The sequence below is a fragment of the Girardinichthys multiradiatus genome, chromosome X, assembly GCF_021462225.1.
Source record: "Girardinichthys multiradiatus isolate DD_20200921_A chromosome X, DD_fGirMul_XY1, whole genome shotgun sequence".
Lineage (NCBI taxonomy): Eukaryota > Metazoa > Chordata > Actinopteri > Cyprinodontiformes > Goodeidae > Girardinichthys > Girardinichthys multiradiatus.
The window spans coordinates 23,560,562-23,697,895 of NC_061817.1; the positions used below are offsets into that span (position 1 = coordinate 23,560,562).

At 38.7% G+C, this 137,334-nt stretch overlaps 3 protein-coding genes across 4 annotated transcripts; 1 reads left to right on the top strand and 2 right to left on the bottom strand.

Annotated features, from left to right (window-relative positions):
- The first annotated feature begins 4,789 nt into the window (after positions 1-4,789).
- On the top strand, positions 4,790-47,680 carry LOC124863230 (ubiquitin carboxyl-terminal hydrolase 22-like). Of its 2 annotated transcripts, XM_047357528.1 has the most exons (14): positions 4,790-5,249; positions 6,009-6,041; positions 22,395-22,527; positions 27,039-27,152; positions 27,258-27,359; positions 30,370-30,536; positions 32,489-32,648; positions 33,937-34,042; positions 34,961-35,119; positions 35,942-36,068; positions 36,556-36,647; positions 37,456-37,518; positions 45,689-45,838; positions 45,926-47,680. In XM_047357528.1, exons 1-14 carry the CDS (start codon positions 5,130-5,132, stop codon positions 45,966-45,968), a joined length of 1,569 nt encoding a protein of 522 aa, XP_047213484.1. In that variant the 5' UTR covers positions 4,790-5,129; the 3' UTR covers positions 45,969-47,680. The 2 variants fall into 2 exon arrangements, with proteins under 2 accessions (XP_047213484.1, XP_047213485.1); XM_047357529.1 differs by lacking the exon at positions 6,009-6,041 and having other exon boundaries at positions 4,791-5,249.
- A 3,503-nt stretch (positions 47,681-51,183) lies between these two features.
- On the bottom strand, positions 51,184-56,564 carry LOC124862537 (somatostatin receptor type 2-like). Its single transcript, XM_047356511.1, has 2 exons — positions 56,169-56,564; positions 51,184-54,715 (listed from the first exon to the last, which is right to left on the bottom strand). Exon 2 carries the CDS (start codon positions 54,676-54,678, stop codon positions 53,566-53,568), a length of 1,113 nt encoding a protein of 370 aa, XP_047212467.1. The 5' UTR covers positions 54,679-54,715; positions 56,169-56,564; the 3' UTR covers positions 51,184-53,565.
- Positions 56,565-132,084: 75,520 nt separating this feature from the next.
- LOC124863132 lies at positions 132,085-135,071 on the bottom strand. The gene is made up of 3 exons (XM_047357379.1): positions 135,062-135,071; positions 133,355-133,680; positions 132,085-133,268 (listed from the first exon to the last, which is right to left on the bottom strand). The coding sequence occupies exons 1-3, from the start codon at positions 135,069-135,071 to the stop codon at positions 132,954-132,956; spliced, it is 651 nt and encodes a 216-aa protein (XP_047213335.1). The 3' UTR covers positions 132,085-132,953.
- Positions 135,072-137,334: the final 2,263 nt, after the last annotated feature.

Here is a 137,334-nt window from a genome sequence, read left to right on the forward strand (position 1 = left end):
TAGAATAGATCAGTCAGAGTTCAGACCTAAATCCAAATGTAAATCGATTGGAAGAATTGAAAGTTGTTGCTCACAGAGATTTTCTATCCATTCCTAATGAGCATGAATTGTTTTACATAACAGAATGGACTAAAGGTTTGGTCTTTAGATATTCAGAGCTGGTAAAAAACTACCCTAAAGAATTACCCCAAAAGACAGTTGTAACTTAGTCAAAGAAAACCATCATTGTCCTTCCACATCACAATTACACACCACTTTGTGTTGATCTATACATAAAATCTTAATGAAATATATTGAAGTTACTGATGTAATGTGACTATATGTGAAAAGTTTCAACTGGTAAGGACACATTGCAAACATTGTATTTCCAATATAAGAATTTCCAGTATTTTTAGAATGTAGATGTGTTTAAATGGACACATTCCACTCTAAATGAAACTCTTTTGTTCATATACAGTCAAACATTTATTAAGTTTTTTGGTTCAAAACTTTGTTTATCTCTTGTGTTTCACTTAACTCTTCTTTGTAAGACATATCCACCAGTCTATGAAGAAAATCTTTCCCAGAAATATCTTAGACAGGAACAGATTTGTCTCCATCCAATCAGTACTGAGGTGTCTAATTCCAGACAAGCAAAAATGATTGACTAGAGGGTTTTAGTCTGTAATCCTTCCTGGAAAAACACAATGAAAAACATTACATATAAGATTCATCAGGTTTTCCAGTTCATTCAACGTTCTCCTAACCCCTAACACAAACCCCAACCTCAAGCTTTGGTTTCTTCTTACACAGTAAAAAAGCATGTTTCCCTCAGAGCAAAATTTTGTTAACAGACATGAAGCAAGACAATGTCAACTTCAATCCAAACAATGTACAACTGTGTGTGTAAAGATGTGGAGGTTGATGAAAACATCTTTATTTAGGTTAGAGTTGCAGAACACAGAGGTTTGAAAGTATAACGTGTTTAATGAAGTTTCGTGGAATTAATATGGACAATGAATAGCCTATATAAATGTGAGCATGAGCATCCAGTAATTGAAGGGATGCATAAAAAAGTCACGTGTCCAAGCAAAACAAAGTAGCTTTTCAGCTTGTTGCTCCAAACGGTCAGATATTTACGAACTATAAAGAATTGTCGTTAAATAACATTTAAATGCTATTTGTTTTTATTTACGATGCTTTTTCTCATAAGGGTTTAGAATTTAAACTATGCTTACACTGCCCCCAAGTAAAAAACCCTAGAAATATTATAAAATGTATGGCAATTTTTCCTTTTCTATTCTTTTCTTTTCTTTTCTACTCTTTTCTTTTCTTTTCTTTAAACCAAATTGTCACTCTTTGACATGAGCATTAGAGGCATAATTGTGAAAGAGTATGGGATAGTTGAGAATTAAATGCAGGCCATCTGTTTCCAGTAGGATGTCATCGTCAGTATTCCTAGTTAAGCCTATTTAAATCAATACAAACTGTCATATTCCCCAGGAGACTGTTATAAACCCAAACTCAGCTAAGTTGTGAACAGTAATCTATTCACTATTGCAGCTAAATATCATATAATCTACAGTAAATTCAGGTTCACTCAAACTTAGCACTTCTTCACCACAAGACTTCAGAATTAAGGTTTAAGTGCTGGTTTCATGCAAGTTATTGTTGAGACAGATATTACTGCTATTTGGGATTAACTTGTCCATACTTACAGTACAGACCAAACTTTTGGACACACCTTCTCATTCAAAGAGTTGTCTTTATTTTCATGATAATGAATATTGTAGCTTCACACTGAAAGCATCAAAACTATGAATTAACACATGTGGAATTATATACTGAACAAAAAAGAGTGAAACAACTGAAAATATGTCTTATATTCTAGGTTCTTCAAAGTAGCCACCTTTTGCTTTGATTTCTGCTCTGCACACTCTTGGCATTCTGTTGATGAGCTTCAAGAAGTAGTCACCTGAAATGGTTTTCACTTCACAGGTGTGCCTTGTCAGGTTTAATAAGTGGGATTTCAAGCCTTATAAATGGGGTTGGGACCATCAGTTGTGTTGTGCAGGAGGTGGATACAGTACACAGCTGATAGTCCTACTGAATTGACTGTTAGAATTTGTATTATGGCAAGAAAAAAGCAGCTAAGTGAAGAAAAACAAGTGGCCATCATTACTTTAAGAAATGAAAGTCAGTCAGTTCGAACAATTGGGAAAACTTTGAAAGTGTCCCGAAGTGCAGTCGCAAAAACCATCAAGCGCTACAAAGAAACTGGCTCACATGAGGACCGCCCCAGGAAAGGAAGACCAAGAGTCACCTCTGCTGTGGATGATAAGTTAATCCGAGTCACCAGCATCAGAAATCGCAGGTTAACAGCAGCTCATATTAGAGAACAGGTCAATGCTACACAGAGTTCTAGCAGCAGACACATCTCTAGAACAACTGTTAAGAGGAGACTGTGTGAATCAGCCCTTCATGTTAAAATAGCTGCTAGGAAACCACTGCTGAGGACAGGCAACAAGCAGAAGAGACTTGTTTGGGCTAAAGAACACAAGGAATGGACATTAGACCAGTGGAAATCTGTGCTTTGGTCTGATGAGTCCAAGTTTGAGATCTTTGGTTCCAACCACCGTGTCTTTGCCTGGTTCCCACCGTGAAGCATGGAGGACGAGGTGTGATGGTGTGGGGGTGCTTTGCTGGTGACACTGTTGGGGATTTATTCAAAATTGAAGGCATACTGAACCAGCATGGCTACCACAGCATCTTGCAGCGGCATGCTATTCCATCTAGTTTGCGTTTAGTTGGACCATCGTTTATTTTTCAACAGGACAATGACCCCAAACACACCTCCAGGCTGTGTAAGGGCTATTTGACCAAGAAGGAGAGTGATGGGGTGCTGCGCCAGATGACCTGGCCTCCACAGTCACCGGACCTGAACCCAATCGAGATGGTTTGGGGTGAGCTGGACCGCAGAGTGAAGGCAAAAGGGCCAACAAGTGCTAAGCATCTCTGGGAACTCCTTCAAGACTGTTGGAAAACCATTTCAGGTGACGACCTCTTGAAGCTCATCAACAGAATGCCAAGAGTGTGCGGAGCAGTAATCAAAGCAAAAGGTGGCTACTTTGAAGAACCTAGAATATAAGACATATTTTCAGTTGTTTCACACTTTTTTGTTCAGTATATAATTCCACATGTGTTAATTCAAAGTTTTGATGCCTTCAGTGTGAAGCTGCAATATTAATTGTCATGAAAATAAAGAAAACTCTTTGAATGAGAAGGTGTCCAAACTAATGGTCTGTACTGTATTTCAAAATAAGACGATCCTGACCTAAGTTATGTCATTTATGCCTCATTATAGCGACCATACAGCAAACCTCCACTAGGTGGCAGGCCTGAATTAGCTAATCTAAACGTTTTACCTCCAGGAAGGTAAGCGGGTTCTGTGTTTGTTTTCTTTAAATTTGTGCCTCTCAAAGGTTTGATATCCAGTTTTTACATATCAAAAAAGCAGAATGCATTCATAAGCTGGTATTTCTGCCCAAAGGACCTGTTAATGTTGAACTTGTTCATTAATGAAAAATAACATCTCTATCCAGGGTTTATTCAATGAAACATAGGTTTTGACAGGGTAACTATAATTATATAGGGTTACATCTTAAAAATGACAATTGGTTAGACTAAATAGTCTATGTGTAAAATAGAGGAAGAGTCTTTTGGAGCTACAAAACATAATTATTCAGAGTAAAAGATGTACACAGTGGAGTACCTAGCATTCCTGTGAGTAGTGGTATGTCTGTGAGTGATTTTGCATAACACCTCTTACACATTTTACAAGCTCTGGTGTCTTTTTCCATGTACAATATTGGGATCTTATCTTAATTTGACGGTTTATTATCAAGAAAGAAATAAACAAACAAGTAAGGACATTTAAGGTTTCAAGGATGTGGGGTGTTTTTTTCTATTAGATTTGGCCTGCAAATATTGCCCCAATAACAATTGTAATTAAATGACTAAAGCTAAAACATTTAATAAACGAAAGCAAATAATGAATTAAAATAATGTATAAATTAAAAAAAAAAAATATATATATATATATATATATATGTAAGTTACCACTTACATTTTATTTGTCACTAAAAGTCAGCAGTAAAAAAAACTTATCAAAAGAATGAATCAATAAGCAGTTTATTTAATCAATTGTTTATGTGTATTTATTAATCACAAATAAATGTTTCACAGAAGGGAGAGCCATTGTATTCAGATCTGTTTAAAATTGCCACAGCAAATATATCCCGTAACTTAACAACACAAGCAATAAAAAAGCAATTTAAATAAAAATTAAATAAAACAGGGGGCAAAAATATAATTTGAGTTACACTTATCCTATATATCATGTAACGTGTCTTACACGTCTGGCTACATTTGAATGCCTGGTTTGTGAGTTGTGCAAAATGTACAAAACAAATACAACTAATATGAAGAAACCACACTCTATTGTTAGATTTAATGAGATAATGATTAATCTGCGGTACGACTCTTACATTAGATGGAGCACACACTTTTACTCGTGGAAGCACTTTATACCATTCAAGAATAACAGTTACAAATTCCTGATTGTCCATATACACCCGGTTGTCCTGAATGGGAGGTGTGTTATTTCTCCCGACGACAACATCATTGATACAATTCCAAACTCTAAAAGACGGGACACACTGGGCCAGAAACCCAGCGCACCCAACGTGCATCAAACTTGGACGTTGTGACGTCACCTCTTTGTGTTGACAAATCATGATCCACATGGGCGGGCATTGTAAAGCTATAGTTGAGAGTTAGCAGGCTAACTAATCGTGAGTGTGGAAGTCGAGCTAAAAAGGAAAACACAACTGTCAAATGAGCAAGGATAATAGGGGTCTCAGAGGACTCGGGATTCTGTTAGGTGGCTACATGAACCGATTTAGAGTTAGCTGAAAACGACCGAGTTTATCAGATGCCTGAGGAGCATTTTGGATACTACGGCGATTGTCCCGTTTCCAAACGGAAACCGTTTCTGGACACAGACTAGGTGCTAGGTAGCCTAGCTGAGTGAAGAACCCAGGAGACTCTTCATTGTCACCTCAAACTCCATCCTGAATGTTTTGTCTGTCATGAGTCCGGCCGGGTGCTCCCATGTGAACGGTTATAAGGTGGATAATTGGAAACAAAACCTCCGAGTCATTTACCAATGCTTTGTTTGGAGTGGAACTGCTGAGACCAGGAGACGCAAGGTAAAAAAAATAAAATAAAAGTAAAACACACAGGAACTGCAACGTTTGCCACTGAAACGGAAAGGGGGTATATTTTATTTGGCACAGACACGCGTAGAACCGTGGTGTCCCGCATGAAGCACAGGTCACAGCTGAACAGAATTACGGTCTAACTGGGACTGTTCAAGTACCTAGCTCTACTGTTAGCCACCGGTAAGTTAGCTGCTATGGGTCTGAACTGCGGGTGCCGGTTGATAGTTTGCAGCATTAGAACTTAAAAGTCTTCAGTTTTCCTTTGTGTGCTACAACTGAATCGTTTTTAATTTCATTGAGTGGTGATGTTTGTTCTATAAGTAAACTTGGGGTTTAAACAATTGTGGCCACGGGCTAACATTACCTCACCAAATATGAACCCATTGTGTCCCCCTCTTCGTCTTCCCCACACACAAGTAGAGTGGAGTTCTCCCTCTGGTCGGCGTGGGTCAGAGCTCTTTCTACCCTGTCCCTCCTTCATTTTCCTCTATTAGAATGAAGGAGGAACCTTCAGTTGATTACCTTAGTCTCAGTTTGTTTCTGAACCCGTTGGCCTTCACCACTCCCTGTAGCTCTCGACATTATGATGTCACTTCATCAGCATTTCTCTTCTTGTCATTTGAAATATAACTTGTTTTCATTTGGAATCCCGTCGTTGTATTTATTGTAGTGATTTGTTGATTGTTACACCACAACCGTGCTTCTCTTATGAGTGTTGTACATTTTTATGTCGTTGTGATAAATCAGGTGCTTCAGAGCGATGCAGGATGGACATATCTGGTGAGTTGAGGCTGCTATCCCCCTCATCTTCACTGACATGATGCAGGTAGAGCAGATGCATATGAGCAGGCTTGCTCTCTCTCTTCCGAAGCTTACCCACCTTATTCAGTGCCTCTTCACTGAAAGGGAAAAAAATAGGTGTAACCCAATGTAAGCAGGAGGCAGGTAATGTAGGTATCTTGACAATAATCTCAAGAGTTGTATGCCAAAAAGATTGTGTGAAAGAGCATTTAAAAAAACGTTTAAATGATATCAAGATTGTGTACGTAGGTTAAAACATAAGCTGAGGTATCTTCAAAAATTTTTTTTATTGTGATGGAATATGTATATAAAAAAGGGAAATAAAAATAATTTTTTTGTAAATATGTATATATACATTGTTTTTACAAAAGAAAAACACATGGTTGAATAAGTGCAAATATGCACGGTATTGATTTGCATATTTGCACTGATATGCATATGAGTGCATATTTATCAGAGAGACAGCCTGAGGGAAGAAACACTCTGTGGTGGCTGGTTTTTGCAAATAGCACTCTGTGGTGCTGACCTGAAGGTAGAAGTCTTAACAGTTTGTGTCCAGGGTGTGTGCGGTCTGCAGAGATGTTAGCAGCTCTCTGCTTGACCCTGGACCTGTACAAGTCCTGGATGGAATGAAGGTCAGCCCTAAAGATCCTCTCTACAGACTTAATTGTTCATTGCAGTTTGGACCTGTCCTGTTCTGTCGGTGAGTTAAACCAGACAATAATGGACGAACACAGGAAAGACTGAAAATAATGGTCATGTAGAAGATAGCCAGCAGCTACTCTGGATGGTTATACTTCTTGAGTTGCCTCAGGAAGTACAGTGTCTTTTTGTGAAGACCATCTCAGGTTCCAAGAAAGAGTGGTTACTAGGAAGTGGAAGTGAGACACAGTGCTGTTGAGGATATTGAGGGGAGGCAGTGTGCGGGGTGTTCACTTGACGTCCACCGTCATCTCTACTGTATTGAGCAGGTTAAGCTCCAGGTGGTTCTGACTGCACCAATGGACCAGCTGATCCACATCCTGTCAACAGTGATGTCTTGTGAACTTCAGCAGTTTCACAGACGGGTGTCTGGGTTGATGATGTTTAAGGCCGATCTGAGGTCCACAAACATGATCCTGTTTGAGGTGATGCGGGATGAGGTATAGTCCAAAATTGGGGTGTCCTCCTGTAGTTGGTAATGATTTTCAGACCTTTCCAAGCTGCTGTTCGGTCATCAGCTGAGAAGCTGTTTTTTAATCTTTTCACTGTGGTTTCGCTTAGAGAAAGGCTTCATTTGATGATGTTTTGGATATTGCTGTGAGACACACAAAAAACACATGTTGATGAATGTTCTGCATTTTAAGTGTTTAGAATAAATGTCAGTTAATTTACTTACAACTGTCCCTCTTTTCAGGATTATTTGCATTTGTTACCGTTGAATATTATATTTTTACTATTAAAATCGCTGGCAAAGAAATGTAGAAATTCATCCTGCATTTCTTGTAAAATGAAAACAAACAATTAAATTCAGAAATTAAATTTTTACTACTTTAATTGAATCCAAACCTTCCATGGTAGCGTTGCACAGTAATGGAAGCTCATGGGATTCTGATATTTGTAAATATTACGATAAATCAATCTTTTTCTCATCCCTGTGTATTTCATCTTTGCTTCCAGTGCTCCCTGTGAAGTGTAATCATTTAGTGCAGTGAGAGTCCAGCAGGCTGAATTTTACAGTGGCATGCAAAGTGTGGATTTAGGCCACCTCTAGAATGATAACCAACAATTATTGCATTGAGGGTCTGTCTTTGCAATATCAGTTATGTGTACATTTATAATGCGTTACAATGTATTTGCAATCTCTTGTGCCGCCATAATGGAAAATGGACTGAACTTATATAGTGCCTTTCCAGTCATACAGACCACTCAAAGTGCTTTACACTAGAGCCACATTCACCCAATCGCACTCACTAATGCTCACACATTCATACACCGTTACGCAGATCGGTAGGCAACTTGAGGTTAAGTGCCTTGCCCAGGGGCACAATGACATATGACAGGAGGAAGGTGGAATCGAACACACAACCTGATTGCAAGACGACTACTCTTCATATTGGGCCACAGTCGCCTCAACCAGCAAGCTAATTTAAGACATGGTAATGTATTAAACCCAATGAATTTTGATATATTGATTGAAAACATTAACAGACCATTGGATTGATTTTAGTTTGTCAAACATTTCAGTAATAGACTGAGAATTGAAAAAAAAAAAGAAGAAAAGCTAAAATATATTCAGGGTATTTTCTCTTGTCATAGAAAGTTTACAATACGGCAACCCATAACGGTGACTGTGTGACAGTGTAGAAATAGAGTGCAAACCAAGAGGGAACTCTTGGTCTGCACTCAAAGTGCACTCAGAGTGCAGTAGAGGGGCTAGGGACGTACAGGTTACACGATACGGTTGGAGATGCTCTCTTAAGAGCAGAGTCTTTAAGAGTTCCTTGAAGATAGACTGGTGTGAACCTTTTTTGGTACCCCTTGATAGGTCATTCCACCGTTGTGGAACGACACATCTAGGGAGTCTGGATTCTCTTGAGTGCAATATAGGCACCTCTGACCGACGACCAAACAGGACAGGCTGGAAGACCAGTTAGGAGGGCATTACAGTAGTCAAGGCAGGAGACATAGACTGCACCAGAAGCTGGGTGTGTTAGCTTAGGTATAGCCTGAATTTTCTTGTTTAACAATGCGAAGTGCCATGATTGAGCGACAGAGGCAAACACAGCTTTTAAATGTCTGCTGGTCATCGATCAAGACATCCAAGTTTCTAGCTACCTTTGATGGAGCAACAGATGGTGATTCAGTTTTCATGCAGGTATTGTGGTGTGCAAGTACAGTTGGTTTAGCAGGGAAATTAAGCAGGTTAGTTAGTTTTAGTTATCACGTGCATTTTGTGCAGATTGTTATCCCTTTTTATTTTTTGCGCTTTATGGAGTAACACATCTATAACAACTTGATATTGGCATGTTAATTACTTAGGCTCTCTGCTTAGGGAGCTAGACTACAGTCAGCTGCTTAAGCTTTTAAACAGTGCTACCTTACTAAGAGCGATGGGTGGATTTCCTTTGTTTTCACACGACGACTGTCCAAGTGAAACACAACATTGCACAACAACCGTTGCGGGAGAAGCAGTACTGCAGCAAACTTTAGTCATACTTCCACTTTCTCTTGCATCTCATTATGAGGACTTCTATCTGTAGGAACAGTAAAACTGAAAATGGCAGCGGTTGTGAAACTAACTTTTCAAAACCTTGGTGTACCCTGATACAGGTAACGGGCTACTACCTAATCTTGTGGTTTTTAGGGCAAATTATCATCATGTTCTGCTTCCTGTGCACGTCACTCAGCCCACACTTCACTCTTTTTTATTTTTTGATTACATGCTAGGCATGCGTGTCTAGCCTTTTTAGTCTGGGTAATATGTGGATGTAAATATTTAGGGATTCTTGGGATTTAATTTTTTTTGGAAACATGAATCCTTACATTAACTGATTTCCAGACAGCTGTTAAGATTCTCAAGGTCATCTTAACTTAAAATTCCATAACAGAGGATCAAAGCTCAAATGGATGAACAGACCGTATTTGCTGTACTCTCTTTGGCCTTCCTGTTATCTCCTGAAAATAAAGTGTGTTTATTAGAAGACTTGGATCCAATTCTTCAGCTTCGGACTCTACTGTTACCAGGTGGCGTCAATCAACCTGAAATGTAGCAGGTTTTTCCATTAAATTTCTATCGCAAACTTTGGTGAGACATGTTTTGCTCAACAAAAAAACACCTCTGCACATTCTCCAATGTCTATACATGCTTGTCCTTGCAGGCTCGCTGGTGCCTGTGGTCCATGAGCGAGAGGCATGGTGTACTCCGGACAGTTTGCTAGTCCATCACAGGATGCGTTAGGGTTAATATTTTGCTCCATCAAAGGTAGCCAGTTCATAAAATTTGTGAGTGCATTTTTCCGACTATTTCAAATAAGCACTAGTTTTTAACTTAACTAGATGCTAAATAAAAAAAAGAAAGCCACACTGTAAGCTTTGCATGTGCTTTATTAGAAACATATGTTTGCTGAGATAAAATGAGACTACTATCATATAGGAAGACATTGAAGTTGGGTCTGTTTGAATCCCATGTGACAGAATCAGGAGTCTTCTGCTTCACACCCTCTCGCTGAGCCTCTTAGCTGATGTGATATTCAGAGCAGCAGTCGTGCTGCATGCAGGCAGTTGTTCTCGAGAATCGAGCCATTGATTTATTTCAGCCTTGAGCTTCAGTTTTCTGGTATCTTCTTAATGCATACACCAAACCTGCATCTGTGCTTTCTGCCAAATGTGAGAGGAATGGATTACAGTGGCATGAAGTGTTATGATCACCGTCTGTTATTGAAAAAACGAGCTTATCGCCAAGTTGCTCACTCCTTATTCACCATTCAACAATGGCACAAATGAAAAGCGGCTAAAATTTAGAGCTGCATTCTCCACGGTGGGATTTTAAAATACTCTTTCAGTGATTTGTCATTTTATTACCTTGTACCTTAAATTGCAGTTTTTCCATGTATTTGTTTTTTTTTTTCTCATTTAATTAGTTTTTTCTCTGAAAGTTTGTTCTCAGCTGCTGCTGTCTCTCCCCAGGCTAAAATCAATTTCCAAGCAATGTGCAAGAGCTAATCTGTCACCTGCTCTGTGTTCATAGTCAAAAGCCTGCTTGGGTGACATGGATTCACTGGAAACCTAAAGTAACTGAAGGGTTTTATTTCTTGGCCTCTGAGTGCATTAAACCTGAAGTTTTCATTGTAAACTACAAACTCTGTGCTTGGGTTTATCATTATTGAAAGGAAATCACTGCATGGTGTCAAAATGTTGAATACTACAGGCTTGAATGATAGAAATGTGAGCATGCTGCATTAGATCTGAATTGATTCAAAGCTGATTGTAATGCTTACATAATTTTGGGTTGTGCTTCATTATGTTTTATTCTGCTCCCTGAAGTTAAATGGCATGGCCTATCAGACAGTCAAAGGTCTCAACTTAGTCATACCTGATTGATAGAGAGCCTACACACCCATGGTTTACCACAGATGGGTAAGGAGAAGAAAAAAAATCCAATAACCATTTTGTCCTTCAGTCCTACCTTTTTTTTTTTTTCTTTGATGCCATTCATTTGTAAAACTAGTGTATCTCAGAGTACAGGCATCTAATATTGTGTTGAGATTGCTGGGCTTTTGGACAGAAATGTTTTTCTACCAAAGCAAAAGAGTTATTTCTACTTTAACATTTGAACAATTCAGAACATTATGACTGCAAACCTCCATGTATTTTTATAAATTGTAAAGTGGAAGAAACATTCAGTTTTCAATGTGTAGAATCACTTTTCTTCTTCTTTTGTTGCAATTATAGATGTGAGTCTTTTGGAGTATATCTCCACCAGCTTTGCACCTTTAGTGACAAAATAGCGTAGCATAAAAGCATGGATAAACAAGAAAATTTTAAGTCTTGCTAGAGTTTTGGACTTTGATTGGGCCATTTTCTGATTATTCCACTGTAGCTCTCTATATGTTCATGGATTGTTTCATTCAAGACTGCCCAGTATTTAACTCCAACCATCTTCCCTTCAACTCTGACGAGCCCTATTGTCCGTGCTGTGAAAAAGCATACCCACACCATAATGCTATTACCACTGTTGTTTATGGTGATGTGAAGGATAGATTTGTGGGCTACATGGCTAATGGTTGTCCTGCCAACAGAATGTCTCACCTGAGCTCTGAATCTCTGCAGCTCCTTCAGAGGTACCATGGACCTCTGGGCTGTTTCTCTGATTTAGACTCTCCTTGCTAGGCCAGTATGTTTAGGTGGACACCATGCCAAGCACACGAGGCCTTCACAGAACAGCTGCATTTATACAGATATTGAACTACACACAGATTAACCTTAGGAACGGAGTTCTGAAGGCTGCTGGTTGCATTGAATTTTATTCAGGGATTGAAGGGAACTGAAGATGTATGCACCCCACACAAATAATCTACAGTTTTCCTTCTACTTCACAATCATATGCTAATAAGTACTGTCAAATAACATAAAATCATAATTAAATAATAGAAGTTTCTGGTAGTGACATGACAAAATATGGAAAAAGTGAGAGGGGTACGAATATTTTAGGAAGCGTATGTAGACCTTACTGCTTTCGGAAGGATCAGCTGTATTAACTGTTTTGGCCAATGATGCTGTCAAATTAAAGATGCACTTAAATCATAGGTATTGCGTTGGCCTGTATATGTATGAAACAAAATGAAAGTGGGTTAGCTGGTATTGGCAGTATTTAATGTCATATCTAGCTTTGAAGAATTTGCTGTCACTTTGATTAAAGCAGTGAGGTTTATGATTATAGACCTCTCTGAACTAGAAAGGAAAACATCTCCACCCCCAACCCTCAAGTGCTCACCAAGATGCAAGGCACAGCAGGAATTGTTAGGTGTAGAAAATGAATATTTTCTTAAGGATAAAACATTTATGTTGCTCCTTCCCCTTTTACTTTCACTTGGCGCACAATTCTTAAATATAAATGCGACGAGGCATGATTTAATCCACAGAGTGGTTGGTTTTGCTGCTGTGAGCAGATCTTTGTCAGATCCGTCTCCATCACATTGCAGGCCTCCTGCTCTGTGACTCATCCGCATACATTTGGAGCTGCGAGATGTATTCCTATAGACTGTTCATGCTGTTTGCTTGTTCCTCTTTTGCCTTCGCTCCCACATCGCTGCTTCCTCCTTTATTTTTTTCCCCCCTGCTTTCATTTTTTCTTTTCATTGTCAACCTAGTTAAAGCCATGATTCATTTTGCTTCCTCAATATCTTATTGCAGATTTGAATGCGGAGAAAAATAAATGTTCATACGGCTCACGTTTTAGTAAATATATTGTAGCCACAAAATGAAAAAAGGCTATTCCTAAATGTAAAAGATAGGTTTGTGTATGCTATTCTTTTGTTTCTCTCATGTCTGTGCCTCGTAGACAACACTCTGTAGTTGTAGTGACACTCCTGTCTTGTCTGATGTGGCTTTTGGTTCGTCAGTCCTAACTGTGGTGAAATGACTCAGTCTAAACTAATGTAAAGCCCTCCAGGGGGTAAACGGTGCTCTGATAAGTCACCTTGTGCTGTCCCGATTGCCTCCCAGTTCTTCAGCTCCAGATATTCCAGCATAATATGGATCTATATTCAGCAGAGTCTTGCAGTTTTAAGTCACTTTGGTTTCTGTGACTGTTGGTTCTGTTTGTTTCAGTTTTATTATGTTAAAGTCATTTTAGAAAGGATAATAATGGACATGTCACTAAATAATTGTTTTTATTGGTTGGTATTTTGCAATGAGCATCTTTTCTTCAGTCCCAGAATAAGATACGTGTCTAACTGAAAAGGCGAGCATAAGCATCTTTATCAAAGGCAGTCAAACCTGCCCAACATCTGTTTTTGTTTTTGTTTTTTTTTGTTCTCTTCGCTTCCCCCAACTTCAAATAATCCTCCTGATTCGATTGTTCATCCGTCTTTGGAAAGGCATCGTTGCTACAAAACATGGCGGTCATGGTTTGAGCCGGTCCAAGGCAGCCATCCAGCCCCCCTCAGTACTACCATCTGGCTAATGAGCTGTCCATCACTTCTCGGTGGCTGTCCAAGCCCAGAACCTAATGGCAATCAATCTTTTAGTGTGGACACTCCATTATTCCATACTGGTAAAGCATCGAATGCAAGTGACAGTCTTTATATAAGCCTTAATGTTATGAAACGGTTCTGTCTCTGTGGAAAAATGAGAATAGATGGCAGCAGACTATTGAAAGATAATTAATTAAATATGTCTGCTTTTTCACTTTTACCCACATTGTAGGTGGCCAATAGCCCAATTGTGCCTTTACACTGTAGTGCTCATAGATGTTGTAGAAGGTAATGGCTAACGCTTGGTTGATCCTAATTGGTACCATGGGGATAAACATAGGATCTTATTCGGGCCGATTGCACCTTTGTTGTAGGTCACCTCAGCAGTCCATCTTTTATTTGTGTGGCTGAATTGGTGTATTTGGTGGTAGCTCACCAAGGTGTAGACATATGGGAGTTGTTGTTTGCTGTAGATTTTGTCATTATTTTGTTTTTGACAGTCATTTTATTTACAACCTTCTCAAGCGTGCCAATTAATGAACCAAGCGCAGCTGGGCATGATGCTGCTGTGTGATAGGGCTTTGAGAAGTGACCTTTTTAAGGCAACGTGGCTGATTTTAAAGCACATATTTGCCATGTATTTCATAAGATCTCCTTAGAATACAAAATACTAACTAAATGCCAGCTTGCAGCATAAACAATTTTTATTGCTTTACTTTTGAAAGATTCGGTTTGCAGCTGCTCCTTTATCTTTTTTGAAAGTTTAATTCAATATAGCCAATTCATTTGTAATTCGGTGACTATTTATTTAATTTAATTTTGGCTATATAGTTACACATCTATCATGTAAATCAGCTGCATACACCTCCTGGCCTGCTATATTTTATACTCTTCACAATGCCTTGCAAAATTACTCACGTCTTCTCGTGTTACAACCACAAACTAATTACAATTTTTTTGTGGGGATTTTATGTGATACACCTACTCAAACTAGCACACGTTTTCCGCAGGTAAAATTGTAAAAAAATATTAATGCAATCTAGAAACTTTTTTTGTTTTTGCCTGTTCTTTCCATAACAGATTGTATGGAGTGCTTCCTTGAACATTAGTTTAGGTTTTGACAAAGTTCCTTAATTAAATTTAGGTCTGGGATTGACTGGTTTTCACGAAAACCATTCCATTTTAGCTCTGTCTGCATGTATAGCATCATAGTCCTGTTGGAAGGTGAACCTCAGCTCCCGTCTTATGTTTTTCTGCAGCCTCTAGGCTTTTTTCTGGGATTGCCTAGCTTCACCTTCCCAGCTGAAGAAAAGCATCTCCACAAGATGATGCTGCCACCATCGAGCTTCACTCTTAGGATGGTGGGTTCAGAATTATGTACATTATTAGCTTTCTTCATCATAAAAAGTTTTGCATGTAGGCAAAAAATTTAAATTTTAAGAGTTCCTTGCACTGGGTCCTATTCAGTGGTATCAGATTAGAAGGGGCTGAATACATATAAATAAAAACTCTTTTTTTTTTTTTTTTTTGAAAGAAAATTCCTGTAAAATATATCAGAATTTGTGGTTTGAATTTGAGAAAATGTAAAAACGTCATTGAGAATGAATAGTTGTGCAAGGCAGTGTATACGACATCAAACCCTTTTGCGTCGAGAACCATCATTAATTAATTAATTCATCTTTTCCAAGAGCTACCGAGAAGCTTTACTTTATAGGTGGATGTTTAGGGTTTAGCTATAATGTCCTTATAGTACTGTGTGATGATATGAGGATAACACACTCCAAAAAATCCCTCACGTCTCCCAACTCTCAGATTCGTTTGGATGATGTGGAAATGCGTTCTCACATAAAGCCCCACACATTGTCAACAGAGATCACAACGAGCAGATGGAAGGCAGACAAAAAAAAAAAAAAGGAATCGTATTGAATATTTGTGTCAAGGGCATTTTGCTGGCAGTGTATATTGAAGACATTTTGTGAGGGGAGGAAAGAGGGGTACAATCCTGGTAAGGAACTGGCACAAACTGTCCCCATGGGGTCAGCTGGCTGCATGGAGCATCACCACCAGATTCCCCGTTCTCTTGTTCATAATAAACATAGATTCATAGAGTGCTGTGTGTGCTGGATGTCATATTTATGCTTGGACACTCCCAACAAACATCTTACCGTGTGGGCTTTTTTGTGGAAAGATTTTGTAAGTGTTTGTAAGCCTGTTAACCCATGCATGCAACATTTCAACTGGATGTATTGTTAATTTAGTTAAAGGTTGAGTTTGCGTGTTTTTGCGTACATTCAGAGGGTTTTAAATGCTGGGCCAAGTGGTGAGTCACTGTTCTCATATAGCAATGCGCTCCAGCCTGTATTGACTCTTTCCTCCTCTCCACCCCTCCCGTCTGTGTTTTTTGCAGCAGCCGGAACGTGCGCAGTAGATCCAGACCTTCGTTCACAATATAACTGTCATTTTCTCTCCTCCTTAGTTTCAGCGCATCACATTACTGCCTACATGAATGCTTTAAGTTGAATACAAAGAGGAGGGTGTGCCTGTATTTAAAATGCAGGCAAGAGCAAAAAAATCCAATAGTCAGGCATTAAGGGTGCTTTTAAATAAATGGATACGATGCTGAATTTAGAACATTGGATGATTTATAGATTTGCACCCACATCGTCTTAGCCAAGATCACTCATAACCTCATTAGACCTTTATTCTCTTTTAATGTAACTGAATGATATAATCATTCAAATAATGCATCTCTTATTGTGATGCTCCAGCAATTAACACCTCTGAGTCTCTATACAGTGCCATGCAAAAGCATTCACACCCTTTGAGCTTTTTGTTGTTTTGCTTTGGTACAACAACAAACTTCAATGTATTTTATTGGAAATAAACATGGTAGACCAACACAAAGTAATGCATAATTGTGAAGTGAAAGGAATATTTAGAATACTTGTGAAAAGTGTACCATGCTGTTAAATCCTCTTCCCCATTTTCTCTTATACCCTTAAATAAAATCCAGTATACCGAGTACTTCATGGACAAGTGGTAATGGCAAGTCACTGTTAAGTTACGGCCATAAGACGTCCCAGTTGCAGCTTGCCCCAAAGGCTTATAAGGGGCATAACAAATGTGTGGAAGAGGCTCTGGTCAGATTGGCCTACAGGCGCGACACTGTGCACATCACCTTAAACATGCTATCACCCTGGTGATATATGGTGGTGGCAGAATCGTCCTTTGAGGATGCTGTTCTTTGACAGGGACAGAAATTCTCTTTAAGAAAAGCACAAGAATAAAAATCACAGTGACGTAAAACCCAATAAAATATAACATTTGTGGTAACATGGCACAAAATGCTGAAGTGTTATGGTCTGCAAGAGCATTCTGTAAGTTTATTTTTCTGATCTTGAAGCAAGCTATATGGCCACAAAGAGAGCATTTCGAGTGGGATGCAGAATAACAGAGTATGTACAGTAGTTTGCTACGTTTGTGACGTTGTCAGTAATCTGAGCCAGCGGCTGATCAATGGACAGTCTAATAGAACATTTAAAGGCCCCCGACACAGGAGAGGCAAGACTGCTGAAACTCAGGAAGAGAGAGCCTCTGAACCATTGTCTGGGGGAGAAGGCAGAGAGATTTTCTGCTCTCTGAAGAGGTGAAAAGGCAGAGGATGGTGAGAAAGAGGGCTAGGCGTGATACTCACTGGCTTTGTTGTTTTTGTGTTGGACTTGTGGTGCATCAAAGGGAAAAGGGATGAGCAGCACTGCTGGTTTGGTAGGATGTGCTTAGAGAGGCAGTTGAAAGCACCCATTTATGATTTTGCGGTTTTTAATTTTTTCAGATGAATGCATGATTAATAAATATTTTGATATCATTCATGCAATTCAGTTTTTTTTTTTTTACTGTGTATTTGTTTTTAAAGACCAAGTGACATTTTTATTAATTCTCTCTGGTTCTTTTAAAAAAAGAAATTCAAAGCTGTCTGGCACTCCAACCAATTTCAATAAAACAGAGCTTAGTGTTCATGAATCTAAATATCCCCTTGACTGCAGTGCCATCACAATCCAAGCCTCCTACTGCTCAGCCAACATACAGACTTGATTGGGAGTTTTTCCTGCCAGTCTCAGTGAATCCAATAGTGTCCTAACACGTAGTTTGGTGAGCCGTTATCTTCGATGCCATCAACTGAGTTGCAGCATTCGTTTTAGACTGCTCTCATGCAGGCAATTATTTAAAATAATTGTGCAGCAATTGACTGTGTCATATTCTGCTGAACACACTTCTGTTTGTACATTAAATTTTACAACAGCGTTTCTCCGGAGGTTTGACGTAGTGAAGAGCAGCCATGAATTTTGACACATCCAAGTGAAGTAGAGCAACCGTGTGAATGGGTAGCCAAGCACATTAATTTGTTGAGAGAAATATGATAAACCGTAATTAAACAAACAGTCCAAACTTTCTTCTGCCGTAGGTTCAGCAATGTTACCTGCATTTATCATTTTGTCCACAGCGTCGCAGCCAAAAAAAAAATAAACCTGGTTTAACACTTTCAGATAGAACTCTTCACTCATGTTGGTTACTCTGATGAACTGATAACGTTGGTAATGTTGTTTCTCATGTGTTCTCAAGGTTTTAGGAAGATCTAGATACAGAGGGGAAATCTCTTTTTAATCTTTTCAACGTAAAATAAGGGAAAACAAACAAACTTTTGTTTGGTAAAGCATGAAAATGTTGCTTAAAGGGCAAAGTAGTTCAGCCAGTCTTACCTAGGTGAGTTAGTAGTAGCCTGTTTACACTACACACTGCCCACATCAGATCTCTATTAGTTTGACAACACTCTGGAAATCCCCAGAGAGATTCCCACACTTTATCTTTCAGATATTCAGAGAGCTAATATCACACTAACAAAAGTGTACTTGTTTTGATTAATTTACGTTGTAAAATGTCTGCATAACCTAACATTAGCTTTCCTCATTGGAGTGATGTAGAGTAAATGGATTCATCTTCTGTTCACATAAAACGTTTTTGCATTTGCACTTTGGCTATATGATACAGGAAAACTATGTGACTTTGATAAGGATGTGATAACAAAATCTGTTACAATACATCCACATCTTTGCTTCTAACATCTTCAGCCAATAGGCTGAATATTACTCAGGCATAAAAAGCTTGAATCCATGACTGATTTTGGTGGCGCTCTTTACTTCATCCGTCCAGAATATTGACTGCTTTAGTGGAGTCACCTCAGGTCACTGGGTAGTCCTTGTACATGGAAGGGCTGCTGTCTTTCTCCTTGTTTTTGCACTCTGAGTGGCTCTGAAGTTGGCTCAAAGAAGGCTAAAACACATTTCACATGTGCACAAGAAAAACCCATTTGGTTGTCTGGAAATACTTCTTAGCACAATAAACCAGGTTGTCGTTTTTCAGAAAGCAGTGCCGGCCATCACTTTTTAAACTATAGTGGGCAAGCTATGACTGGCCTGTTTACTGGCTGATTGCAGGCTCTATTTGAACAGATAGCATGACTAATTACCCAGCTATTATAGGCTCTTTATATTCGTGATATTTTTTTTATAAAGAGTAGAACAACAAACATGTAGAATATTCCACATATTTACCATTAAAACAAGTTGATTCATTTTGTGTATGTTTACTTGGTGTTCTTGCTTAGGTCTATGAAGATCTGTCAAGATAATGATAAATAATAAAGGTAATATTATTAGTTATTAAAAAATAACTATCAATCATTTATTTTGTTTTAAATACAATTTTGTATTAGTATTACTAAGTCAATACTCCCACACCACAGAACACATACACAAACAACACGAACATAGAAATAAACATTGGTAGTTAAGATCATCCCAGTTGTACTTATAGGACCAATAGGATATGGTAAAATGACTAACATCGACTGACACTAATCTTAGTATTGTGCTTATTGATCGCGCTATTATCAATGTTTGCTATATTCTACATCTTTAATTTGCTTTTCATTGAAAAACTGGTTTTGGTGTGCTCTTGTAACATTAGCAAATAAAGATTTGGAGAAATAATGACGTAGAGCCTGGGCTAACAGAAAATAGTCAATTTAACATATACAAGATATTTTTTTTACCCAGATTTTAGTATCAAATCTAAACTCAAGAGTACAAAAACTGCCATATTATTTAATAAAGATACATGAAACCAAAATGGAAAAGTTTGTGAAAAACCAAGTTACCCTTAAAAACCCTAGAAAATAAAATTAAAGAAATTGTGGAGATGATATTTCTAATGTTCAGAATACAATGTTCCTACATTCCGGATTAATACAAAAATGTATCGTCTTAATAATAAAGGATTTATATTAAAATGAGACAAGAATTTTTCTCCAGAACAACCCAAAGTCAAAGAACTGTCTCTGTGTACCACTGATCTACTAATACAGTAAAATCCTCTAGTTATGAGATGGAAGCATTGGTACGAATAAAACTCAACAGAAATACATCGTATCTTCTTTAAAAGACAGATTATACCTTGCTTACATTTTTGCACAACTCAAATCATACAACTCTGAAGTCTGTTTAAGTGTCAGTTTGAAATAACAGTTGACACATTGCTGTAGAAAATACAATTTCCTTTCTATAATCTCCAGACATCTCTTCTGCATTTGTATGTTATTGTGAAAGATGATTATTTGGCTGTGTTGGTAAACTTTCTGAAGTCACTAAGATGGAAAAAAAATCATTTCAAATGGGGTGAAAAATATCCCAAAACATTGGAGTTGGGTCTTTAGTTCTTTATCCCGGGAACAGGAAATTCTTGGTAAAATTTGTTTTCCAAAACATATACAGCTGATATTTTAGATATATTGAGGTTTTTGCTAATGCGGATCATTATGTGTTTTATGAATGCCAATTACTAATAGTCTATCTTAGAGGCATGTCCTGTGTACAATTACATGCCCACAGAGCAGGATGAAGAGGATGACTGTTTTTCTTTTATACCAAGGTTTGATGCTTAGTTGGTGTTTAGTTACACTATTGTATCGCTAGACAAAAGTGAACAATATGTAGACAAGACTGTACAGGTTCACTGAGTTCATGTTAAAAAGCTTCAGATATTTTGGAGTGTGCAAAATCATGTTAAGCTGAAGTTTCACTTGGTTTATTAGAAATGGGTAATTGATGAATTGCTGCTTTCTGAAGATTTTTTCTTTCCTTTTTATCCATCTTTACCTGCTTTACACCTACTTTCCTTCAGTTCTAATCGTCTTTATGCTACCCCTATAAAGCTACGGCTGGCTCTCTCTACCTCTATGATCCTTAATTTAAAGTGACCTTTTTTTATCTTCAGGAGTCTCTTTATTTGGCTTGCTCAATGCAGAGCAAAAATTTTACCTTTCCAAACAGTTTAATACATTTTATATTATCACACGCCGTGTTAAAATGGTTGGTTAAGATATTAAAAGCTGTTTACTGCATCAATAAGACTTTAGCAATGTATTTCTATCTACTGATCGTTTGAGTAGTTTTCCCAATGGGATCCTTTATCTGTTAGATGGATGGGTGGGTGCTTAGGCAGGCTAGCCAAACAACTGAAATGTTTTTTAAAAATATTCTACAGTTGATGTACAGATTGTAAGATGGATAAAAACTAGCATCACACTTGATGTAGCTAGCATCGTGAGACAGCCTCTTACCTGAGCAATGAAAGGGTCCATCTGTGGCTTACATTTGGATCTAACTTATCGGCCATCCACCATATCAGTACAGTTTCAAATGATATGTACAAGTTATACATTAATAGCATACATCAAATATGTCATGAGAACCTACATGTACTCCAGGGGCTCAATATGTGGCTTTATTAGTCGAAGGTTCCGCATGCACAGTGCATGTAGGGGGCATAGCCTCAACAGCCCTGCCAGTAAACTGTGTGTTATGTGTATGATATTGAGAAATACATTCATCATGTACTCAAGGGTACTTTCATGAAATCAGCGTTTACATCTAGGTTATGATCAATACAATGAATATATCCCAAATCCATATAAAACAAATTTTAAGAGAAACTTTAGGTAAGGTTGCTCAGTCTTCTACAACATTTGTACATGCTGTATTTACAGTTTTACCGCTGAATGTAATGGGAACTGGTGGAGCTTGGACCGGCTGTTTGCCTACTTGCCAGTAGTGTTAAGCGTTCGGATGCACAGTTTTGCAGATTGCTTCACAGATATAAGCCAAACCAATTACACACACACACTGCCACTGCCGATGCCTGTGTGCCTCAGACAGATCTTGCGCGTCTCTTCCAGTGCTCCTGCCAAGCAGTAAATCCAATCACTGACTGTGTGTGTGTGTGTGTGTGTGTGTGTGTTAGGGAGTGAAAGATTCTTTGTGGAAATATGTTGTTTTTCGACTGTATTTGATTTGTCGACAGGCAGAGCAGTCATCAGTCTGCTTTCATGTCAGGTTTATTCAAGCAATGTGTTCTCTGAAGTGTTTACGGGAGCAACTGGAAGATAGAAATCTGTTTCAGCTGGCAAAGAGTTCCTCTCTGTATACTTCCCACTCACCATGAGTGTTCTGTTATCTCCTTCGCTCTGTCTCACTAGCTTTTCTCCCTTGTCCTCACCAAAACCCCCATCCTCCCTGTCTTTTATTTTTATTTTCTATTACAGGCCAAGTCGTGCATCTGTCACATGTGTGGCGCCCACTTGAACCGACTCCACTCTTGTCTCTACTGCGTCTTTTTCGGCTGTTTTACAAAGAAACACATTCACGAACACGCAAAAAACAAAAGACACAATCTAGGTAAGTAGCCCATTGTTTCAGACATAGTATTGCAACACATATTTTTGAAGCATTTGTCCTGATCCAGTCCATCTGCTAAATAGAGATTTAATTGATCCAGTTCAATGTTATGAATGCTTAATAATTTAGCTGGTTCCACTAAACTCTGAGTGAAGCTGTGTTTGTTCCTTAGCAACCTTATAATGTCTCCAGGTGGTCTGCATATAGAAGTACAGGTGCAAAAGTGTATTTCAGTAATTCGATTCAAAAAGTGAAATGTTTTATGGAGATGCATTGATATATTTCATGGCTTCAGTTCCTATTAATTTTGATGTTTACCAGCCCAAATTCAGTTTCTCAGAAAATCAGAACATCACGTGACCAGTAGATTTTTATTTATTTTTTAATACAGAAATGTTATGTTATGGCCATGGGTAAGAATGCTAACTTGACATATTTCCGGTAGGCAGTGAATACCACCTTCCACAATGATGGTAAGATACGACAGTTCATTAGCCATGTTTACATGGACCTAAGTATTTGGGGTATAAAGGGCCGAAAAGGGATAAAAAAAAAAGCGTCATGTAAATGTGCCAGTTGGAATATTCTGATTGGATTCGCCTCGATTGAAATATAATTGTATTCCGAATTAGAGGGGTGGTTTATGCCAATTATCAATTCGAACAGCGGGCACGTAAACACTTGTTTGGATTATGTCCTTCTGATTGTTGCACACTGACCTGACTGAGCATGTGTGCCCTATGTCAACGCAACACATTTCTGCCCTTAGTAGCAGGACGAATAATCACATGGAAGCAACTGGTCTGTTGCCACATTAAGCCCATAGCTTAAGTATGGAAAACAATAAAGCATCAACTGCTCTCAGAACCTGGTCTGACTCCATTCTGGATGCTCAGAACACTCAAAACTAACACACTATCGCGTTTTTTGTGTGTTTTTTTTTACAGCACAGGCGGAAGTATAACTTATTGTCCTGCAGTTGGTTTAGGGAAATCCGACAACTCTGCGCATGCCAAAGTGCTTCTATTCAGAGTAAAGAGTGATGCTTGTAAACACACATCATGATCGGATTTTTTAATTTTGTGCCCATATAAATAGCATCATCTGATTTAATTATTTGAATCTGATCATGAAACTTTGTGAATGTAAACATAGCTACTCTTAAAGAAGTTGGATGTTGTAGATGAGTGCTGTATCCAAGCGTGTTAATGAAAAGTTGGGAGGAAGGGAAAAAAGTTTGTATTAAAAAGGATTACGAGCAGCAAGGGTAACCATAACCTTGAGAGGATTATGAAGCAAAGGCCTTTTGAGAGTTTGTGGAAAATTTCCAAGACATCAACTTCGGCTGTAGTCACCACACAGACGTATCCAGTACGTAGACTATAACTGTTGAACTCCTTGTGTTGTCCCACTTATGAACCAAAAACATAGGAAGCATCTATCTTTGGCTTAGTTTTAAGAGAAAAAGGACTGAACTTTTGCTCACCAAGTCCTCTCTTCTAACAAAAGTAACTCTTGCGTTTTGTTTGGAAATCAAGGTCCTCAAGAGGACAGAATCCAAGTTGCTTGAGGTCGAGAGTTAAGTTTTCATAGTCAGTGATGATTTAGGGAGCCATGTCATGTGCTGGTGTTGGTCCATCAAGTTTTGTTAAGTCCAAAGTCTGTCTTTGTTTTGGCAGGAGCCTTGCCTGACGTTAAACCCGATAAAGAATCTAAGGGATATTGTCAGAGGAAGATGAGAGACACCAGACCCACCAATGCATACAAACTGAAGGCTGCTATTAATGGCACCCGGGCACCTCAGCAGAGCCGCAGGCTGATTGCTAGTGTAGTACACGGACATACCTTTTAGTAAAGTGACATTACTTTATTAAACTTCCTTTTCATGGTCCTAAGTAGTATTCTGATTTTATGAGAAAAACAAAATTTCAACAAAATGGGTCAGAAATTTCACTTTTAATGAAGAAGATAAAATGATAACTATTCTGTTTCAAAACTGATAAAAAAATAACATAAATGTGCAATCATATATTTTACAACAGTAATAATAGTTTTTGTGCAAATTTGTGCTAACTAATTTAATAGTATCACTGTGATATTCACTACAGTGAGCCTTTTTTCCACTGCACACCTTTTCAAGACAAAAACAATAAGGTGTAACCTGCGTAAAGTTCTCTTCTCGCGTCCCCCCCACCCCATCACGCGACGCCGCATCCCACAGTTTGAGAATGAATGCCTTAGACACTCGTGGTTAAAGTTAAGTGGTACTCATGAAGAGGTGGCCAGTACAAAAGTCCTGATTTGCATCTATTAATCTAATGTGTTTAATTTGGAAACATATTAAAACTGCATTAGCACCACAAGTTAAAAAGATTTTTATTCCCACTTGAGATTTGTTGTAGCCTCTTTTGAGAAGGACTTAATGCACATTTGATATTGCAAAGTTGTGTTGACCTTTACTCACTTTGCTTGCATGTTAGTTTAAAGTAGGTATTTTTTTCCCTATTTGGAATACAAAACACTCAAATTAATTGACATATCTTCAGTGTGTAATTATTCCAGTTATGGTTTCTTGAATTAAACACAGTCAAAACTGAGGTCTTACTATGTATTTACTTTGGTATATGTTTGGTATATGTAAACCTTTGTGTTGTAATCCTTTGTTTTTTTGGTTGGTTTTTGAGATATTGCTTTTATCATGTCTTGTTACCATATTATATGGTGTAATCATAAAATCTTATTGTCTTAACCCTCATTTGTTTTCAAAATTAGATTTAATGACAATTTAAATAGAACAGAATTTTACTTAAATAACCCTTACAAGATGCTAAAAAATATAATTCCCAGTTTAATTTGAGGAAACTCTGCTTCTAAACATTTAGGGCGTCAACCAACTTTCACTGGATGACATTGCAGTTTTATTGCGACTGCTAAAGTCATTGAAGTGCTCAAGTTACTAGACCTCATGTTAATACAGCAGGAGGCGGCGATTAGTGAAACCAAACAAATTCTTTCAAGGGCCTTGCTTCATTCGAACATGCTAATTACTTAAAAAAGATGCTAATGTGCAAGATTTAGATGATACCCTGATGTAGACAAATTAACACATAGGGGCGATACTCTTACTTTGTTGTCTTAATGGCTTGAAATGAATGAATGGAGTTCAACAGTTTGGTTTAGCATATATACCCAAGTGAACGACTACAGTGTTAATTAGCTTGGAGCTACACGGAGCTGCTCTGACATCGGCCCTCTGCTCAGTTCTGCTTCAAATCAAATTAATCCAAACTCCCCTGTGTGCTAAACGGCCCGATGGCAAGCTTCACTCTGTGCTCCTCTTATGCTTTCTCAACCCATTTGTGCTAAACAGTCTCGCTTTTAGATCTTATTAGATCTTCGTCTCCTTCCCTGTCATTTTCATTTGCTGTTGTAGTGCTTCACTCAGGTGAGGAAAAGTGATCGATTTCTGTCTATATCAGTGAAGTTCTGGTGTTCACCGCCACTTCACTGTGTTGAATTTTTTTCCTTTCCTAAATGTAAACGTTATACTACTGAAAGGTTTCTGAATAATGCTGAAGCTTACTTTCTTAGTGTGGGTAGCATCAAGCACAGAAACGCGTCCAGTTCAACTAAAAATAGGTTGTCACGGCAACAGAGCTGCGGTATTGTTGCTGTGGACTTGGAGGGTGGAAGATGGTGGTGTATGTGTTAGTACATGGGTGGGTGAGGTGAAACAAGTATGCCTATACAATCACTGCTTTGATTGTATCTCTCCTACTTACTCAGTTCATTTAACAGTATGATCACAAATAGAGATTCTGATGGTAAAACATTTCAGAATTGTTTTGGTCACTATTAAATATTTCAAACTGTCATTTATTAAGTTTCAAAAGTTGATGTATTTAATGCATTTGAAGAGTGGTGAACTGCCTTGAACATAAGATTTTCCCTGATTCGTTCTCGTTGAATCCTCTTTTAAAATAACTGATACAGTGTACATTCAAATATAGGATGAAATCAAGTAAAATCAGCAATATAGCACGCTGCAACTATCTCTGGGAAGCAGATTACTGAACTGAAAATAAATTACAAAATATATTCAACCCCCCCACCCCACTCCAAGAAGATTTGACAAAATGAATAATACATAAAATAAGAATATTGTCACGAATAATAAGATCACATGATCTAAGTGCAGCTAATAAAATATGCTATGACTTTAAAAGTGTGATAAAATTGTATTCAATAAATTTGAGTCACTTTCTGTATTGGCTAATTGCTAATAGAAACGGGTGGGGAAGGGGGGTCCTACTCTTTGATTTAAAAAAAAAAAAACAACAAAAAAACTGGTATTTCATTCAAAGAAGCTTCATTGAATTGGGACTGATTGTTAGCAGTTTTGAAACTTTGATCTTTGAAAAACGGTGGTATTCTTTAGAGAGACAGTTTCTCCTGCAAAAATATATTAGTAATACTCTGTAATTAAACTTACATTTTTTCCCTCCTTCCAGCAATAGACTTATTATATGGTGGAATATACTGTTTTGTGTGTCAAGACTATATATACGACAAAGACATGGAACAGATTGCCAAAGAGGAACAGAGGAAAGCCTGGAAATTGCAAGGTATAGCATTCTGCTTCCTGTCAGGAAAAAATTACGGCAGCATTTTAAGCTGCTTCGTCTGACATCTCGCCGCTGTCACATTTTCATTTATTTTTTATCCAACAGGCATTGGGGAGAAATACACGACGTGGGAGCCGACCAAGAGAGAGTTAGAGTTATTAAGACAGAATCCAAAGCGAAGGAAAATCACTACAAACTGTACCATAGGTAGGCAATAGAGTGCACTTTTCAGCCTGTATGTCTTAATCAGAACAGTTTTTCATCTTCTGACAGTTGTGGGTGTTTGTACATTTGTGCAAGCGTGCTTGGGGTTAGTCGTGCATTTAAGTACAATACTCAAGGTCAGCTGCACAGAGCAGCCCCACAGGCAGAGCACAGCAAGATGTAGAGCGCACTGTTCAGAGCAAGATAGATGCACAACATAAGCTTGGTTGTGTCTCTCTCTCTGCTCTTTTTTTTGTCTGTTTGTACCTTTTGTCTCGGTTATTCATCAGATCTTCAGACAGATTAACTGGTCAGCCTGACTGACTGATAGATTGTGTGGTTGCCTGCCAGGACCAGTGTAAAGTGTTTAATCTCTTACTGAGCACCCTCTCCCAGTACCAAACCTTCCTCAGTTTGGATTGTACCCAGGAGCTGGCTGTGTTCCACCTGTTCAACTGGCCATCAGACTCTAAATGAATTTGTTCACAGCTTTGTGGTCTTCTCCAGGATTCACACAGTGTGCTGGCTTGCACGTCTAAACCAAAACATTGGCCTTAAATCTCAAGTGATTTATTAATAAATTCAAGAAATATTCAAACACACTTAGAATGCAAATGTCCATCTAGGTGACATCCACGTAACGGATAAAAGGTTGGTATATAATAGACTTGGCAATGGAAAACAGTGCCTTGCAAAAGTATTCATATCAAATTCCACTTTTTGTCACATTACAACTGCAAAGGTTTTTATTAGGATGTCATGAGATGGACCAACACAAAGTTGTGCAGAAATGTGCAATTGAAATGTAAACATTTTTTTGCAAATATAAAAAGTGTTGTGGATTTGTCTTCAGCCTCTCTGAGTCGGTACTTTGTAAAGCCACTGTTAGATTATCTTGACTAATACGTGCCAAATGGTCACACCAGAGTTTTTTGTCCATCAGAGTAAAGAGGGCTCAATAAGAGTTGCATTATATCAGGAAAACATGCGATGTTTGTAAATGTCAGGAAATCGAAATGACTTGCAATAAATAAACTTGTAATTCAGCTTCATTGCAAACATACCCCCCAGATAGTGAGGTGTTTCTCCAGCTCCTGGAAAAAAGGAAGTTCATTGTTTGCATCTCTGTGACAAGATCTGCTGTTTTGGTAATGAAACGACTTGTAGTTTCTTAATAACTTTAACAGAACATCTAAAGGCCCTCTTAAAACATGTTTCTGCTGCAATAAAAAAAAAAATCAAGGACTAGCATAGATTACTTATATAACTAGCTATTTTTAGTGCAGTCCAAGCAGTTTTTTGCTTATAGTGATATAAACACTTTTGTTTGTAGGAAAATATGAAAACTGATCATCTCTTTCCCTCTACCCCACAAGTATGCTCTACATGGGAACTAAAGTTGGTTCTAATAAAATCCTATTTATATACATTGAAGTTTAAAAAAAAAGAATTAAAATAAAATAAAAAAAAAGCTGTGTGAATATTTTTGTGCAAGACACAGTATGATTAGTTACAAACTATATAGTACCGTACTAAATTGGCTGCTTGAGTGATCTTTTACAGAGATGAACATCTCTACAGCAATGGCGTAAGTAAGGCCTTTACACCAAAGAGGCATTATATTAAACTCAGTCAGTCATTTTCTACCGCTTATTCCATAGTGGGTCACGGGGTAGCTGGTGCCTATCTCCAGCAGTCTATGGGCGAGAGGCAGGGTACACCCTGGACAGGTCGCCAGTCCATCGCAGGGCAACACACAAACAACCATGCACACACTCATTCATACACCTAAGGGCAATTTAGAGCTACCAATTAACCTAACAGGCATGTCTTTGGACTGTGGGAGGAAGCCGGAGTACCCGGTGAGAACCCACACATGCACGGGGAGAACATGCAAACTCCATGCAGAAAGACCCCCGGTCGGGAATCGAACCCAGGACCTTCTTGCTGCAAGGCAACAGTGCTACCAACTGCGCCACCGTGCAGCCATTATATTAAACTAAATTCCTAATATTGAGTCAATCTTTTGTAATCAGATGAGATCTGACCAGAACATCTGGGCTTGTCCTCTATTGTCTTCCAGCAAAATCCTAACCATAATCTCCTCGTCCTATGAGTTGGCATTTCTGCATATTAAACCAGCTTCTAACAAAAGCTTGTAGGTGGCATTAAATTGGTATTTTTGGAGTTTGGAGGCTCTCTGCACTTTTTAGACTCCTGAGATTGATCTTTGAGACTTTGGTAACCACAGCTCACCACTGCTCTGCTCAGATGAGTGCTAAAGCTGTTGGGGACTTCTATTCCACTGTGGGTTTGTAAGTGAGACCTCAAACATGTATATGTTGGTGATAAATTAAAATCTATTTAAATCTAAACCTGGAGCAGTGTTACTCAAGTTGCCCATCAGGGGTCCTAATGAACGGCAAATGTGGGTTCCTACACATACTTGAAAGGTCTAGAAAAGTATCAATTTATATTTTTTATTTTTCCAAGTCTGGATAAGTATAGAAAAAGTTTGGAATTCCTGTGTTCCTTCTTTTAATATCAAGAAGCTTGTACAAAATGTTTTCAAAAGCATTATTTCACCACATTTTTGGCCTCTAGATCCTCATGTGTCAGGGTTTTAAACTGGCTTTTCAGTTTTAAATGCCATATCATCTTCTAATATTGAGAGTTTTTACAAATAAGGGGTCACAGATCACAAATTGCTTTATAGATTATGTATTCAGTAAAACTAATCCAGTCAACATTTAATAAATCTAATAGTTGTAGATTTGTCATAGAGCTGATCTCCATGGACCCAGATGCCAAAATAGCTGTGAAATGGTCGCTTACCACACTGTCAACTTGATCGCCAGCCTCCCCATCATGTTTTTCCTAATACTGCCCAATTAAAAAAAAAAAAAAAATCTTAGATTAAAATCTCTTCTTCGCCAGCAGTATGAAATAGAATGTGTGCAACTTCCCCACCATGTTGTTCTCACTCTTCTCTCACTGTCTTCTTGTCCTGCAGGTTTACGAGGGCTAATAAACCTGGGCAACACATGTTTCATGAACTGTATCGTCCAGGCTCTGACACACACACCGCTGCTGCGAGACTTTTTTCTCTCCGACAGACACAAGTGCGAGATGCAATCAAACTCTTGCCTGGTGTGTGAAATGTCGCAGCTTTTTCAGGAGGTATGATGCACAGCTTGTTTTTAGGATGTTTTATTATAAATTTTTTTTTTACTTGAATTTCAGTAAGGAAAGAACATGTTTTTTTATTGACATGCAGCCATAATCTGGGATTTATAATAACTGCAGTGCAGATTTTTTTTCCCTTTAAATATAATCCACTGCAAAAGACTGAGTCACAAAACCCAGAGAGGGGGAGGAGGAGAAAGGAATGCACACAGTCACTGAAATGAATGGAAATTAACCTCTGTTAATAACAGATTTGTAATTAAATGTCAAGTAATTTTTTCCAATAATTTTACCAAACTTTTTCTATTTGATATCTACCTTTCGATGTTATAATCTAAAAGCGTTACAGAACGGGTTGCTGGACTGCTCCCACACTGCCTAACTGCCTTCCTACATCCTCTCTCTTTGCAGCTGACATAGAGGCCCACAGATGGCAATGGCGCTCTAATGTATTATGAGTCTATTTACCACCCCCAACCCAACACCTTTAGCAACACAGACTAGCAGATCTCTGTCGTGTCTCAGTTGGCTGATATGTTAGGATACATATGAGAAAGGTGGGGATGGAAAGCAGTCTTAAGTTCAAATTGTATTGTTTATATCACAAATCAAAGCTAAATGTTGTTGTGTGACTAGATAGTCATAAATGTAAACCGATTGGACACATTGAGATTTGGCTTGCTTTATCTCTTTTAGGTTTTTAAACGTCTTTGGTGTCATTTACTACTGTCAAACTGCAGAAAAAGGAGAAGACTCTGAAAGATCCATAAAGTTGTCATATTTTCCTCTTTATAACTCAGTCCTAATTCAAAGATTACAGAGAACGTAGCTGCATCACAACATCTAAAAATGAAAATCTTTCCTGGGATTACTCCTAGCGTTTTTCTTATTAGTTCTGTATCCTTCTTTCCCACATATCATCCTAATGTGGCTCACCAGTCACTCCACTTCCAAAACCCTTATGCCGTTTAGATAATATTTAATGATTCTTTCTCCTGTCTGATCATGGTGGATATGTGGCCCTAACAGAGGGTGCCCTTACTTTGCATTTGCATAAGTGAAATGAAATCTTCTGTGCAAATCACTTACATCTAATAGCGCAGGAGCATGATATTTGTGTTATTTATTGTGTCCATTAATAAATTATTCATTACAATAACAAATCAAGCAATGATACCGATGGTTAGATAAAGCAGATGGTACCATCTCCCTGATTATTATTTTTTTTTAATATACAGTGCCCAATAAACAACATCCTCAGTGTGAAACATGGTGATGGCACCATCATGATGTGGAGATGTTTTTCTTCACCAGGGATGGGCAAACTGGTCACAGTTGATGGGAAGAGGATGCAAAAGACCTGATACTGGGCCAGAGTTTCCCCTTCCAGCATCAACCAACACTAAATACACAGCTGGAGCTAAAACTGATCGCTTTAAATCAAAGCATATTCATGTATAATAATAGACCAGAGGGAATTCATTTACTCATAGTACCAAATAGCAGCAACTTGCAGCTGGACAGGACCAGGCGCTCCCTCCTCCATGCCTCCATGTTATGGTTTTAACAATTAAGGCGCTCACACGCTCCGGACATCAATACCGCTGGAATTACTTCATTTTGTTATTGACGGTTCAATGATACGGGGCCTGGTTCTTAGAGACCTCTACCCTAAAGCATGTTTTTACAAGCGACTTCTCAAGGCAATTGGTCAAACCGGATTTTATTTTGCGTTATCTAAGTAAAGGAGGTGACTAATGCTTGCCACACGTTTTAAAACCATGCCTCCTTCTCCTTACACTTCAGTTGTACGCTAGTTGATGTAGCTCTACTGCATTAAAATCCATTAACGTACACAGAAGTTTGAAGTTGTAACATGACAACATGTGATAAAGCTCAAGAGGTACTTTTGCAAAGCACTGTACATCTTTTCTTCATGTCCTCAGTTCTACTCGGGCCACCGTTCGCCCCACATTCCCTTCCGGCTGCTGCACCTGGTGTGGACTCATGCACGTCACCTCGCGGGATACGAGCAGCAGGATGCCCACGAGTTCCTTATTGCAGCATTGGATGTTTTACATCGGCACTGCAAAGGAGACATGATAAGTAAGCTTTGTCCGAATCCCTGGGATCCTTCTTACAATAGAATATTATTCTCAGTTGTTAGGTGAACATCCTGAAACACTTCTTTCAGAGAACGGTTTGCATAGAAAATTGTATAGAAGCAGTCTTAAAGTGAAAATAAACCCCATGTAAAAGCATAACCCCGGTCCCCTAGACAGATTTTGAAAAATGCCACCCAAGTGGGCAGCGCCAAGAGACACTGAGGGGCACGGCCAAGTGTAGGAGGGTTTAGCAAGGGTGTGGTCAGGAGGATGAGGGAAAGTGGCAGCTTTCATATTGAAATATGGAGAGTGAGCAGAGCGACACTGGTAGTTTTGCCACCGATACGTATTTTGAGGTGGATGATTTTTCACTCCTTCATAACCGGAGGTTAAGGGAGGCTTTGTGGAGCCCTGCGGTCCTGAACCTTATCAGTTCGAGCCGCTGGCTCAAGTCGCTGACTCAGTGATGCCCAAGCTTCCGCTGCCAAGACAGTGGAGGACAGAGTGGGTCCAGTTTCTGAGTGGAAAAGTGATGTTAGCAGCATTATTGCTAACATTCAAAGCAGTAACAAACTTTCAGAAAGTTTACTTGTAGATGTAAATTCACATGTAAATGTATATTACATATTTATATTTTCTCAAGTAAAGGATATGATCAGCGGTATAAAGCATAAAACACTATGATCAATGCTCACAGTTCCAATTCCTGACTCGCTATGGGGGCATGTCTGAGTGTGATGGGTTTTATACCCAAACTGAGGGTAGACATGTACCAAGCTTTACCGTTTCAACCAATAGAAAAATTCAACAGCAGTAGCCACCGTTCAACCCAAAGAGGGCAGCACTGAGACAGTTTCAGGACAAATATTGCAGAATTAAACTAATTAATCTGTAATGTAAAAGATTGTACAGTAACATAAAGATAGCACCATTAAGGTCCAATTTATACAGTTTATCTGCAAAAAAAGTTGATTTGGGGTTTAGTTCCTCTTTAAGTGTAAGAGAGGTTGTACCTGATACTGTTGGAAACATACATAAGGAGACTAAATATGGTAAATCCCAAGGGAAACGGGTAGTAAGCAGTATGAGGAATGTAAATACTCCCTGCTGCAGTGTGGTGATGGTCTCACGCACCTACAGACCCAGCAGTAAGGCTTTTCCAGGTTGGTTAGAGAGAACCTTAGCAAAGCGATACTACTACAGGTGAATGGTAAAGTGAGAAAGAAAGCCACCTGGTTTTTCAGATTTGCCCTGTGAGTGTGTTTACATCATTTGTCTGTTTTCTGCAGGAGATGACAACGGAAAGAAGGCCAACAATCCAAATCACTGTAACTGTATCATTGACCAAATCTTCACTGGGGGCCTGCAATCTGATGTTACCTGTCAGGTTTGCCAGTAAGTTTGTTTGTGGCTTGTAACAAAGGCTTGTCATTCCCTTGTATTATCTCATCCATCCACCTTTCCCTACCTTTCGCCCACGGGTTGGTCAAAATGGAGGCAGCCCGTTTTCACATGGTGTTTAACCATGTATCTCTCCTTTTCCTATTCAAAGAGCCCGGTCCCTGCAGAGCTACTTTAATGGGGGTTGTCTAGACAGCAGCACGACTGAAGCACTGCCCGCCTGCCCCCTAGAGCTGTCCTGTCGCATTAATGCATACACGCTGCAATGAACTGCAAAGCACCTTGCCCAAACTAGCAGGCAAACCGCGCCCATTGTGATGTTTTCTGCATTGTCTGTTTGAACCGTTTCTAAGGAGGGTTGCTGCTTAAAGACTACAAGCGGTGAACGATTAAGGAAAAGAATGCATCTGTCCTTTGAACAAAGGAGGGAGCCGTATGGTGCCAGGTTACTGCAGGGTGGGATTCCCATCACCATAAATGCTTTCCCATTTGATATATTGGCCTCCCACTGGTACCTTTTTGGTTAATCTAATTAGCTCTTCTCTTCTCTCACACTATATATTTATGCATACTCACATTGGAATCATCCATTGTGGGCTACAGTCCATCACTGTCATTGGGTTGAAAGACTAAAAACTTTAAAAGGACAGCTTTCTTTGTAACCCTACCTTGTGAGATCAGCATGGATATTATGCACATGCATGGTTTCCATCCCCCAGCAGAATAAAACAAAAGCATGATCCAAATCTAGAGAGGATGGCTGAGTTTAAATTTGTAAGTTGCAGCGTATGTCATCATCCTTTCATCACCTGCAATAAGTGACAAACTGAAAACCACGCTCCATTTGTTATACATTGTCTTGGACTAACCTCTCTTTCTGTTATTTTTTTCTTTTTTTTCTTTTCTTCATAGTGGAGTTTCAACAACGATAGATCCATTTTGGGACATCAGTCTGGATTTGCCAGGCTCATCCACGCCTTTCTGGGCTCTTAGCCCCGGAGGGGACGGCAGCACAGTCAACGGCGAGAGCCACCTGTCAGGATCCACCACACTCACAGACTGCCTACGCAGGTACAACCTCCTCTTCACCACGCAATTCTAATTCTCCTGTTTTTATTTGTGGTGAAAGGGAGAACATCCTTTAAGAGCAAGGATTCAGAACTACTAACCCTGTCCAAAACTGTGCAGCATATTTTTCTTATTTGTCAAACCGGAAATCGTCAAAAACCCTGAAAGGCCAGATTAGTGTATCTATACCACCGATTTATAGTGCTGCTATTGGTTTTTTCTCTATTCTGTTGAGCTGGAACACTAATCCTGTTTAGGCACTGTTGGATAGAGAAAAACAACATGTTTGTTACCCTGTTTTATTGCCTTTTTAAGTAGTAGCCAAGCAAATTTCATTTGGCCCACGCTTGCACAAAGGGTCACATATGGTGTCTGCTCAGTCACAACAATCCTGTTATGCTTGGATCTCACCTTCTCCCATCACCAGGTTGACAGAGCAGGTGTGACCTCTCAAATCTCCTCCGCAGCTGCTTCGTTCTTGCAATTTCTTTTTCACTTTTCCTCATCTTGTTTCATTTCCCTGCCTCTCTACCTAATTCCTTTTCCCCCTGTGCCCTCAATCTCTACCTCTCCATTTGCCTCACCCCCAACTCTTTTTTTTTTCTCTCTCCTTCAGTTTTTTTTTCACTGCAGCACCTCACACACCCCTACTTGCTGCAGCAAGTCTCTTAAAGGTACAGAGCAGGCTGAAGCTGTTGAGCTTATTAAACTGAAATGCAACCAAACCTACGGGCTGATTAATGATTAAAGCCACAGATTTTTTTTATGAGATCTGTAACTACGCAGATTTACAGTTTGTTGCATGTTCTTTCCTCTGGTCTGCAGGTTCACGCGGCCTGAGCATCTTGGAAGTAGTGCCAAAATCAAGTGTGGTGGTTGCCATAGTTACCAGGAGTCCACCAAACAGCTGACAATGAAAAAGCTCCCCATTGTAGCGTGTTTTCATCTCAAAGTGAGTCAGTAAGGATGTGCTGCCAGTTTATTATTGTAATGCAATTGGTCTTTACTCCAAAACAGAGGCCTTATTATGGACTGTGCATTTTAAGGTTTTATTCTTTCATTTATACATGTAGTTCAGTCTTTGTGTGGATCTGTTCATCATTCCATGTAGCTGTTGTTGCTTTACCTCCTACTGTTTTAGTGCTTTCATGTTCTGTCCTAGGACACCCATGAATCTAATGACTCCTCTTCCACTGCCCATGTTTTATTTATTATATGGCACAGGAGACATATAATGTATTTATGATAATCACTGGAACATGCAGTTAATGGATTGCCTTTAAATAAGTCCAAGGCTGTTATTAGCTTGCCCTTACTGTGTAACTTCAGGGTTGAAAACATACAAGTCCTCTTATAGGCTGTATTGTAAATTATTACTTTAATTTTAATCTTGCTTTCTTTCCCCTTTTCTCTCATCATTTCTGTCTGGCCTTCTCCAGCGGTTTGAGCACTCTGCTAAATTGCGGAGGAAGATTACTACATATGTTTCCTTCCCTTTAGAGTTGGACATGACGCCCTTTATGGCATCCAGGTGAGGCTCCAGTGGAAACTTGAACTGCTTTGTTTTTACTAGAGCTGTACCAGTGAACTGCTTTGACTAATGAAGGATCTGATGTTTTGTTTTTATTTACTTTTCTTTTTATGCATTAAAACCAACTCCCGCTATTTTCGCAGAAAGTCTATACTTATTTAAGTCTGGATATGTATTGAAAAAAACATAACTAAGTAAAAATCTAATATCAATTGACATAAGTAGCTTAAAGAATCAATATAATTCAATGCTAAATATACATAAAAGATGTACTTATTGTGAAGCAGTTTTGATGTTAATATTTCTTATATATAAGCTGACTATTTCTGTATTTTCAGAAAAGAGATATCTCCAGCAAATTGGATAAATAGTTAACACAACAAAACAACTTTTAGATTTGAAGTTTGACATAAATAACAGGGTGTTCTTGGAGGGACACATGGTTGTAAAACAACTAAACGTCAAAGCTATATGAAATGTGTACATGTGTTAGAGAGAATAACATTTCAGTCTATAATTTCTGCTTGCTTACATTTGGTAATACTGATGGAAATAAATATATCATTAAGCATACTGGAGCCCTAACACTGGAAAAATACAAATAACTAAAACACGCTAAATCACTTTTAAGTATTTGTACCTGTAATGCTTAAAAAATTGAGTTATTAAAAAATTGAGTCTGGAAGTTTGAACTTGAAAGTGTGTTGAGCTTATTCTTGCTATCATAAATTGCACTGTTGTGCCACCTAGTGGGAAAGTAAAATGTTTACTTGTAAATGTAACATTGTTTTCCTTCTATCATCCACAGTAAAGAGAGCAGAATGAATGGGCAGTATCAACAGTCAGTTGACGTATTAAACAACGACAATAAGTGAGTAGCCGTGATTTAGCATATGAGAGAAAACTGATTAATAAACACTTTATTTTCAGCAGTTCCAAAGCACCACTGTGATCTCAAAAAAACTTTAACTTGAGCACAGCAGCACATGCTAAAGACCTGAAGCAGCCAACTGTGACTTCCTCTAATTAAATCAGGCTGTGGTCTATTAAAAGCTGCTTAGTTTTCCTCATCCATGGCAGCTACAATAGCGTCTATATGCAGGACTTTTACTGGGAGGTGTACTTGTTAATAAAAATGCCAGTGTGCTGCATGGTGGGCACAAACTGAGATATGCAAATGGTTTTATTTGTCTTTTAAAATCACCTCAATTGAACAGCATAGACTATTGAGGAGATTTTGTTGACAATGGCAAAATAAAGAAAATTAAAAGAAGAAATTAGAATAATTTGATTCATGACAGACGGAGTGATATCTATTGATTTTGATGATTGTTGCTTACAGCTAATAAAAACCTGAAATTTAGTTTAATAAGACCAATAAGAGTAGATTTTTAATCATGAAATTCAATTCAATTAAAAAATACTTTATTAATCCCAAAGGGAAATTAAATGTTGTAGCTCATATTATGTAGGTTTCTTCAAAGAGCCGTTGTAGATGCTGATGGCTGTGAGCAGGAAGGATCTCCTGTAGCGCTCTGTCTTACAGCAGATCTGAAGAAGCCTCTGACTGAAGACACACTGTTGTTGTAGAACAGTCTCATGAAGAGGAAGCTCAGGGTTCTCCATAATGTTCTTCATTTTATGAAGAATCCGTCTTTCCACAATGATCTCCAGAGGTTCCAGAGGAGTCCCCAGAACAGAGCCAGCCTTCTTTATCAGCTTGTTGAGCTTTTTTAAGTCCCTGGCTCTGATGCTGCTTCCCCAGCAGATGATGGTAGAAGAGATCACACTTTCCACAACACTTATAGAAGATATGCAGCATCTTGCTGCAAACACCAAAGGACCTAAGCTTCCTCAAGAAGTACAGTCTGCTCTGTCCCTTCTTGTAGATGGCTTCACAGTTGCATCTCCACTCTGGTCTGTTGTCCAGGTGAACACCGAGGTATTTATACTCCTCCACCACCTCCACTTCTTCTCCCATGATAGAAATAGTTTTTGACTTATTCCTGTTTCTCTTAAAATCTACAATCATCTCCTTTGTTTTAGTCACGTTCAAAATGAGATGATTGTTTCCACACCATGCCACAAAGCGGTCCACCACCTTCCTGTACTCTGCTTCTTGTCCATCTCTGATCCACCCCACAACTGCAGAATCATCCGAATATTTCTGCAGATGACAGCAGTCTGTCTTGTACTGGAAGTCTGAGGTGTACAGAGTGAAGAGGAATGGTGAGAGTACAGTCCCCTGTGGTGCTCCTGTGCTGCTGACTACCTGGTTAGACTCACAACCCTTCAGTCTCACAAACTGTGGTCTGTTTGTCAGGTAGTCTTTGATCCAGGAGATTGTTGAGGCCTCCACCTGAGTCTTCTGGAGTTTCTGACAAAGCAAATCAGGTTGGATTGTATTAAATGCACTGGAGAAATCAAAGAACATGATCCTCACAGTGCTGCTGGCTTTGTCCAGATGACAGTGGGTTTGTTGAAGCAGGTGTATGATGGCATCTTCAACTCCAACTCCAAAGCGATAAGCAAACTGAAGGGGTTGTAAGCCTACTAAAAAGTATGTCCACATACTCTACAGTATTTTCACTTGGTACTTGGTTGGGCTCCTTTTGGATAAATTACTGCATCAATGCTGTGTTGCATGGGGGACGATCAGCCTGTGGCTCTGCTGAGGTGTTAAGGCAGCCCAGGTTGCTTTAAGAACTGCCTTCAGCTCAGAATCAGCTTTATTGCCAAGTTTGTACATAAAAACAAGGAATTTGACTCCGGTACACTTTGCTCTCTGGGTTTTTAAATATATTTATGCATATATCTTTATCTCCTTAAATATACATATATACAAAGGTGCATTTGCAACATCTGTATGCTGTTGTTTTATACTCTATTAAATGTTCATCAGAGAAACAGCCTGGTGGAAGAAACTGTCTTTGTGGCGGCTGGTTTTAGTAAACAGTGCTCTGTAGCGACGGCCTGAAGGTAAAACTCTAAACAGTTTATGTGCAGGGTGTGTGGGGTCTGCAGAGATTTTAGCAGCTCTTTTCTTGACCCTAGACCTGTATAAGTCCTGGATGGAGGGAAGGTCAGCTCTGATTATTCATTGCAGTCTGGACCTGTCCTGTTTTGTGGATGAGCCAAACCACACTGAGATGGATGAAGACAGGACAGACTGAAAGATGGCAGTGTAGAAGATGACCAACAGCTCCTGTGGAAGGTTGAACTTCTTGAGTTGCCTCAGGAAGTACAGTCTCTGCTGGGCCTTCTTTCGAACAGTGTCTATGTGTGAAGACCATCTCAGGTCCTCAGAGATGGTGGTTCCTAAGAACCTGAAGTGGTCAACGGCCGATACAGTGTTGTTGAGGATGGTGAGGGGGGTGTATGGGGGTGGTGTTCTCTGAAAGTCCACCACCATTTCCACAGTCTTGAGTGAGTTGATTTCCAGGTAGTTCTGACAACACCAGTGTATCAGCTGATCCACCTGCTGTCTGTATGCAGACTCATCACTGTCCTGGATCAGTCCAATAACAGTGGTGTCATCAGCAAACTTCAGGAGTTTCACGGACGAGTCCGATGAGGTGCAGTCATTTGTGTACAGGGAGAAGAGGAGTGGGGACAGAACACATCCCTGGGGGGCACCAGTACTTATTGATCTGGATCGGGAGAAGATGCTCCCCAGTCTCACCTGCTGCTGTCGGTCCGTCAGGAAGCTGTTGATCCTCTGACAGGTGGAGGCTGGGACATTGAGCTGGGTGAGCTTCTGGTGGAGGATGTCTGGTATGATGGTGTTGAAGGCCAAGCTGAAGTCTACAAACAGGATTCTGGCGTACCTCCCTGGGTGGTCGAGGTGTTGCAGGATGAAGTGTATACCTAAGTTAACAGCATCATCTGCCGACCTGTTTGCTCGGTAAGCAAATTGCAGGGCGTCCAGCAGGGGGCCTGTGATGTCTTTCAGGTGCTTCAACACCAGCTGCTCAAAGGATTTCATGACCACAGACGTCAGGGCTACAGGCCTGTAGTCATTTAATCCTAGGATGGTGGGTTTCTTGGGAACTGGGATGATGGTGGATCGTTTGTGGCAGGAGGAGACCTCACACGTCTCCAGTGACTTGTTGAAGATCCGTGTGAAGATCGGAGCGAGTTGATTTGCACAGGCTTTCAGACATGATGGGGAGATGTTATCAGGTCCTCCAGCTTTCTTTGTTTTCATGCGCTGAAAGAGCCTGTTTACCTCTTCCTCTGAGATCTTTAGTGCAGGCAGAGGATCTGAAGGTAGGGGGTTGGTTGTTTTATGGGAAGAACTTGTTCCTGAATGGGATGTGTAGGAGATGATTTGAGGTGCGAATGGCTTCTTGTCATGTCTGCAGTAGAAGCCATTCAGACTGTTTGCCAGGCGAGGACTCTGTTCAGGATGGGTGGAGGGGCTTCTGTAGGCAGTCAGGTTTCTCAGACCGGTCCATACAGCCGAAGCATCACCAGTAGAAAGGCTGTTCTTAAGCTTCTCACTGTAGCTTCTCTTGGCTGCTTTGATCTCCTTTGTTATTTTGTTCCTGGCCTGCCTGTACCACCCCCAATCTCCACTGCTGTGAGTTTCTTCCTTGTCCTTGCGCAGGTTCCTGAGGTGTGGAGTAAAGCTTGTTTGCCTTGTTGGGTTTGGTGTCTCATCTTCCTCTTGACAATACCCCTGTTGTAATTATTATTATGATTATATTATTTTATATTTAAATAAATAATAATTGGGTCTGTTAAGTGTTGTCCCGTGAATACCACCCCAATAAGGTGGTGGTATTAGGACAATAGAGAAAACGGTGAATCAAGCTCTGGTATTACTAAACAGCAAAACTCTGCATACAAATGGAATAAATTCACACAATTTCTTAACATTTATCAACAAAAATAATTCAACTCAAGAGCAAACATATTTCAGTCAGCAAACTTTTTACTTGAACAATTCAACTAAAACTACCAAGCAAAATGAAAGAATAAGAAATACCAATGAACTACATGCTATATGAACACGGGAATCAAAGATGGTTAAAAACTATGACCAATAAAGTGATGCAACATTACCATTCAATGTTATTTATGTTTGAGAATTGAGGATTTTCTTGAGGAATCTGGAAATGAGGTTAAGTTAGTCTTCAAACTACAGGGGTTGGACAATGAAACTGAAACCCCTGGTTTTAGACTACAATAATTTATTAGTATGGTGTAGGGCCTCCTTTTGCAGCCAATACAGCGTCAATTCGTTTTGGGAATGACATATACAAGTCCTGCACAGTGGTCAGAGGGATTTTAAGCCATTCTTCTTGCAGGATGGTGACCAGGTCACTACGTGATACTGGTGGAGGAAAACGTTTCCTGATTCGCTCCTCCAAAACACCCCAAAGTGGCTCAATAATATTTAGATCTGGTGACTGTGCAGGCCATGGGAGATGTTCAACTTCACTTTCATGTTCATCAAACCAATCTTTCACCAGTCTTGCTGTGTGTATTGGTGCATTGTCATCTTGATACACGGCACCACCTTCAGGATACAATGTTTGAACCATTGGATGCACATGGTCCTCAAGAATGGTTCGGTAGTCCTTGGCAGTGATGCGTTTCATTGTCCAACCCCTGTAGTTTAGAACAGTATCTTCCAACCAACAATCACAATGCAAGATCAGATAAAACATTATTTTAATAAAATAATATTTCAAAGAATGATTTGCTGAATAAAACCAAACCTTCTTGATGATAAATTCTCAATCATGTTTAATTTGCTGCCCTTATTTAGTACAATAATATTTAAAGAAATATTAAGGAAAATTTCATATTGAAGGAAATATTATTTTGAATAAGAACCAACAACCTTCCTGGATAAATGATTCTAAATGGTGTTTAATTAACTATCACATTTGGTAAAATAATATTTAGGGAAATATTTCCTAGATTTGATACTAACAACCTTTCTGGATCAATGATCTTTAACTAGCCCTCACCTGAGTCACGTGTAACCCCTAACTTGACAGGCGCTAGCAGTTAGTGGTTTCAGCTAACGAAGGAAAGCCTATAGCTTCCTTAAAGTCAGACATGTACCTTAAAATACCATTAATACAAGGATCAAAATGTATAAGCATTGATAGCATGTTATGGCCTATCTGTGTTTAGAACCATCCTTTAAATAAAGTTGCCTTAACTTTAAAACGCAACACAGAACACATAATTAGCTCCAATGTTGAGGTGTCTGTACACCTTAGCTGGACGGCTAGTCTGCTATCACTTAGATAACTGAGTTTTCTCAACACAACAAAAGCAAACATCATGAAATAAACATTACTGAGATTATTTCTTCCTAAACTAATTTCTCTGCCCAGAACACCACCTCTTACGTGATCCGTTCTGAAGAAAAGATTCCAAAGGGAGCTGGTTTTGGGTTGCGAAGTTTCCGGTCATCCATGTGTGGACTGAATTGTACACAGAGGCACATCGTGGCTACTACAGTGGCCCTGGACGTGCACGCAGTCAGGCATGCGATGCTGCAGTCCTAATGCCTCCTGCTCCAGGCCATGAGAAATCTGCTTCAATTAGATTTGCTAGGGCTTTCTGGTTGCTTCTGTGTGACTTTAAGACAAGTCAAGCATGTCTTAATTACCCCCTTTTTATAAATGAATGCTAGATACTCGAACAGCAGATCATTACTTAACTTTGTTGCCCAGGATTGGCGAGGACTCGGCTGCTGGATCGTAGTCAGTTTGGATCTAGGGACTCTTAGAAGTAGACGTTGTATACTCTCCTACGAGAGGAGGCCTTCACCTGGCACTCAGTTCTCTCCGTTAGCTGTTGCTGCAGCTGGATTGAGAGCGAGCAGAAGGGGGAACGTGTTTTTGAGTCAGAGATTCCAGCTCTGACTCCTCCTCTTCCTGGGCTGAGCTGGAAGTAGGTTAATGTGATTTATTTTGAGTTCCAGAAAATTTTATACTGACCTTTGAACTGTACAAATCAAGAGTTCATGTTGTAACTCATGGCTGGGGTCCCAACACACCCCATAGGTTCTGAGGAATTTCTTTTATTTTTTCCAGTCAAAACCACTGATCCCATGGTCATTAAAGCAGGTGTTGGTAGTTTTGGCAATTTGGAAAAATGCAATCAGAGCTCTAAAGTTCCCATGGCTTTGGACTTGCGGTAGAAAGTTCACACTGGACCTCAGGCAGCTTAGATTCAGTGCCTCTGGGACCTTGATTTCAAAATGAAATGCTAAACTAACTTGCACTTAAAAAGAGGACTGGACCACCAAGCATCAGTCCAGTCTTTGTTCTCTCTAGCCCAGGTAAGACATTTCTAACATCTCTTTTTCAGGAGTGGGTTGACACAGTAAGCATGATCAATGTAGCCCATGTCCTTGATATATCTGTGTAGTGGTTCTTTGACCCCAGCCTCTGCCCTGCCATGTCAAACTCTTGAAAGCTTTTTTTCTTCGCGGTCCTTTCAAGATGGCAGTTATTCCTATTGCTTGGGCACCTTTTTCTTCTACTAAATCTTCTATCAATATTCTCAAATACAGTAATCTGTCAACAGCCAGCTTCTTTAGCAATTACCTTTTAATGGCTTACCATTCTTGTTGACTGTGTCAGTGACGGTCTGCTGGAAAACTGTCAAGTCCCCATGATTGTGTTGGCCATAACATTTCTGTATTAACACAGTTTACTGGTTATAAATAATACTATATTTATTTTGAAGCCAAAATTTGAGTTTTTATTTAACCACATTCATTTAAATTAACTATAATAATTGATTGTTAGGGATATTTGGTTTTGGGGTGAAATTTATGGAAAATGGAAAAAGCTCATGCTGCAGTGATATTTTATAATGAAAATATATAATATTGCATGGATGATTTCCTCATTTCAAAAAATGTATTGAAGAAAATCCAACAACAGAGGTGGGTATACCACAATAAATAATGTCAATTCAATTCAAATTCAAAAATACTTTATTAATCCCAAAGGGAAATTAAATGTGTCTAGATAACATGTCATGTGCCCTTGAGCATCAACTACAGTTTGACAACAACGTCTCCTGCTTTTCACTAGTTAATTTGTTGCCTGCTGAGCCATGGCATCCCTATCTTCTTGAAGGGTGACCCTGAGGTCATTGAGCTTCTTGGGTACAGAGTTATGAGCCTCTAGATGGCGACTCAGCTGTCTAGAGGCTGACTCCCATAGAAAAACTATGGGATTCAGGTCTGGAGAGAGTGCAGGCCACTCTTACAGGTTACCCAGTCTCCCTTGTCCACCGTCCTTGTCCCTGGCCCATGCAAGATGATGATGCTTGTACCTGGTGGTGTGGTCAGATACCCTTGAAAGTCGTCAAGCACACAGACCACAATCATGGAAACCATTTTGAATGGTCTGATGTGACACTTCGGTGCCTCTTACCTCCCTTAAATGTGCCTAGGGTTGATTGGCATTCTTCATCCGGTCCACAGGGCACTGTTTACAATGAAGCAGTCATCGGTTTGGGATGTGGCCAAAGGATGCCTACTTCTATGCCTTTCTGTATCTTCCAGTCTCTCTGTATTTCTGTTACAATCCACTGATGACACTCTGACACTTGCTCAGTGGCCACTTCAGTCTAAGAACATCCTGTTTAAAGTTAGGTGTTGTCTTAATGTCAAAATGTGAACAGGAAGATGGGGAGTACTGTTTAAATACGAATTCTGAATGAACCAGGAAATTCATTCATGGATCAAACACCTAATAAGATGCTGTTAGGTTCCTTCTTAGAGAACAGCAAGTTATGCAAAAAGTACTGACACTGAACAGCTGGACACATGCATTTAAAAGTTAATAGAAGGTCACATTAAGTTCACCTGTAAAGGTTATAGTTAATTTTAGGTTACACTACACTGCTATTTGCCTGAAAGCAGAATAGTAGTGTGTTACTCTGTGTGTAAGGAAAAGAAGTAATGACTTTCTTATTTTTATTGCATTAGTGAAATACTTTTTAATGATAATAAAATGTATTCACATGCATATCATTTATCATCTTTTTATTTTCAGGTATTCCTTGTTTTCAGTGGTCAACCACCAAGGCACATTAGAGAGTGGCCACTACACTAGCTTCATCCGTCAACACAAAGACCAGTGGTTCAAATGCGACGATGCCATAATCACCAAGGCCAGCATTAAGGATGTACTTGATAGCGAGGGGTAAGAACTGAAGCTAGACCTTAGCAGAACACAAAAAAAAACCCACAATGATTAAAATCTAAATCTAATCTTCTTTTTCCATCTCAGGTATCTCCTATTTTATCATAAACAGTTCCTTGAGTATGAATAGCTTCTGTGACCACTGAACATGAAGAACCAATGCTTCAAAGGGGAAAGAGCGAAGAGACAAGGGATTGGGTTGAAACGCAAACACACAAACCTACCTGAAACCTTCTAACTACCAGTCGGCACCTTCACTGAGAGGGTTAAAAAAAGACCATGAAAATAAAAAAATTAAAAAAGCACTGAGCTACTACTTGGCATCTACTTGACAACTGAATGAAAAGGATCGCTGGTGGAAGAGTTGGGCATTGCCTGTTCTGACGCGGGCACAGGGAAGAGGCCCTAGATCCCTCAGTCTCTGTTCCCCTTCCTGCTGCAGGGATAGTGTGATACTGGGCACACCTGGGATTTTCTTACAGTATTCTGACCCCTGCTCCCCCCTCCATTTCTCTCCCATGGTGCTCTCATTTGAACTGACCAAGCATTTAACTTGCTCATAATGAGGACAGTATGTTGTCATATATGCATATGGGACTGAATGCGAAAAAAACAAAAAGTAATTTACAAACCAGTGTATTGCAACCTTTGTAAGGATCCTTTTGAAGGTTTGGTTATGATGCTTATCATTTGTGACTTTAGCTTTGAAATACTGTAAGAATCCTAGTATCCATCTATTTTTTAAGAGCAGAGAAAACATGGGAGATCTTAGAAACGCTGCCTTTGCCAGTCGCTGGAGAAGCGCTGCCATGGAAACTAAACAGATCTAGACCTGAGTGTTCTCATGTTCATTTATATACTGTGTTGATTTTGTTTTCATTATAAAGTCTGGTTGAGGGCAGGGAATAACTATTTTTTTAGCAACTTGTTAAATTTTTAGTTCTTGTTAACCTTTGTTTTCAGTGTAATTTTTTTCTACTTTTTCAGTATAGTCACATGTTCCTTGCTGTTCTGGTACCTGAAATGTTTTTTTGGACGTATTATGCTTTCATTCTCGTGGAATTGTGGGTATAATGATGGCATTGATTTATCGGCTCAACTTTGTGATGTTTAAACATGCTAAATCAGAGCGTTCATGTGGCATTCAGAAAACGATTTTGATATGCGATATCTTTAAATCTGAACCTTCTGTGCAAAACAAAACAAATTAACACCACACTGCATGCAACCAGGCATTTTGTGATCACGTGTGAATAATTGCCGTGGATTGCGGCTCAGAGATTGCTCCTGAACAATAATGAACGGAATGGTCCAAGATAAGATGCGCACATAAATGGGCACAACTTGACCACAGCCTGGCCCTTAAATCATCAGTGTTGAACTTCTTTGTTGCTACCGTGGCTGGTGGAGACCACTGTTTGTCGCGTCGTTTCCCTCCGCAGATCAGTAAAAGACGTGATTCTGTTAGACTCGGGATAATGCACATAATCCATGTCAGGGTAACTGAAAGTGTTTGTATAAAAAGTACAAAATTGAAAATATTGCCTCATGTGGAAAAAATTAAAAATGAGGGCACTTACCTGAGTTGTAAAAAGAAAAAGATTCCTAATTGTTTTTCTGCTCTGTAATTAAAATCAAACCTTCATATCTTTTTTGGCAAGTGGAATATAATGGATTTATGAAAAGTAAAGTTCAACACTTCATGTGTAATGGTCACAGTGGTTTTGATGCATTGTGGTGCAGTTTCAGGCCATCCGAAGGCATTCAGGGAAACAGCTGAAACAAAAAGAGGAGAGAACTTCATTGTGTGTTTCAGTGATTAAACTCAGAACAAAACTGGAATGTTTATTTGGTGTGCTGTCTTTTGTTTCATTTTTCCTCTGAGGGACTAGATGCTGCACTGTAGTACATCTGAGCCAAATCTGTATAGTTTTCCATTGTCAGCTGTGCAGGTTCTGTATCATCTTTGAGCTATTATCCTAGAAGGGGAAAGGATTCAGAAAAAACGTATTTAATTTGCTGGCATACAGTTCTATAATATAAAGATGTGGTTTCTGGTCTTTGAACAACTTTTATGCACATGATTATGGCGCCACCCTGTGTCCTCATTCAGAAGCACAATACAGCATACAAAGGAAATAAAATCACATTCTGGGCTATAAAAAACGTATTCCTTTTATGAGTGAGCTTTACAGAAAAAAATGTTTTTGTACTGTTATTCTTGAAAGCTCCATATTTCTGAAGTAAAGGCAGTTTGACCAGAGTTGATAGCTGATGTTAGGCTTGTACTGCAGTTGTGATTTGTAAAAAAGAAAGTGATGTGGAGAAATCAAACATTTATTTGATGTAACCATACCTCACCATTAATTAAAGGGTGTTTTAACTAATTAAATTGGCTCTTAAATTTGATATATAGTGCTTTTTATTACCTTATTCAAGTAAACTTCTACCACCTCTAAGTCAACACAACTGGCCTTGGCTCATCAACCTTTTTTATTATAAATAAGCAGAAGCTTTAGAAACAAAATATAATCACAGTTATACAAACTTGATACAGAAACAGTTGCCATGATAACCACACTGAGCAGAGAAAATACCAAGAAATTAGGCTACACAATGCATCCTTAAAGAAACTGTCATCTATTTAACACTGCAAGATGAAGGGCATAAGGAGCTAATGCCACTTTAAATTCAAATCTGCTACTGTGATGCAAGCTGTTTGCTTTGCACTGCTTTACATTTTGTACCACCCATTAACACAGAATAGACACCATTTTCTATTATCACCATTTTCACATTTATGGTTCCATTCCACGATGGTTAAAGTACATGCATTTATTTCTTCTCTACAACTTCTATATGCAAAATGCCTGGGCTTGTTATGCTAATATATCAATAAACTTTGTTGCGCAATAAACAGGGGTCACAACTGCTATAGAAAAATGGGACACGAGGTGGAAACCTTGTGATGTCAGTATAAACAACTAGAGAGAATTTTATTTACTGTGTTTAATCCTAACACTGAACACTAATAAAGTGCTGAACTTTTCATAATTGTGGGCTAATTAAAATTATGTCATATAAAAACACCCCTAAAGCTGAGGTGAAGGACAGCCTGTAGTTTTAGGTGGCCAACACATAATGAACATATGACCTTGTGACACTGTCATAAATGTTTATAGCCAACATTTGTTTATTACACTTGTTTTTCTGCATCCTGGACAGAATTTGGTAAAGGTCTTACAGCCGCTGTAGTCCGAGACCCCAAAAGACCTAACACAGTATCCTTTCAGTTTCCAGGCAAACATAACCTTTGATTTTTTATTTTTTTTTGCAGATAAACTGTAAGCCCCAACTCTGACCAAACCCTGGAACCCCAGGCAGGGATGCCTATTGAATCACTGATGTCCTGAACGAGACCCTAATTCTTTGCTTTAGACATATTTTTGTTGTTTTTACAAATAGGATAAAGGATTAATCAATCTAAACTGTCTTCAATTAATCTAATTAATGTAGAATAATTTACTCCTGGATTTAATATTCTAAAGACTGTGGTTTTCCTTTCTTTTCTCTATGGTAGAAATGCTGAAAAAGCAAAGAATAGGCTTTTTCTTATATATTAACAAACAGAATAATCACCCATATGAAAAGCTTTGAATGCTCCAAGCACATCAGATATAACAGTGAACCTTAGGAATGTGCTCTATTCTGCCTTCTTTGTTTTTGGTGGATTTCAGTCACTGTATATCATCACATACAGACCTGGTATACAGGACCTTCTCAAAATATTAGCATATTGTGATAAAGTTCATTATTTTCCATAATGTCATGATGAAAATTTAACATTCATATATTTTAGATTCATTGCACACTAACTGAAATATTTCAGGTCTTTTATTGTCTTAATACGGATGATTTTGGCATACAGCTCATGAAAACCCAAAATTCCTATCTCACAAAATTAGCATATTTCATCCGACCAATAAAAGAAAAGTGTTTTTAATACAAAAAACGTCAACCTTCAAATAATCATGTACAGTTATGCACTCAATACTTGGTCTGGAATCCTTTGGCAGAAATGACTGCTTCAATGCGGCGTGGCATGGAGGCAATCAGCCTGTGGTACCGCTGAGGTCTTATGGAGGCCCAGGATGCTTCGATAGCGGCCTTTAGCTCATCCAGAGTGTTGGGTCTTGAGTCTCTCAACGTTCTCTTCACAATATCCCACAGATTCTCTATGGGGTTCAGGTCAGGAGAGTTGGCAGGCCAATTGAGCACAGTGATACCATGGTCAGTGAACCATTTACCAGTGGTTTTGGCACTGTGAGCAGGTGCCAGGTCGTGCTGAAAAATGAAATCTTCATCTCCATAAAGCTTTTCAGCAGATGGAAGCATGAAGTGCTCCAAAATCTCCTGATAGCTAGCTGCATTGACCCTGCCCTTGATAAAACACAGTGGACCAACACCAGCAGCTGACACGGTACCCCAGACCATCACTGACTGTGGGTACTTGACACTGGACTTCTGGCATTTTGGCATTTCCTTCTCCCCAGTCTTCCTCCAGACTCTGGCACCTTGATTTCCGAATGACATGCAGAATTTGCTTTCATCCGAAAAAAGTACTTTGGACCACTGAGCAACAGTCCAGTGCTGCTTCTCTGTAGCCCAGGTCAGGCGCTTCTGCCGCTGTTTCTGGTTCAAAAGTGGCTTGACCTGGGGAATGCGGCACCTGTAGCCCATTTCCTGCACACGCCTGTGCACGGTGGCTCTGGATGTTTCTACTCCAGACTCAGTCCACTGCTTCCGCAGGTCCCCCAAGGTCTGGAATCTTCCTCAGGGTCCGGTCACCTCTTCTCGTTGTGCAGCGTTTTCTGCCACACTTTTTCCTTCCCACAGACTTCCCACTGAGGTGCCTTGATACAGCACTCTGGGAACAGCCTATTCGTTCAGAAATTTCTTTCTGTGTCTTACCCTCTTGCTTGAGGGTGTCAATAGTGGCCTTCTGGACAGCAGTCAGGTCGGCAGTCTTACCCATGATTGGGGTTTTGAGTGATGAACCAGGCTGGGAGTTTTAAAGGCCTCAGGAATCTTTTGCAGGTGTTTAGAGTTAACTCGTTGATTCAGATGATTAGGTTGATAGCTCGTTTAGAGACCCTTTTAATGATATGCTAATTTTGTGAGATAGGAATTTTGGGTTTTCATGAGCTGTATGCCAAAATCATCCGTATTAAGACAATAAAAGACCTGAAATATTTCAGTTAGTGTGCAATGAATCTAAAATATATGAATGTTAAATTTTCATCATGACATTATGGAAAATAATGAACTTTATCACAATATGCTAATATTTTGAGAAGGGCCTGTAGTAACTAATATTTTGGGCCTTTTTTATGTTTGCATGAATGAAGACAACCAGCTTCCCCACGACTAACACTGGAAGAAGCGGTAGAAAATGACTGACTGACTGAATGAAGACATTTCTAGAAAATGTCATACTTTCAAGAAGCTTCTTCTGTGTAGCCGTTCTCTAATGTTGTAATTTACACGTGTAAAAGAAAGTTGTGTGGTTAGGGAACCAAAAACAGCTTAAACCCAAGGGCCCACTTCCTCCGAAATACTGCCCTGGTGTCTCAACCGCACCAGTATCGTTGTCATTACCTGTATGGTCCACAAGTAGCTTTGACTACACTTAGTGCTAATATTTTTAATTTTTCCATTCCTAATGACTTTTTTTAGAAGTGTTCCATGTTTGCCAACAAAAAGCAATCACTTACTTGAAATATGTCTAATTTTTTACCCTGTAATTTACAACAAATCTTTGACATTTTTTACAGCTTTAATTAACAGTATGAGTTTATTACACATTTTTATTATGATTTACAATTTGTTGCTTAGGCTAAGAAAAATAAAACACTTAAAATGAAATGTTCAAATGAAAACAGCTTATTTTAGTTGTGCCATGCTAGCTTCGGGCCACAATGCATTATGACTTACTTTAATAGATGTAGTGTTTAGCATCTGTATACTACTTTAACTGCATCATGTGATTTCTTCTGCTCTCTACGGTGGTTGAAAACATACAATTAAAGATGCCAGCACCACTCAAGACACCTAGTGTACTCTGCTAATTAGCTTACTAGCTAGCAAGCCAGCAGCTCACTTTTTTGGACAATGGTGACAGTAGGTCATGCTTATGTCGCAATGTGGCTGTGACTGCATTTTCAGTGTTCCAGAAAATAAATTATTCACATATATTCAAATATCATCACAATATTAGCAACACATAATTGCAAAATAGGTGTGGTACTGACATCACAACCCATACGTATGAGGTGACAATCTTTGATGGTTATTTCAACTTTTTCTGTTGCTTTAATGTATAAACAGGAAATCCTACATTGCAAAGACAGTAATCTGGCTGTTGAGTCAGACAGGTTGTAAGGGTGATTTGTGAACTGCTGTGGAGCAGCACTGAGATGGTGATGATAAAGGAACACTACAGCCTCTTGAGGATAAGTGTTCTAGCCCTTCACAAATTCACATTACTCACTCACCCAGTGCCAATGAGGGTGATAGTGGTTGCAGCCTCTCAAATGGCACAAAAAGTAATATGTCTGTTTTTTCTTAAGTGAGTCAAAGTATTTCACAAACATGAGGCTTTTTTTGTTTTAACTTTGTGGAAAAAACATAAAAAAAAACAATGCACAGCAATCTCTGAAGCTCAAGCAGGCTCTGGCAGATGGGTGCACAGCAAAGACAAGTCCAATCATCATTCATTAAACATTATCTGGACAGGTTTCAAGCGCTGACATAACGCAAACAAACTCACAAAACAACCCAGGATTCATGCTGAATAATTTAGAGTCACATAATCTAACGTTTTTTTAAAAGGCGTAATTTACATGATTAAACTGTACTGTAATAGATTTAATTATACACAAGCAGTGATGCAAAACAGTATCCCACAGAAACATTTCCTTGTTTAACACTGTGCTGTGTGTTGTCGGACTGCAGCTTTATTAGGCTATTGCCTCAATAATGCATGGAACAAAATATTACACAGACTTACATTTAGTACATTGAATCACAAGTGAACTGCTCCCACAAATAAAACATTTCAAAAGAAAATAGAGACAAGAGCACTGAAGCTCATTACATTCTGCTACAGATGGATATTTTATATTTGAACACTGCTAAGTTTAGAATTGAGAGCTGCATGACAACTGTTAGTCATAGTTTTTTTTATACAATCTTTGTGTCCATTATATGCATAATTATTTACAGAAATGTTTACTTCCCAGATAACCATAACCTGCAGCTCAAACAACTGCATGTTCCTTTACAGCCCTGTGCTGTTTCAAACATCGCTGGGAAACCTGACACAGGTCCTCTGTTGTAAACAACATATACAATCCCAAGTCTCCAGGGAAAATCCACATCACCCAGGGGACCATTTGCAAGTGGGTGTTGTTGTTTATGTTCCCTCAGGTCCACTACATAATGTATTTAGAGGTGTCAGTCACATTTATCTTACAGCCTATTGAGGAGATTTGTATGAACCTGTGATTTTTTTGTCATGGTTTTCTATCACTCTGAGAAACCTAACAAAAACATGAGAATTTCAAACTAATATGCTGCCTGATCTTTCTCAATTTAAGGAAACCTAATTATAGGGGCCTTTCTGGAGAGACCTTTAGGTGGTTGGTAAAGCCTATTACAGCTTCCTCTTAGATGCTGGTCTGCAGGTCGCCATTGAGCAAAGTACTCTGGGTCTCTGTTGGGTCATTCATCATGCGAGATTTGTCCTGCCGACTGTCACTGTGCTCAACCTCATCCAGCCCTCCTACCTTCTTAAGGCACAGAACGTTCTGGAAACTCTTCTTGAAGTTCTCCGATAAGAAGGCGTAGAGGATAGGGTTGGCACAGCTGTTGGCGTATCCTAGAACCACCACAAAGGCAAAAGTGCTCCTTAGAATGGGGGTGGTGCTGATGCTGCCCGTCACTGAGGTTACGTTGAAAACGTAGAAAGGCAGCCAGCAGAAAACGAATACCGCCACAACAATGGAAACCATACGGGTTACCTTCCGTTCTGATCGCTTCCTTTTGGAGGAGCCTACTCGGATGCCTGAAGACTTCACCTTGATGATGATGAGCAGGTAGCAGAGGCAGATGACCATGAGAGGAAGGAAGAAGCCCAAAATGAAGGTGTAGAACATGAAGACTGTGTAGTAGGTCTCTTGAGGTTCTGGCCAAACAATGGTGCAGAAGCAGCCATTGTGTTTTGTAATCACACCGCTATAGATAACAATAGGCAGATTGACCAGCAGCGACACTCCCCACACGGCTAAATTTATAGTCTTGGCAATACGCGGTTTGCGCCACTTTGTTGACTTTATAGGATGAACTACTGCCAAGTAGCGGTCAATGCTCATTACCATCAGGCAAAAGATGGAAGTGAACTGGTTCAGGGAATCGACAGTCATAACAACCCTGCAGAGCACAGGCCCAAAGGGCCAGTGGACCAGTGCCAACTGGATAGCGATGAATGGCAGACCGAGCATAAAAAGCACATCTGCCACTGCCAGGTTGAGGATGTAGATGTTGGTGACTGTCTTCATCTTGGCGTAGCGCAGAATAACGTAGATGACGAGGGCGTTCCCACAAAGACCCACAGCGCAAACCAGAAAGTACAGACAGGTGATGACCACGGTACTGGTCCTGTTGAAGCTGTGGTCTGTGTAGCTCCCGTTGATAATGGACTCATTCCCCTGCATGAAGCTGTCATACATGAAGTGCTCAGATACGTTAGGAGGGGACGATGGTAACATCCAGGGCTCCATGATCTCTCCCTGTCTAAAGCTGATTATGGCATCCCACCTGCATGCACAAAAGATAATTTTGATATTGATTGCATCCCAGCAGGTTATAATATTCATCCACTATTAAAAACAATCCCTTTTCCTTTCTGCACAAAGATCACTTACTGACAGATGCTGTGTCTTTCTAGTTGAGCTGAACTCAATGACTCACTATCAAATGACATATTGCAACAACATACGCAAGAGTGACATCGTTCAATACTGTCAGTGTAGCATTTTGAGTTATTGTAGTATGTTTATTTTTTCTGGTCACACATAAGGACAGCCCTTCCTGGAGGGAATTTATTGATTTCACATCTTGATCACCTGTCTTGAGAGCAGGCCTGACAGTGGTGAAAAAGAACCTAATCAGAACCAGACCTTTCTGTATTCGATGAAGTCCCTCAGCTCTCGAGGGAAATAATTCCACCCCCAACGCAGTAACAAACTCCCCAGGAGGAAATGATCAGATGTGACAAGTTACTCTAAATTTCCCCTCAGATTTTGTGTTTTCAATTTATTATGGCCTGGACATGGATGTAAATTAATCCCAACCTAAGTAATTGAAAGGAGTGAATCAGAGCACTGCCAAGCTGCTTTGCTACAGTCAGATCAAAGTGCTTCTCACTGCCAGTACATAAGAGGCAAACAGGATCTGACAACTTAGTTCGGTGCCAATAACATAAGTGCTTTTATTTAGCCAATTTTTGTTTTTTGTGTGTGTTTGTAGCATGCAGGGCAGAGTGGTCAATGTTAGCTGAACACACATCCTAATGCTCAAATGGATGTTTGACCTCAGAGACATCTCAATGCCCATTTTGAGAGACAGGTTGACTAAAAATAAATTTGGATAAAATATTGTTTTCTATGCACAGAATAACATAAATAATAATTCAGCAATAAACAGAAGCAGAATACAAATTAAAAATAAATGTCAAAAGCACATTATTTTCTCTGGTACGTCACAAATGAAGTAACAGTAAGAAACAAGGATTTAAAAGTGCAAAAAGGTATGTTTGAAGGAATGTGCAGAATAATCATCATCTGAGTTAGGCGAAAATGTTACTTGCTATCTTAAGAAATTGTGATGATATATCAAGACGCCGTTAACTTGCATTTGACCATACGGGTAAAATCTAATTTCGATAAAATTATGCACATGTGCAATACAATCTAACTGAACTCGAGCTAAAGGAGCCAGGTCATGTCAATCAATAACGATGTTGAGAAACTCTGCACACATCAGCCGGCCATTCAGTTTGGCTTGTACGAAATGAACCCACATGTGTAAATACAAAGAAAGGTTTTTGTTTTAAACGTCATCATGTGTAAAGATTTAACTCTGAAAATTATTGAGTGAAATGTCTCTGCATGTAATGTGTTTTTGGAGATAAAAAAAAACATGACTGTGAACCTTATTGACCTATTACAATGTATGCAAATGACCAAAAAAATAAAAATAAACATCTTACCTGTAGCTGGGTTTAATTGCACCGGTCAGAAAATGTGCGCCACTTTTTCAGAGCTTAATTATCTCCAATATATCTTCACATTTAGGTATTCCTCAGAACTGTTTCACTGATTTCGAGAAGGCATATCTCTCGACAGCAATCCCATAATGAGTTGCGCAAAAAGCTCGAGCCGAAAATGAGACGACGAAGCTCCGATGCGCTCCTGGCGTGGTGCGCTCCGCGACTGTCTCCAGCTGGAGGACGCGGAGATGTTAGAGGACGCACAGGAGCAACGCTGAGGCTGTGCTGTTGAGACTTACCCCTGAACCTCTGAAACAGGAGAGCGGTTTTATTGTAAACGGATAGCCCACTTTTGCATCAGGCAGGAGATTCACAGTGATTGCGGCCATTAATGGTATCTGTAGCGCTTTGACGCACGCATTGGGAAACCTTTCACCACATGACCAGAAGAGAGTTCAAAATTTGACATGTCAATTAAGTCAACAGCATTGATGGAAAAAACCTATTAGATTGTTTCAGGTCATAGAAAGCTAAGGGCATGTCCTTTGGTTACTTGTGGATCAAGACGAAGCGCATTCCCTAAGGTTTTCTGTAATACAAATCCCGCAATCCTTTCTGAGCACAATCCTGCATTTGTTGAACTAACAGGAAAATAAATATGGATTATAATAAAAACGGTGCTATACAAAGGTATACCCCTGTATCTTTTCACATTCTGTCACGTTAAAATGTAATACTTCAATGTAGTTTAGTAGTAGTTTCTATGATAGCCTAACACAGTCTAGTAGTGGAAGTAAAATCTTATGGCTTTCGAGATGTTTTGCAAAGAACATCTGAAAAATTTTGCTTGCCCTTGTTTCAAGTCCCCTTTAATCTGATACCCCTTAGGAAAACACAAAAGGACACAAAAGGGTATTTCTATTATATTCAAAGAACTGGTGCAAAGCATTGCAAGAATTAACTACTTGGTCTGAGTGTGATTTAATCTAAGTAAAAATACAGCTCAGTTTTGAAGGTGTCCAAGGTTTGTTAGAGAAGCATCGACAAACAAGCTGCATCATGAAGACCAAGAAACAAACCAAGCGAGTCAAAAATAAAGTTGTGGAGAAGTTTATAATACAAAACAACTGCAAACCTAACATGATATGACTGTGCAACTAAACTTAATGGCCAGGCAAGTAGAACATTAGTCAGAGAAGCTGCCAAGAGGCTAATGGAAACTCTGGAGGAGCTGTTGAGATCCATAGAACAGTGAAAATCTGTGAACAGGATAACTATAAGTTTTACACTCCACAAATCTGACCTTTATGGACAAGTGCATGAAGAAAGAAACCTCTAATAAGTCATGTTTGCCTCAAACCTTGTAGGAGATACAGCAAGCATGTGGAAGAAGGTCCTCTGATCAGATGAAAACAAAAGTAACTTGTAAAAGCCTAAAAAGGCCTAAACACACAATATCTGTTGTGAAGATTGTAGGGGCTGGAGCATGCTGTGGGGATGCTTTTCTTCAGCAGGGACTGTGAAGCTGGCCAGAGTAATGCTTGAAAAAAAAAACCCTGTTAGTGGCTTCAAAGAAATTGAGACTGAGGTGGAGGTTCACCCTCCAGCTTGACAACAACACATTCAGCCAGTGCTATGGAATGATTCAGATTGAAGCATACTCATGTATTAAAACGATCCAGTCAAAGTCCAGACCTTTATCTAATAATAATTAAAAAAAATCTCTAGCTAGACTTCAAAACTCCTATTCACAGAAGAATTTAAACATCTCAATCCCTAGATATGCAAAGCTGGAGACAAACCCCAAAAGACTACAAGAGTACAATTGCATGAAGCATTTTTCATGTTTTCATTTGTAACTCATTAAACCATGTTTCATTTCCTTCCAACTCATTAAGCACTACTTTTTATTTGGTCCATCACAAAATAAAATCCTTTGAGGTTTGTGGATGTGATGTGAGAAAATGTAAACAACTTTGGCAGATATGAACACTTTTGCAAGGTCAGTGTCTCATTAAATGTTAATAGGACAGTTCTGGTTGGGAAAGGTTTGGCTGGGGGAAAAAGTTGTTTATTAGTGATGTACAAGATTTAAAGAATGTATACAGTTGTACACAGCTTTCTCAGTATTTCTGTGTTTATTATTTGCATCTCTACTAAAAAGGCTTTATTTATTATAAAGCTTTGCTTGACCTTTAGCTGCTTTAGCCTTCAAAAAGTGAACCTGAATGGCCTCAGCTGAACTGATTGACTCAATCAGTTAAAAATAGTTTACCTCTTCACCTTTAAACAGACCTCTGATGCCCTCTGGGTATTCTGTATTACAAAGCACAGCCCAATAATTTTTACTGAATTTGACAGAATCTGAGTTGACAGTCCCCTAAATGACTTCAGAATTCATCTGACTGCTAAATAGTAGTGACCCAGTGCCATTAAAAGCCACGCGTGACTATGCCATGTCATTGCCACCAAGGGTTCTACATTGTAGTTATGTTGTTTGGATCATGAGCCACAGGCTTTCTTCAGACTTCTCTTTCTGTCTTTATTATACAAACCGATGTTAGTTTTCCGCTGATTTTGCGGGGCTGGGTCAGATGTGGCATTTTCGGTTCTGTTTCAATGTTTGGTTGGCACCTCTTGGTAAAAGCCACGTAGGTATTTAAGCTAAGGCGGGTAAGTATATCTACTGCCTGAAAAGTGTTCTTCACTTTTCTAAATGGTGTGTATTATTTACAACAGAATGCATCACAATCCGTCCTATTCTTTCCCCAGTGTATTTAACAATGGACTTGGTCACTGAAAATAATTTTGCTTTTGTCTCTGGTTTTCTTAATTTATTTTATTGTATAAAAAAATCTAACAATTCGCATCATATTATATGATATTTTGAAACATGGATTCTATCATTAATCCACTGCAGTATCCATCCATCCATCCATCCATCCATCCATCCATCCATCCATCCATCCATTAAGCATGGTGTCACCAATCTGGCAAAAATATTTGAGGCTATTTATCCCAGATCTATCGTGTTTGTCGAACTTAGTCTTACAATATTAAGTGTGTTTTTTTCTTTTTTCGCGTGTTTCTAATTTAGCTTGTGTGTAATTTAATGTCAGATAATGCCTGCAGCAGAGGGAAAATGATCTGTGTTGTGTTGACGCACATCTGCTTGTCTTGATTTTTAGAATTCACATGAGCCCACTAAACATGACTCATGCCTACAAAATTATTTAGTCAAATTGGATAAAAGCAAAAAGAAAAAAAGAAAACCTTCACAGCTGCCACAACAGACAGAAACATTGGAATGTAGTGTTAGCTTCACTTTGTACAGTCAAAATAATGGTAGCAGGTGAAAGGTTTAAGCAATTGAATGTAGCTGTGATTTATCAATGTTTTTTTTATTCCCGCATGCAAAATCAACGACCAGTTTACTTGATTTTATGTAAAATACAACATGGGCAAGCTGATGAGTTTTGAAAAGCTTTTTAACAGCTGGTACAAAAATGACCTTCAGGTAAAAAATTTGTAACCATTCTCAGAGCGTACAAAATGCACATAAAATGCATTACATGATGTCTGGGGTAGAATATTGAATCAGGTTGCTCAGCTCTCTGCCCTGTAATTAGTATGGAATGATCAAGCGCCTCTGATTTGGGCCTCGAACTGAAAGGATTGATTAGACATCCAGTTGGGCAAAATTGACAGACAATTAGCAGCCCAACGCAGATACAAAGTATTTTATGAATACTGCCAAAGCTTTCTTTGATGTTTCTGTAATGATTTGGTTTGGAACAAACAAACAAAGCTAGCGGTTCAGAAAAGATGGATGTGGCACTGGCACAATGAAAAACAAAAAGATTAAATTTACTCCAGTGGCTTCAAGGGATGTGTTATTTTGTTCATTCTCAGATTCAATAAGAAAGAAACTCTTGCCTCTCTGGTTGTTTTCAAAATCAGCAAATCGAAATAATAGAAATCTGTACAAATATTACAAAGTAATTATTTTGTGACAAAAATATTTACAAATTTTCCTCAGCATGAGTTCAATTTAATTTCACAGTTGTCAGAGATGAACTCAAACTCTCATTATTTGCCTTCTAGAGAAACATGACAGCAGAAATGACAGACTAATGAATGCTGTTCTGTTCTTTACCTGTTGTTTAATATATTTTGTACATCAGTTCAGAAAAAACAATTGTATGTGACAGCTTTTCTCTGATATTCTGATTAATCCCTTTCAAATCAAGCATTTTATGTGACCACACTGACAAAAATCCAACTTGTTTCTTCATTGTGACTCTCATCAGCCAAGGCAGTCTCAGTCAAAAGCCTCAGCCAAGTCGTGTTGTCTGCTCTATCCGTATTCTTTAGACACTGCTGTTCGTTTACATAAAATGAGTCTGGCTACTGTGATAAAGCTTGCTCTTGCTGACTCCACCTCTCAGGGGCACAGTTTCCTGGAGGATGCTAATCATTTTTTTGTTTTATCAATTAATGCATTCAAGGATTGAGAATTAGAAAATGTGCTATCTGACTGCTAGGTCTGCTTAACTCAGTTTAAGTTTTAAGGATCTTGGATGTTTGGTAAAATAGCAAGATTTTACTTTTATGAGGACCACTGTATTTTAGGCCCCTGATTGCATTTACTATCTAAGGTGGTGGTGGAACTAGACTGTTATTCACGGAGTGGCCAAAGTTTTATCAGGGGGCTCGGTATAGTAATAAAGGAAAGTATTCTGTTTCTCTACCATGCTACCTAAAGAACATGGCTTCTTGACAACCCATTCTCTACTTGGCATTGCCATGTGCATCTACAGTCTTCTCTCAGTTACCAGGTCATGCTTTGCAATTTGATCCAAAATGGCCAAAATATTAAATATTACCCACATTGTCAGCAATGATTCCTGATGAACCCATCTGTGCAATGAGTTGCAGTTAAAAGTAGCACCTCTCCATTTTTTATGTAGCATTGATTTTCCTGAACTGCCTTTTTCTACTTGCATTTAGTAGAAAACAAATCAACGGTAATGATTTGCTTTCTTTAAGGGAAGGTGCTATATTAGTCAAGTTTACTTACTGGCTGAACTGCTGTAGTTCTTATGTTAAACTGTGGACGATGCTGCAGATAAAATCTGTCTGTATTCAACAACTCCTAATACACCTCTGACTAAAACGATTAGCCGAATAAGTGGAACTTTTTATCTGTTTTTACATGTGCATCAAACAAGCTGATTCCCTCAGTTTTATTCATACGTGCATATGCTGGTAAAGACGTATGAGCTTTCAGACTCTATCGCTGCTTTTTCAGTTTGGTGTGCGCCACTCGCAAACTGTTAAAAATGGGGATGGGCACAGCCACACCCCCTCAAAGAGCCCGCAGGGTCCGCATATCGCAGCATCTTGCCCATGGATAGAAACCGCGATCATCAATGAAGACTGTTGTTGTCTTTTACTTCATCTTTCAACCCTAGTTATCATCTTAACAGGCCATTGCTAAGATGGCCTGTTAACGATGGCCTTGCCTCCACACAGTCTTCTCTTATTTTTTTTTGTTTTATACAATTTTTTTTTTAACCTTTGTGTGTATCTGCATGCTTCTATTTGCCTTTTGCTTTGCTGCTGACACACCTGAAGTTCCATACAGTGGGACATTAAAGGATATTTCCATTCTATGTTAACCACTTTTTGATGGATCTTCAAAGTTTTTAGGGGTATTTTAGAGTTCTGGGTAGAAGTTTACATACACTTGTTATTGGTATGGGGGCAGGGATGCATTTAAACCATTCTTTCTTTCTTTAGAGTAGAATGATGTTAAAACAAGAAAATTCAGTGGGATCAAAATTCTACATACCCTATGAAGCTGCTTCTTGCCAAGTGGAGGTGTTTGATAAGTGCCCTATGGGCAGTTGCCCATAGTGGTATTAGAAAGAAGGCATACAGCCATGATGTTAAAAAGTGTACCCTGAACAGGATTTTCTATTGTTTTTCTTGCTTATCAGTCATTTAGGTGTTGGTGGCCCTGAGTGTAAATCTAGTATAATCTAGTATAAATAGGGAAACACAACAGGGCAAACAGACCTGTTACTAAGCAAAGTAAACTGCAAGTTTAGCATAACTTTGGCTACAGCTGGAAGGAGTACTACAGGTATGGCCCTATGTAGCTAGTTTTAAAGGTCAGATTTAAGCTGTTTTGGTATTTTCTGTGGAACAGGGATGGATCTTCGGGTTTCTCGATGAAACGGTGATGACTCAATAAACGCTTTGTGATGAACAAAGCTGAAGGTTTTGTTTGCTGCCTCCTGACTGGAGTTGTTTGTGTTGACTTGCTGTGTTGGATAATGCTTGTTTACATGAGATTTAAGTAAAGTCCATCAGATGAACTTGGGCTAGAGTATTTAATTTAAAGAAAGAATGGCCGGTTTGGTACTGTTGACCATTCCTTTTCAAAAACTTACATTAATATGCCTCATATTGTAAAACCCCAATCGTAAAATGGTAAATTGTATTCCAAAATGTCACCATCAGAACTGCTTTTGGGAAGGATAAATCAGGTTACATCAAGTTTCTGCTATTTTCTTCCCAAAGCTCTGATCACAAACTTGTCGAAAATGTGTTGACTACTCTTAAAAGCCGTGTCACTACCAGAAAACCAACCAGTTTTGGGAACTTTAGCATTTCTAATTGCAAAGTACTCAAATAGGCAGCCAGTCTTATGCCTGGAGCCACAAAACGTTTCTGCAACTTGCTAAGGGGTGTTTAATCAAATATTACATGGGGTGTATGTGTACGCATAGCCTGTATGTATAATTCTGACCCAGTGTGAATTAGAGAAATTCCGCAACACATTTATAGGACTGAACCAAACTATTGCATTTAAAATTCAATTCATCAGTAAAAGTCCGTAATGACACTCATACCTATAAGTGCACATAAACTTATGACTTGAGGTATATATGTGTGCTTTTTCACTGTCATTACCCTGACATTAGTTCCTGGATTGTCCTATAAATTTCATATTGCTGTCGTTTACATTTCTCAGGCAAGTGGTTCTATGTTCACTACAAAAATGTCTGCATCAAAATGAATCACTTTTGTTATTTTGAGCACTTGACAGATAATGAGATTACAAAGTAATTTCAAATGTGTCATAAAAATGCTCCAATCATGTTTGACAGCATGCTAATTTCAAATTAATCTGTATGGTTTCACATTTTCACCCTAAATTCAATTAAATTTGAAACTGTGGATGTAATAAAACTGGCACTAATCTGCAATGAGATTCAGGTTTGGTAACACATCCACATAGCAGATGTTCTATCTCTTTTTACAGAATACCTGACAGCTGGTCAGTTCCTGGTTTGGCTGAAACTGCTCAGGAAGCCTCAAAGGCTTGTCAAAACCTGTCATCCTGCATACAATAGAGCTGTTTTATCTGCTTCCATTACTTTTTACTGATGTTGAGGTGTTTAACAATTGTCTGCTTCAGAGTCATCAATTGTTTACTGCAGATTGTGCCACCAGACTTCCAAAGGCTCTTGACTTTAGTTCAAACGTTTTTCATTCCCTTTTTGAAACAATGACAAGCAGGGTTTTTCTTCTTACAACTTCAAAAACTCCTTGGAGATCAGAAAATCTAAAGACATTATATAAAAATGTTTATGGTGCCTTTTAGATGTTTTTTTTCTCTCTTCTCGTGTTTCTGTTTCTCTCAAAATAAACATTACTGTGTGTTTTTATTTTTATGTCAGGTTTTGCAGTTTTAAACACATTTTGTCTTCCAGAGGAACACAACTCTTTATTACACAGGAAGATTATAGATACTCCATACTATTTTCATACTACAGCCCTCAAAGCTGTTTCTGAGCTTGGCAGACAATTTCCAATGTTGGGACCATACAGCCATGGGTTTCAACACTAAAACTCCGGTACATACTTTCCTGGAACTTTTCAAAATAAAGTGCATTAACCTTCTTCCAGCACAGCCAGGAAAGGGGGTAACTGCGGACTTCCTGTGGCGCCAATACCCAAATAAAAGCCCCCACCTTTTCACAAGTCTTTCTCTTCCATACGGCCTTCCAGAGGGACCTGTCAGGAGGGAAACACAGCGTGCTGAATGTCTTTTGCTGGCAAAAAGACATAAATTCAACTGGATCCAAGGAAGCCATACGATCATATGCAAAGTTAAGTAGAATGAAATACTGTCTGTGTATCCGGTATTTTCATTCATGAACGGGGAAATTAAAGTGTAAGAGTTGCTTACATTTTCTCTTCGAGGCCCCACAGAAGCAAACGGTGTTCGAGAGAAGCCCCGGTGGAGAAGCTGTTTCGACAAGCCGAGTCTGGAGGAAAGACTACGGCCCGCAACCGTGTTTACGGTAACGAACAGCTGGTCACCTTCTGATCGGGAGAGACTGAGGAAGTTAGCGGGAAGCTAACTCTTTGTTCACGACGGATATCTTCTTCAAACTTCGCCCTTGGACAATATTCCCTCAACAGTTTCAGAGGTTGGGTTTGGGCAGATTAACAGTTAGGATTAAATGATCTAAACGTTTTCATGTTATGAAGTTTGTTTTGTGGAACTCGGCTATCTTGGTGCTAGCATGCTACCTGTAGCACACAGGCCGGTTCGTGTTCTTTGTATGTTTTAAAGCTAAGATAAACTTTATTTAAAGGGTGGTTTTAACCAGAACATTGCTCATAACGCGCTGTCAGCGCTTATGCATTTTAACCCTGGTATTTTAAAGGTATGTGTTGATTCTGGCGCTAAGCTATCTCTAGCTTAGCACTTTAGCTAGCTTCTTTGTTAGCCCAACGGCCAGCCGGTAAGAACACGTGTGCTAGCATTAAGGCTAGTCAACAGAAAGGTTGTTAGTTTTCAAGCTAGTGAATAATAGTCCCTGAACATCATTTGCTATAGTTGATAACTAAGTAAACACAATTAAGCCCCATTTCTCCAGAAAGATTTGGCTCTTTTCCAAAATACTCAATATTTCTTCAAATATTATTTTAATAAATAAAGGCAGCTAATTAGACACCGTTGAGAATTAGTCATCCAGGAGGTTGGTTTTATTCAGCAGATCATTATTTAAAACATTATTTTATTAAAATAATATTTAATCTGATCTTGCATTGTGAATGGTTGTCTAAAGGTTTGCTGATTATTGTCTTAAGTTGGTTCCAAGACTAACTTAACTTCACTTCCAGATTCTTCAAGATAATCCTTGGTTCTCAAACATAAACATTGCATGGTAATGTTGCATCACTCTTTTTGGTCATGGTTTTCAACCATCTTTAATCAACTTGTTTATATTGTACATTGTCCATTAGTCTTCATTATTCTTTAATTCTGCTTGGTAGTTTAGTTGGATTGTTTTAGCATAGTAAAGAGTTTGTTGATTGAAATATGTTTGACTTTGAGTTGACTTATTTTTGTTAATAAATTCTTGTATTTTAAGAAATTGTGTGAATTTATTCCATGTGTGCAGAGTTTATGCTGTTCAATAATGTCAGAGCTCGTCTCACACCTTTCTATTCTGTCCTAATACCATCGCCTTAATGGGGCTGGTATTCACAGGACAACCCATAACAGACCGGAATATTATTTGGTAAAATATTAAAATATTAAATAATATTCTCAGATTCATATTTACAACACCAACATGGTTTAATGATTACTAGTTTACTTAGGTTTAGGGCAATAATCATTTATTTTTCAAATGTATATACCATTTTCTAATAAGGTTTTCTAAAAGTTTACTTGAAATTGTTTTCAACTTCTGTCCAAACTACAAATTAGAGGAAGTTTTACTTTTCAGTCGCAGCTGTGAGACTGACTCAAACTCTGTGCCCATCTTGTTTGGATTATTATCTGGTTGTTTTATAATGTCTACATAGGATGGCTTTACAGTAAAATAAATAGTGACAGGGTGTCCTGCTGTGATTGCAGAGAATTAACATGAACTGAAAATTATCATTCATGTAACAATAAGTTTAAAATTGCTGTATTTTACCACACTTAAGTGTTGTCATGTAGAAATTAGTGACATCTAGTGGTAAATCTGCAGAATGCAACCAACTGAATACTTAATTTTTTTTGGTCCTTTTTCATTCTCTTAACATTACATGAAATTGGAGCATGCATCACCCCCTAAAAGGACCAGCTTTAAGCTAGTGTTTAATTTTCCTTCCGTGTTGTAACAATGCAGTGGGCTGCTATTATTTGTTTAGAAAAACTGCTCATCAATCAGTGAAACCAAATGTATAAATATTTGAGCACATTACAAAAGTATTGATGCAACATGAACTTTTTCACAATTTGATCCACAACAACCACAATCTTTAATGCCTTTTAGGAGATCTTAGGAGACAGACCAACACAAAGTGGTCAATATGATATTAGATTGATTAGTTAGCATCTATGAATGTTAATTTTCAAGTCCTACAGATTCAGAGGTGAATGAAGGTCTAGACTGGGTCATTTTGATTCATGGATATGCTTTGATCTACATCAAATTGTAGTTCTAGATGTTTGTTTGAGATAGTTGTTCTGAGGTAATCTGGAAGGTGTATGTTTTAGCACCTCTTTAAACATGTTTTGTCCAATGTGGCTAAGGAGTGGGATGTGACCCAGTCCAGTTCAGTAAGAGGTGGCACAATGAGACCCAGGGCTAAGAGTAAGGTATGTTTTATCTCAGACTGTTTTGGGTCACCAGAACCACTACTTCCTCTGGAAAATTCTTAATTCCCAGCTTTCCCCAAAGTTAAATCATGTATTTATTCCAAATTATGTGCATAAGCTGTGGTTGTACCCTGATTGTTGTGTTAACCCTCTGAATTGGCATTGGCTACAGCTGAAAGAGAAGCCTTTTGCTGTCCTTTGTTAAGGAGGTATTCGTGTATTAAAAATTTAAGAGGAGTGTAGTTGGTGAAAGATTCACTGAAGGAGGAGTATTCCTAGTAATGTGCTGTCTCTTTAAAACGACTGCTGATTCATTGTGATCTGTTGACTGGCTGAAGAACGCCTATACCAAAACGTGTCAGAATGTTGTTGGGTTTTAAGATCATTGCATGTTGATGAAGGCACTTTAATATTTTCAAGATTAGTATGCTGTTAAACGTTTGATATTACAAGCTAAAACCTGAATGTTAATTTTCCAATCTTTAAGAATTCCCTTTAAGTAGTAGACTTTACATTTGGCTTGTTTCTTTAATTAACAAATCAGTGATACATTTTGTTGTCACTACTAACAGTTTATATATTGATTTCATAAGTGACAAGATCCATCGTAATCACTCAGTTTATATTTGAAGTATTGATATTGTAATGATGAGAATAAATATATTTTCACAATATATTACTCTCGTTCCTTTCAATATATGTGCAATTTGGGCTCCCTGAAAAGCATATTAACTATTTAAACAGCAATTATAAGATTTGTGACTGGTAAAAATATGTATTTTATTTAATGAAACTGATATGATTTAATTAATACTTGTGCTTCTCATGCATCACGTGGAACCCAACCTACTTTCAAATTTCTTCAAAACTGTTAATTAGATGTCTTCTGTAGGCAGCTGGACTGGATTTTATTCAAGGGAGAGCAGAGTAAAGGGGTGTGGGTTGTGCTCTACTTGTGTTGGTCTATCACAGAAACCCAAATGAATACATTGAAGTTTGTGGTTGTAATGTAACAAAATGTGGCAAAGATCAAGGGATATTAATATTTTTGTATGGCACTGTACGTAACGTTTCTATCATTGATCCGTATACATGAAGCCTTTTGGAAGCTTAGTTACATTTATTGACAAAAACACTTAGGCTTTAAGTTAATCACCCAAAATGAGTTTTTCAATTTGGACCTAATTTGGAACATTTTGGACCAGAGATCATTTTGTAAATTATTTAATTTGCAGGGATCTGGCATGTCTAGAATGGCACCAGGTTTTTTTGTCTGTGAGTTCATTATATTGCCAATTATAGCAATGGTCTGAAACCTGAATTTCCAGAATAATGTTGTAGTATACCAGCTTTAGACTGAATAATATTTCTCAGTGGCTAATCCTGTGTGACTGATCCTTGTATTCAATAGAAGAACAGGCCATGTTTGCTTTCATATTGTGACAAAAAGTGCAAAAACAAATGTTTTATTTTTAAAAGGTATTTGAAAGACTTTGAAAGAATTTGATGTATTTTTCTTTCCCTTCACAGTCATCTAAAAATCACAGAAAAACTCCTATTTGGAATATCACTTAACTATGTTTCGTTTTACTTTCAACAGTGTTCAGTTATTCCTTTAGATCCTCCTTTAACCTGACATTGCTGTTATTAAACATGCAACTTGTAGTTTGACTTATCCAATTTAAGCTTTGAATCATCCTTCAACGCTAACACAAATATTGTTCTCCCCTGAACTGCACGTCGTCATAAAAGCAGGGAGGTGCAGCTTGTGGTCAACAAGTCCAACTTTCTAATCTTATGAAACCAATTGGTTTTCAGTCTTCTCTTCAGAGCCCAGATGACAGATAATGAAGCTCATGGAGCAGAGCAGCTGCTGGATAAGATCTCTTAGGTGGTCTCTGCTTGAATAAGCTGTCAGTAATACTGACTGCCACAGGTCTGGAAAAACTCCCCTCTCAAACTCATAATCAGGAAGACAAAAAGCTCCTCTCATTTCTGAGGGAAAGTGTTTTTTTTTAATTTATGCTGGTCATATGCTGCTGCTTATATGTGATAATTCATATACTCTCAATATCATACTAATTCTATAGTTTTTTGTTCCTTGAAAGAATAATGTTTATACTGTTCCGCTCTTGCGTTTTAGTTTGGAATATACTGTGCAATTAACCTGATTAATAGACAGTGTACATGTGCTTGTGCCTGTGTCTGTGCACCTAATGTATTAACATTCAGACTAGCAAAATACGGACAGCTCTGTCTGCAGCTCTTTCCTGAGGTGTTAACAGAATGCATAACTATCTGTACAACACATATCTCTTACGTACTGAGCCCTACTGAAAGACCTACTGACATTTGCAGTAAATTAAGCCTTAGTTTTATTTTCATAAAATCACTGTGAGTTCAACATGTCAGTTTAATTACCATACCTAATATTTACCCGGAACATCTAACACCTGAATGTTAACAGGTTTTAGAAAAACACAACCTACTGTTATGAATTTCTATAGCATACACATATACAGGGGTTGGACAATGAAACTGAAACACCTGGTTTTAGACCACAATAATTTATTAGTATGATGTAGGGCCTCCTTTTGCGGCCAATACAGCGTCAATTCGTCTTGGGAATGACATATACAAGTCCTGCACAGTGGTCAGAGGGATTTTAAGCCATTCTTCTTGCAGGATAGTGGCCAGGTCACTACGTGATACTGGTGGAGGAAAACGTTTCCTGACTCGCTCCTCCAAAACACCCCAAAGTGGCTCAATAATATTTAGATCTGGTGACTGTGCAGGCCATGGGAGATGTTCAACTTCACTTTCATGTTCATCAAACCAATCTTTCACCAGTCTTGCTGTGTGTATTGGTGCATTGTCATCCTGATACACAGCACCACCTTCAGGATACAATGTTTGAACCATTGGATGCACATGGTCCTCAAGAATAGTTCAGTAGTCCTTGGCAGTGACGCGCCCATCTAGCACAAGTATTGGGCCAAGGGAATGCCATGATATGGCAGCCCAAACCATCACTGATCCACCCCCATGCTTCACTCTGGGCATGCAACAGTCTGGGTGGTACGCTTCTTTGGGGCTTCTCCACACCGTAACTCTCCTTGTAAGTAGGTTAAAAATATGTTTTAAGAAAAACAGTTTTTAACAATATCAGTTGTTACATGATTGTTAGCTAACAACTCATTTTAAATAACACTGAACTGAACCATGTTTGTAATGTATTATAATACATTTATATCATATTTATATATTATATAATTACATAAATGCTAGCTGGTTGTTTGGGAAGCATGCCCAAAAACAGTATTTCCTGTCAAATCATCATGAACCTAAAAGTGTGACATTTCTAAAAGCTATTGGTATAACTGGAGTTGTTTGTTTTGGTTTGGTGAGATTGAGACGGCCTTTGTTGATAAAAAAAAAGCTAAATAAAAAAACATTTTGGGTTGGTCTGGTGTGAAACAAAGATGGATATGTAGAAAAGCACCCAGTGCTGTCTCTTAAGCATAATAAGGGTATTGTGATGCTGTGGGCCTGTTTCTCTTACAAAAGCCAATGAAGGATTTTTACCCTCCTTGTGGCCTCTCAGACTTGCATTGTGCTTTATATCTAAGTCTTTTAAGCATCACTGTTCTGTGATGCAAATATAAGGAGACCTTCATCCTTTATAAGTAACCGATGAGATTCAGTTGGGCTCTTATGAAGCTGTTATGTAGATGGTCTGATTTAAACTGAAGAGGCAAGGACAAACCTGCAATTAGATTGAATCAGACGTGACAGATCAGGATGAAAACTGATCATCTTTTAACTCTCTATTTTATGATGTTTTCTTAATGAAATATTGTGCTAATTATTTGTATTTGGCACTTTTGAAATAGTACAATGCACATCCTTCCCAGTGCATTACGAATGCTGAAACGCCATAACGTAGTCGAGCAGACAGCGTACATAATTACACTATAGGGGAAAGTAATGATGGTGTTTTTAAATTGGTAGAGGATGAAATGTGATCTGATGTAGGTGGTTTTCTATGCAGGCTGCCTGAGATGACCTGTTTATAGCTGTGGCTTCTTTATGATCCCAGTATTCAGTTACTGGCCTGGCAGGGATCCCACCGAGAGTGCAAAAGTGCATTAATATGCAAACCTCTCCAGCTTCCCTCCCCATTAAGAGAAGTGAGCAGTATGCAAAGGTCTGTGTGACTCATACTCCTGAACAAAAGTCCAGAGTAATCTGTCTTTTCTTTACACGTTTCTTCTAAAGAGCCATACTTTTTAGTTATCTCTTAAAGCAGTGACAGTCTCTCATAGTCAGCGCAGTGCCCGATTATTTTTTAGAGGAACGTTTTTGTTATTTACTCACTTAACTTTGGAGCTTAAATAGTTTAGGCTGAAAAAGACTTCTAAACTCATAATATGAGGAAAAACATCACCCCTGTACAATGCTGCCTCCAGTGTGATTCACATGGACAATGGTACATTCAGGGTGACGTGAGGGCTTTCTGCCACACAATACATTGTATGTAGGTCAAGAAGTAAAATTCTTCTCTCACCCGACCAGAGCACCTTCTTTTTGCTGTGTCCCCTGCATGGCTTGTGACAAACTGATAGTTAACATGTATTTTTTTAGTCCATGACTGTCTCATTTTTATCCTGGTCTCCCACCTGCTGGATCTCCAGAGTTACCCAAGAGTTTCTCTGGGAATATTAACTGTTTCCCTGATTAATGCTCTTCTTGCCAAACTGTTTTTGTGGTCTTTGTAGGTGTGCAGCTGTGCCATACTTTTCCATTTTCAGCTGATGTTTTAAACAGTGCTGTGCTATTTTAAAAGGCTGTGATATTGTTTTATAACTCAATTCTGCTTTAAACTACTTTTTATCTTCATCCCTCACCTGTCTGATGTGTTCCAAACCACTGAAGGCTTCCCAGGACATCTGTATTGACATTGAGACTAAATTGCACACAGACAGACTGAATAAAGAGTCCTCAGCAAAAATGAGCACCACACTATTCCTATTTTTATTTGTCACATTTTAGAAAACATTTTATCCTTTTCCTCCTACTTCCTAATTCTGCATAAAATACACTTAAGTTAGGGGTTATAATGTGACAATGCGAAAGAGTTGAATAATTTTGCGAAGGCACTGTTATCCAACCAGCTGCACACTAACCACCAAAGGCAATTTAACCTAACACACATGGTCTTGGACTGTAGGGGGAAGCTTGAAGAGCCAGAGAATAATAAAACATAGATGCACATTGAGGTCATGCCAACTCCCCACAGAAAGGCCACAGAGAATTGGAACACAAGTGACCTTCTAGCTTTGGAGGAAACCTTGATGACTACTTTTCGGACAAGTATCCAACACATAAAAGTAAATAAAAATATTAACAATGATGCTTGTGTATAGCTTAAAAGCAGATATATTAACTCATGTAAATTTGAAAGGATTAATCTGCTATTTGAAGTTGTCTCTGGTTTTGACAGAGGTGGATTTCAAAGCGGAAGTCCAACTTGACAGCTTGAGTATCTGCAAATTGAGCTGACAAGTAGGTGCGATGGTTGGGTGAGAGCGGTGCAGGCAGGTAAGGCTGATTGATGTGACAAGGTTACAGTGTTGACGGACCTGAGAGACACGGAGAACAACGGGAGTAACAGGTAAGTATTTCTGACTGATTAACCACAGAATCCTCTTGAGTTTTAGGGTCTGGTCTAAGTGTTATTCCAAACATACATAAACCCTTTTACAGATACTGAGAGCAGGGAAAAACAGACAACAGGAAAGAGTAAAAAAGAGGAAAGAGGAACCAAAAGGAAACGGTCTAGATAAACCTCACTTCAGCAGAGGAATGTAAAGAGGTCACCTCAGTGCTTCTCTGACTGTATCTGAAGACATACAAATGATCTTGATCTGTCAGCAGAGAGAGAAGTCCGAGCTGCATTCAGAGCTTGATTCTCTCCCATCTGTGAATGTCTAATAATTGACATGCCATCACAGAGCTTTCTGCTGCTCTGGTTGTTGGTTGTGATCTCACTTTTGTAGGATGTCAAAATGCCTAAATAACTGCCTGAATGATCAACAATAAGGCTGTCAGACAATGGTTGCATGGCAGAATTTTAATTCAAAGTGCTGCTCACTTCAATGAAATCTCCATTTATAAAATGTTGTGAGGATGTTGTAATGTTACCAAATGATTGACATGTCTCTGCTCCAGGTCTTAAATAAATCCTCTTTGACATGAAACTGGCAGCTTAACAAACAGATTGTTGATGCCATGTGGCAGAATCATAAAAGCTGCATGTTCTGCCTCTGTAGAAAGTTAATTAAAATATGCAAGAGTGATTACAGTTTGCTATGATCTTATTATTGGAACCTTACATCTAAGAAGTAGGTATGGGCCAGTAACCAGTATTACGGTATACAAAAATTATAAAAATGAATTTTTCCATCATACCATTACTTTGGTTTAAAGTCCTTTTAATGAGATGGATTTTGTGGCTTACCTTGCAAAGGCAAGGTAACCGAGGCAAGTTTGTTTGTATAGCACTATCCATCCATAGAGTAATTCAAAGAGCTTCATGGGAAGAACAAAGGAACAGAGATTAATTATAAATACCCTGAGACATAACCATATAAAAGAAAGAAATTGTAAAATCACAAAGTTTAAACAACCATTAGGTCTTTTTGGGTAAGACATTCATTCATTGTTTTCATTGTTTACAGTCCAGATTTAAAGGGGGCAACAGCTTCGGCAGATCTCAAGTTTTCAGGCAGTTGGTTCCAAAGTGGAGGAGCATAGTAACAAAATGCTGCCTTCCCTTGTTTAGCTCTGAGACTGGAAACACAGAGTAAATAGGTGTCTGATGGCCTTAGGGGTCTAGATGATTTATATCTCACTGGCAACTCTGAAATGTATTTAGAACTCAGACCATTCAGTGCTTCGTGGACCATCAACAAATTTTATGTTCTGTCCTTTTTTTTATCAGGGAGTTGGTGCACACACTTAAGGACTGGTGTGATGTGATCCATATTCCTGGTGTTGATTAGGACTCTGGTAGCTGCATTTTGGATGAGCTGCAGCTTCCCGATTATTATTTTTGTTTTTTTTTACAGATACCTGTTTGGAGGAGATAGATACATCTGCAGACTATAAGTGGAAGGTTTGAAAGTTTAGGCGTTTGGTTTAAACAAACATTGTTTGGTTCGTTCAGTGGGCCCTTTTTTCCCTTCTGTTTTTCCATTTTCCCTCTTTTTCCTTACATTCCGCAGTTGCAAGGCAGGACAAAAACACAGAGATAATGCATTCTTCAGTCATGAAGTTAGTGATTCAGAATTATATTTAAAACAAATATACGTAGAAAAGTAGCTAATCATGTAAACTGTGAGGACAAGATATACGCCCATGGTTAGATGCTCATCCAATAACGTGTTTTGCTTTACTTTGGTTTACGCATTCCCTTCACTTGAATACACCTTCCTTTGTCGCAGGTGTACCACCTATGGTGTTTGGACACCATTATGATAATGCAACTACTGAAAATAGTATTAATAAATTTTTCTGTGTTTTCTTTTGATAAGAAACCATTTATTCTGGCAATGCTTTTAAGGTGGTAGCAGACTGATTTATTGACATAATTAATTTGGCTCTTAAAACTCAGGCTTGAGTCCATAATAACATCTAGAATTTTTGCTTGTTCTATTGCCTTTAGGCCTACACTGTCTAATTTAGTTTTAATTTCCAATCTTGCATTTTTGGAACCAACAACAATTACTTCTGTTATATCTGCATTAAGTTGGTAGAAATTCTGATCCATCTACTCATGAATATTTAGGACAGAATGAATCAGTGGTTGTAGTGGACTGTGGTATGACACAGAGATATAAAATGAACTGTCATTAGCATATATATATTGGAGGGGATGTTGTGGTTTTGTGATTATCCCTAATCTAGTGGGGTAATACAGGTCCTTCTCAAAAAATTAGCATATTGTGATAAAGTTCATTCTTTTCCATAATGTCGTGATGAAAATTTAACATTCATATATTTTAGATTCATTGCACACTAACTGAAATATTTCAGGTCTTTTATTGTCTTAATATGGATGATTTTGGCATACAGCTCATGAAAACCCAAAATTCCTATCTCACAAAATTAGCATATTTCATCCGACCAATAAAAGAAAAGTGTTTTTAATACAAAAAACGTCAACCTTCAAATAATCATGTACAGTTATGCACTCAATACTTGGTCGGGAATCCTTTGGCAGAAATGACTGCTTCAATGCGGCGTGGCATGGAGGCAATCAGCCTGTGGCTCTGCTGAGGTCTTATGGAGGCCCAGGATGCTTCGATAGCGGCCTTTAGCTCATCCAGAGTGTTGGGTCTTGAGTCTCTCAACGTTCTCTTCACAATATCCCACAGATTCTCTATGGGGTTCAGGTCAGGAGAGTTGGCAGGCCAATTGAGCACAGTGATACCATGGTCAGTAAACCATTTACCAGTGGTTTTGGCACTTTGAGCAGGTGCCAGGTTGTGCTGAAAAATGAAATCTTCATCTCCATAAAGCTTTTCAGCAGATGGAAGCATGAAGTGCTCCAAAATCTCCTGATAGCTAGCTGCATTGACCCTGCCCTTGATAAAACACAGTGGACCAACACCAGCAGCTGACACGGCACCCCAGACCATCACTGACTGTGGGTACTTGACACTGGACTTCTGGCATTTTGGCATTTCCTTCTCCCCAGTTGTCCTCCAGACTCTGGCACCTTGATTTCTGAATGACATGCAGAATTTGCTTTCATCCGAAAAAAGTACTTTGGACCACTGAGCAACAGTCCAGTGCTGCTTCTCTGTAGCCCAGGTCAGGCGCTTCTGCCGCTGTTTCTGGTTCAAAAGTGGCTTGACCTGGGGAATGCAGCACCTGTAGCCCATTTCCTGCACACGCCTGTGCACGGTGGCTCTGGATGTTTCTACTCCAGACTCAGTCCACTGCTTCCGCAGGTCCCCCAAGGTCTGGAATCGGCCCTTCTCCACAATCTTCCTCAGGGTCCGGTCACCTCTTCTCGTTGTGCAGCGTTTTCTGCCACACTTTTTCCTTCCCACAGACTTCCCACTGAGGTGCCTTGATACAGCACTCTGGGAACAGCCTATTCGTTCAGAAATGTCTTTCTGTGTCTTACCCTCTTGCTTGAGGGTGTCAATAGTGGCCTTCTGGACAGCAGTCAGGTCGGCAGTCTTACCCATGATTGGGGTTTTGAGTGATGAACCAGGCTGGGAGTTTTAAAGGCCTCAGGAATCTTTTGCAGGTGTTTAGAGTTAACTCGTTGATTCAGATGATTAGGTTCATAGCTCGTTTAGAGACCCTTTTAATGATATGCTAATTTTGTGAGATAGGAATTTTGGGTTTTCATGAGCTGTATGCCAAAATCATCCGTATTAAGACAATAAAAGACCTGAAATATTTCAGTTAGTGTGCAATGAATCTAAAATATATGAATGTTAAATTTTCATCATGACATTATGGAAAATAATGAACTTTATCACAATATGCACATTTTTTGAGAAGGACCTGTATAGAGTAATCCTGGCCTGTCTCTTTTTTGGTTAGCATCTATTTCAACATAAAAATAAATAAATGTTATTGACAACATTATTTGAACTATAATCATGAATATCATATATAATTTCAGCAGCAGTAGGAATAATTGTTGCTTCTCCTTTTCAAACAATAACAGTGCTACCATGTTATTTTTACTCAAGGTTGTCATACTGTGATAATCTCATACTGGAATTTGTGTTTTTTAAAGTTCTTGATAATGAACAAAGTTTGTGTTTGTTATCCTAAGAAATGCACGATATCCTGCTGTATTTATAAAGTCTGTTTAAAACACTTTGAAAAATTGTAATCACAGCAAAAGGAAGCTGAGAGAGTTTAAAAAGGCAAAGAAGCATTTTAATAGTCAACCCAAATCCCAAAAAGCATTATCCACACAAACAAAAACACTGTGCTGCAAGCAGCCCAAACCAGCAGAGTGATAAAGCACACAGCACACGTGGGAGATGTTGCTTCCAAAAGGGCCCTACACTGTTAGTGCCGCAAGCTCTCAGCTGCTAAAAAAGACAAAGAACATTGATATACTGGGGCAATATCAACTAAAAGCACCTTGTGGCTCATGAGCAATGACTAACACACCGGACAGCAACAGCTTTAAACAAAAGGTCACCTTACAATTGAACAGCAGAACAGAAATTGCAACATAGTGAAACACATACTTAGATTAATCATGCACACTGGTTACATAAGAAATACTCTTAAAATTCGAACTGTAAAAGTTAAGAAATAAAGGAAAGTAGGCAACACACATGCATGGACATGGAATAGTTATCTCTGTGATTTATAATTATTTTTCCTGCGCTTGTGTTTAGTGTGAGATTGTCTGCAGCAGACACCACACAGAGGGGCTGACGATGTTATCAATGAAACCTTAACGTCTGATTTGGATCAGGCCTGTTTGGTGAGCAAGTTTGTTTATAAAGCAGAGGCAAACCAGACCCAATGTGAAAGGTGAACCTTAAAACTTGCCTCAGGGCACATAGGGGACAAAATGAATGGAAAGGGCAAAAGCAAAGCAAACAACGTAAACCAGCAACGTTCTTGCCAACTGCAGTGGGTTGGTAGCAGGGATAGCGGTGGCAGATTTTCCAGCAAAAATCCAAGGACATCAAACCAAGGTGACATTTCTGGATAAGCTAGAGAGCAGTCAAAACGTGGTTATTAGAGACAAGATAAAGGGAAATGACCGGAGGAAACCCATTGTCAAGACGATGTGCAAAAATGACAGCAATCAGTTAAGGGGATGTCCAGTGGAGATAACAGGAGCTTTGGAGAATAACTACAATATTGTCTTATATTGGCCTTTTATAGTATTCAGACAAAAGAGTGATTGCCTGTTGCCTTTGTAGCAATCTGTCTGAACAAATCACAGAACTTTAAACACATATTCTGTTAAATAACGTTAAAAGTAATCCAATGTTTCTTTTAATTCCGGTACCCTTTAACTAATAATTTTAGCCTTTGGTTTGAGACACAATTTTCTGATGAAAAAAAGGATTTTAGGATTTTTCTATTTTTTGCTCCCATCTGTTACGTCCATAGCTTTAAGACAAAAAAGATAGCAACAAAAACAGATCAAGAATACATTATGTAAACTTGTAAATTTGTTTACTGGCTGGTTAAGGCTATTTGGTTTCTCTCAGATTTTCGTTATGTTGTTCAAAATTGTAGATTGTAGTTATTTGTGGGCCATTAAGCTTACACTGCAGTTTGGTGTTGATCTACAAGTTTGAATTTTGGATACTACATTGTTCAGAAACTTGTCTTGTCATTTGAGCCTTTTTAGATGTTTTCTTTAGAAAATAATTATGCAATGATCAATGGAAGTTTTGGTTTAGTTTGTCTCACGTTTAAATAAATATGTGTCTTTTGTAGAGGCAATGCAGGCACAAAAGAGAACAACAAACGGGTTCCTATCTGCTAAAGAAAATTATGCACTGGTCAATGTATGAAAGAAGATTTAAGATTTTATGTGCACTTCATTACATTGAAAACCTGCTTAAAGTATTTATATTTCTTAAACTTGTAGTTTATTGCACATGTAATTAAATGTTTCTTTTATGGCAGTGCCAAAACATCCCAGCACATTGTTGGCTTTTGTTTCAAGGGTAAAGCTAAATTCCGTGGTTAAGACACAAATAGCACGAAGATGTATGAATGTGTGGTCCCTCAAACAAAGGAAAACGGAACCAAAAATGTCTGTATTTACAATGAAGAGATAGTTTAAAGAAAAGATTCATTTCTATTTTTAGAAGTTCTTTATAATGTGATCATCATGGCATCCGATTGAACTTTGTTACCAAGACAATCAAATAAATAGATCATCGTCAACGACACAGAGCAAGCATATCAGCGTCCATGCAATGTCAAAGTAGAGCGTAAAACTTAAAGAAAATCGGAAAGGTGAATGTAAACCACCAAAATCATAGGAAGATTTTGTGTTCATAGATTCAAAATAAAATATCATTTCTTGCAAACACACTCAGACTTATATATTCACACCCTCAAGATTCCACCATACCCTTGCTGAATCTTTACTTATGTGTGTGTTGCTTACCCCTGCTGAGGTTTTTTTGTACTGTTTCAGACTCTATTCTGCTAAGAATAGAGTATGAAATATGATTTTTTTCCCCCTCCTATTTTACTTTACCTAAAAGTGTGATTTCATTACTTTTCATAGATTTTACCAGCAAAAACCAAACATTATTAGTAACTTGGACTTTAGCTGCTCTTACACCAATGACCCAGCTTTCTTAATTAGATTACTTAGTTCAACTTCAGTACCAGTAAAAGCAATATATTATTAGCACCTGAAAATGTTTAAAGCTGTTTTGTACCTGTGACTCAGCTTCACTAGTTAGAATTCAGTGGAATGATGAGACTTCTTAGCACAAGATGCTTTCATCTACATAGATGACTTAATGATATAATTACCTCTTTAGAAAGATTGGTTTAGAACCAGCTCTTACCAGTAAAACCCAAAGGACTATTAATGTTATCTGTATCATTGTAATATTGATCAGAGATTTTTAGATTTCTCAGAAGGATTCATAGATTTTTAGATTTCTTAGCATTTGATTTGTTTTTCTGTGTTCTTTGTGATTGTATTGTAATTGTATGTACAGCGCTTTGAGTGTCTCGTTACTGAAAAGCGCTATATAAATTACCTTACCTTACCTTACCTTACCTTACCTTACCTTACCTTACCTTACCTTACCTTACCTTACCTTACCTTACCTTACTCTACTCTACTCTACTCTACTCTACTCTACTCTACTCTACTCTACTCTACTCTACTCTACTCTACTCTACTCTACTCTACTCTACTCTACTCTACTCTACTCTACTCTTTAGGAAGGTTCAAATCACATTTATGTGTCACCACTTTTCTACAGGCACATCTTCATTTGTCAGTTTCATTCTTGTGCTGACTTTTTGTTACCTGAATGAGTAACGACTACACTACTGTATATTGTTCAAACCAATTATGTAACATTGGTATGTGGAAAGGTGGAGCCATATGTTCTTCCCACCTCATCTTTGTTGGAGATGTTTTAAAGTGGTTCTACAGCTCTTATCAGCTTATACATTATATAAGCTGTCTTGCAACAGGATTCACACCCCTTGAACTTTTTCACATTCAATTTTATAACTTTACTACATTTTATTTTATAACATCCACAAACTTCTAGTATATATTTTATTGTGAATGTGTGGGACCAACCAATACAGAATATCTTTGGTTCTAAATAGCCCATAGCCCAAGTATTGAACATCTCATGAGGCACTGTTCAATTCATTTTCCGTCATCTTAAATGGAAGGAGCATGGCCGTTCACCTAATCTGAAAGGAGAGCTTAATCAGAAGCAAAGTTGCTCAGTAAGATCTAAAGACGTAAATCCACAATCATGTAATCACAGACAACAAAGCTTGTTATAAAGCATGCTTTTCTTCAGTAGGATCAGATAATCTGATCAGATTAGATGGGAAGATAGATGGATGAACCTAAATATTGGGCAGCCTGTTAGAGGCTACAAAGAATTTTAGACTGGGCTGGAGCTTCTCCTTCCAGCAGGACAGCAACTCTAAAAAAACAGCCAGAGCTACAATGCATAGTTTAGATTAATGTTTATTCATGGGTTAGACTTATCCAGTCAAAATCAAAGTGGGAATTTTTGGTAGGACATTACAATTAATGTTTACAAATTACTTAATCCAATCTGACTGAGTTTGACCTATTTTAGAAAGAGGAATGCAGTTCAATCTCTAGATGTCCAAATCTGGTAGAGATGAACCCTCTGCTGCTGTAACAGCATCAAATGGGGGCTAAGGGATACTGACTGCTGATTTTTAAATCTTTGAAAACCAAGGTTTCCCTACCATTATTTTACAGGGGTGCCAGGCCTGTCACCCATCATTGGTGAAGTCAAACTGATATAATCTCTTACGTTAAATTAAAAATGTTTCCTAAATTCAATGAATATTTATTCTATACTTTGCTTTAGTCTTCCATTTTATTTTAATTTTAAATAACCAACAGAACAGAGGCTGCAATTCTGGTTTTTGCATCTGACTATGAACACACTCCTAAATCTTGTGGAAGATGTTTACAGAATAGTAAAAGCTGCTATTGCTGGCAGCGGTGGGTCCATCAACAAATTGGACCTGACAAATATAATGAGCTCCCTTGAAGAGTTCATTGCAATGATTTTTTTATTTCAAAAAATAAACTCTCCATCCAGTTGTTCACTAAACACCCTTTTGGTCATATTTTAAACATTTCTTGGATCAGTAAACCAATAATGTTTCTGGTCTTGTAATACAGGTTAAACAGAGACCATGTGTAAAATAAAAGTTCACCGCTTGCACTTTTTAGCACAATGTAATGGTTTTCAGTGTAAATTCAAACTATGGACAAGCTGTGTTCATGCTCCATACAACTGGTGGCAACAAAACAATTGTGACCAAAAGATGTTGCCTTATAGGCTCAGTTACAGAGCTTAACTTACACAATAGCTGTAAAAACCAAGAGTAGCTATTCATTCCCTGCATGCATAGGGAATATGCTGTATGTTGGAATGGGTATATAACAATATACTGCAGGGTAGACTTGTGTGTCTATGCATGTTTAATCTAAAACACATTGATTTGGCTACTTTTCTTTGTTTCTACAGTGTTTTTATATGAAAGTAAGGAAAGTTTCTCCTATTATTTAGAAACTGTTTATCAGCCAAACTGCAAAAACATTGAGGGAGGGCAGAATAACCTTTGTTATATGTAATTACATGATTTTGTAATGACAACACTATAACTTTATAAGCAAGTGTGCTTCTAAAGGCTACACTACTAGCGGTGACATTAGTTGGCATTCACAGACATTAATTGCTCCTTCAGAAGCCATGCAGTTGCTTAAAAAAACAAATGCTTCTGACAGTTTTGACATATTTTGAAAATATGTTAGTCTTTAAAAATAATGACCATGAACAAACCTAACTGAACAACTTAAAAACAAAGCTTAATAAATGATTCTGACTTGTCCAAATTTTTTATTGTACACATTTTCCTTTATAAGTCTAAAAGTCTTTAAGGAGAAATCTGTTTTCACCACTAACTGTAAATATGCTATATAAAGCATTTAATGGCATATACTTGCTATATACTCTCCAACAATGACTTGCAATCTTGTTAGGAATAAAAAGAAATACTGAGGCTTACTTGTTGCTTAATGCCTGCCTAGCTAATTAGAACATATTCTCCCTGAACTGTTTGCTTGCATGCTATTGCAGCCAAGTGAAAAAGTCACATTAACCAGTCATGATGTCAGTCAGCTGCAATAATATTCATTGCATGATTTATTCATCATATTGCCCCTATAAAACAACCAATATTTAACAGATGTACAAGGTGCCAAGTGACAAATGAGTTCAAACTCTGATGGTTTATGGATTTAGGCTTTGAAAACTGTATCTACGGGGGATGCCTAATGTTTGCTCGGCAGCATAGACCACAGAACACACAGGCAGGGGCACAGATGGCTGTGTAAGGACAAACACTGCAAGTGGCAAACTAGGAGAGAGTGAGCAAAGGAAGAGGGGGGTGGGGGTTGGGGGGTTGCCTTCCTGTTGCAGCAGCAGCGTGTTCCCTTGTACAGCCTGAAATGGAGTGACAGAGATGGAGAGCTTAGCAACCTTCCGCCTTTAATGAATGTTTAATATTGAACAGCTGACAGCTTTTGTTGAAACTAAAACTTGCTGTATGTTTGGGCAAGTATAGTTGAGCAGACTATGTTATTGGGTTCAGAAAAATGAGTCACCTACAATTATATCAAACACAGCAGACTGCAAATAGGACACTATTTGCCTTTATGTTTAGTATTCACTGTGCCAAGCTATTGTCATATTTGCTGTCCCATGCTTAGAACATTGCAGATTAATGCAGAGTCTTTTCTGGCTCGCACTTTGGAAAACAACCTTTGAGAGAACAGCCTGCCCACTCTTTTCACACCAAATGTTCCCCAGTAAGACTCCCTTCGAATCACTGCCACATTACCCTAGTAAATAGCCACAGCCTGGTGCTTATGTTCACATTACTCTACGTGATGGCGCTCTGATGCCCTCAGTTGCCTCTGCTGAGGTGAACTGAACTGGATGAATCGGACTCGGAGAGGAAAAAAAAGGCAGACATGAGTCCTTCTGCCAAACAACCTGCTGTCTGCAGAAGAGATAATGTGCACTGGTGTCAGTCAGGAGTTCCTATTATGTGTTAACATGCTGACACACAGTGGATATTAAAGAGCAGAAGGAAATGAGATGCTCTGTTAATGTGCATCATTAGCTAGGAGACAGGAGGGTAGGTTATGACAGTTTTTCTAGAATTTGTTGTCAAGCTGAAGTAAAAGTTTGTAAGTAGGATTTTTTATAGGCAAAGATGGCCTAAACCAAGCTATGTAAGTTTAATAATGCCCTATACTTAAGCCTAATATACTCCCCTGGATAACAACAGTTAGGGATCACTTTAAATCATGCCAGCATGACCTCCTTTTCCTAGTTAATCTTCTGTATGATTACCCCACTGCTTTTGTGTATAGATTATGTGGAACCTGAGCATCAAAAGCAGTTCAGCTTCAAAAATCTGGGTGACCAAATATGCAGGGGATTTTTATCTTCTAAAGTCCTATAGTCCCTACAATTGTTTTTAAAAATGGTATGTCTGTAGCTATAGATTTTTATGCATTTAATGTGTTCCACAGTAAAAGCCAAACACACTCCTAAACTAATCCTGTGCCTGGATTGCTCAATAGCTGAGCAGCGGCAGCGGGTAGCATAAGTGCTAAAGGACTCTGCATTTTCCTCAGTAAATAAATTTTTAATGAGGCAATTGATATAAAACTCACACCAGGTATTAACTAGAAGATGAGTAATATCACACATAAAAATAAATTAAAACAGACTTCATTAGGATACATGTAATAAAGCAGAATCAACATAAAAAGTATTATACAAATATAGAAAAGAAGCTGCAAAAAAGCATAGAAAGCTAAGAAAATATCAGAAATCTGTCAGTTTTTAAAGAAACAGTTCCCTCCCCTTCAGTGCCAAATAATACCAGCTGGTTTAGTATGAACTAATGGCCCATAGAAAAGGTGTCTTATCAACCAAGTATTACGTGGCAAGCATGCCATTATGGCCAGTCACAAAAGCTTGCTCAAGAGCTTCACAGCATTATTGTTGCAAAACCTACTTCCATACAAACAGACACTCCTAACCATCTGAAAGGAGCCATAATCTGGAAGTGAAAAGAACATCATTTCAACATTAACCAGCCAACACCAGGTTCACTTCACAAGATTTCCAAAAGAGTAATCAAAAGAAAAGTCTGAAGAACTCACAGAGAATTTCAGGACGACCAATAATAGATACCGTTATCTGTTACCCAATAGATAATAATAGATACCTTTGTTTCAATGAAAACAAGTATTGGACTCAACAACAATGGCCTGCACAAGATTCCACTACTGATGAGAAAGCATGCTGCATGTTTGCTGCAAAACATATGGACAAACTAATAAAATACCGGGACAGGGGTGCCCACCTCTAGTCCTTGAGAGCTATCATCCTGCAACCATTAGATGTATGCCTTCTCCAACACACCTGAATATAATGAATGGCTGACTACCAGGCCTCTACAGAACTGAATGACCTGCTGATGAGGGCATTTAGATGTGTTGCGGCGGAAATGCATTTAAAAATTGCAGGAGAATAGCTTTCGTGGACTGGAGTCGGATACCTTTGAATGTAGTCTGGTCAGATGAGACCAATATTTTACTCTTTGGATGTCACTGAATGCATTCCTCTGGAAGAGGAATAGCTCTGCACATATAAATGTAGACATTTACTGAGATGTTCTTTAAAGGAAAGTTAAGATAAAACAAGAGGGGTGATAATGATCCGAACCACATAAAAAAGGAAACTCTTAATTTCTATGAGAAAGAAAGGTAAACTGGGGGAATCGTCCAATCAATCTCCTGACTTGAATCACATTTAAATCTATGGAAAGAACTGAAGACCAGAGTGCACGGAATGGGCCACCAGAAACAGTTCTAAAGAACATTTGTGCAGAAGAATGGGTCAAAATCACACCTGAGCAATGCATGTGACTGCTTTATCCATACAGGGGACATTTTGAAATTGTCATTACCAAAAAAAGGTTTTTCTACTAAATTTCAGTACACATGTTCAATACTCCTTGTGCCATTCCACTTTATTAGTCATATGTTAATTATAGACTTATATGTGTTTCCAATAGCTGGAAGTAATTTCATTCAACAGGCACTTTAGAGAAGTAGTTAGAAAACAAGTATGTGTTCAAACTTATGGTCCCCACTGTAAATGACAGAGAGAAATGCATTTGAATGCATAACCATGTATTTGCAGGAGATTAGAGTTATTGGTTGACAGTTAATAAAATTGTATTATGAAGCCTAGTTTGTATGCTTTATGTGCGTTCATTCAGAGACAACATTTATGGACTCAAAGTCAGCAAGAATCACCACTAACCTGGGACCAGTCTAATCACAGCAAGTGTCCAGAGTCATTTAAATCCAAACCTGCAAAGGCGATACATTCTCACATCTTATCCTCATTCTTTTTATTTTTCCTGACTTTATGTGAAGCAATGATGCAGATTCATGAAGAAAGATGAAACTGCTTTGTTCCAAAAGCACAAAGCAGAAGGTTCAGAAACTGAGACAAAAACTGAACCTAATGTGACTTATTAGGGATTGCAGCTGTACTGGAGCCATACAGGCGTACAAAAATAAAGCTGATCTGACAAATCCCAAACATCTACAGTAAGTGCCAGCAGAAAAAAATAGCAACATTCGACATATAAACTATATGCTTTGTTTCTGATTTGTTGGGTTTTAGGTCTCAGAGGAATCCATATTAACTTTAGAGGAGCTACAGAGATACAAAGCTCAGGTGGGAAAATCTGGTGACAACTATTAGTTGCCACAAAACTTTATGGAGAAATAGCGAGAAGAATGTCATCACTAAGAGAAAGCTGTAAGGAGTCTTATTTATGGTTTGCCACAAGCCATTTAAGGGACACCACAAACATGTGGAAGAAGGTCCTCTGTTCAGTTAAGACAAAAAACAAAATTACTTAACTACATACAAAATGCTATGTAGCAAAAACTAACAACACATTATCCAGAACACGCCACCACTACTGCGAACAATATGGTAGCAACATCATGTTGAGGGGAGCCATCCTGGAAGAATACCAGTCAGAGGCTGCAAGAGGTTTACCTTCCAACAGGAGAAGAACACTAAACATACAGCTAGACCTACAATGGTATGGTTTGATCAATGTCTTCGGAGGTTAAAATAGGCCATGGAAGAGAAGTTGTGGCAATACTTCCAAATTTCTGCTCACTATCTGTCATGATTCTGGCCCGTCTGCCTGCTCTGCTCTCACTCATGCAATCAACTCATCTGTTTCACCTGTCTGCTGCTACGCTGCTGTGCAATCACCGTCATGCCACACACCTGTGGAGCTGCAGTTATATACAGCCATCTGACACGAAAACGGTGCCGGATTTTCGAAAACATTTGTGAGTAGTTATCCAGCGTTCCTTCCTGACTGATCTTGTTCTCTGACCTTGCCTTGCCTCACGGATTTTGCCTTCTTGCCTGCCCCTTGTCTGACGGATTGGATTTCTGGATTTTGACTGTTTTCTGCCTTTGGTTTCATGCCTCTGCCTGCCCCTTGTCTGACACCTCTAGCCCTGGAACTCGACTCTGTTTCTGTCCCTGGATTTACGCCCCAGCCAAGCCACTGGTTTATTCAGCCTGAGCCCGCCTGGCTCTCAAGTTCGCCTGGAATTATTGTCAAGAGGACAATCACAACTCTCTGTGTTCCGGTCACAGCTGATTCCCCTGAGGATTTGGATCATTCGGCTATCCAACTTCAGTCTGTTGGACTCTTCCTCATTAACTATCTGGATCACATCCTCTTCTGGATTCTGCGCCTCATTCTCAGACTGAGAAGGTTAATGGCTTTATCTAACTCTTTGCAAGTCCTGAGTTTTATTCAGCCACTAACTCGTCTCTCTGTCCTCAGTGATTCGTGGAAGCTGACTGCTGCTCTCCTGCTTTCTGATCCTGAGTTACAGAATAAACCTTTTAACTTTTCACTTTGTGTTTGGCTGAATTTGGGTTCTCTGTCTCAGGCCGTGATACTATCTAAATTGACTGAGCTTAAAAAATACTTAAATCTCTAGTTGTACAAAGCTGGGAGACGAATAATACAGACAAAAAATCCTGCTGTTTGAGGTGGTTTCAATAGTTACTGACTAAATTCAGATGAACACCATAGTTTTACGATATATATTCATAAAATAAATAAAACATACCCTCCTTTTCACAACAGTGCAAAACTTTGTGTGGTTTCACATAAAATCCCAGTAAAGTATTTTTTTTTTCAACATCACAAAAAGTAAAATTGTTTTGTGAAAAAATTAGCTTTGAAGCAGTAACTGCTGCTAAACCTTGGTGAATTCATTCTGTCACTTCTTAAAAAATTATATAAAATAGCTCTTCCCCTGCCACATCAGAAATGTGATGAGACCCATGTTGATGCCACGTTTTAATTAAAAATAGCCTTCTTTGTCACATATTATAAGCTCCGTCACCACTAACATATGCAGCCTGCTGAACAGTGTAGGGTCATTGAGATGGCAGACTCTTCCTGACGAAACATTTCAGTTCTTCCGAGTCTGCTTTGCACAAGCCTATCATTCACCTGGTTTTAACTCAAAAGGATTTTTATCTTACACAGTTGATGGAGAGGGGGTCGTCAGGGGTAATAAACCGTTGCTAAACTGCCACAGATGACTCATTGTCAAGATGATGAGTGTTATTACATACAGCCTTGGGGGTATTACTGGCTATGATTTAGGAAAGTGATGTTCTGAATGTAAAAAGTTCAGATCTTTTCCTGAAGCAGAGCAGGAGATCTAGGAAAACTTTTTACTTTTCTGCATAGTCCGTTTAATACGGTCTTCCGTCACTATCGTCATTATCTGTATCTTTATAATGGAACAATTTTTCAATTTGCAATAAATATTTTTAGAAACAATTCCTAGCAAGCTTTCTTAGAAAAGATTGAGTGATCTAATTTTGCTGTTATTTTTGTCAACTGATTGCAAAAAGAAAGAGCACGTTTTCTACTGTATAAATCGATGTTATTGTTTCTTGATAGAAAAAAAAAGCTCCCATTTTTTTTTTTTTTGATTTGGCATTTGTTACATGTTTAGTGTGTTTTAGTGGGATGTTTTGACAGTCCTACACAAAGTAGCGCAAAATTGTGAAGTGGAAGAAAAATAATAATGGATTTTAATCTTTTTTAAGAAAGCTTTGAAAAGTGAGCTGGGGTTTGTTTGCATTCAGTCCCCCCGAGTGAATAATTTGTAGACTTTCCTTTTTGATGCAGCTGCATTTTTTGTTTTGGTATCTCTCTACTAGCTTTGCACATCTAGAGTTCAAAACTATTGAACCTTCTTCTTTGTAAAATATTGCATGGAGAACATCTGTGAACATTTATTTTAAATAGTGCCACTGATTCTCAATTGGATTAAGGTTTGTTGTTTGACTAGGCCATTCCAACACATAAACATGCTTTGATCTCTGTAGCTCTGGCTATAGTATAGGGTCTATGTCTGGCTGGAAGATGAACACCCACCCCAGCATCAAATCTTTAGCAGCCAACAGCTTTTCCTTCAGCATTGTCCTATATCTAGTTCTATCCAGCTTATCTGTCCTTGTCAAAAAACATCCCTCTCAGAGTATTTGTTCATCAACTGCTACATATAACTTCTAACAAAACAAATTATTTGAAACTAAAGATTTGATCAATTTTCCAACAGTATGTTGTCTATGAATATATGTCATTATGCAGAACTGAACAATGTGAAAACCTACAATTTAAATCCGGCCTAAACAAAAAGCACATTTCATCCAAAGGAATGCTGTATAACTTGCTTTTATGCAATTGCATCGGCTTCAAAACAATTTTCCTGTCCCTTTGTTCGTGTAATCATCCTTGCCCAGCTTGTCATGCATCTTCCAGCCCAACTCCTCTGTTATATTTCATTCATGCTATTTTTTAACCTTGATTTTCAACTTGTAGCACAGAATAAGCTATTTATAAACTCCAACAGTCCTTCATGTCATTAACGCAGGAACCTGCATAGATGAGGTTGAAAAGTGGCCTCAGTCTCCAAACAGAATTTAAAAAGTTGTATGTTAAAATGGGTCAAAACAGCAGTAAAATGAATATCAATTATCAAAGCACTTGCTGGAAAAATTATGCAAATGGTGATAATGAAATGCTAATTACTCAGTAAATACCAGTTGTACAGCACAGCAGTAAGCCATATTCATTATGAAGAGATATCTATAGACTTATGCTAATTCCCTGTTTTCTCTGTTTTCTACTGAATATTAATATTAGTGACCTCTATGATATGTCCTGACAGCTCTCAAACATGTCATCCCCAATTAGGTTGAGCCCGCTGGGAGAAGGATTTCAATTTGCTGTCCTATTTATAGACATACATGTCTGTGTATGTCTAGGTCCATGTTTGTTTATGAAAACCAGACTCAGTTTAGTCTCAGGGGGCAGGAACAATTGTTCAGGATCTAAAGGTCCATCAGAACAAGGGCCAAATTAGGATTTTTTGGGCCTAACTGATTTCACAGAAAATGTGTTGATTTGAACTGAGATTTCTAATTTAGGTAAGGAATTTGTATCGCACATTAACATCTAGTAAAAGCTAAAATTTCTGCTTATAATAAATAATTTCAAGCTTAATTTGAAATAATTTAAATAAATGTTCAATGTATGATTTATAATGCATTTTACTATGAATGTATTTTCAAACACCTAAATGAACAAATATATTTTAAATGAATAAGTTCCAAAAATGTATTACAGTTAATGTCAGAACAAAATGTCTAAACAAGCCAACAAAATGGTTGATCTTTACACATTTGATACAATTTTCCAAAAAGATATACATTACGACTTATGGGTTTTTAAACCTCTTCTCTTCCAGTTATGTATGCATAGTTCTGGTTCAAGTGATTAAATAAACTTTATAATGTTTCTTTGTTTCATACAAACAGAATGCTGCATGGTATTTTCCACAGTAAGATGCAGCAATTATTGTGAAAGGATAAACATGAACATTAAAACTTTTATCCAACTCTTGAAATTGCTTTTTATAAATATGCTCTTTCCTGCATTGAGGACTGTAGGATGTCTCGTTGCAAAGGTATAGAGCATATTAGGAAAAACATCCTTCACTTTGGGCTTTTCTGTCCATGCTGAGAATCACCAAAAGGCCTACTTTCAATCAAATAGAAATTGTTTAATACACAGAATCAGGATTATTAAGGGTTTTCTTGTAAAGGTAAACAAAACAGTTCCTCCAAGGGATATAGCAGTCCCCTGTTATCAAGGATTTAGCTTAGCCTGTTACCATTTGATGAAATGATGTACTGTATACCATTTGTACCGCAAAAATGCCCTAAGCCTACCACTAGTTAGTGAATCAGATGAATGAACTTGAACTTGTTGGGAATGATAATTGCAAAAACATCTTGACTCATGTATTTTTACAAGACCTTCCAAATGAAGTTATTTTATTTACTGTCCATCATGCTCAAGTGACCAAGATACACAGTCTTTAAAATTAAGTCACTTCCTATTTTCAGATTTAAGTGTTTCTGCACTTTAATAATACATTTCTGAAGATTCTGACAAGTTTGGCATAGAATTCAGAAATAATTTACATATTTCTATATATTTAGGCAAACTGGAACAGCGGACAAATGTTACCTCCTGCAAAATATTAGCCCATTCATTACGATAACCATTAGTTTCCAAGAGACAAGGAGAAGGTAAATATGTTTTCTTAAATGAGAACAACAATTTAAGACACATTAGATGCCTTCTTGCAGTTCTTGGCACAAAGAAGTATGAAACGTTATTAGCATAAATAAATATAAGAGGCGCAGGGAGATACTTTTTACAAGTGCCATTTGTGATGCAGATCTTCCTTTGACAATGATTGATAAATAGATGCGTGTGCAAAGGCACATCTCTCAAATTGTGGAAATTAATTTCCAATGAATGAATTCATGGTTGGTGGAATGTATGCAATCACTAGCAGATATAACCTAAAACAAAGCTACACTTAGCCATAACCACTTTGTATATATGTTGTTGGTATTATAGCTATTATCTTTTAAACCCTGAGTTGAATGTTATTGAGTAACTTTTAAAAAAGAAAGAAAACATCTCAAGAGTGGCCAAATAATTGATTAACTTGGGAAAACAGTAAAGTTGAAGAAGACATCTATGGCATTTTATTATCTGAATTCACAGATAATATTTCAGTCCACAGCAAAAACTCATTGATGACACCCCAGGCTATAATGAAGTTCTGCTTTCCTTTTCCTTATTTCATTTCCCACTTTTTGATGTGAAACGTATTTTTGTCATGATATCAACCCTGTGGAGTGCACTTGCAGTCAAAATGTCCCTTTACCAAAGTCCATTATGATTCTTATTACCATCATTCTAATGGTCTGATAAATTATATATTGAGGATTTTTCATACAATGCTCTGCATGGTCCAGCTCATTTCACTTCATGCTCTGGGAATAATTAGGTTCCAAATGAGGGCCAGAGGGCTTGATCAGAACACACCTGTTGAGAGGGATCATCTGTGTACTGGGCTCAGGCCTGTAGCTTCTGCACTGAGAGGGAGTGGTACTTTAATCATACAGCATTTAAAGCCACCAAATTTGTTTATGCTTCTGATAGTATTACATAAACGTAGAAAAACTAAGATAATCAGAACAATAAAAAGAAGGTTTGAGGTAAAACGAAACTAAAATCTACTTAAACCACTAATACTAAAGTACTTAAATCACAACACTATAACAAAATGAATCGGTAAATTTAATAATGTAAAAGTACTATAAAGTCAAACTACAGATATAATTCGTTTAAGATGAGATTAAATAAAGGATAAATATTAACAGTCAAGCTTTAGTTTGCTTTTAAAAACATCAAATATCTAGACTGTCTCTAGATCTTCACAAATTCTGTTCCAAAATAAAAGGTCATGCATGTTTGTTCTTATTTTTGGTGCAGACCTTTTCAGAAGTCCTGAGGGATCTAGCTGGTAGAGTCTGATGAAAAAAAGGGACGAAGGCCATTAATTATTTAAGAAAGTCATTAAGAGGACATTGATAGGAGTTCTCCACAATGGGGATAGCCAATACAGACACCTGGAAATTAAAGTAATGTGTGCTCTCTTTCTCCTTTCGTCAGTATTCGTGCAGCTGAATTATAGAGTAGCTGCATAGGACCTGCTTTCTTTTTAGGAAGAACAGAAAGCAGAGCATTTTGCAAATGATGCTGTACATCTACAGTGTTTAAGACTCAGATTTGGACCAAAAGAGAAAGAGTCTGACTTTGGCAATGTTCTTTAAAAGCTAAAAATGCTCTTTGTAATATTTTTAATGTGATTTAAAATGTTGTGGCTATCTGTGGCAAAGACTGAACTTAGCTTCATTAATGTCAACATTTATGGTCTGTTCAGATCCATATTCCACCTGAGGTCCTTATTAATCTCAAACTATGCTGTCTTTGTTCTACAACTCCTTGCTGCTGAACATGTTGTGAAAATGTGTTGATATTTGTTCTCTCAGTGTGTAGCAGCGCTAAATATTTTATCTGGCAATGTTTTCTACTGCTGGTGTTATTATTGATTACAAATTTGTTAGAGTCAGCTACATTATTTAATAGTGGTCTCTGGTGTTTACCACACCAGAGACCACTCAACATAATGTAAGGAAATTACCTCCAATCTAATCAGCGTTTGTTGCCTTGCTCTAATACAATAGTGGGCAGATAAACTGACCCAAACAAGTTACGTTTGAGTGAAAAAGCAAAAGAATGCAAATTTTTTTTCTTTCTCTGAAAGGTTAGCAGTTAACATTGTGTTCCTTGACACTCATTATTGGAAGCGGATGGAAGCTTGATGAGAATTACTTTCATTACAGCTTCTGTTGTGCCGTCTCCCCCACGGTCAATATAGGAGGAGCCATTACACAAACATTCTCTTAGCAAAACAAGGTGACAATGGACTGTGATTTGCTGTTTGGAAGAGAAAGGAGAATCAAAAGAGGAACAAGATAAGATTGCAACATAAAATTTTTGTTTTTGTGATTACTTTCTCTTTTCAAATTATTTCTCTTGTTAATTAATTTCCATTTTAACTGGGTGATACTCATTTTGTAGGTTGTGTCAATACATAGCAGAACTGTAATGAAACAGTGATTTCAGAGTTTAAAAAATTATTAGATTTTTTTGGCTATATTTTTACTGTCCCCCTGCCCCAGTCATCGGCATCAGGACTTAACAGAGAAACCATAGCTCGAAAATAAAAATCCCACAGATAAAGAAAAAAAATGCAAACTTCACAAAAGAAAGAACCCTAGAAACACAGAAAACAAGGTTCAACTGGCTGGGAAGTGATTGTGTGTGCTGTGTCTGTTTATCAGTGTTTATGTAAATCGTTTTCCTTTTAGGAGAGAAAGGTTTTGCACACAGCTTGCACCTGTGCTTGTTGGCCTATTTCGAGACTTTAAAACTAAGATGTCGTTATTGTTACATCATGCCTTCCAGTTCCACATTGCAATAAATCATTGTTAAGTTTTATCGCCTGAAGTGACTGCACTGGGAGACAGCAACAGCAACGTAGAAAGAAAATCCAATCAACCTAATAAATTCATCATATTTAACAACCATAATACACCAAGAGCCACTTGAGGCAAACCTCTGCATATTAGAAATATTGTTTACGTCTGATTGTTGAATATGAAACCTTTTCCTACAGATTGTGGATAAAATTGCCATTTCACAGAGAGCTTTATATTTTGTACGGTAAATGTCAATGGGCCACCTCTGAGTGACATTTTCCTTTAATAAATCCCATCACATGTCTGTTCAAGGGCTCTCTGAGGTGATTTTTCACCTTTTCATGATGTACTGTATCTGTAAACGACTTTCTCTCATTATTAGTTCGCAAGAAAGCATGGGGATGGGGATGGGGATGGGGATGGGGATGGGGATGGGGATGGGGATGGGGATGGGGGGGGGGGGGCTCTCTGAAGCGGAAACTGTTTACTTTCTTTGATTTATTTCATTTTATTTCAGAATCTAATTTATTCTTATTTCTGTCTGTGCTGATAGACAGTTACTTGCAAAGAAAATCTTAAATAAAAATTTTAATAAGTTAAGGTGAAATCCTAATATGCAATTTCTTTTATTTATTCTTTAACATGTGTTTAATTTTTCAGAGATGCAAAACTCATACCTGTATGTAACATTTAAATGTGTTTTTGCTTAGTTAAACATTTCAAACTCAACAATTTGAGGACAGCATAGTGGAAAATAGCGAGAAGATTTAGAAAGCAATCAAAGAGGTGGATGTTTTTTCTGGCACTTTCATCCTGAGCCATATATAGAAATTAAAAAATAAATATGTAAAAATTACATTGTAACGTTGTGAATTCACAAATTTGACAAATTTCCCATCTGTTACAATTCTGAAGCTATGGTGGTAGCATGGAAATGTTTTTTGATGGTATACGAATACTGACATGAATCATTTAGGAATGCTAGTACTGAGTCCCATATTAAAGGTCATACAATCCATAATTAAAGTTTGGGCAGGACAGCTTTAATATGGCGCTCCAAAACTGAGATAACTTGGTGAACAAAGCTAATGTATTAAATGCGCATAGCTTAGCTTTTCTAGTTTTTATAGATATGCCTGACTTGACACATACAGCTATTGTCCTCAATAAACTTGCACCTTGCTCCTGCTGTCTTCATGCGTAGCAGATTGCTGATGTGCTAGGCTAAAGCTAGCATGTCAACCCTCTCCACATCACTGACGATGCCACCGCTCAAGTCCACATGTCGCCACTAGGTGGCACTGTGAGCCACCTGTCATACGATCTTTGGTCATGCCGAGTTCTGCCCTGGCGAGAATCATTAAAAAATTGTGTGAAATCTGACCTTCCCGATGGAAGCTGCACTCACTTGGTTGTTAGTGGGCGATGCTAAAGTGATGTCATCAATTGAATGTGCCAACATGTTCAGCATTTATCGAGATAAAGCGGTTAAAGTTTCCAAGGGGGTGCTGTTGATTCACATTTCAATGTAATCCCTTAGGGCTGTTTGGGGTTGACAAAGATAAACATCTTGAAGCCTGCATGAGTGAGAGATTAAAAGGAGGACATCCAAGAGTGAGACATATGACTTCCTGTTCTAAGTGGGCAGGGCTAAAGTGAGGTCATAAGTTGACCATACCAATGTGTTCAGTATTTGTCCTTGATGATGCATACCAAATTTGAAGTGGATCCAATGAAGTATGAGGGAGATGAAGTGGTTGAAATTTCCAAGGGGGTGCAGTTGATCCAAATGTGATCCAATAGAGCTGTTCAGGGGTTGACAAAGACAAACCATGTTGAGTTTGAAGTAAATGGGATCATGCATTTTTTAGTTTAGAGCCAAACTTAAGGCCATGGAGTGACATCGCACTTCGCCAAACGCCGCCACGGCCAAACCCTCCTACCAAACATGGCAGTAGTGGAGACCAACTGACACCATCATATTATCTATCTCTAGGGATAGAGTCATGTTGATTGAGCCAAAGGGATCAAATATGGACTATCCAAAGTGAAACATTACACTTCCTGTTCTCAGGGGGCGGGGGTTCGGTGATGTCAGCATTTGACCATCGAATATTGTTCAGGGCACCATATGGATCAATCCCAGAAGGTTTTGTGTCTCTGCGACTTTCCTTGTCGCAGCTATAACAAGTTTGTCTTTTATGGCGAGAAGTCACATTTTGAGGCCTGGCCACACCCACACGCTTTCATGTTGCAACAAGTTCTTGATAACGTTTGATCCCCAATGCCTTGTGCGTGATTTTGAAGTCTCTAAGGCAAAAGCTGTAAGAGAAGTTTGCTCAGATACGATGTACGTAAACCAGAAAAATTGTGGCTTTGATCCAAAATGGTCGACTTCCTGTTTGGTTTGGGCAACGGTGCGGAATATATCTATATCTATATCTATATAGATATATATATATATATATACTATTCTGACAAAACATATGATCATTTTCAATAACTTGGATTTTACCTTCACCCGGCCCACTCTAGGGAAATCCAAGCACAGCTGGGAAAGAAGGCCACTTCATTAGGGTTGCAAAACATCCATTAAAATGTATAATCATCTGGTATTTGATAATTGAACTGCGCATCCCATTTCAAGATCAATACTGGATGTGGTTTATCCTTTATTCCTGAATTGTCTTCAACGCAGCATCATCTGGTTTACTTTTTGTATGAAAACATGAGTTAGTTTTTGAGTTAAGGTCTGAGATGCTAATGATTGGGTCAAATGTTTAGGATTTGATTCAATCTTGTGGATGGCATAATGGCTCATGCATTCACAACTGATACATAGTCAAATTACAGGTGTGAGTGGCATGATTCAAGTGTTCGATAAGTAAACTAAATGCTAACAAGTCATGATATGAAAGTTTTTGTGGCTGTGGTTGCCTGCCAGCCTGCGACAAGAGAAACATCCCTGAGAACCCAACCAAATGATTTTTCTGATTGATCACATGAGATTTCATAAGGTTCTCCCTATTTTTTAGCAAACAAATGTATAAATATATACAGGGGTTGGACAATGAAACTGAAACACCTGGTTTTAGACCACAATAATTCATTAGTATGGTGTAGGGGCTCCTTTTGTGGCCAATACAGCGTCAATCTGTCTTGGGAATGACATATACAAGTCCTGCACAGTGGTCAGAGGGATTTTAAGCCATTCTTCTTGCAGGATAGTGGCCAGGTCACTACGTGATACTGGCGGAGGAAAACGTTTCCTGACTCGCTCCTCCAAAACACCCCAAAGTGGCATGTTTCACGTTATCCACAGCCCAAGATTTGCGCTCCTTGCACCATTGAAACCGACATTTGGCATTGGCATGAGTGACCAAAGGTTTGGCTATAGCAGCCCGGCCGTGTATATTGACCCTGTGGAGCTCCCGATGGACAGTTCTGGTGGAAACAGGAGAGTTGAGGTGCACATTTAATTCTGCTGTGATTTGGGCAGCCGTGGTTTTATGTTTTTTGGATACAATCCGGGTTAGCACCCGAACATCCCTTTCAGACAGCTTCCTCTTGCGTCCACAGTTAATCCTGTTGGATGTGGTTCGTCCTTCTTGGTGGTATGCTGACATTACCATGGATACCGTGGCTCTTGATACATCACAAAGACTTGCTGTCTTGGTCACAGATGCGCCAGCAAGACGTGCACCAACAATTTGTCCTCTTTTGAACTCTGGTATGTCACCCATAATATTGTGTGGATTTTAATATTTTGAGCAAAACTGTGCTCTTACCCTGCTAATTGAACCTTCACTCTCTGCTCTTACTGGTGCAATGTGCAATCAATGAAGACTGGCTACCACGCTGGTCCAATTTAGCCATGAAACCTCCCACACTAAAATGACAGGTGTTTCAGTTTCATTGTCCAACCCCTGTATATGTACCTCAATGTAACAAATTTTACAATGTTTACAGGAAGGTGGTATTCATTTTTCAGTGAGGTATTGGAAACAGTGAACCACCACTTACGGTCACAATAGGATGTGTTTATTAAGTATAATTAAGGCTTATGTTGGATACATGAACATTTATTAAATACATATATTAAATTTAGAGCAAAGGTTGCTTCTATAAAACAATTTGAAACGTATGTAACTCTAAGAGGTGCTTTACATTTAGGTGCCATGTGAAGAAAATATAATTGTTAGAGAAAATCCAGATTTGTTCCATCAGCAAATGTATCTGTGGGGTTTATAACAGTGCTGCAAGATATTAGGAAATCATGCCACAGCAATATTTAAGTTGAATATTGCAGTCAAGATATAATTTACTATAAATCCACATTTTTCTCGTCCTTCTCTTTCTCAGACTTTAAGCAACTTTGGCACTACTATTTCTGCCATGTGTGAGCAACTCCATATGGTTTCCAACTGCCTGAAAATATTATTAACATGCAAAGTGTATATAATAGCTGTTAAATATTGCTTTCCAAACATGGCTTCGCAATATTAGTGCTGGATACACTAGTTTTGTGATGACGAAATATTTACCATATATTCTGCAGCCTTTATAACACAGTTTTGCAAGTCATGCACATGAAAAGAGGTCATGATCCTTAAAAATTAGCCATACAAAGATGCCTCATGACTCACTGGGGGTGCGGCTAATCTCAGACAGTAAACCAAAAGCAGGTGTCTGGATTTTAGTGTTGTTTGGGCAAAAATTGCTAAATAACCACACTGACCCAGAACTCCATCTGTTCCACTTGCAAGAATGCTGTGATGATGCGTTTAGCCCTGGTTATCATAATGAAACCATGCAGGGATGTCTTGTTTTCCTACTAACATTAGACAAAACGAAGCAGGAGGCAGACTGGAACAAAGGGGCAACATGTGGCCCAAACTCAGCATGTTGCACAGACACTGAATGACACTGAATGAGCATTGTGCTTTTCCATTTTTATCTTTTCATTTTACTTCAGCCTAGATACCAGCAAAATATTATTTTTCTCTGTATTTGTTTCTGTGTGATGTGACCTTTTTGCTCTTGCAGATTATTTTTAGTACAATGTGAAAAACATAAGAAAACTCTCTTGCAAGTTGCAAGCGTAGCTGGTATGCTTATGAGGGTGTGCATGTCTTCGTGTATCAACTTGCAATTACCTGGCTCTAATCTCAAATGTCAGGCAAGAATAGAGGCTTTACAAAGGCTGGCATCATAATGAACCTCTCCTCATTAGCTGCTGTTAAATACCACAGGTCTGACCTGTTGATCTTTATTCTTTCTGTGAATGACTTAAGAGCAGAGCCAGCTGCTCTGACAAGATGTATTTAATCAGAGCAATGCTTTAAAGTTAACGTCAAAGCCGGGATGCAAACATGCAAAGTCATAAAGTAAAAGTAATGTTTACTCACATTATCAAAAAAAGATGATCAAAAAAACTGAAAATCATAATAATTGGAACTAAAAATAAATCACTAATGAGAATCTTGCCATTAGATAAAGTGAAAATGACTTTAATCTGGTAAATTCAGACTAATGACAAAGATCAGCAGAGATAAAGAATTTTATGTTTATAGAAATATGTTTTCAGCCATGTCACATAATGACAACTTGTTGAGAATTTGTAAAGTTAAAGGAGATATTTATTTTTTTTATTGCCAAACCATGATCTTACTTTACGATTTATTGTTAATTCACAAAGATGCAAAACACAGGGACAAAAAAGGACTGAAAAAGGTGTCTACTCAGTTTAGTGATTGCTCTATCTCTCTTTTTCCCTTATCAGTATGCAAATTCCTTTTGTATTATGCACAACAGCCCTTTCATTTGCCCATGTGCTGTTACACATTCCCTTGGGTATTTTTCTGTTAACATAATTTAGCCCTTTGCCAGTTCTGTTGTGCCATTTCCTTTTCCTTGTGCACACAGCACAATTTTTTCATAACCTTTTCCTTCAACGTGTGTTCTCAAAAATTTTTGTAACCTTCCATATGAAGTTATAAAACATTAAATATGTTTTCTTAACCATCTGGCTAATTTAAGTTGAACACTTCAAAAATTTGGGAAAATACGTTTCTAACTCCAGCACACTAGGCTCTGGGGTCCTTCAAGCTTGTTTGCACAGTCCATTGCTGTTCATGCTGTGAATAGACGACACACCTTGTCACTAAAGCTGCAAATTATGGGACAGCAGTGGGACTCGTTCGTGTGAAAGATGAATCATTTCACAAGGAGGAAGTTTAACTGCTAGAGGTCTCAATGTGGACACATTTCATCATCAGCAGCTGTGCAGTAGAGAGGGAGGATAATATGACGTTCCTCAGAGATGGCAGATCTCTCACCTCACCTATTCAAGACCACCACTGGAATCAAGAAACAGGCCAAGTAGGGACCTCACCTTCAGAATAAAGTGAAATAGATATCAGCTCCCTATCAGCATCCTGACAACTTTCTACAGAATGTGGTATTCAAGTAGACAAGAGCGTCATCTGGTCTGGAATGGTGAGAACAGATGAGAATATCTTGAGTGTCGTTGCCTTCTATTCAGTATCAGTCAGGACTCTGAACATTGTCATCACACATTCTACTTGAACATTTTGAAAAACTGCCATCAGGCAAAAGCTAACAGATTAAAAATAGAGCCACGAGACTGCTTTGCAGTTTTCTGCCTCAGGCTGTTAAAAACGTGAAGTTTATATTAATGCTTACCTTTTCTTAACTGTTTTTACCTCGTGTTTTGTTGTCATCGTTATTTAGTGTCCAAACATTTCTGTATTTATTAATGCATTTTTTTAATTTAATTTGAGGCGATCGGATATGATTCCGATTTTTACCACCTTAATGTTAAGGTTGCTGTTTTTGTAATCAAAGATAAATTTAAGATAGTAGAATTTTTAGTTGACAATTATTTTGTGTGATAATAAAGCTGACCAATTAAACTAGTTATCAAAGATCATCATTAATGCGGTAACATTAACTAAGACCCACTTTGCCATTTTTTAGGAGAAGTAAATAAAATGCATGCAAAAGCCACACTCACCCTTTGTCGTACATACAGAAGATCCAGATACATGCACTAACAAAACAGCTTTCTTGTTAAGACAGCCTTCTTTCAAACTGCTTGAAAATGGAAAGGTGCAGGGTCATAGTAGAATCTCCCAATTTTACCTAGAATATTTGTGCCTATATCAGCGACTGCCTGCAGTCTGCAGTTTCTTTCTGTTTCACTAAATTAGTTGCAATTCAGTTTTATCAACAGAGTCTTCAAAATGCCGAAATAGGTAGTAGTAGTTTGAGACAACCATCAGGCAGAAAAAACCAGCACAGCTTGTTTAGTGTTCCAGGTTTTATCGTTAAAATCAATGAAACACATAAGACAGGAATGAGAAAAAAGAAGGAGTAAAAGGCAGATGGTGGTTTTGGCTGATGGATAGTGACTTGGATCAATCCTCAAAGGGCTGCAAAGACTGTAATGGTTTTCAGCTTACAGTTTGGGAAGTCTGTGTTAATCAGAACCTCATTTTTGAAACCTGGGTTCTAGAGTAATCTTAGTTGATCTGTGTCCCTTTCCTGCAAATTTCAGCACATCCGAGAGATGTTCTTCAGGTTTCTTTCGTAGACATTTCACACTTATGTTGCTGAGTGATCTTTGGTGGTGTCAGTAATGATGGCCATCGATGTGGCTTGGCTACACATGCTGAGATGTGTGATTAGCGCCCACACAACAACAACACTTCCATCAAAATACCACTATCTGCATTTACTCCCACCAAATCCAGAGCTTTAGATGTGACTGTTGATAAAACAGCAAATAAACACCCTGAGCAAGACAGAGACACAACAAATAACCCAGGATAATGCCACTATAACTTACGATAAGCACGGCAATATCCTGCGGTCATGCTTAGATCTGGAAGTATTGATTCGAGGGAAAAAAACAAATCTGAAGAAACACTTTTCAGTTATTTTCTTTGAGCAGACGGTTTGAAGAGGGACACAGCAGATCTATCAAGGAGATTTGTTCCATCTGGGGGTGCAAATCTCACAGTGAGAGAGATATATGAGATTAAATTGGTCCGCGTCCCTGTTCTTTTACAGCACTATATCAGAGAGGAGAGAAATGTCTTCTCATGACTTGATGCAGAATCATCTGAAGATAAATTAAATGTCAGTCATGACCGTTTTATTTTCCATGCAACACAAAAAGAAATCGAAAGGCTCATTTTTTAAAATTTCTTTTCAAAAAATCTTTTGAAGTGGGACTCTCGTTCTTCTGTTTGTAAAGGACTTGATAAATATGTAGTGAAAAACCAACTAGGCAATTAGATGATTATAGGCTCGGCAGGCGAATCTGCCTCAAAAATTCACAGATGGATGGCTGTTCTGTGTTACCAGCCTCCTGTGGATTCAGTGCAGAGGTGGAAACTGTCACTGCAGAAGATGGTGAGATTAGAGAAGGGAACAAACTCGTCATGTCTGCTTTACACGCAACCCTCAGTATAGACTGATAAAGTATTTATGTTGCACTTCAGAACAGCAGCAACCTGTCAGTGTTTGCTTGTTATACTTTCTGCTCAGATATTTTTTAGCTATTTTACATACAGTGCAAACATGATTACCCCTGAAATGTTTCACAGTTTTTCCAATCTTATTAGGATTTTATGTAAAAGACCAACAAAAAGTAGCAAATAATTGTTAAGTGAAGGAAGGATACATGGTTTAAAAAGTATTTTAAAATAGAAATTCTCAAAAGTGGAACATTTTTGCAAAATAGCTCAAGCTCAGTCAGGCTGGATAAAGAACACAAAAGGATTACTCAAACAAATGAACATGATTTGAACTAAACTATTACACTATAGATCTGCTGGTATGTTCAGGGTCATTATCCTGCTTGAAGGTGAACCTCCACCCCAGGCTAAAGTCTTTGGCAGCTTCTAACAGATGTTTTTTTTGTTTTTTTTTTTTTCCAGGATTTCCCTGTATTTAGCACCATCCATCTTCTTATTACCCTTGACCAGCCTTCCTGTCTCTGATGAACAAAAAAATCCCCCCCGAAATGATGCTACCACCACCACAATTGACCGTGGAGATGGTATTTTCTGGGTTTTGCATACAGGTACATGTAGAAAATTTAATTTTGTGAAAAAGTTTAATATGTTTTGTGATTTGTTTCTGAAAGTGAAACTCATATAAATTCACACACAGAGTGACATTTTTAAAGGCTTTATTTCTTATCATTTTGATGATTGTGGCGTACAGATATTGAAAACCCATATAGTGTTAAAAAATTTGAATATTTTATAAAATCAATAAAAAAGGATATTTTAAACAGAAATGTAAAGTTTCTAAAAAGTATATCCATTTCTATGCGCACAGTGCTTGTGTGGGCCTCCTTTTGCATGAATTACTGCATTAATGCAGCATGGCATGGAGGTGATCAGCCTGTGGCTTTTCTATCCACTCAACCTTCCAAAAGTATTCTTGGACACAGCCCTCTGTGAGCAGCTAGCTTCTTTAGCAATGACCTTTTTTGGCCTACCCTCCTTATGAAGGGTGTCAATAACTGTCCCCTGCACATCTGTCCAGTGAGCAGTCTTCCCCATAATTGTATAGCCTAGTAACTCAGACTGAGAGACCATTTAAAGGCTCAGGAAACCTTTGAATATGTATATAATACTCTATGTGTAATGAATGTATATAGTATATGAGTTTTACTTTCTGAAATCAGCAACAAAAAAATAAACTTGTTTAGGATTGTGTTGTGAGGAGTTCTTTTAAATATGCACCAGTGGGAAATTAAGCAAACATCGTGGATCCACATTCAGAAGATAGATTGGGCAGTGCTCTGTGAGATGTTTAAAGCTTGGGATATGGCTTTATAACCTAACTTCCCAACAATTATCTGTGACCTGCCTTGTGTGGTACTTGGTCTTCATGCAGCTGTTGGTTCACTAATGTTCACTAATGTTCTCTAATCAGATTAAATTACACACTGGAGTCTTCTGATCGTAACTGGTTGATTTTATTTAGGGGCATCAGAGTAAAGAAGGGCTGAAGATAAATGCACCCCACTGCATCATGTATCGTCTTCTTCTTAACTGTGTGCTTCTTTGTGTTGGTCTATTACATAAAATCTGAAAAAAATAAATAAAATACATTGAACTTTGTGGTTTTAATGTGGTAAAAAAAAATGTGAAAAGGTTCAAGGGGTGTGATTACTTTTGCAAGATGGTGTGATTTTTAATTATTCAGTAGCTGTCTTGATGACTGTCTTATTAAGTAATTTTTGATGGAAGTAAATGTATTTCAAAGGTTTACACAAGGACTAGGAGCCAACTCGTTCCGATGTGATTTATGAGTGTACATGTGGCAAAGGCACTAGATATAACTGTCAATCTAGAACAAATACTCTGCCGGTGGTAAAAATAACAAATATTTTAAATAGGTGTACTTTTTTTTAAATAGATTTCTGTGTTGGATGCAAACATCAGTGTCTGTGCGGTGTGGTGATGCCCCCTTCTGGATTTACCATGGTTGTGCATCATTGTCTAAGCCGAATTCAATTCTTTGTTCAACAACAATTTCAGTATTCAAACAAGGTTTTTTTCTTATATTTTGTTTTTTGTACATGTTGCAGTACTTTTACTTCTGCATTCTCTCCATATGACCTACCTTTTTGGTAAAGCTCACCAGCGAGGTTTAAACAGAATTTCATTCATTCATTGGAAAGGAAATATGAAATGATATGCTTTCCAGACGCTGAGTGTCAGTGTCAAAGTTATACACCTGTGTTTGTCTCAGATTACTAATGAACCCTACCTCACGTAGGTCACCAACTATTTCCATTCTTGGCTACACTTTTTTTTGTAGAAAAAAAAGAAACTAAACAACATGTGGAACAAAGAGTGTACTGTGTCTCCTGGAGATATTTGTCACCTGTGGTAACAGTATGATGTAGTGGAGCTGGGATTACAAGGGTTTAGGAATGCGAAGGGTGACAGCTCGGACAGAAAGGCTATTGTGAAGGGTAACACTTGAACTCCTAGGAGAAATGAAAACTGATTGGAAATGGTTAATCAGAGGTTAAAAAAAAGTTTGGCAAAAGTTCTCAGGTATGTGCTCTCTTGTTTCTGAATGGAAAGAAAGATGAAATGCTGACAATGATTTAACTGCAGTTGATCATGGAAAACTTTGAACAGCTAAATGTGGAAAAATGCAGATGGGTTTAATTTAATTTACAGTTACTTACAAAAGTATTAACACCCCTTGAACTTTTTCAATTTTTTTATGTACAAACCACAAACGTGAGTGTAATTTAGTCATTTGTGGTGTCTCACTACCCTGCTTTGCACATCTACAGGCTTAAATTTTTACCAGTGCTTTTTTGCTAAATAGTTATCTTTCACTCAGATTGCAAGCACAGGCTGTGTACTTAAATTTTCAGCCTTGGTTAGTTTTAAGTTTAGGCCATTGAAGCTGTATGTTTAGGGTTTTGATCGTGCTGAAAGTAAATTTCTTGCCCTAAGATCAAATCTTCTGCAGTCTCTAAAAAATAGGAGAAAATGAAAAGCCTCCCCTCAGCATGACACTGCCACCATCATATGTCACAGAAGAGAAGGTGTGTTCAGTGTGTTAGCTTTTCACTAAGCAAATATTTTTATGTACAGGTCACAGGTAACATTTTAGTGATTTTTTTTCTACCCTACTTTCACATGTGTGTTGTGTCCCCTGAATGTTCTGTGACAAATCTTAGCACGCTTCCATAAATGTTAAACTTGTGGATTACAAAACTAGCAGTTATTTGGCTAATAGATTCTTCCACCTGAGCTGTGGATCAATGTAGCTCCTCCAGAGCTAACATTGGTTTCTTGCCATCTTCTCTGGTTACTGCAAGTCTTACCCTCCCTCATTCAATTACACACTACATTGATCAATCAGAAAAGCAGCCCATTAAATAACACTGAGGTTTGTGCTTGTTACATTACAAAATGTGAAAAAGGGGCATCAGTACTCTCTGAGAGAACTGTTTTTCTAACCTCTGTAATCAAATCTTTTACTTTGTTGTCTGTTTTACTTACTCTTTGTGTGTTCAGCAGTTATTAAAATCAACTAAGTCTGTACATCACTTTATGTTGACAAAACGTCTACAGTAAGATATTGTGTTGCAATAAAGCTACATAATAATCCATTTAAAAAAGAAAAAGCTTTTTTATTTGGAGCCTTAAGGTTATAACATGTTCAGATGTGACAGCTTCTTTGGACAAAGTATTTCTGTAAAACTCACAGCAAAGCAATATGTTTTACCCTGAAAACTTTCAAATCTCCACCCTCACAGCTGTTTTACCAGACTTAGCTGTAACAGATCCAGGTGGAAACTAAAAAAAAAAAAAAAACACTGAATAGTATCACTTTATTCTCAGTCCAGATGGGATGCATTATGGTGTTGCTCTTTTTTTTGTTGCACGTTTATACCCTCATGTGTTTTAGCAGGCCAGCAGCTGGGAGTTTCAGCTCTCTCCTTATAAAAACAAGGAAAAACATGCAATAACATTTGGTGGGTTGGGAATATTTTTCTCACACGTGTAAGGTGTATGCAATGCAGGGCGGTAAGGGGAAGTGGCAAGAATAACTGGGAGGAATGGGGCCCTGTGGAATGCAGAAGAAACCACAGCTGAGAAAGGCAAGTCAGTAAAATGGATAATTATGGTAATGGATGGAAGTGGTGCAACTCGAGGTGCAATAAAGTTCAAAATGTCAAGTTTGAAACTTGTACTTATCTATTATGCATACAAATGGAATAATTCAATTGAAATGGAACATAGCACCTAAAACTAATTCAACTTAATATCCTTTGGAGCAATTTTCTGTACCAACTGCAATGAATTGAAGCTACATTTGCATGTAACGCTACATTCTACAAAGATTTGCAATTACATTCAGGAAACAATAAAGCAATAAACAATAAAACAATATAGACCTGTACATATCAAATTTAAGATGCAATATAAACGGCATAAACAGTCCCTCCAACACAAAATTAAAGAATGGGGAAGAAAACCTAAAGGGAAATCAATGCACAACAGCTTTTTTTAGATATTGAAATATTTATGATAATCCTAGTTCATTTAAAGGTGTCTCTGCTAAAATAAACTTGCATTTCTCCTAGAACATCACTTTGTGTGAGGAATATATAAAAATAAGGTGAAAATGAATGGTGTACTAATGGTGTTTAGTTGTTGTCTGATGGATCAGATTAACTTAACTATTTTTCCATTACTGCTACAGTCATCAAGCATGTAAACTGTGTTCTTCTGTAAAATCAAGATATGTTTATAAAAAAAATGAGTTATTGAAGAGCGATGGCAATAGGTTTGAGATGCAAAACTCAGACCTGAAAGCATAACCCACTGGTCAAGAGGAAAGTAGTAACACAAAACTCTCCAGCTTCAGTTCTTCAAATGAAGATTTTTAAGGCAATTTGTCCAGTGAGAAGGAGGAAGTCATGAAGAACGCTGTCTAAGGGCAGTAGATTGGCGGCTTCATGAGCTAGCAATCAGAGGTATGGACTGAAGTCGTGTGCCTTAGAATCGAGTCAGGCTCAAGTCACAGACTTAATGACTTAACATTCAACTTGATGAAATCAGAAAAATTTTGGACTTGCCTTGGACTTTCATGCCAGTGACTTGTGATTTAACTTTGACTTGATCCCTTTGACATGAAAAGACTTGATATCTGCTAGAAAAAGCAACAATGGAACCATACCAGGCATGTGATCTAGCCCGCTGTGTGACATTTTCAACAAGCATGCTTCATCTATCGTGCTGCTTACCTTATGAAATGCACTAAGACAAAGAGTAACCTTGATGTTTTAGCTTCAGTCATAATGAAAGTGTTTTAGTCTTTATGAAAGTGTTTTATTCTTTCTTTAAAAATCAATAATAATAAAACAGCAAAAAGCAACCCATAGAGAATGTATTCTTTGTATTTAATATTTAGGTTTAATAAATATGTTGCAAACACAATGCTTGCAATGCTTCACTGTTATAGTTTAAGGTTACTGACACAACAAGGAAAACAGACTACAAGGTGATCAAAAGAAATACATTTAGGAAAACAGATGGGCTGAAAACTAAAGTAGAGCGGCAACAACATCTAACGTCCTTCTGATATTTAAACTTACACAAAGACTAATTACTTAAGCTAATAAAGGAATTAATGTATCCTTAACCTTATCCTTAAACCATTTTTTTCGTTGTGCTTGCCATTTTAATCCTAGAGCCTGGGAAGTCACAGGTTCCAATGTGTACAAAGCAAGTATATGTGCTGTGAACCTAAACCACTAACAAAGTTGATGTATCCAAGCAGACAGATAGCAACACATCTGATGTTTCAAATATAGTCAGTCAGTCATTTTCTACCGCTTATTCCATAGTGGGTCACAGGGGAGCTGGTGCCTATCTCCAGCAGTCTATGGGCGAGAGGCAGGGTACACCCTGGACAAGTTGCCAGTCCATCACAGGACAACACACAAACAACCAAGCACACACTCATTCATACACCTAAGGGCAATTTAGAGTGACCAATTAACCTAACAGGCATGTCTTTGGACTGTGGGAGGAAGCCAGAGTACCCAGTGAGAACCCACGCATGCACAGGGAGAACATGCAAACTCCATGCAGAAAGACCCCCGGCCGGGAATTGAACCCAGGACCTTCTTGCTGCAAGGCAACAGTGCCACCAACTGCACCACCGTACAACATGTTTCAAATATAATGCTGTAAAATAAGGTTTGAACTGTTGCAGCTGGTTAACATTGATTTTTTTGTTTTGTTTTGTTTAGAAAGTCAGTTATTTTTTTTATTATGGATCATTTTGCTCGTAATTTTCTAAATTTACTGGATTTTCTTTTGTTTTAGTTAATATTTACTCTAAAAACCAACATCAGCACTGATTTTCAGACAATTTTCCCTTCCTCTTGCTGGTTGTTCTGGCAAACACCTTTTAAAATCAATTAAAAGTATCAATAATTTTGTTACTCTGATTAGATGACAATTTTGGCCATATGAATTGTTTAAGACTGAAAATTAAACATTTAGGACTTCGATGCGACTCCAGACTTGCATCCCTTGACTTTGGGCTCGACTTAGGACTTTCATGCCTCCGTTTTCCCCAAAACTCTGTGGTATTTAAAAAAAAATTGTGACAACATGTGGATTAGGTGTCCATTAAAGTATTATTCTTGTTGCAATGGGCTAATATTACTTAAATGTGAATTTAAAAAAATTATTGTTAATTAACTTTATTTTCAAACATCACATTAAAACAACATTGTACAAATCCACAACTTAATAGTCAGTGCATTTTAAATTCAATCATTATCTAGAAGTATATAAGTAAGTTAAGCCAAATTCTGATAAGTCAAAAAACTGTTTGACTGGAGCTTTTCTGAAATGTAAAGAAAGCAGGGCTGCAGCCATCGTCATAGAGTCGCATCAGCTGTCAATTAAAAAATGCATCAGCGTCCCACGTCATTACCAATCTGTGCACCATGATGGTAGCAAAATAAAACATAACAAGAAAAGGATTTTGTTGTATTGCCTGCATAAGTAGACTATACAGAATATAATGGAATTTATGTCACGGAAAAGATAATGCAGCTTCAACAGAGACTGAAACGGTTTATAACTGGGTGAGGCTAGTAAGAGGTGAACTGTGAGGGATTTTTATGAAGTTTGCCAAAGCTATTTTTCAATTTTACATGGAGGGGAGCACAATGTGAAGCGACAATGTAAAAGTGTGTCACACAAGAAATGCACAGCTGAAAAAGCCGCCTGCTGATCTACGGACTCATTTTTACTCAAACCCAGAGATGACTGCCAGATAGACAAAGTAACAGCAGCCGAGATTACCCGTGTTAAAGTTAAAAAGCTTGTAAAGTTTTTTTCAAAGTTGTGCTAATTCATTGTTTTGCACTAACAGGCAAAGCAGAGATTGGTGAACGTAATGTGAGATCTTTGTTAAATTCAAATTTATGACATCATCATAGTGCTGGTAATGTGTCTTACGTCCCGCAGAAGCATCTTTGATGTCCCACATCGTTTTTTAATATCTGGTCACCCTAGGTGTGTGTTTTAAACTGCTGTTGACTCTATTTCGGGCTCTGTATGTGTTCCATAGATATTAGAAATTAATTCTGTATAATCATCTCTGCTTAGATAGATACACACATAGACACAGATTATATGAAAATAATTCAGTTAGAACACAGCATGAGAACTACGTTTGTCTTGAGTGTGGCATTTCAGGATTTCATCTGTATTTAGTGCAACAAGCAGTTGCTTGTGTTTGGCTCCATACTGCACTGTAGTTATTAAAGTAAGTAAGAAAGGATTCATTGTCACAGCCATTATCTAAACCCAGTCACATGGATCATCTTGTGCCAGAGAACCCAATTCATTTTTACCACTACATTCCTGAACTGTTTGGTAAGACCCATAGGGGTCCTTTTCCTCCCCTGCGCCCTCCTCCCTCCACCCACTCTTGTCTGGATTCCTGCTTCCATCTTCATTTGAGTAAAATTAATTTAACTCACAAGAATGTTCCATGGCCTCAGAAGGCACTAGCTTTTACTTTCTGTGAGACCACTAACTTAAATCTAAACTAAACGTTAACCTTACTTTAAAATTAGTCTCCACCCTATAAGTGACAATTGACTCCTGTGACATTTTTCAGTAGGTTTTGTAATTACACAACCAGTTAAAAATTTTATCAAAGCTATGAAGCACATAAGTAGCAAACACAAAATGTGAAATAACGCAAAACACCTTTCATATTTTACTTTTTTCAAAGTAGTCTCCTGTTGATTACTGTTTTGCACACTCTTGGCATCTCTGGATGAGCTTCACGAGATAGTCACCTGAAATGATTTTCTAACAGTCTTGAAGAAGTTCCCAAAGGTAGTAATACCAAACCATTGAGTATAGACTGAACTGGGATACAATACAATCCAAAAATGTGGGGGAGATTTAGATACATTTACAACTTAAAACAAACTGAGCTACAATGAAGATTCAGTTGATTATTTAATGCAGATTATAAAAGTTATCTATCAAAGCCCAGCTAATTTCTGCAGTGGTTTATGTTACAGGTATCTCTTACTGTAAGCAAGCACGTGGCGACAGTGGAGGGGACCACATCTATTTTAACGGGAAGAAACGTCCAGGAGAAGTGGTCACATCCACTACAACTGGCTGGAAGTTGAAAGGACAGGACAGACATGGAAAAAAGATAGAAGCATTGCCCCCTTTAGTCTTTTTAATGGAAAAGAAAAACAAAGACAATACAGAAAGTTAATGACAACAATAGCTCTGTGAGTAACCCCTTTCAGATCATAGTTTCACAACGCGCCCCCAAGAACTCCCTATAACGGATCACTTTGTGTTTTCACATCATATAAGTGAGTCTGCCGGGATGCGGGATGACAGGCGTTTCAAGCTTTCAGATTGTCCAGCTGGGGAAACGTTACACAGTTTACAATTTGCAGCATTCGTTTGCATAAGATATGTGGGATTTGTCCCTTGGACAAGATTTGCATATCTTATGCAAATTTGTCCACACTCAGTCCACACTCAGTGGACAAATTTGTCCACACTCAGTGCTCGGCTCTGTGTCACAATCCTTAAGCATGCCCACTGCCTAAATCCATTCAGTGCTTTAAATACAAGCAAAGTTCTGAGTGCCATCCTTATCATGTTATTTTCAGGATCAGATTCTTCTGATCAAGATTACATTTCATAATGGTTTGTGATTTATGACTACCTGCCAAGGTGGACCAAGGGCATAATATCGGATGATCGACTTCTGTCCCCCTTTTCTCTGTCACCAGATCGCTAGCTATAATAAACATATGTAGATCACGGAAGGAACGAATAATCTGAATGGGGCGAAAGACTCAGCTAAACAACTGAGCTAGAAGAAAAAAGAAAAGTGCACAAAGTTAATGGCAGAAGTAGTCTCATCAGTAAATATATCAAGTAAAGAGACAGTTAAATAGAGAAGGGTTGAGCCAGGGGTACTTTTTAATTTGAAAGAAGATCAAACAGAGTATACAAAATGAATGGCAGAAATTGCTCCATCAATGACTCCATCCATGAAACCTACAACTAAACACTGAAGCAATGGCTGCTAAGCAAACGTTTGTTGGAAAACAAAAACAGTGAGAAGACAAAGTCATTAGCAGCAACATGGTGCATAGGTGGAGAGCATCTGTCATTGTTTTAGGAACCGATTTGACCCACATGCAGAAAACACTCAGGAGAATCTGAATAATTTAACAGGTTTATTTTGAGAAAAGATGTTGTCTGGTCTGTACCGGTTGGGTAAACTCGCCAACTGTGAGAAAGAAAACAGAATGAGAGTAATGGTTTTACCTGAGAAACAGAAACTGACTGATACTTTGTCTTACTAGGTCTTGGAATGAGAATCGCCAAGAGGAGAGTAATGCGGGGAACTGGAAGCCTAATGTATAAGAGATGTCATATCTCTTGTACACAAAGCAGCAGCACATCAGCACCAGATGTGTTGTGACCACATCTGTTTTACACATTTGTATCAGATAACTGAGTGAGTTTATGATTCATATCCCACTTTCGGGAACTCTGTCTCCTTTACTCCTTTATTTTTGTCTTTCAAAGAGCTAAAAGTTTTATCAGTGGACTTAACCTAATCTTATTAAGCTTAAGTCCTGTCTCACTTTGGTGAGGCCCAGCCAAACGCGAGACGTAGGCTCGTGACTTCCCGGCTCTCACCTGGTGTTTATCTTGGCAGACTCCTCCTCTGTATATGATTTGTTTTCCCATTCTGCCTTTTCTTATCACACATTGTCAGCCTGTTATGATAAGCAATGTCCTCACATGCCCAAAATACAAAAGAATATTTGTTGCATCACAAATTGCTGGGGACGTAGAGGAATTAATAGGTAAATATCTATTTTCTCAAGAAATAATTTCTGCATTTTTTAAATTTTATTTAACGTTTTCTTTAACATTGCCACTGCAATTAAAGCAGCATAAAAGTTTGAATTTTCCTTTACGTTTTTTTTTTTGTGCCAGTTTTAATAACTTCATTAAAGAGAAGATTGACAGTTTTCACGTGCAGCTTTCTTGTAATATGAGAGTGACAGCCTATTCTTATAAACTAGCATTACAACACCACACAAATATAATGTGGTTACACACTGTAACCTGTAAGCCTTGAAACCACTGTACCCTCACTGTACCTTTTGATATCTCATTTTAACAATCAGTTTCTATCTTAAATTCATTTGTATAAACCACTATCATAAACCTCAGGTAAAACCTTTCTGTCCTGAGATCTGGACAGAAAATGCCTTATGTTTAATGAAACATTTCTGTAAACTTGCACAACTGCAAGGGCATGATTTGGACTACAATGACTGATCTGTTGCACCTTTCTGTTTACATCAACCTCATGGAAACAGTGATCAGCTAAGTTCCCTTTGACTCCACAGGTGCTTCATTAACTGATTTTATAAACACCTGCTGGGAGTTTGAAGTATGTTGAACTCTGCAGCTGACCTATACTGGAACACATTCTTCAGCGTTGGAATTAAGAACATGCTCTGTATACTGCTGTGAGCCGCTTGAGTTAAGACACATTCATCCTCATCACAAGCTCATTGATATGTCTTAAAATTTGTCCAACTTTATCTGCAAAAGATCTTGGATCAGCCATCTTGAACACCAGTCCTGACCTCCGATTTGACCTCTCCACAGTTTGGCAATCAGGACAACCTAAACTTCCCAGGATGAGAGAACTTTAAATCTAAATGTTATTCTTCTGAGACCTCAAAGGATACATTGTGTGGGTATCCAGAAGGACATACCAGGCTGTGAAAGAGGCTCTTTCTTGTTTTTTGCCCATTGGCCCCCTCCCAGTCTCTCCGGGGCGGCCTGTCTCTCTCCGACAACAGCTGCTCGCTGCCTGTGGAGGCCGGGGGTGAGCGGCACAGCTCCAGACATCTGTAGGCCCCGAGCCTTGGCCGCCTTGGTCTCTTTCTTTTTTACACACACATACATTGGAGGCCACAGTCTGCCTAGCACAAAGAGCTACATTCATTCCACTCATACAGTCTCTACTGGTGAGGAGACTGTCTGAAGCTCACAGTCTCTCACACTTTTTTATATCACCTGTCATTCTCTCAGGTAGTTGCTCACTTTTTAAGCTATATTTGTTTTTAGATTTAGGGTAAGTTGATTATATAATAAACTTTATAAGCTATGAAGGATGCAGATTGCAAGTAGATGACGCACATTGACACCTGTCTTAGGTCTCCTGACCAAATGCGACTCTCTTCATGAAAATCCGTGGGAAAGCATATAAGTATGCATGCAAGTTATCGTTAGCGTTTTACCTCCTCACCCTGAGAACAGGCATTCCAGTGCTAAGGGCTTGCTGACTAAGTTCACAAAAGGGATACGGAGAGAGGCCAAAGCGAACAGAGATCCTTTGTACAGGATGAATGTGGCCATGAGAAGTTTGGAAGCAGCATGGTTTGTGAACCATCACAAAGTTGCTTTTTAAGAGCAACTTCCCACTGACTGCAAACCTTCTACTTTCAACGGTAAAGCTCAAGGCTGGCCCTATATAGGTCATGCGTCGGCTTTGACACAGCCAGTCACCCCACACCACAACACCACGGAGTTAGTGTGAAAAGTTATTACTCCCCAAAAATGTGGTTTGAATAACATATGCAAGTTAGTGTTGGCATCACTACTCAGATTAAATGTGAGGGCTTAAATGGATAGAGTGAAATATTCATTTGTTCAATCTGCTTCTGTGCAAACCAGTCAAGTTTCTCCACATCAAACTGTATACACCTGCCGCCATGGAAGTGTTTGTAACACCAGAATTCATTGATTTGGTGGTGTGACCCAATGCTTTTGAAAATATAATGTATCTTTATTCTATAAAAATGTGGTAAATAGTTTTTAGAAAGCCTTATATTACCCCAATCATCATCATCCCGCAGTAATTCAACACTAGCTTTTGTAGGCACACAGTAAAACCATATACCGTGTTTTTTTTTAAAGAAAGCTCTAAAAATGGATATAGCATATTCCTACCATATATGAAAAGCTGATACCTTACTTGCTACTTGTGATGTTAAAACTCTGACTGACATTTTTGTGTTTTAAGGTTTCGACTTGCCTGCTTTATTGTCAAAAACATTCTGTTTTTCTTAAGATTGCAGTTTTCTTTCATTTTTTACCACATCAGTTTGCCTTTCTAATTTGCCTGAACTGTTTACGGAGTGATGGTTGCTAGTAGTAACACAAGATAAACAGTAATATTAGTATGAACCTCTGTACTCTGTTTAGTATAAGGATAGGTTATTCACTTTGGAGTTAAACTAACATATACTATACTATACTATACTATACTATACTATACTATACTATACTATACTATGCTGTGCTATGCTATGCTATGCTATGCTATGCTATGCTATGCTATGCTATGCTATGTTATGCTATGCTATGCTATGCCATGCTATGCTATGCTATACTATGCTAGGAGAAAACGTCTCTCTTGTGAATACACATGGCAGGTGACTATTCATCAAAGCTATTTTAGCATCAGGACACACAAAACTTTATGAGGCTTGTCAAGGTTTCCAACTATTATCCTGTTCATATAAAAACCTTTTTGCATACAACTAAAAGAAAACATTGGCTGCATCCAGGTTGTATAGGTCACCAATTATTGTGGTCCTGTATGTAAATACAGTTTTGCCTGTCTCCCCAGTTGAAAGCAGATTTACACTTACACTGCATAAAAGACACATTAAATCAGCCCAAAGTTTTCTTGTTTTAGGTCAGTTAGGATTGCCAATTGTTTTTCTTTCTGCTAAATGCCAGACTAATGAAAAATAGATTTTGTTTACTTCCTTTAATTTCAGAAGTTTACATACTGTATCTTTCAATGACTGTGCCTCTACAAAAAAAAGAAAACCCAGATGATTTTGCAAGCTTGTAATAGGTTGATTCATGACATTTGAGTTAATTGAAGGCCCACTTGCTAATGAATTTTAAGGCATCACCTCAAACAAGCTGCTTTTTTGAGTAAGATTATGGAAATCATGTCCAGTGTCATTATCATCCAGGAGTCAATGCTGCAAGTCAATGCTCACATCAAACCCAATGCAATTTGCTGGGTTTCCTTAGAAATAAAACTTTTTAACCAGTTTGAATAATGAACTGCATTTGAATGTGTTTCTTGGTAACTAGTATTAATTGGAATGTATGTACTTGACCTGACATCTGTCTGTATGATTCCATTGATTTGACAATGTAAAGTGCCTTGAGATGTCATGTGTTGTGAATTCAACAATAACTCAACTGAAATGAGATTGAATTGAAAAATTAAAAGATATCAGCCAAGATATCAGGAGGAAAAAAAAATGCATTAACATCAACTGCTTTAGCTTCAATCATTTCCCACAGTTCAGCAGCAATATCATCCTCGCCTTAACCCAAAGTAAGCATCTCACACAGTCAATGCAAACTTGTATTATCATCTGTTTCTGATTAGTGACAGCATCAGCAATGCCAAATGGGAGATATGGATCTCATTCCTCTGCAGACAATGCCTTATTCATTGGCAGACAGCTCAGATGTGGGAAGAGGATTTCTGCAAGTCGGACATGAGCCAATCCGCTCCTTCTGGGTTGCATGTTGTCCTTTAGCAGGGGGTGGTTGTAACATGGATAAGTAGAAGAATGTTGACTTAGACATGGGGAAATATGGACACTTACACTGTATTCACAGGTTTGTTGAGTCGGACAGAGCATACAAGAAGGTTAAAGCTCATTTGACATCAGGTCAATGTTCAAACCTCATTATATATAAAGAAACACAAAAGAGAAAGCTGTCTTCATCATTGTTTTATGTGCTTAGAAGGAGTCTATTATATTAGCAAGTCAAACAGTGTGTTTTGGATCACTTACAGTATATCAGTAACATGATTATCTTGTTTACCCAATTTGGGCTTGGCGACTCTGTGGTTATGCTCTGCCTACAAGGTAAATGTATATTGTTATCAGATATAGAGTTGACAGCAGAGAACACACAAAGCCTACTAAGGGCATCCTAATCAAAATGTTTGAAAAGCAAATCGTATTCCAAAAGCAACTAAAATTCAGGTCACATCTTGATGTTTAAACTTTGATTATCACCTCAAAAGTGGCAGTAACAACAGCTTTAATTTACTTTGCTGCACCTGCCTTTACACTGTCCAACTGTACCACTGCTGCAGCAGCAACATATTAAATCAAGTTCAGAGGTGGTTGACCTATGGTACAACCAAATGCTGACATAAACAGCTCATAATGCGTGTGACTGTAAGACCATAAAATCTCCACACAGGCTGGCACTGTTTAAATCTTTCACCATCATCCTCTCCTCTGTTAAATATTTTACCAAGGATGAGAGCATTCCTCTACTTTGACTGTTTGAAGATAAAATCATCGCTGATTTCAAAGCACATTTAAGACATACATCTGGACAACAGATGTGAAAAACTTTACTTCAATAGACTCATCTGACTTGGGCGTGCAGAGTTATGCAATATTCATTTTTGTTACTGCATTGAAAAGTGAAGTTGAACAAAACCAACACATGACTGTTTTCTTATGTCAACAAAAGGAAGACTTGCTGTCTACCAGTGCTTACTGCTTTATATTCCACTTGTATAGATTTTTGAAACACACTGTACCATATTACCCTGACCCAAATTGAAGTTGTTGGAGGTCTAAGGCAGACTTTCATTTGGTGGGGGATAGAGGGTGGAGCACCTAAAGTCAACCCCACTAGCCACCTCAATGCCACTGAACTCAAACAAGGGGCACAAAGCAGCAATGATTACTTGTACTGCATGTTGGGCTGACCCTGTATTGTACTCGTACTCGTACTTGTCGTCTTCAGCTTTATCTGGGACCGGGTTGTGGGAGCAGCAGACTCAGCAGAGACACCCAGACGTCTCTCTCCCCAGACACCTCCTCCAGCTCCTCTGGGGGTAGCCTAAGGCATTCCCAGGCCAGCCGAGAGACATAGTCCCTCCAGCATGTCCTGGGCTGTCCCCTGGGCCTCCTCCCGGTAGGACGTGACTGGAACACCTCCCAAGGAAGGCGTCCAGGAGGCATCTGGTATAGATGCCCGAGCCACCCCAACTGGCTCCTCTCGATGTAGAGGAGCAGTGGCTCTACTCTGAGCCCCTCCCGGATGGCCGAGCTCCTCACCCTATCTTTAAGGGACTGGCCAGCCACCCTATGGAGGAAGCTCATTTCAGCCGCTTGTATCCGGGATCTCGTTTTTCGGTCATGACCCAAAGGTTACGATCATAGGTGAGGGTAGGAACGTAGACCGTCCGGTAAATCGAGAACTTCGCTTTTCGGCTCAGCTCTCTCTTCACCACAACGGACCAGCACAGTGCCCCCATTACTGCGGCAGCAATCCATCTGTTCATTCTTCCCCCACTCGTGAACAAGACCCCGAGATATTTGAACTCCTCCACTTGAGGCAGGAACTCCCCTCCAACCTGAAGAGGATAAGCAACCTATTTCTGGTCGAGAACCATGGCCTCGGACTAGGAGGAGCTGATCTTCATCCCAGCCGCTTCACACTCGGCTGCGAACCGGCCCAGCGCATGCTGTAGGTCTTGGCTAGAGTGGGCCAGTAGGACCATGTAATCTGCAAAAAGAAGAGACGAAATCCACTGGCCCCAAACCAGACCCCATAAAAGTTATGAACAGGACCGGTGACAAAGGGCAGCCCTGCCGGAGTCCAACATGCACTGGGAACAGGTCTGACTTAGTGCCTGTAATGTGGCCAAACTCCTGCTCCGCTTGTACAGAGACCCAATGGGCCCTAAAAAAGGGCCCCCGATTCCATACTCCTGGAGTACCCCCCACAGGGCACCATGAGGGACACAGTCGAATGCCTTCTCCAGGTCCACATAACACATGTGGACCGGTTGGGCAAACTCCCATAAACCCTTGAGTACCCTGTAGAGGGTATAGAGCTCTTCCACACTGCTCCTCCTGAAGCCGAGGTTTGACTATCGGCCGGACTCTCCTCTCCAATACCCTGGTGTAGGCCTTACCAGGGAGGCTGAGGAGTGTGATCCCCCTGTTGTTGGAACACACCCTCCGGTCCCCCTTCTTATGAAGAGTGTAAAAAACTTCAATAGACTCATCTGACTTGGGCGTGCAGAGTTATGCAATTGCATTTTTTTACTGCACCGAAAAGTGAAGTTGAACAAAACCAACAAATGTCTGTTTTCTTATGTCAACAAAAGGAAGACTTGCTCTCTACCAGTGCTTGCTGCTTTATATTCCACTTGTATAGATTTTTGAAACACACTGTACTGCCAATATGAGGCATAGTACTGTTGTGTCCACGTCCGCTTGTGCTTTGAGGCATAGTAAGCACCAGGTAGGCCTGAGGGAGAAAGTACTGGATACCAGTTGAGGGCTGCATGTTATCTGCAACAGCCTCAACAACAGGGAGTATTACCCTGACCCAAATTAAAGCTGTTGGAGGTGTAAGGCAGACTTTCATTTGTTGGGGGGTAGAGGGTGGAGCACCTAAAGTCAACCCCACTAGTCACCTCAATGCCACTGAACTGAAACAGGGGGCCCAAAACAGCAATGATTACTTGTCCTGCATGTTGGGCTGACCCTGTATTGTACTATGCAAAAATAAGAAAAAATGCAAAAATTACTTTTTTCACATTTAATTAACTAATACAAAAAATTACAAACACCTACCAAATACTATCAGATCTGTGTTACCTAACACCAGAATTTCATTTAAAAAGTAAAAGACATTAGATTCCTCTGTTACCTTCTTTTTTCAAGGTGGAATAATTCGAAATAATGTAAAATAAAATCATGATTCAAAAATGTATTTCTCTAATCTGCTGAGGTCTTTCTGCATGGAATTTCCATTTTCTTCCTGCACAAGACTCGGTTCACTCTGGTTACTCCAGCTTATGCCTATTATCAAAAAACAGGGTCATCAGGTTAATTAGAGATTCTTGTACCTAAGGACCTAAAACTGACCTTATGCTTGGTTATTCGTCTTGTATGTGTTGCCCTGCAATAGACTGGGGGTACCTGTTTGTCACTCATTGATCGTGCAAGGATGAAACAGGTGGAGGGATAGATTTTCTATAATTGGTATGACTTTAAAGTTATACATACAGCATACCAAACGCACATACACATACCAACGTATTTGATTACATTTTCCTTAGGAAACTGCATCTCAACCATGTGTTTTTACAACTACCAGCAAGCTTCTGGCTTGATTCTGACTGGAGATTTGACAATTTTTCATGGCAGAATTTATAAACCTCATTTAATTGTTTTGCTTCCTGCAACTTACCTGGCTTTTAAGCATACTCAGGGTTTGGAAAGGTAATTCCAGATGTTTAATGTTAGGCTGTTTTTTTTATTCCAAAACCGATTTTGATGTACGTTTAGGATAATTGTCCTGCTGGAGCATTCAACTTTGTCTGGAATTCAAATATCTAGTTGTTGATTTGAGGTGAAGTTGAGAAATTTGGAGTTAGGCCTTCTTCAATAAAGTATTCATGTTGCGCAATGTACCAGTCCCACTGGCATCAAAACTGCCATCAAAACAGCATTGTGGTGGTAGCATTATGGTGCGTTCACACCGAACGCGGATTCTGCGATAGGAGTGGCCGATTTACATGTTATCCCTATGTAGAGGCTCGTTCAGGAGCGGAGCGGTGCGGCACAGTGCGAAGGAGACGGAGAACGCGGTGCGGAAGGAGTGGAGGGAGAGCGATGGACGAGTTGTAAAATCTGAACTTTTTCCTAAATTCGCGTCACGCCAACCAATCAGGGACTGGATGTGACTGTGATGTAGGCTGAAAGACCACAGCGGAGAAGAAGCAGTTGTCAATGTTGTATGACTCAACTAATTATTTTTACCAAGACAAGTACGGAAAGGACCTGGCCTGGTTATGTTTAGGCACAAATATCTTATAATTAGGAGATGTGGACATTAAAAATCGGCTGTTTTTTAATTTACTCACCGAAGACAGATGGACAGCTGTTCAGCAGCGGGGATACAGCGCCGGTAGTTGGTGTCCCGGAGGCCGATCGTCTCCCAAAGTGGGACAGCAGATCTTCGAACTGGGTCCTGGATAGATGGAAGTACCGCTCAAATCGACCATCATCCAGACGCAGCTCCTGGAGTAGGTGGTGGTAATCTCTGAACTGTTCCCGTCCTTGAAGAATCTGGTGAACCCAGGGATGTCGACGTAGGCGGTGTTTTTCGGCTCTCCACAGGTAAAACACTGTAATTAGGTCCGTGAAATCCATGTTCAGTTGAAACCAGCAAGCAGCAGATGGAAGCTCCTCGTATTTGATGACGCGGTGAAGCGTTGCCGCTTGTTGCCATTTGGCAACGTGGAGTTCACGCGGAATGTCAAGAGAGCAAAAGCACACAAATGATGCGAAATATTTGCAGAATCCACGTTTGGTGTGAACGCACTATTAGAGGTTTACCACTACCACGACCATGTTTGACCGCTGGTACGTTTTTTTAGGCTTGAAAGTCTCACCATTTAAATGGTGCGTTATAACAAGTTTAAACTGTTTAAATCTATGTTAAAATAAATTTGATTGATTCTCAAATATTATTTCATACAAATTTAAATGCATAGCACATTCCAAATATATTTATACCTTGTTAATTTTATGCAAATGTGTAAATTAGCAAATGATATAAAATAAAATTGAGAAAAATAAAATGACACTGTTCTGAAACTGTAGGTGTAAGGATTTAAGTCTTTTAGTTTGTACATATTAGGATGCTGTGGTCGGAGAGACACTGAGCACCATATTAGTTAAGTACTGGATACTGTAGTGAAATATTTATTTTTCAGTTCACATATGTAAAGTTGTTAAAAAGGTGTGGATATATACAGTAAAAGGGATTTTTCTCACAAACAAGCAATTTTTTTCTAGCATTTCTCAATGAACTTCAAAAAGGAAAGAGACACCTCCTCTCACAATCCCTTCTTGTATTATTTACTCTTTAGTCTCAGACTCCCCACAATGTAATGTTAATTTTCATGGTAGGGAAACTATTCAAGCCCCTTTTCTTTAATAAGTCAGTGTTCTGATTTGTAAAGAGAGACATTTGTCTCAATAACTGTTTCACCTCAGCTTTGTGGGATGCTTCATTAGTACCACTGCTGAGTCATACGCAAACTTATTAAGTAGAATTTTGCACAACTAGACAGTGCAGTCATGTCTCAGCAAACAACTATATGAAATGTGTGCTAAAATCCATTTGACGTTTTCCATTCCTGATGTTTATTTAAGGGCCACAACCTTTTATGACAGGGAGGCATCAGTCACCATATGTAATTATGTTTTATAGTAAATAATTGCAGTAATACTCTGTAAGTAAGCATTTAAGATGTAATTGGCAAAATCAAATCAAATATAAACCCCCCCCCCACTAAGAATAGGGTTACAACTATGTGCCTATGTTTTCTTTAATACACCCCTAGTGACATTTAGAAAACAGTATCCAAGGACACCTTGTTCTTATCACTAAAACATGTGGATGGTTGGGAAAAGTGAGAAAGGAGATATTTACTACCTTCTTGGAGACATTGTCCTACAGACCTTTCTGCAAGAGAGCGGAATTCCTGATTACTTAAGTTGTCCAGGTCCTCAAGTAGCGAAGCAGCCACAGACCATTAGACTACCACTATGTTTGAGTGTAGGTGTGATGTTGAGGGTATGATTATCATATGAAATGGGCTTTATAAATACATGTGACTGGACTTGAATTGACTTCCTTATGTTTTATTTTTAATTAACATTTTCATATTTACAAATGGTAAATGCACAGTAGCTCAGACCAAACTTGAGGACATTACAAAAACTAACGAATATCAAGTATAATCATCAGGTCTGTAAAATGAAAAACCTTTAAGTGTCTGAGAGTCCAATTCAGGTTCTATGTACTGCAGGTAAGGGTCCCAGATTGAGTTGAAAGTACCCATAGAGGAGTTAAGCAAACATGTAATATATTCATTGGGTAAATATTCCGGTATATTGCCATGATCTCAGTGATGGTACTGAGTCGATAATCCAAAACCGCAGAATCTTCCTGGCAGTAAATGTCAATAGGTTGCCATCACTGATCCACCCCCATGCTTCACTCTGGGCATGCAACAGTCTGGGTGGTACGCTTCTTTGGGGCTTCTCCACACTGTAACTCTCCCGGATGTGGGGAAAACAGTAAAGGTGGACTCATCAGAGAACAACACATGTTTCACATTGTCCACAGCCCAAGATTTGCACTCCTTGCACCATTGAAACCGACGTTTGGCATTGGCATGAGTGACCAAAGGTTTGGCTATAGCAGCCCGGCCGTGTATATTGACCCTGTGGAGCTCCCGACGGACAGTTCTGGTGGAAACAGGAGAGTTGAGGTGCACATTTAATTCTGCCGTGATTTGGGCAGCCGTGGTTTTATGTTTTTTGGATACAATCCGGGTTAGCACCCAAACATCCCTTTCAGACAGCTTCCTCTTGCGTCCACAGTTAATCCTGTTGGATGTGGTTCGTCCTTCTTGGTGGTATGCTGACATTACCCTGGATACCGTGGCTCTTGATACATCACAAAGACTTGCTGTCTTGGTCACAGATGCGCCAGCAAGACGTGCACCAACAATTTGTCCTCTTTTGAACTCTGGTATGTCACCCATAATGATCTGTGCATTTCAATATTTTGAGCAAAACTGTGCTCTTACCCTGCTAATTGAACCTTCACACTCTGCTCTTACTGGTGCAATGTGCAATCAATGAAGACTGGCTACCAGGTTGGTCCAATTTAGCCATGAAACCTCCCACACTAAAATGACAGGTGTTTCAGTTTCATTGTCCAACCCCTGTATATGTGTCTGATGTAAAATCATAAAGTGAATTGATTTTGTTCTATTACAAACTGAAATACTTGCAGCCTTGTCCCATATGTCCAACCACACCTCAGGTTCTATAGAGGTTCTATAGAGATGCCCTATCCCCGAGGGACGTTTTTGATTTAGGAAACTGTTGAATTAGTTTGTCCCTCCTTTTGGGGGATTATTTTTAGTTAAATTACTGATGGTTGTGTATTTTGTTAAATTTATAGTCATTGTGTATTTTGGGTTTTACCCCTTATTTCTTTATTTTCATACAGTTTGTACTTTGTTAAGTATCCTCCTTTTGTTTGTTTTGTTAAAAATAACAGAAACTGAACTAAAAAGAAATAAATTACTCTTTCTTTCAAAAAACCAACAACACCTGGTTTGAATGTTTACTTCCCACTACCCCTAGACCGAGTGGGGTCGTAACACCTGTTTTGCAGAGAGTGAAGCAGATGGGAGTATTGGAGAGCAGTGCCTTTGATGTTCCTTTTCTAAAATGCTGTGTTAGTTTTGAGCTAGATGTAACAATTATGCTTTAGCCTTGGAGCTGTCCCATGGATCCAGTTTTGCCCAGTCACTATCTTATTGTTGAATTATAACACTGAACTTAACTGAAGCAAGTGAGCCTTGGGGTGTTAGATGCTGTTCTAGGTTCTTTGTGACCTCATGGATGAATCGTTCACAAGGTGGCAACTACTACACCCTACTGTACGATGTATTCTCCATTTGCTAGTAATGGTTCTCACTGCAGTTCACTGGAGCGTGGAGTTTAAAACATTCCCAAACTAATATTTGACAATAGAAATTATCGTTATTTTAAGATCTTTACTCCACTTCAACTTGTCAGAAAGGTTCTATCAATGTGATTCGTAAATCTACAGGTCAGGGGTCTATCAGGCCTAGGTGTGGCTAGTAATGCTAAAAATAAAAAATGTGGTTAAGTCCAGTAAATTCATGATTTAACAAAGGGGCCATTTGTCTTTTTACATGGGGCTAGGTCAGTTTGAGTAGCTTTTCTTCCTTCATAAATGAAATTATCATTTGAAACCTGAAATCTGTGTTTGTTCTGCTTATCTTAATTTAACTTTTGCATTTGTTCGATGATCTGAAACACTTGAATGAGAAAAAAGCAAAATGAGAACAGCTATAAGGGGGCAATTTCTTTTTCACAGTATTCTTAGATTTCGCTCCTACTGAGAGGAATGTATTTAGCTAAATGGTGTGTGCTATGTTTAACTCAGTCTTCCATTTTTATTTTGTTAGATAGAAGTTCAGTGCAGTTGTGTTTTCTGTAATTTACGGAACAAGCAAAGTTTCAAACTATTCCTCCTTCCTCTTCACCACTTAGAGCAGGGTTCATTTGAAAGGCACTGTTTGTAAAGGCTTTAGCGGTTGGTAAGTACTTCCTTTGTTTGGTGGGAGCACAGAACAGGGGTTAATATCTCCCAGGGAGTGACATACAAAGAGGGCCTTCAGCTCTCCTGGCCGGAGAAGGGTTGGCTGGATGAATGAGGCCAGGCCACAGGGCAAAGGTGCTAGGGAGGGCACTTAGGGGTGGGGAAGTGCAGGGGACAGGAGGCAGGTCAGAGCTTCACATGCCACCGGGGTGTTAGAGCAGAGGGATATGTCAAATGCTCAGCAGAGGATAAATGATTAGAGGTATTATTTACATCTATGTTGCAAAGGTTACAAGAGTTACAAGAGGTTAGGGTCACTATCAGTATACAACTAAGCTAAACCAATTACACAAAGACAAGAATTAGGTGATTATAACCTTTGGCCATTTGATCAGTGTTTAAAAAGCAGAATGTATTAATGCACAGTGGTGGAGCTTAGAGAATATTTAGCATTCGCTGTGCTCTGGACCTGATGCCTGCTCAGACCAGGCGTTATAAGTGGTTCAGTAGGAACACTGTTTATCATAGTGTACATTCATTACAAACAATTACCAACACCATGGTATCATAGCTATTCACTACTTACTCTAACAGACAGAAATAACTAGAAAACACCAGTAAAACTTTATATAAGTCTTTAAAAAGTATTTATACAACCTGAACATAGTCCCTAACAGGTTTTCTTCTATGATTGCCCTGTATTTGGTTTCATTCATCTTCTCGTTAACTCTTACCTGATTCCCTGTCTCAGGGGGTCAGTAAAAAATGATAAGAGTTGTGGTATTTCACCGGCGGCCAAAGCCTTTCACTTATTCTGGACCTCTCCTGTCTCTTGACGGTGCCAGATAAGAGTCAAACTCAACATGATCTTCTTTCCCCGCTGATTCTGCCAAGCCTTTTCCCTTGGCTGTGGTTTTCATCAAAATCTCCTTTCTGGGATCATCTGATAAGTGCACATATTCCCACAATTTTGCTGTTTCCCCTACATGGCTTGTGGTAAACCTTAGGCAGGATTTCCTATGGCTTTCTTTAAACTACTGCCTTCTTTTTGCCACTCTTCCAGAGGGCCCAGATTTGTGGAGTACCTGACTTACAGTTGTCTTGTCAATCTCCCATCTAAGGATCTCTGCAATTCTTCCATAGATACCATGGGTCTGTTGGCTGCTTCTCAAATTAATGCTCTAGTTTAGCTTGATGGTCATGTGTTGGTAGATCTGCCTTTGTGCCATTAGTCTTTCCATTTATAGATTAAAATCCCTGACCTGTGTGTTCTTTTGTTTTCCTGATGCAGTTTGTTCACTAATGTTCTCTAACAACCACCTGAAGCCTTTCCAGAAGGCTTTCCAGAACAGCTGGCTCTGTTTACTATACCTCACAGACTTCCAAAGGCAACTGACTGCAGTTTTATTTAGAGGTATCAGATTAAATGGGGTGAATTCCAATGCATACCATACTTTCAGATTTTTGCCAAAATGATTTTGAAATAGATGTCTCCTTTCTTTCACCTCACTGTTATGTATGCGCTACTTTTTTAAAATCATATTATCATAAAAAAAGTTTTTATCATATTCATGTCATAAATCTGCACAAAATAGCCCAAACTGGTGAAGTGAAATAAAAAAAATTATGTGATCTTTCCAAACAAGTCAGGGACCAAGTTGTTGAGAAATACAAGTCATCTTAGGGTTATCTAACATATCCAAATCTTTGATGTTTTCCCAGAGCACCATCAAATTCATCATCTTCTAATGGAAAGCACATGTTACCACAACAAACCTGCTAAGAGAGGGCCGCCCACTAAAAATCTAAAAATTCACAGATTGGGCAAGTAGGGCATTAATCAGAGAGACAGCACAGAGACCAAAGGTAACCCTGAAGGAGTTACAGAGTTTCACAGCAGAGACTGGACTCTCTGTCCATATGACCAAAATAAGCCATACACTCCATAGAGCTGGGATTTATGGAAGATTGTCCAGAAAAAAGTCATTACTTAGTGTTAAAAATAAGAAGGCACCTTTTGAGTTTGCCAAAAGGCATGTGGCCTTTTGAGTGTTTGTCCAACATTACAGAAGACAGACATGGTGAACCCCATTAAATGTGCATTGTAATAATTACAGATAATGTTGTAATAATTACTGAGAATGTTTGCCAGAGTGCAGTTCTTTTATTTAAATGGAGTGTGTCCGTTAATGTGTTTTTAATTAGTTTTAATTTACGGTTATTAGTGCTGTAATGGTGCATATCTCTTGTTATTTTGAAAAAAGAAAAATGATCCCGTTGCGGCTCGTAAATGAGACAAGGGAGAGATGTGTCTCATCTAAATCAAATCTTCCCATGGATCTCCAGCTGAAATCCTGCAGCGATTCAACAATCCAGGGCTCTCTTTGTGCTGGTTCATCCAAGATTTTGCCTTTCACCCCTGCATACTGTCCTCCCTGTGTCTGACCACCAGCAAAAACTTGTCCTTTGTTACCAGTGTGACTGCTTCAGGTGAATGTACAGGGGTTGGACAATGAAACTGAAACACCTGGTTTTAGACCACAATAATTTATTAGTATGGTGTAGGGCCTACTTTTGCGGCCAATACAGCGTCAATTCGTCTTGGGAATGACATATACAAGTCCTGCACAGTGGGATTTTAAGCCATTCTTCTTGCAGGATAGTGGCCAGGTCACTACGTGATACTGGTCGAGGAAAACGTTTCCTGACTCGCTCCTCCAAAACACCCCAAAGTGGCTCAATAATATTTAGATCTGGTGACTGTGCAGGCCATGGGAGATGTTCATCTTCACTTTCATGTTCATCAAACCAATCTTTCACCCGTCTTGCTGTGTGTATTGGTGCATTGTCATCCTGATACACAGCACCGCCTTCAGGATACAATGTTTGAACCATTGGATGCACATGGTCCTCAAGAATGGTTCGGTAGTCCTTGGCAGTGACACGCCCATCTAGCACAAGTATTGGGCCAAGGGAATGCCATGATATGGCAGCCCAAACCATCACTGATCCACCCCCATGCTTCACTCTGGGCATGCAACAGTCTGGGTGGTACGCTTCTTTGGGGCTTCTCCACACCGTAACTCCCCCGGATGTGGGGAAAACAGTAAAGGTGGACTCATCAGAGAACAATACATGTTTCACATTGTCCACAGCCCAAGATTTGCGCTCCTTGCACCATTGAAACCGACGTTTGACATTGGCATGAGTGACCAAAGGTTTGGCTATAGCAGCCCGGCTGTGTATATTGACCCTGTGGAGCTCCCGACGGACAGTTCTGGTGGAAACAGGAGAGTTGAGGTGGACATTTAATTCTGCCGTGATTTGGGCAGCCGTGGTTTTATGTTTTTTGGATACAATCCGGGTTAGCACCCGAACATCCCTTTCAGACAGCTTCCTCTTGCGTCCACAGTTAATCCTGTTGGATGTGGTTTGTCCTTCTTGGTGGTATGCTGACATTACCATGGATACCGTGGCTCTTGATACATCACAAAGACTTGCTGTCTTGATCACAGATGCGCCAGCAAGACGTGCACCAACAGTGTGTCCTCTTTTGAACTCTGGTATGTCACCCATAATATTGTGTGCATTTCAATATTTTGAGCAAAACTGTGCTCTTACCCTGCTAATTGAACCTTCACACTCTGCTTTTACTGGTGCAATGTGCAATCAATGAAGACTGGCTACCAGGCTGGTCCAATTTAGCCATGAAACCTCCCACACTAAAATGACAGGTGTTTCAGTTTCATTGTCCAACCCCTGTAAGTAAGTCTTGCTGCAGAGTGGCTAATGGAAGCAGATATGTACCTAACGTACATCATTACCTTTGACTGAAAAATGTCATTTGAGCTCAAGCACAACCTAGTGAGGCTTGACATTCATTATTTTTTATCTCAAAGGAATGCTGCCAAAAATGTCAGCATGCAGTAGTGTAATGTAACTCAGTCCATTTAAAAACGACAATTTAACTGCAACCACTCTTTAACAGAGAGGTCCATTTGCAGTAACAATAAAAACAACAATATAAAACATGTCATACTTGCAAATGCAAAGTGGTTCTTGCAATCGTGAAGGTTGCTGACCCATGATCTAATCATTAACCAGCTAAGCAACAAAAAATATATAGTTATGGATCTGCACAGGAAAAGCCAAAGAGTCCATAAAATTATATGTTGACTTTTAAAAGAAAACATCAAGTGTTTGAACATATGATTTTTCAGTTTATTTTGTTTTCTTTGATAGAACCAAATTCAGGCAACTTGACAGCCACACCCTTTGAATGTTTCTGGTAATTATGTTGCCATATAAATAAGTGTAGTTATATTGAAGTTGGAATCATTTCATATGTTTCCCTTTAAGTTTCTTTCCACTCTTGTGGACCTCTTTAATATTTTCCCAGTTCGGCAAACATTCCCTGCCCTTTTTATAGCAGTTTCATCCCATGAATGATCTCATCCAATCCTCACAGCTTTAAATTTGGTGTTCTGTTCTAATTCAAAGCAGTCCTTTGAAAGAATAATATTTACTCAGTTTAATCCCCCTTCTCCACCTCTGTACATCTCCAGTGTACAGAACTTTAGGAGTGTGCCAACAATAGCTCCCCTCCCATTTTTCACCTTCTCCATTCCACACACTCTTCACGCTCTGTAGAGATCGGCAGAAGAGATGACAGGTGTTTGGGTACAATTGTTTGCTACTGGGAAAATAAGTATAATTTAAAGGAGTGCAATAAAAAGCGGATAAATGTGGACAGGAACGCTGTTCTCCTTTGAGGTTAATCTGAGGTCTCCGGAGCCTGAACTAGAAACATCCCAGCTGTGAATAGTGTGGAGAGAGTTTGCCAGATAAAAGTGTTGAAAGATTTAACCGCTATACTTGGCTGTTATAATTTCCTTCAGGTGCACCAGCAGAATTGTGTAAGTTATGTGCCCTTGGACTTTTGCTTTCCAAATTTTGTTGCGTTTCATTTGTTTATACTGGCAGTTTCAGAAACAGCAGGAACTGTTTCTGCAGATTAATTTTGAGGTAAAAAGTAAAATAAAACTGAAATAAAACAAATTCCACAAAACGCTCAAAAAACTTAATCTCAACAAGATGACAGAATGGAGCCAGCTGTTACCACATCACTTGTAAATGTGAACAAATGACTCTTCTCTGTACTGCCACTGAGTCTCTTCCATCCTAGTAAGATGATATACTTCACACTGGGGAAAATACATCCCCTACATTTATCAAATATGACTTTTAGTTTGGTATTTGGTCCCAAGATCTTTTGAGAGACATTATGTGGTCAGAATATGCTGGCCACATGTTACAGTCTAAAGTTGGGATTTTTTTGGTCTCACCTAACAATGTTTGCCAGTAATCACTTTTGATCTGATACAAAGACTTCACTCCATTGGGGACTCCAAAACGAGTGAAGTCATTGGTTCTGTGGTCGGCCAAAAAGAAAATGCGGATGAGGAGAGTGAGTTCACCATGACCTGTGTCTGCCCTGCGGCCCAGAACTTTGGTTCTGGTATTGAGCTGGGAGACACGGAGAGTTCAGCCAGAACACCACTGAACTCTCTGTGCCTCTTGGCTTTTTTATCATACATGTCACATTTCATTCAAGTTACTTATAAGAAACATTGCTGAGGCCTATTTCTTTTGTTTTCAATGCTTAGTTTTTGCTTTCAGAATGAAAGAGAAAGACAAATTAAAAATTCTCTGTTTTTTTTTTTTCTTCCAGACTAGTGAAATAAAACCTATTTTGTCTGTTTGGAGCGAACAAACCAGAAAGAGAGATGTCTCTACCGTTGCAGACCCAAGGATTGCATGTTAATCTAGGTAAATTTCATTCCCTTTTTTCATAGTCATGTATTTCCATTTCATCCCAACCTACTTTCATTTCATTCATTTTGGTGGGTTCGATCCCACCAAAAGGACATGCATTCTAAAGCACCTTTTTTTTTGTTAACTTTTTTGGCCACAAATAAAGCATAATATGGTTGCTTATTATGCATTGTAGACCGTTTTAAATTATTTTAAGCTACTATTTAGTGCTTCATAAGTGCTAACATAGAGCTGTAACCTGCTAAAATAATGTAATCTAAATATGATTTCTATTTTACACTCAATTTGTTAACCTGGCAGGAGACAGATTGATCTGCAAATAACATTAACTATTACGTGTATATCAAAAAGAGTAACTAAAGCGCACTTGAGCACAATGATCTTGGCTTTATAAAAAGCTCTGCATTGAGGACCCAGTATTATCAAATGGGAAATTTGAGCATAAAGCACAGTAAGTCTTATGCCAGGTTAATTTGAGTTGTCAAAGTTGTTTTGACACCAGAACAGCAGGTGCATGCCCTTCAGATAAACCCTTTCTTCTAAGTTTTATGACCAGTCCACTTAAGGTTGTTGACACTTCATTACTGTTTGAAGTACACAACTTTCAAGGTGTAATGGGCCCCAATGAATGTGCATTTATTGCACATGGATATCTCAATTTATTCATGATGTAGAGTATACAGCAACCTATTAGCAATATACTGAATATACAGTTGTTTTCCCTTTAATATGGTTACCTTCACATAAGCATGCTAGAGCACATTACAGTCACTATCAGCAAATATCTAAACAAAGAGGTCAATAAGTTGAGTAATTTTCATTTGTTATTCTTTATTTAAAAACATGTTATATCTACACACGCACACATCCTATATATAAATGAACATATATACACACACTAACATTGTATATATAAATGAACATATATACACACACTAACATCGTATATATAAATGAACATATATACACACACACTAACATCCTGTGTATAAATGAACATATATACACACTCTAACATCCTATATATAAATGAACATATATACACACACACACTAACATCGTATATATAAATTAACATATATACACACACACACTAACATCATATATATAAATTAACATATACACACACACAATAAAATTAGTGTGAAAAAGTACCCAATTGTACTCCCTTATTTTCTCATCCTTCTGAGCCACTGCTCTTTGGTCAGTGTCTCCCTGTTTGGGCAGTAAATCCTGCCTTTGTATTGGCTATGGCCAGTTTCTGTGGTGCGTGGCTCACCGCATTTAGTGCATCTGTTGGATGTGACTGTCCTTGTGTATTTGCACTTTTCTTTTTGGGTTGTCTCTTGGGTTTGGGTAAGGCCTGTAGGTGTTGTTTTAGAATATGGTGGGCATATGATGTTTGGTGTAGTGGGGGGTAGCAGCAGAAGCAGTGGCAAATTGTTGCCTGCTGCAGTGGTTGATGGCATGTGGAGTGGCATATAAAAAACTGTTGGCTGAGATGCAGGGGGTTTTGGCTGAATGGTTTTCAGCTCAGCTCTGTCTCTGACAGTGAGTTTTGTTTTTGCCTGGCCGGTGGTGTCAGGTGGCAGGTTGTAAGTGTGTTCATGTTTGTGTGGTATGAGTTGAGTGGGCCTAGCATTTACTGGGAGCAGTGGTTCACTGGCAATGGGCCATTTCTGAGGCAGTACCAGCCCTTGCATCAGAATGGCAACATCTTGTGCTTTAAATCTTTTGTTATGCCACTGTATTAAGGTGGTCTGGTTTACAGTGACAAGTTGCAGGGTTGTGTCTTTCATAATAATGCCATTGTTCAAAATTAGCTGTCAAATTTTTTTGTAATCATTTAGAATTTGTGACCACCTAGAAAAAGTTTGGTGTCCAATTTTGTTGGGGCTACTATAAATGTTGCACAACCTCATAAAGATCATTTCAATAAGTCGGCTGCAATCTGGCCATTGAGCAGCAGAACCAGAAGAACCAAGTACACACCTTTTTGTGCTTTCAACTCCTGCATAAACAGCCTTTTTTTTGGGTGACCTAAGTCGACCAGTGAGCAGTCGTTCCTGATGTTGTGCAGCATACAAAATCCGGTCTTTATCATTTTGCTCCAATTTTTGCCTACAATGGTGTTGGCCTGCTGGTTGGTAAGAGTTAGGCCTTTTTCCTTTCGTAGCTCCACTAAGTACTCCGCAAGCACATCAACACGATCCATTCCTGCCCTATTGTGTTCATCCACGGCCTATGGAGAAATATTGCATTAAGTTTTAAATATCTCAAAAAGCTGAAACATCCTTAATTTTCAAAGCACACTGATATTTAACTTACAACTTGCTCTGAAGATGTAGTTTGCCCAGGTAACCCCGACAAAACAGTGGACGGGACCACAGCAGACGATGCGGGCTGGAGCCCCGGCAGGTGAGTGGGTTGTACCACAGCGGAGGACGCAGGCTGGAGGCCCGGCAGGTGAGTGGATTGTACCACAGCGGAAGACGCAGGCTGGAGCCCCGACAGGTAAGGGGACTGGACCACAGCGGAAGACGCAGGCTGGAGCCCCGGCAGGTGAGGGGACTGGACCACAGCGGAGGACGCAGGCTGGAGCCTAAGCAGGTGTGGGGACTCAGCAGGGGGTGGAGCAGGCTGTCTGGTGTCCACTCACCAGCGCTGTTATTGGTTATGCTTGTTCAATTGCTTGTTAACACAAACAGTAAATAAGCCAATCACATGGCAGTAACTCAATGTGTATAGGCATCTATAAGATAAGATGAACATGACTTGCTAAAGTTCAGATTGTGCATCAGAATGAGGAAGAAAGGTGGGTCAAGTAAACTTGGAAGATGGCATAGATGTTGGTGCCAGATGTGTTGTTCTGAATATTTCTCAAACTGATGATCTACTGCAATTTTCACACGCGACCATCTCTTAGCGTTACACAAAATGTTCCAAAAAATATATAGCCAGTGAGTGGCAGTTTTGTGGATGAAAATGCCTTGTTGACATCAGAGGTCAGAGCAGAATGGGCAGACTGGTTATAGATAATGGCAAGGCAACAGTAGCACAAATAACTCATTACAACCAAGTAAATGTGGAACAAAATCTCTGAAAGCAGAACCTGTCAAACCTTAAAGCAGATGGGCTACAGCAGCAGACGAACACGCTAGGGACCATCTTGTCAACTAGAAAGAGGAAGTTGTGGCTACAATTCTCACATGCTCCCCAAATCTGGACAATTACAGATTGGAAAGAAATTTGGCATAAAAAACATGGATCCATCCTTTCTTAAATTAACAGTTATTTTTTAATCATTCAAAATTTAATTTACCTTAAAAAAATCTGCTAAAGGTTGATTTATATTATTTGGAAAATTGATCAAATGCAACATTTATTCCATTAGAAATATAAAAAAGACATGTATGCTCTAAACAATCAAAACCTGTTAATGTTGAATTTCTAAATGAAGAAAACTGCATTTTTGACTTTGTAATGATTAAGCTCCTGTAACTGATCTGAAGATGGGGAACTAGCTGCCGTCATATGCTAGAAAGGCCTCATCGCTCTACAAGTTTAAAAACCTTCGTAAAATACACTTATTTGCAAAACAGTTTTGTGCTTCCTGAGAGGTTGACTTTTATTTCTTTTATTAGCTTTTTCTTATCTTAATTTCAGGATGTACATTCTAATTAGTCTGTTTTTAACCCGTGTCCAGTGTGATTTTATTTGTAATATGTACAGCACTTTGTGAACCTTGGTTTGTCTTACAGTGCTTTACAAATAAAGGTGGTATGGTCCATGTATCCATGTCTTCATAATGGCCACTCCTTCAATATACACTACCTGTCTAACATTTTAGGCACACTATCTCATTTAATAGGTTTCTTTACATGGTACGCAAATTCTCACTGAAGGCATCAATGCTGTGAATGAACATGTTTGGAATTATGTGGCAAACGAAAAATTGTAAAAGAACTTCAAATATGTTTTATATTTTAGATTCCTTAAAGTAGCACCCTTTGCTGTGTAGTCCAAAATATTCACCTTTGGCCATCTTTCAATAAACCTCTGGGACTTTCTTTCAAGACTCTTTGGAAAACCATTTCAGGTGACCACCTCATGAAGCTCAGAATACCAAGAGAGCAAAGCAGCCATCAAAGCAAAGGGTGGCTATTTTGAAGAATCGAAAATATAAAAATGCTTAGAGTTATTTCACACTTTTTGTTTACCATATTATTCCATGTGTATTCATTCACAGTTTTGTTTCCTTTGGTGAGAATCTACAATGTAAATAGTCATGAAAATAAAGAGACCCATTAAGTGAGAAAGTGCATCTAAAACATATGACCAGTAATATATATTGTCAAGTCAAGTTTATTTATATAGGGTTTTCAGCAACAAGGCACTCAAGGCGCTGCACATAAGGAAAAACATTACAATGATACAGAAAATCAAACAACAGAGGTAATTAAAAAAAATAAAAATAAAATAAAGAGAATAGAATGATGGATAAGAAAATGAAAGGAAAATTGGACTGAAAACATAACTAATAATGTTTAGATGAGACAGTCAAAGGCCACTCTAAACAAATAAGTTTTTAATCTTGATTTAAAGCAATTTAGGGTTTCGGGTTCCGGGTTTTACAGTTTTCTGGGAGTTTATTCCAGATTATTGGAGCATAAGAACTAAAAGCTGCTTCTCCATGTTTGGTTCTGGGTTATCCATGCATTGTTTTCTTCTAAGCATTTACCCAGCGCTTGAATGGGTTCATAGTCACCTGGTGACATCGTAATGTATAGCTGTGTGTTGTCTGCATAGTTATAACTTATGTTGTTGTTTATTAAAATCTGAGTTAGGGGGAGCATGTAGATATTGAATAGAAGGGGCCCTAAGATAGACCTTTGGGGAACGCCACATGTAATTTTTGTGGTCTCTGATATAAAGTTACCTACTGACACAAAAACGTCCCTGTCCTTCAAGTAGGACTTAAACCAATTGAGGTCTGTACAAGAAAGGCCGACCCAGTTTTCCAGGTGCTCTAATAAAATGGAGTGATCAACAGTGTCGAATGCTGCACTAAGGTCCAATAATATCAGCACTGTGGTTCTTCCACAGTCTGCATTTATACGGATGTCTTTGAGCACCTTGACAAGAGCAGTCTCTGTACTGTGGTGAGCACGGAAGCCTGACTGGAAGACATCGAAGCGGTTGGTCGTTGTTAGGAAGTTGTTTAACTGCTGAAACACAGCTTTTTCAATATTCTTACTGATGAAGGGGAGGTTTGATATAGGCCTGTAGTTCTGCAGTAGCAGCTTGTCCAAGTTGCTCTTTTTCAATAGAGGTTTGATAATTGCTGTTTTCAGGGCCTGGGGGAAAACACCTGACAAAAGGGACGTGTTTATTATTTGTGTTAAATCAGATGTTATTACAGGCAAAGCTTTCTTAAGGAAAGCTGTGGGTAAAAGATCGAGACAGCAGGAAGAAGTGCTTAGTTGGTGTATGATTTCTTCTAAGATTTTGTAGCTTATTTGGTGAAATTTTGTCGAAATCAGTTCTAGTTGGAGACAACATTGGTACTGGAGTTGATGTGGATGTGCCTACTGCCCCTCTGATCTTTTGGGTTTTTTCAGTAAAGAATTTAGCAAATTCATTGCAGGCCCTGGTAGAGTGGAGTTCAGATGCTACAGTTACAAGAGGGTTTGTTAACCTGTCGACCGTGGCAAATAATGCACGAGCATCGTTAATGTTTTTGTTGATCTCAGAAAAGAAAGTTTCCCTAGCAGTTTTCAGTTGTAAGTTATATCTGTATATTCTCTCTTTATAATATAGTGAACCTGGAGTCCAGTCTTTCACCACCTGCGTTCAGCTTTTCGACACTCCTTTTTTTCACTTCTGACTGGTGGATCACTTCTCCACAGAGACATTTTCTTCCCAGAAACAACTTTCACTTTAATTGGAGCAATTGAATCAATGATGTCCAAGATTTTAGAATGAAAGTTTTCTACCAACTCATCTACAGTGTTACAGGGCAACGTGGAGGTAGAAGAGTAAATCTGGTTGAAGGTTTCAGCAGCACCGTCCTTAAAAATGCGTTTTCTTATCATGTCTATTTGGTAAACCGAGTCATTTCATATGATGCTTTCAAAAATAACAGAAAAGTGGTCAGATAGGGAAACATCAGTTACAGACACCTTGGAAATGTTTAGACCCTTAGTGATGATCAACTCCAAAATATGTCCCTGTTTGTGCATTTCCTGTTTAACATGTTGAATCAAACCAAAATGTCTAAGAGTGTCACATAGATCTATTGCACTTCT

What these genes read in the sequence shown, in the direction of transcription:
- LOC124862537 (XM_047356511.1), bottom strand. Translation starts at nt 54,678, where the DNA reads ATGGAGCCCTGGATGTTACCATCGTCCCCTCCTAACGTATCTGAGCAC.
- LOC124863230 (XM_047357528.1), top strand. Translation starts at nt 5,130, where the DNA reads ATGAGTCCGGCCGGGTGCTCCCATGTGAACGGTTATAAGGTGGATAAT. An exon ending in GTTACCTGTCAGGTTTGCCA is followed by an intron (nt 34,043 to 34,960) that starts GTAAGTTTGTTT and finishes TTTTCTTCATAG; the next exon opens with TGGAGTTTCAACAACGATAG. An exon ending in TAGCGTGTTTTCATCTCAAA is followed by an intron (nt 36,069 to 36,555) that starts GTGAGTCAGTAA and finishes GGCCTTCTCCAG; the next exon opens with CGGTTTGAGCACTCTGCTAA.
- LOC124863132 (XM_047357379.1), bottom strand. An exon ending in CTACATCTTCAGAGCAAGTT is followed by an intron (nt 133,269 to 133,354) that starts GTAAGTTAAATA and finishes ATTTCTCCATAG; the next exon opens with GCCGTGGATGAACACAATAG.